At 38.0% G+C, this 127,958-nt stretch overlaps 4 protein-coding genes and 1 pseudogene across 7 annotated transcripts; 3 read left to right on the top strand and 2 right to left on the bottom strand.

Annotated features, from left to right (window-relative positions):
* Positions 1-30,541: 30,541 nt before the first annotated feature.
* LOC149833511 (trihelix transcription factor ASR3-like) lies at positions 30,542-37,493 on the top strand. Of its 2 annotated transcripts, XM_090012867.1 has the most exons (3): positions 30,544-31,211; positions 31,355-31,396; positions 36,807-37,493. In XM_090012867.1, exons 1-3 carry the CDS (start codon positions 30,578-30,580, stop codon positions 37,091-37,093), a joined length of 963 nt encoding a protein of 320 aa, XP_089868993.1. In that variant the 5' UTR covers positions 30,544-30,577; the 3' UTR covers positions 37,094-37,493. The 2 variants fall into 2 exon arrangements, with proteins under 2 accessions (XP_089868995.1, XP_089868993.1); XM_090012869.1 differs by lacking the exon at positions 31,355-31,396 and having other exon boundaries at positions 30,542-31,211.
* A 2,001-nt stretch (positions 37,494-39,494) lies between these two features.
* On the bottom strand, positions 39,495-43,137 carry LOC149833510 (uncharacterized). Its single transcript, XM_090015172.1, has 2 exons — positions 42,680-43,137; positions 39,495-40,591 (listed from the first exon to the last, which is right to left on the bottom strand). The coding sequence occupies exons 1-2, from the start codon at positions 43,025-43,027 to the stop codon at positions 39,701-39,703; spliced, it is 1,239 nt and encodes a 412-aa protein (XP_089871298.1). The 5' UTR covers positions 43,028-43,137; the 3' UTR covers positions 39,495-39,700.
* Positions 43,138-48,781: 5,644 nt separating this feature from the next.
* LOC149833509 (secreted RxLR effector protein 161 pseudogene) lies at positions 48,782-49,543 on the top strand (annotated as a pseudogene).
* Positions 49,544-58,343: 8,800 nt separating this feature from the next.
* Positions 58,344-91,084, top strand: LOC149833508 (uncharacterized). Of its 3 annotated transcripts, none has more exons than XR_016433429.1 (9): positions 58,344-58,596; positions 61,458-61,504; positions 61,668-62,972; positions 76,064-76,152; positions 77,009-77,111; positions 77,196-77,317; positions 89,740-89,851; positions 89,959-90,129; positions 90,748-91,084. XR_016433429.1 is itself a non-coding variant. In XM_090015170.1 (9 exons), exons 1-9 carry the CDS (start codon positions 58,401-58,403, stop codon positions 90,903-90,905), a joined length of 2,286 nt encoding a protein of 761 aa, XP_089871296.1. In that variant the 5' UTR covers positions 58,345-58,400; the 3' UTR covers positions 90,906-91,084. The 3 variants fall into 3 exon arrangements, 2 of the variants coding, with proteins under 2 accessions (XP_089871296.1, XP_089871297.1); XM_090015170.1 differs by having other exon boundaries at positions 58,345-58,596; positions 77,196-77,300; XM_090015171.1 differs by lacking the exon at positions 58,344-58,596 and adding an exon at positions 60,443-61,280 and having other exon boundaries at positions 77,196-77,300.
* A 12,885-nt stretch (positions 91,085-103,969) lies between these two features.
* Positions 103,970-108,106, bottom strand: LOC149833507 (transcription factor ICE1-like). Its single transcript, XM_090015167.1, has 4 exons — positions 106,749-108,106; positions 105,043-105,264; positions 104,341-104,511; positions 103,970-104,249 (listed from the first exon to the last, which is right to left on the bottom strand). The coding sequence occupies exons 1-4, from the start codon at positions 107,847-107,849 to the stop codon at positions 104,166-104,168; spliced, it is 1,578 nt and encodes a 525-aa protein (XP_089871293.1). The 5' UTR covers positions 107,850-108,106; the 3' UTR covers positions 103,970-104,165.
* Between the last annotated feature and the right edge of the window lie 19,852 nt (positions 108,107-127,958).

Genomic DNA, 127,958 nt, shown 5'->3' with positions numbered 1-127,958 from the left:
TGCATCATCGCGAGCTGTTTTTTCTGCATTTTCATTAAAAGCTTCAATTTTCCGTGGCAGGCAACTATACCAATGTTGTCAAAATCGTATCGGCTATCGAATCGTTTGCCCAACGATTCAGGTGAATCGGCCTGATTTTCAAGTGAATAATTCTGAATCTAGCCAAAAATATTTCATGTCAATCAGAATGTAACACATCTTAAAACCATAAAATAATAATAAAAATTAATTTTAAGCATTTTTTATATTTATTAAAAAATAGCCTATTCAGGTTAGTATATAGTATCAATTTTCTGCGGATATGAATAGGCTGATTCAGGCCGATTCTCACCGATACTGACAACATCGATACATATTGCATGATAAGTCTATTATAGATTTATGAAATAGGATAACTTCATAACTACAAGTGGTGGTATATCTGCATGAAAAACTGCCTCTTCTTATAAATTATTGGAACCATGTACATTAATATGCATGTTTTTTTTTTATGACAATGAATCCTCACTCAGAATCGAGCTACTTAAAAGGTGAAGCCCACGACCACCCTGCCTTAATTATGTACGTCCTACTTTCGACTATAGACACACCCATGGGCCATCGGAGTTTGATCCGGTGCCCAGTCATTCTATGGTTTAAAACTTGAGGATTACTTGCACACATAGTGACAAATACCGTGAGATTTTTTTGAAAACCTATAGATAATATCACAAGAAATTACTTGAACGTTTTAAATGGTAATTTCTCATGATATATTCAAAATGTCATGATTTAAACATGATGTTTACGTTTTTAATGGCTATTTATCTTGAAAAAACTGTGTGATTTTTTATTTTTGAATAATTTTATTTATATTTTGTATAAAAGTTATTTTTTATATGTTTAATCTATTTTTATTGTCGAGATTTTGCCAAAAATAAATAAATTCTCGCAGGTTTTTTATTGTCGATATTTTGTCGTATTTAACTTTTGTCACTATGCTTACACTTCCTCTAAAATTTGGATCATAGTATGGACACGCCAAAGCTAACATTTACTTACCCAATTCTGGCTCATGCCGGCATGTGAAGCCAAATAAACTGCTTATGTTTTTTCACTAGTGGAAAATGCCTCACCTCCCAACCTAGGCATGTTCCAGTGATCGGGCCCGGTTACTTTACTCCTGCCAGACAAAACACAGAAAATCGCTTTATCTAAAACATGCAAAATCACTGTGCACGATGGAAAAAATGGTTCATGCATACCAATTTTCTGTGCTGTGTGCGGCTTGAGTACTTTGTAAAGTACTCGGCCCGATCACTGAATCTGCTCTGCCTCCGAACCACACATGCAAAGTAAAAAAAGAGAGAGTACAGTTGCTGAAAAATAATTTGAGCCAAATTAATGGACTATGCTAAACCCATTTATGGAGTTTGAACTTTGAACCACATGAAAATGCATAGATATTATATAGCCGACTGCACATATTAGATAGTTCCATTATTTGTTACTATATGTAGGAAAAACCATCTTACTTAGTGGTAGGGATGCCTAAGGATGGCAGTGGACCCGGAAAACAGCCCCCGCCTTGCCTCGTTTGGACCGAGGATGGATGACATGAAACAGGAATGGAGGCGGGGATGGAAGTTAAAATCAAAACCCATGCGGGGATGGACTTACGCTTTTTCCCCCACCCACCTTGCCCTACTCCCCATCTCCATTGGTAAAATGCTAAAATACTCTTTAAGAATGATAGTGGACTGAGAGAAAACAGGGCCCTACCCCGTCCCCGGTTCCCATTAGTAAAATGCTAAAATACTTTTTAGGAATGACAGTGGACTGAGGGAAAACAGGGGCCCGTCCCCGATCCCCATTAGTAAAATGCTAAAATACTCTTTAGGAATGACGGTAGGATGAGGGAAAACACGGCTCACCCCGCCTTGCCCCATTTAGACCGTGGATGGAGGACATGAAACGGGGATGGAGGTTAAAATCAAAACCCATGAAAAGATAGAGGCGGGGATGAAGGGCAGAATTTTGAGACAGGGCAGAGGTGGAGATCTTGTCCCCCGCCCCCACCCGGGTCGCCTGCCATCCCTAGAGATGCCATTGATTCAGACATCGGATTAGAAAATACATTGGAGAGTCGCATCGGATCAAATCCAGGGCAGCCAAAATTTACAAGAATCCCATATTGAATCCGACCTGTTTGCAAGCCTCAATGATGTAAAAACCATAGGTCTCCCTTGCTCGCCAAAGATCAATACACCCAGCTTCAGCCTCGATGTCGCAAACATCCATAAGTTAAAACTGGTGACGTCTTTGAGTTTACTTACTATATTGTTGGAAACACTAAACTGCTTTTGGATCATGAGATTATGATGCATGTTCTGTTTTTTTTTTCTAAGAGCTTCATAATCAATCGCCCACAATATACCAGAATTGTGTGTATTGAAAAAACATTTTTTTATTGTTAGAAAACACAATCTTAGGTGTGATCTTAGCAAACAAACCATGTCGAAAAAATTTGTGGGGTCAAATTGGGTTATGACAGCTAGCACCTACGCTTTTCCAACTCGATAGCACGTATAGTCAAATATACTTAATATACATATACGATGCAAATATTTGTTTTTTAAGTCAGCGAGTTTTAGCGATTAATCTCTCATATTAACCAGCATAATTCTATTTGAACAATATTAAGTTAATGCGAATCGTGTTTTTCATCAAATAATTTGGATGAGTGCCAAGCTTTTTCTGTAAAACTATATGTTGGTACAATATGGACCATTCATATTTTAATTTTAAAAATATAGTTTAGGACTTAAATTTGTTGGTCCAAAGCATGTCATGAAATGAGCTATAATAAATCGGTTGGCACATTTTGGTAACTTAGTTTTGCTAAAAAATACATGAGCAGTGAGGTATTGATACCAAATTTATGGTAAGTAGTACACCAAACACTTGAAATCATAGTGGCAAACGTTTTTTTTTTTGGCAAAATCTCATTTTTCAAAAACTAGCAAGAAATTGAAATGTTTTAATAAATCTCTCATTTTTTGGCAAAATCTTGGCAAAAAAAAATTAATATTAAAAATTTTCTTGTATAAGAAAATATTAATAAAAAATCATTTAAAAATAAAAATACATGATTTTTTTACGATAAATAACCGTTTAAAACATAAACATCACATTTAAATTGCGATATTTATGCTTTTTTATTAACTCATGATATTTTGAAAATCTTGCAAGAAATTTCTGTTTTAAACTTTCGGGGCAATTTCTAGTCAGATTTTCATAAATCTCGTGATATTTGTCACTTGGCTTGAAATCACAAGGTGACTGATTATACCATTGGGGACTCGGCGTGCTTGGTAGGAGCTGTCAGTGCAAGTCTCCCTATGGCGTAAAGTTGCAGGTTCAAAACCCTAGTGGTACGAATGAATAATAAATGGTGGGGTCTGCCTAACCCCATTTTGCCTTTCAAAAGGTGACTGATTATAAATCTCGCGATGTTTGTTACATGGCTAGGGCCATAGCTGTTGATAGTCTAACGCGAGATGACCATGGTTCGAAGCCCAAAGAATAATGGCAGACTAAGAGCTCTTTCTTGATTCTATGGGTGGTGGTGCATGACCGATTGGCAGTTATTAGTTGGTGGAGCGATTTGTCTGATTAATTAGATTAACTAACAAGACCTCAGCCTTTTAAGTAGCTACATGGAGGTACCTCCTCCGTGGTCAGCTTCTTATACAGTTTTTTGGCATGAAATTCATAGTGAAATTTCAAATATGACCTCAAAGAATATTTTATTTCCCATTCTCCAAAATTTGAATTCCCTTTTCTATAATTAGAACCAAATTGCAGTTGTATGGGACGATGATTGATCTAAATATCAATTTATTTCACATATTCAAAAAATCAATAAAATTTAAAATCGAGAGGATAAAGTATCGCATCAAAACACACCGAGAACATACGCCCCACAAATTCTACTAACCTAACTTGGGTGCCTTTTGAAAACTTCCAAAAAGGTTAGGCGAAATTTTGAATTATTTAAAACAGTGAGAGGCCTATTTGAAAATTACTCGAAAATATATGATCCACAGGAGTTTTACCACTGCCATTCTTCCACATGGCACAAAACTAGTGGTGAACATTGAAGGGGTCAGGGTGGGGACCACGAGGAAGTGCTGTGTGTCCACGTGAATCTTGAGTACACGGCAAGCACAGGCTCCGTCACCCGTGTACGCTTCTGAAGAAAAGACCCTTCATGGTTCACGCCATTGTTGCCCTGTTGTCAACGGGTCGGATCTGAGGATCCGGACCCGGGACCGAATCCGAATTGAGGCACTAGGGTCTGGGACGGATCCGACCAGAACTAACATGAGCAGAACCAGATTCGTGTTCAGATATATGACATATACCAAACCTGATAACTTTCTTAAATTTGTTTCCATATTGAAAAATTGTGGATCTTAATTAAAATTCGGGCTGGACTTGAGTCTGATTTGAAATTTTATGAACCAAACCTTGTTCATATCAAAGTTATCAGGATACTAAATGGATAAGCGGTTGTGAAACAATTAAGTGCATGAAAAATCTAAAGAAAGCAATAAGAAGCATGGGCAAAAGCAAATTAGAAATTACATGAACACAAGTATAAACTCATATAAAACCAACATGCAAGCATGTTATATATACTTTTTTAATATGAAAAACATATGAAATAAAGAAGAAACAAGTGAGAAATGACAATAAGCGAGAAGAAAATGCTAAGGAAGCTAGAGAGAGTTGATTTGAGAAACTAAGAGGAAGCAAGCTTGGGATGGTAGTGGACCGGGGGACCCCAATCGCTCCATTTGACATGAAATTGGTATGAAGGTTAAAATCAAAACCCGTGTGAGGATGGAGGCAAGGATGGACTTACGCCTTACCCCACACCGCCCGGTCCCCGCCTTGCCTAGTTCCCAATCCCTCTTTAAGGATGGCAATGTACCGAGGGGGAACATGGCTCCGCCCCGCCTCACCCTCAATCCTTCTTTATGGATGGCAATGGACTGAGGGAAAATGGGGTCTTGCCCTGCCTCATCCCATTTGAAACGAGGATGAAGGACATGAAACGGGGATGGAGGCTGGGAATGGAGGTTAAAATCAAAACTCATGCAGGGATGGAGGGCAGGATTTTGAGACAGAGCAGGGGTGGATAACTTGTCCCCCCCACCCTTGCCCCGTTCCACTGCCATCCTTACCTTTGTCTATGGGGCTTTAGAGAATTCTGGTTGGGGGTCTGCCTAACCCCAGCTTGCCTTTCAAAAAAAAACTATGGTCCATATACTAGCTGCTCATTCTATGGGCTTGACTCATTGGTTCTAGAGAAGGTCAAATTTATTTGTTGAAATTGAGGGAACATTATAGATTAAGATAATAGATCGCTGGATCTAACACTAATTGCTCAATTTGCATAATTCCTTCTGTGGTATCACACATCATTGACCATTGGCCAGTGGTGAGCATTGATATAAGCCGTGCAAGCTTAGAGGGTGATCAAGTCATAATCTCTTTGGGCCAAGTAAGTATCAATTCATCTGTTTTTAGAGCGATTTATTTTTTATGACACGAATAAACCACCCACGGGACTAAGACCTAGTCGTGCTATACTTCCGGGACGCCAAACGTGACCTTAGCTTTATAGCAAATTACGGTTAGGGTTGTTTAGTTTTTCAAGAACACGGCACATGGCTAACGTAGCGTAAGACGAGTGTCATTGACAAAATTTGTATAAACAAGAAATGCTGTTAACTTTAGTAACGACGTGTTGTGCCTGACCCGTGTATATATATATATATATATATATATATATATATATATATATATATATATATATATATATATATATATATATATATATATATATATATATATAGAGAGAGAGAGAGAGAGAGAGAGAGAGAGAGAGAGAGAGAGAGAGAGAGTTTTGTGGAGGCACAACATAGAGGTTAGGTTGGTACTGTCTGCTCTGACCCAACCCCCTTATTAGTAATTTCAGGGTCATGGTGGACACTTGCACTCCCTGGCCAGTATGTCTCATCCCAAATGCATAAACACCCATCCCAGCTACCAGTTTCCAAACGACCACCAGAAGCTAGTTTGACCAAGTTTTACAAATGCATCCTTTACCCGCTCTTAGTTTTCAAACAGCCTTAAATTCATCTTCCACCTGGCCTAGCGCCAAGGAAAATAAATATCACTATCCTATAGTTGGCTTCCATTTTTATATTGAAAGATTGAAATAAATTTTATTCGTACTACAGCCAATAGAAAGATAGACACAAACCCAGAGGCCTCTAGTGTGCATCACTCTGGTTGCACACATAGATATGTGTGCTTCTTGTGCATGTTTACATGTTTGGATAGCCATCGTTGGTAATGAAACTGTAGAATCGGCAATTTCTATTTCTTTATGGATATGGCTTCCAGATTTCTTCAAATTCACCAAAAAAAAATTCTTAGTTATATGGTATAAGATTCTAGACATTGAAAACAAGTCTGAATGTTAGAGGTTTTGAGGTCTTACACCAATTTGTAACTCACAACCCCTCCCTCTTTTTTTTCCAACAGAGAAAGCTGGGGTTAGGCAGACCCCTACCAGTTATACAACCATAACTCATTGGGATTTGAACTTGCAACATCCCAACACAAGGTGACATGCACTAACTGCTCCTGCCAGACAAGCGGAGCCCCCGTTGGTCACAACCCCTCCCTCTTGGAGCAGTCCATTTCGACAACTTCTGGCCTATTGCCACGTTTGGAAATGGTAAAAGGTTTTCATAGAAAAAATAGTTATTTTCATGAGAAGCATGAGAGAGAAAATTTTCAATGCCATTTCTCTGTCTCTGCAGTTTGGAGATTTTTTTTTCATATGTATGAATGAGAGGATCCCAAAAAAGATGCGATCCTTTCCACTGGTATGGAATAATATCAAAAAATTATGTTATTTGTAGTTTTTACAGAGTTTTTCACACACACACATATATATACATATATATATATATATATGTGGCAATAGTGACTTGAGGTATAAACACCTCCTTTTTTTAACATGTTGAATCTGTTCATGAGGTCAGATTGAATCAAAACAACTTGCACATGGGCGATCTAGAGGTGTTTGTACCCAATACTATCATTATCAAACATTATCCCATATATATGATACAAGATCTGTCTTACATATTGTACAATGCTAAATGAAACATTTTATTAGATTTTTTGTTGTTTATTTGAAATTCTAGTTGTACATATGTGTTTAACAAGATTGATTTACTAGAAATTGACACTTCGATTATGCATCACTCTACGAAGCTTCAAAACATTACCCCTCTTGAAAAACTTTATAAAATCCTCATTGATTTTTCTAGACTAAAAACTTTTGGATGTAAATGCTTTGTTTTTACCACAAAAAAAAAAGACAAATTGTCTCCTCATGCAATTCCTTGTGTTTTTCTTGGACACAGAGAAATCCAAAAAAGATTTAGAAGTTATGATCTTCATAATGATAAACTATATCTCTCTCAAAATGTGACTTTTTTGAAAAAAAAAGTTTTTTATTAAAATATGCTTAATAAAACTAGTGATTACTCCTTGTTTCCTTCACTACAATAGTAGGAGCAATGATAGTTAGCTCAATACTTTAAATATATATTTTAGCCTTGAGTCACAAGAATCTAGTACCCTTAGAGGATCCATTAGAGAATCTAGACTCCTAGATAGATTTGTATCTTATGAGCCTTTTTGCCCTCAATGTAGATCTTGCCTAGCCAAAATCTTTTATTATTTTGAACTTAATTCTCATAAGCAAGCCAAAACCCACCCTGAATGGATTGAAGCCATAAGCATTGAAGTTGATGCTTTAGAGAAATCTAACACATGACAAATAATCGAGTTACCTAGAGACAAAAAATCCATAGGTTGTAGATGAATATATAAGGTTAAAACCAAGAGTGATGACTCTCTTGAACAATATAATGTCATGTTAGTTGCCAAGAGTTATTCTCAAGAATATGAAATACACTATGATGAAATATGTGCAATAGTAGCTAGGATGACCTCTGGTAGAACTCTTATAGTTGTTGTTGCCATTAAGAATTAACTCATCTATCAAATGAATGCAAAAAATACTTTTTAAATGGAGAATTAAAAAAAAAAGTATATATGGATCATTCACCAAGATATGAAATTCAAGTAGGAAAGGTTCTTCGTTTATGTAAAGCTTTGTATGGTTTGAAATAGTCTCATAAGGCCTTGTATGATAGATTTAGTTTTGTTATGATTAAACTTGGTTTTAAGTCTTGTCATATTGATACTGCTATATTTGTTAAACACTGTGATGAAAGTCTTATTCTTCTTCTCTACATTGATGATATGATCATTACTAAAAGAGATAAATAGAGAGTTAATTATATTAAAAATATTTTAAAACAAAGTTTTGAAATGACAAATCTATGGTTCCTTAGATTTTTCTAGGGATTGAAGTAGCATATTCAGCTCATGATTATTTTCTTAAACAATCTAAATTTATAATTGAAATTTTTGATAAGTTTGGCATTACATATGAAAAGAAGGTAGATACTCTTGAAGTTATCAATGCAAAGATGAAAATTGATGATGAGATACCCACAAAAGACCCCTCCTTATCAGCAGATGATTGGGGCCCTTACCTATTTAACGATCACCCAACCTAACATTTCTCATACAGTGTGTACACCAAGTCAATTTCAACATTCTCCTATAACTGTGCATATGAGTGTTGTTATGCACATTATTAGATATTTATAAATTTCTGTCTCTAAAGAAATTTTTTTGCCTTCCTCTTCTCCACTTAAATTAATTACATATACTGATTCTGACAAAAAGGAGACCCTAATGATAGGTGCTCAATTACTGGTTTTTGTATATTTATACATGATTCATGGTGTCTTAAAAATGCAAAAAATAATAAAAAGTGTCTCTATTATCAACGAAAGTTGAGTATCGCGCCATGACCATCACGATATCTAAAATCCTGTTATTGAGAAAATTAATGGAGGACATGGGGATGCATATGCAATCACCTTCAAGGTTGTGTTGTGACAACAAAAGCACCATCTACATAACTAACAATGATACATTTCATGAACGTACCAAGCACATCAAAATAGATTGCCATTATGTTCATGAAGAATATCTTAAGAAGGCTATTATTCTGCCCTATGTAGCATCAGAATTCTAGCAAGCTGACTTCTTAACAAAAGCACTTTCATGTCTCTGGTTTCACTTTTTACTTGATAAACTTTCATTGATCACAACGTAAGTCTGAGGGAGAGTGTTAAGTTGTATCATATATATATATATATATATATATATATATATATATATATATATATATATATATATATATATATGTTTATATCATTGTAATAGGTAATACCCAATAAGGGTATTTTAGTCTTTTCATTGTATAGGTTGTGCCCACTAGGGGCACTAGTGTCTGTATATTTTTTTATTTATTTTGTAAATTCTTGTTTTTGTAATGGAAAATATTGTCATTGCCCATTTATAGTTGTTGGGATATCCCAACAACTATATTGCTTCTCCTTTGTGCATATATAGGGGTTCTTCCCCTTAGATGGATATTGTTTTCTTAAACACCAAATCTCTTAATAATATTCATTATTTTTACTTGTGATTCAGTCTCATAAGTGGTTTGTGTGTTAGTTTTATATTGACCCATAAATGATCATTGTGTTAAAGCCCATGAGAAGAATCTATTTGTATTTAATGCTCTTTCATTATAAAATGCCCATAACCATTAAGCGTAAACTAACACAATATTATCAAAAGATCACTGACAAAAGTAACCCAAAATTGAAAAAAAATAGACATATTCATTTAACACTCCCTTTGCACCTTGTCATACTTGTATCTCCTCACAATAGACCTCCCTTTTGCGGTCATCATCCACCTCAACCATAAGGTTTTGCTAGTACAAGCACTTTGTCCTCAGTAGGCTATGTCACAGGGACTCAGCATAAGTCTGTGCACCCACATCGATGTAACGTGGGTGAGGGTGCGACACCCAGTGCAGTCAATGTGACCCTAGGTGCGGTCAACCCGCACCCATGATTATTTTTGTCTAAAATAGACTCAATCAAAATTAACTGAGTCCATTAAAAAAAGAAGGGGCTCAAGAATGGGTAGGATTACCTCAAGCTCCTCTCCTCCATTTAAAAAATAAAGGGGTACCTCGAGCTCCCCCTCCACCTACCCTATTAAAAAAATAGGGGTTGCCTCGAGCACCCCCAAGGGTACCTCGAGCCCCCCACACCCAAGTTATATATAAATAAATATATATATATATATATATATATATATATATATATATATATATATATATATATATATATATATATATATATATATATATATAAACCCTCCCGCACTCCTGTAACTAAGTTTTTTTGAAGTGCCGCATCATCGCACCTACACCCGCACCTATGTTACATAGTCAGTAGGTTTAGTTCCAAGAAGCTTGATCTTTGTCTCTAATGATTAACTTCGTTTGTAGTCTAGTCAGTTTCTTAGTTGTCAAAAGTGCTAGTTGGATTTATTGCACAACGAGAATCCAAAAACTAGGGAAAGAAGAAGAAGAAGAAGAAGAAGAAGAAGAAGAGTTAGGGTTTCATTAGCTTGAAAAGAATGAAAAGATACATCATATAGGGATCAACTCTTTTGTTGCACAAGAGGACAAAAATAGTTCACTAAAGCATCTAATGTTTTAGAAATTTCTCCCAATAATTAACATATGTACCCAAATATGAGGGTAGCACAAATACATGTAATATGACATTCCATAACAGGAGCAGAAGACCCCTAAAAAGGACTAGTGGGGGCCTAGGTAGGACTAGTTGGCCTTCACAAAACTAAATTAATAATACATCAAGAAAAAAAAGAAGAGTAGAGGAAGAAAAAAAAACAAAAAACAAAAATGGGGAAAACAAAAGAAGAAGAAGAAGAAGAAGAGTATGAAGAGGAAGAAAAAGAGGAGAAGGTGGAAGGTGAAAGGAGGAGGAAGAAGAAAAGGAGAAGAAAAAATAAGAATATAAAAAGGAAAAAAAAACAAGTAAAAGAAAATGATTGAATAAAAAAAAGCATTTGGTGGTAGGAATAAGAAGAAAATGAAAGAAAAGAAGAAGTATTAAAAGAAATGACTACCATATCCTTGTGGCTTAGGTGGGAACAACTTACGCACTGCATAGGCAGAGCCTAGGGAGGAAAAAATGGATCTATCGCCTAGACCCATAAGCCCAGGTGGTGGTTTTGCACCTAGCCTTTTAGGAGGCATCTAGATGCCACTTTTTTTACAACTAAGGTTGAAAAGTAGTGCCAAAAATTTGTCATTGACTGTACATGCATCATCTTGAGTGTATGTATGTATGTATGTATGTATGTATGTATGTATGTATGTATGTATGTATGTATGTATGTATGTATGTATGTATGTATGTGCTACAATTGCAATCCTATCCTATTTTAGATGTGACTAATAGTAATTGAATCTTTATCTGTTGTCATGGGAATAAATGAAATCCTCCATCTTGGTGAGTTCTCTTGTAATGCATATATGACTGTGTTCTGATTACAATCTGATTATTCTACAGTCAATTTATGATTGATTAAGGCTACACGAAGTAAAACATTGGATTCCCAAAATTTGTTGCACTTGATTGTATATTTTCTTTGTTTCTTTGCTGACTTGACACTTTTTAGTTGAAATTTATACTTCAAAGAATTCTTTGGAATTTTATGACTACTCATCTGCACAAGTTACAAGTTTAATGGCTTGAGAAGTAAAAAGCTGCAAGTAGTGCACATACTTAACAAGATGGGTTGCCCTTCATTAATTACTGTTGTTTGTTAAAATGTATTGTACAAGATTATATATATATATAAAATTTGAGTATATGTAATAAGAAATACCCACTAGGAGTATTTCAATCTTTTCACAGAGTTGTAATAGGCTATGTCCATTAGGAGCACATTGGTCATCACGATTTTTTTCTTTATTTTTATCTTTATTGTCCTTAACCATCTGGTTAAGGACATAATGGTAAATGGCCTTAAGACTCGTTGGGACCTCCCCAATGGGATGGTCTCAATGGCCTTGTGTGTGGGCTATCATGTATATAAAGGGGTAAACCCCCTCTTGTAAAGGGATGCTTGTTCTAAGCATTTTAAAATATTATTTTATTTTTTATATTTGTGTTTTTGCTTTCTTTTGAGAGGTTTATGTGTTAGCCCTTAGTGATTTTTTGTATTTGACCCATAAGTAGTTTTTGTATTTGTGAATGTGCTCATTTGTAACCCCTTTGTGGCATTGTGTTTGTGCACTTGTTGTTTCATTACAAGTTATCAAAGCTAGAAGCTCTTGAAGGCCTGTGAACTCAAAAAGAAGAGGTATTGAAATCTCAAAATGTGTAAGGAAGCCTACGGTGGATCTATATCAACTTGGGTCATTTTCTTTTCTTCTTGTCTTTTATCTCGGGCTGATAATGACATTATAACGGTTAATGTTCACATTAAATTTGATGAAAAAACTACAATATGTGGGCTTTAGCGGTGAAAAGAATCCTTATGAGCAAAGATATGTGACAATTTGTTCATGGTTCTGCATTGGAACCACAACCAATTACCAAAAAAATGGTTGTTGGAGCCGACGGTGAAACTAAGGAGTGTCTTAAGGGAGTTAAAAAAGAAAATGCTATGCTTGCACCAAGCAGTCTTTTTTTTGTTAGCAACACTCATTTTTTGGCACAAACAGTGATTTGTTTTGTTAGCAACATTTATTCTTTTTGTTATCGACACTCATTTTGTTGCTAACGAAAAAATAAGTGTCATTAACAAAAAATGGCTGTTTGTGCCAATAAAATTAGTGTCACTAATAAAAAACTATTGTTTGTGCAAAAAAAAAAGTGTAGCCAACCAAAACTGAGCATGGCAAACAGAAAATGACTGTTTGTGCAAAAAAAAAAAATGCAAAAAAATGAGTGTTGCCAACCAAAAAATGAGTATTGCTAACAAAAAACGAATGCCTATGCCAAAAAAATTAGTGTCGCTAACAAAAAAAATGAATGTCACTAACAGAAAAAAATGTTGTTGACAGAAAGTGTCGCTCACAAAAAATGAGCGCCACTAACAAAAAATGAGTGTTAACAGAATGTGAGTGTCACTGATAAAAGATGTGTTGCTAACAAAAAATGAGCGTTAACAGAATATGAGTGTCACTAACGGAAAGTGAGTGGTAACAAAAAATGAGTGTCGTTAACAAAAAAATGAGTGTTACTAACAGAAAGTGAGTGTCACTAACAAAACTATGAGTGTTGCTAACAAAAAAAACGACTTCTTGCCCCAGAAAATGAGTGCCGCTAACCAAAAAAACAAACAAAATGCCAGCGGAAGGGTAAAATGCGTTATTAGGTGACTATGCTATGAAATATTGATATTCTCATGGGTATAATTGTTTTTAATGCATTATATATATTAATGACTGCAGTTACTTGCGTGCTGCGCCATTATTTATATAAATAGTTCATTTTTTGATATTTTTACACTAGAACAATACTAAGGAACAAAATTCCCTTTATTATATTTCAAATAATAGAGAATGCATGTGGCTGCTTTGTGTGTACTAATCCGGTTCTTCTGCAGGAGCTGACTTATGACTACAACTATCTGCTTGATACATGAGGGTCAATAGCGGCGACCCTTTAACGTCGCCGCTATTGACTCTCAATCATGATTATAGAAAGCGTTTGTATTAGCTAGAACGGCATCGCATATACCTTACATTTGCTTTTTTGGTCTTTTGTTGTTTTGTCCTCCACCTCTCTCATTTCCATCGATTTGTGCAAGATATGATTGGGAACAGGATTTTTGGCTGTAACGGCGCTCATGCGAGAACCATTTCTGTATCTTTTCTGTCCCCCACCCCTTATATTTAGGGTGGGATTTTGTTGTTTCAATTTCTTATTCAAATGGGGTTCACATGACTGCGCATTTGGATTAATTCTTGACATGAAAAATAGTTGTTTTGAGTAGTTAACCCCCTCATCTTCATCTTGTATATGACAATATTTCATATGAAATGATAGACAAGCTCTCTCTCTCTCTCTCTCTCTCTCTCTCTCTCTCTCTCTCTCTCTCTCACAAACACACGCATTTGAATTTCTTATTTCAGACTTCAGTAACCTATTGGTCTCTTAAACTTAGTGAACCTGTTCTTGTTTGAAAAAACAGATCGTCGATGTTTTTTCTGCCCACACAAAACCTGAACAGTCAAAATTGGCTTTCTTGCTATCTATTGGTTGATTTCATTCTGCATGATTCGAGCTTGGACTTTTTTGTTTCCACCATTTTATCTGGAAACCGTTCAAGTTTCAACCTTGAAAAGAGTCGGTTTTCGCTGGTATAGTATCTATTTAAAAGTTGAAGATCTTACATTATACCTAACCAGATCCATTTAGGAAGGATTTTGTGATTAAGAAGCTACTGAATTTGATTGAGCTTTTCAGATTCAAATTGTAGAGGTCTTAAAACGTTCGATTATGAAATCGTCTAACATTGTATAGGCACGGCAGCCTCATCAGAGCTGATCGTTTGGTTGCAAATTTTAGAGATAAGTGCTGCTACAGTGCGAAGCGGAAAGTGGGATTCGTTTTGGAAGCGTACAAGAAGGGAAAAAGGAAAGGTGAAGCAAACAATGGGGAAATGAGTGGGAAGCAAAGGAGAAGTGTGGAGGAAGAAAAAAATCAACATAAAAAACACAAAATACAAGGAGGGAGTCGGGGAAGCAAGTGGAAAACAAACGGGAAGCAATTTGAGATGCGTGTTTCCCACAAATGGGAAGTGAGCTTCACCCCATGCTTCCTGCTTTGGACCCCATATGGGCGCTTCTGATAACTATGGCCCTGGTATGCGAGCCATGCAGCAGCATCACTGGGATGAACACAAACAACACAACCCTCAATCTTTCACCAAAAGTTTCAGGACAAGTTAGGACATGAAATTGTTCTAAGCTCAGGTAGACTCCCAACATAGAAAGCCTGAATCAGTTAAACGACTTGATAAACCACTAGAGTCCCTGAAGTCACCGAGAACATATAGACTCGGATGTTTTCCATGTCAAGAAGAGCCTTAATCAGGTCAAGAATCCGATCATTGAGCCTGAAGAGACCAAGACAAACACAACGCAGTGAAGTGGACAAGCATCAAGTTTGGTGGCCTCAGCCGAGTTGAGGAGAGGGCAGATCGTCGTCCCCACTGCACATCTCCATGGGGATTGCTTGATTGAATATAACGAATGATTAGTTGCATTCAATATGACCTGATCTGCCTTCAGTTGAGGGAAATGGAGATTATGCAGATAGTCCAAGTTGATCCCAACTCTAAAATGCTGTATATACTTTATTTCATATAGCTTCCTAAACTCACCATAAAAATAAAAATATGAAGAAACAAACTATGATTAACCATTCATGACAGTATATTGTTCATGGTGTTAGACATTATCACACCTGATCCACCTGCAACAAATTGGAACCTAGAAATAAGATTGGGCGTTTCCCCTTTTGCAAGTTATAACGACCAACATGCATGACCACTTGCTCTATCCCAGCATTCCTGCACAGCTCGTTCTTCACGCCCTATGTCCTTTTTCAGGTTACGCACCACATGGAGCATAGCCAAGCTGTGAGGCATCGGTTTTTTATACTAATCAACAAGCAATTGTTTCAAGTTGAATCCAGGTTACTGCAATTATGAACTGGTGCTCTTCCATTATGATCAGATCTGTCAACATATCGGAATGCATATGAAAAATCCATATCTGATTTAGTATTGTATTTAACCACTCCGAACCGACATAATATAAAGGGGCAGAGCCAAGAATTAAAAAAATACCAGAAACTCTAACCCTTAAAACAAGCTCACAGAGAAGAAGAAGTCCTGAAAGTTTGTCAGACAGCGGATGGCCAGACGCAGGGCACCAGCCTGAGCAAGAACGAAAGAAAGAGAGAGAGAGAGAGAGAGGTGGTGTCGAAGTCAGGGCTTGAGGTTGGGGTGGGGGCACAATGGTGCCCTGCCTTTGGATCAGGCCGGAGTGATGCCCACCTTGACCCGGAGTACCTTTAATGTGTGGTCCGGCCCAATACTCCTTTGAGGGCATTTTTGAGGTTTTGCCCAATGTTGTCAGTATCAATATCGGCCCTTAATTGTTTGGCAAACGATTCAGGTGAATCCACGGATACCGATTCCCAATTGAATCGTTCTGAATCAGCTAAAAGTAACTAAAAATTATTTCATGTCAATCGTAACATGCACGTGTTAAAACCATTAAAATAATATTAAAAAATAAAATTTAAATATTTTTATATTTATTAAAAATATCCGATTCATGTTAGTATTGTATAGATTTTTTGCCGATATGCCGATACTGACAACATTGATCCTGCCCACCCTGCCGATAACATGGCTCTGCCCTTACCCACATAATATAAGATTTGCATTGAGACGGGTCGGATTGGACTGAATCCAGAACGGGGCAGATAACACTTAAAAGCAGATCCAAATAAAGTTATAAGCTTAAGAGAAATCATAACAACCATACAGTTTTCATTGACTTAGGGTATGTTTGGTTGAACCTCGTGAGATTTGGATTCTCATTTAAATGAGATTCCAAATCTCATTTGACCTTTAACCAAACAAAAAAAGGTTGATGGTGTGAGAAACCATGATTCGGTTTCTCATCAACCCGTGAGATCTCAGAGTAGGGCATCTTTGGGAGTGATTCTCACATGGCCCCATTTCTCATGCCCAACCAAACATGAGATTTCGGGCCCATATGATTCCAAATCAAATGTGATTGGAAAATGTGATTCTAAATCACTCCAGTCAGGCTATGATTTAGACTCACACCTTGTTTCACGTGGCCGTGTACCAAAAAAGCTGCAGGGTTGAACGTTTATCTTCTTCTTCTTGCCTATATCAAGAAGAAGAGGCAGCCACCTGCATATTGCCGCAGGGGAAGCTCGCCGGAGAGAGGGAAGGATGCCAGAAGGGGGAGCTCATCGAGGAGACCGCACCAGAGGGGGGTAACTCACCAAAAAAACACATGAACCTGAGCAAAACCACCATAGCGTGGCTGCCTGGTTGAGCTCACCATAATTGAGATTCCTATGAGCTCCATTGACCAACGACCCAACAAGGGCTGAGGTTTGACGAGCCCCTATTTTGGTCCCTCTCTTTCTGTTTGCATTTTTTTTTGTTGCTTTCAGTTGAGAGGAAGTGTGGTCGAGCCCGCCGAGTACCCACCCTGGCGAGCTTTATCGGTTGATCATATATGTTCATAGTGGTCATGTTTCACGCATGGTTTCATGTATTGAGGAGGTGAACCCACTCTCTCTTCAACACCGTCGGATAGAGGGCCTTATTCAAATTAAGCACATTTGAATGTACTACATTTGTATAAGCATTTGGTGAAATTGTTTATCGATTTTCTCTCTTCAGTATGTCCCAAAAAATTAGGTAACAGCTATCAGTATGGTGAAACCATCAGCATATATCTCTCCCTTTAAGGGAGATGGCTCACTTAGAAAGAGAAAGATATACAAAAAGTGATGAGAAAGCATACCCCTACATGAAGAAGGCCTTTTACGACCATGCCTCTTTGCTCTTCTTCCCTTCATATGCGTTTATGTAGTTCTTAGATCCCTTCAGTGGTATCATAGCCAAGTTGTTGTTGTGCACAGTTTTTCGCCCTCATCTCATTGTTCGGACGGAGTGACCGATTGTCAATCAACATTGCTATTTGAAGCCGCAAAACTCCAATCATCGATCGCCGAAAACAGATACCAATGACTAAGGTTAGTACCTATTCTTTGTAAAGGGGTTGTCGAAATCAGAAGGGTCTAACCGCGTTCGAATTGATGACCCCTCATCCTCTGTCACCGGATTTTCAACTACAGTTGGTGAAAAATCGGGTCATCGAAGAATAGATAAAAATATAAGGGTGTTAGATAGGTCGCCGGATTTCGGCGACCTCTATCTCTGCATCTAAAAAAACAGACCTTGAATCGGGTCTGCCTGTAATAAAAAAAAAGGCAACAAGATTTTTTTTAAACCCTTCAGTTTTTAGATTTGGGGAAAACCCCTGCGAAGGAAAACCCCTCTTTTGTTTTGCAACTCAATTTATTTTTTATAAATAAAAAAAACAAACAGACCTTGAATCGGAGTCTGCGTCCAGCCTCAAGAAGGTCACCAGTTTCCAGTGACCTCTAAACATAAAAAAGACAAAATTATTTAACTGTCGTTGAGAGAAACAAAAAAAAAAAAACAGGAAAAAAAAAAGCTTCACCTTTTTTTTTAAGAGGCAGACCCAGGTTGGGGACTGTAACTACTTTTGCAGCATCTGAAATCAAAACAAAACGTGAATCTAAACTACACTAATAACAATTGGACAGATTTTTAAATAAAGATAAAATGTGACAAACTACTTAGCTTGAATATAAAACTGATGAATTCAAATCAAACGAGTGATATGAACTAAACTAATGACGTGTAAACTACCAAATCAGACTAACGAAAATAACTACAAAAAATTTATGAATTGGGCTTAACTACTTATTAACCGAATAGTATAAAAATAAAGTAGAGAAAATCGTGGACTGCTATTAAGAAAGTCTAATAACGCATGGACTATCCTGAGACAAATTAAAACTCTTAACTCAAGAAACATGTAGATTAAAATCAGCCAAACACACAAACTCTAATTATGATTAGATCTATTATTCTATGTTAGTATTTAACAGCTAAACACGACCTAACAAAAACAACGACTACTTTAATTACTGAAAACACTAACATAAGACTATCTAAGTTAATCAAATGATCTGGAATGTATTCAGTTACCTAATAAAAAAAATCAGAAGATGAACTTAAATGGTGCTGAAAAGACGTCAAAAATTTATATGCTTAATGGTTAGTTAGTGTGCCTTAAGGGTTCACCACAAAGCAAAAATAAACAAGGTATTCTACTTTTAATGGGTAATCCAAGTCAACGGATCATAAAATGTATATCTAACCTACTTACTAAACATTGCACATAATCTGTGTACACTCCATTAAATCACGCACGGTGATGCTGAACACGCACAGTGTGAAAATTTTTAAAACAAAACAAACAAACAAACAATGAACTTCATGTCAGTCACGCATGGATGCTAATGAAACCTAAACCGACTTTATGCAAAGACTCTTTTTTTTCTTTTCTAAACTTTGCAATGGATGAAAACAAACAATCTGGATTAAATGCACAAATATAAGAAGATTAAAACTACCCTACATGCAATGAATCTAAAACTATGATGAAAACGGGGGAGAACCTTCGATGGAGGGGTTAAGAAGAAGATGGTTTTTACCTTTGATCGACGCGTGCCTCCGTCCAATAAGGCAAGAAGAACCGACAACAAAGATACGTTAAAAGCAAGACGAATCCGAGTGAAAAAACTGATTGGGAATGAAGAAGAAGAAGAAGAGAAGAGAAGAGAAGATGGAGAAGAGTTTGCATTTTTCTCAAGAAGCAAAAACAACTTCTTTGCTAAAAAAAGAAGTATTTATAAGCTATTCTAAGTCAAAACATGAATTTCAAAAAAAGGTCTAAAATATTTTTGCAATTTCCAAAGAAGGACTTCCTCGAAAATATATTTTCTAAAAGGTTTTTTTTCTAAAACTAATTAATTAAATCCTAATCTAACTAAACTATAAATTAGAAAAATTCTAAATTAATAAAAACACTAAAAATGCATGGCAAGCTTTAAAATACACGATTTTTTGATAATTTCAATTCTAATGCAGTTTCTCAAAACTAATGATAAAAATAAGTTTTTAATGCTATTTTTCTATGGATCATGCATAAAATAAGATGAATAAAATGCAAAATGCATGCATGATCAAATCTGCCTTCAGGTGCCATCGCCGCTGGATTCTAGTGACCTTGGTCACCGGGTTCAGACGTTCGACTATATATATATATATATATATATATATATATATATATATATATATATATATATATATATATAATAAACAAAAAAAGGAAAAATCACATGCATTCGTGAGTCACTGGCCTGAGCACAGGTGGTAATCTCCCAGTTTTATCAACAAATTTTTTTTTTTGTTTTTGTCAAGAGGTAATACAGAAAAGGAAATCACAGTGAGTCACCGGTATCAGGAGACCCCTATTCTCAGAAAAAAAATCAAAGGGGAGGAAGAAGACTTTTTTTTCCCTCTCTTTGTCATTATCGCGTCGTCCACCATCACATCGGTGGGGCTAGGACATTCCGGTGACCCAACCGACGACCCTGGCGACCCGGTGGTAAACTCCAACATCGATGGGGAAAACCGATTGAGAATGAAGAAGAGGGAGAAGATGCAACGTTTTTCTCAAGAGGCAACAACGACTTCTTTGCTGAAAAAAGAAGTATTTATAAGCTATTCTAGGTCAAAACATGATTTTTCAAAGAATGTCTGAAATATTTTTGTAATTTCCAAAGAGGGTCTTCCTTAAAAATATGTTTTTTAAAATGGTTTTTTCCTAAAACTAATTAAAAATAATTAATTAAATCCTAATCTAACTGAGCTATAAATTAGAAAAATTCTAAACTAATAAAAACACTAAAAACGTAGAGCAAGCTTTGAAATACATGATTTTATGATCATTTTAAATCTAATGTGGTTTCTCAAAACTAACGATAAAAATAGGTTTTTAATGCTATTTTTCTATGAATCATGCATAAAATATGATGAATAACATGCAAAATGTATGCATGATCAGTCTATATCTGCCTTCAGGTGCCATCATCGTCGGATTCCAGTGACCTTGGTCACCGGGTTCAGACATTCGATTATTATTATATATATAATAATAAAAAACAAAAAAAAGGAAAATCACATGGGTTCGCGAGTCACTGGCCTAAGCGTCGGTGGTAATCTCCCAGTTTTATCAACAAAAAATGTTTTTTGTTTGTTTTTGTCAAGAGGTAATACAGAAAAGGAAATCACAGTGGGTCAGCGATATCAGGAGACCCCTGTTCTCAAAAAAAAAAAATAAAGGGGAGGAAGAAGATCCGAGGAGGAAGACTTTATTTTTCCTCTCTCTGTCGCCATCGCGTCGTCCACCGTCACATCGGTGGGGCTTGGACATTCCGGTGACCCAACCGATGACCCTATCGACCCAGTGGCAAACTCCAGCATCGATGGGGTTTGTGAGGGAAGATCAGACAAACAAATTTTTTTTAGAAGGGAACAAATAACATTTTTTCCCTTTTTCTGCAGAACAACATCGAATCGAAAAGAAAAAAAAATGAGAATCAGGGTTTCTCAAGCTTTTGGTCCCCTTTTATATACTTTTATAAGTAAATTTATAAATTTGCTCCAGATCTTTTCTCATAATATTGGTTAAGCCCCTAACTGGTTCATTTATATTTTTGTCCCTATTCTTTTATGTTAATGCATGTTATATTTTGCTGCAATAAAATTATATTTGTGCCCTTGTTCTTTTTTATTTTTAACGCCTATATCCCTCACTTTACAGAATAGGTCCTTATTTTTGGTAATTTTAAGAAAGAGACTTGAACTCTAATATATAACCAAAATAGGCTTATATTTCTAATATTTTGCAGAAAAAATCCTGATTTTTTTTTAAAGTCCTGTTTGGGACTTCTATTTTTTCTTTAGTACTCACCTCTGATTTTTCTGAAATTACAGAAAAGTGCTCAGAGTTTGTAGTTTGCCTCATTGATCTTTGTTTTAGTTGAAATAGGAAGAAATTGATTGTCTTCCATGTTTTTTGGTTTATATGATAAAATAAGTTTGATATCATGAATTTGATGATTATGAACATGATATTTTATGAGTTCATGGCTAATATATTTTATTTATTTACTTATTGAATGTTGGACATATTTTTATTATGCTTTGCCATAATAAAATACTTAAATTATGAAAATGACTAGTAGGGTTTGTGCAACTGAATTAACCAAAACTGATAAATTAAATGGAATCAATTTTTATATTTGAAAAGGAGAATTTCTCTCATTTTGACCTTAGAGGGCATAAAAAATGCCTTCACTACTGAAATGAGAGACCCTAGTGACAAAGCTACCAAAGCAAACAAAACTGCTTTTCTTAAATATAAAAGAGATAACATGTTGGCTATAACCATTATTCTCACATATATGGATGGCAATCTAATTAGGGTATTCAAAGATTACCCTACAACAAAGTCTATGTTTGATGCTATTTCAAATAAATATGATACTACCTTTGAAATTCACATTCAATTGCTCTTGGAGCAATATAATTTGTGTAGGATGCAAGAAAATGACAATGCAGTTGACCACATGAATAAAAATGCTAGTAATGGCAAATGACTTGGCTATTGTTGAAAATGTGATTCTTGATCATATGTAGATATCCACTATTTTGCATAGTCTCTCATTTTCATGAAATATGTCACAAACCTCTCTTAGATTGAACTCGAAAAATCTAACCTTAGAAGAGCTACTTGTTCAACTTAAAATTGATCAACAACATAGGTAGCAAGACAAGAAAAGCGAATTACACTTTACAAAAGATGCTTCAAACCACAACCATAGCTCTTATAGATGCCTATATTTTAAGAGAAAGTTTTTTTAAAGGTAATGACAAATTTGATAAGAGAAAAGATTCAACATTCCACAAGCCGCAAGCCGCCGCCTCCTAAATAAAATGCTTCAAGTGTGGAAAAGTTGAATATTTCAAGAAATATTGCTTGAGTCGGACAAACAACAACAATAGCAGGAACAACAAAAATGGCCAGCAAAAAGAGAGGCATGATATAATCGATGTGATATCGGAATGCTCTTATGCAGATCAGGCTCTTTCTAGATGATGGGTAAACTCTGGGGTGACACATCATATAGCCATAAGCAAGGAAGGAATGATGAACATGATCGAGTATAAACCTTGTTAACATCAGGTGTACATGAGAAATAACACATATTATGATGTTATGGGTATCAAAACTTTTAGAAACAATATTCTATTGTCAAATTCCTTGTTTGTACTATCCATGAGATGTAACCTAGTGTCTGTTTCATCCTTGGTTGCAAGGGGTTTTGAAGTTAGATTTTTACCAAAAAAGGTTACTATGGAAAATCATGGTCCAGTCCTGTTTGATGGAGTCTTTGATAAACAACATGGTCTGTTCAAAATTTAAAGTTGAATAAAATTCTTTCAAATTTTTCTTATATTGACAATGTTTTTAATGTGGATATAAATGTAAGACACCAAAGACATTAATTTAAAAAAATGAAGAAACTTGTTGAATTAAATCTAATACCTGACTTTAATAATTCTTCGTTTCACAGATGTGAACCCTGTATTTATAAAAAAAAATGACAAGAAAACCTTTTCCACATAATGTGATTAGAGCATCTGAATTATTAAAAAATAATACACAATGACATTTGTGGTGCCTTTAGGACTCAAACTCATAAAGGAATGCAATATTTTATATCCTTTATTGATGACTTTTTAAGATATAGTTGTGTATAACTTATAACTTACAAGTATAAAGCATTAAACAAATTTAAAGAATATCATTAAGAAGTCAAAAATCAACTTGACAGAAAGATTAAAGTTTTACGGTCCGATCGAAAAGGAGAATATACCTCAAATAAATTTTCTGAATATTGTAAGGCAAATGACATCAGATCTTAAACTAAGACTCCAAACACTCCTCAACAAATTGGTGTGGCTAAAAGATTCAATAGAACCTTCTTGACATGGTTAGATGCATGTTATCTAGTGCTTCATTACCTAAAGTATTTTGGGGTAAAGCAATACATACAACAACATATATTTCACATATGGTTTCTTCTAAAGTTATTGTCTCGACACCTTATGAATTATAGACAGGAAAAAAACCTAACCTAAGTCATCTTCGTAGATGGGGTTCAATAGCTCATATAAAGGTTATAGAGCGATCAAGAGATAAACTTGATACCAGATCTATAAGGTGTATTTTTATTGAATATTTCAAAGGATCCAAAGGTTATAGATTTTACCACCTTAATAAGGGTTTAATCGAAAATAGATATGTTATATTCTTAGAAGATCAAAACATGAAAAAATTTATTCTTGAAATAAATGAAGATGATCTTTTGATTTGTATTATGACTCTGATGACTCACAAGAACATTTAAATAATGATGAACCATCTGCAAGTTCTCCATCTTCTTCTCATCACTCTCAGGTTGGCCACAAAAGGTCTAGAGCTCTTTCATCTTACTTGGATGACTATTATGTCTACCTATCGGAGGAACTATGTTATGCTTTAGACATGAATGACATATAAGATAACCTATCATATGATGAGACAATAAAATCACGTGAGTCTATAAACTGGGTAAAAGCCATGAACGAGAAAATTGAGTCTATTGAGAAAAACCAGGTATGAGAATTAACTAATTTACCAAAGAAAAAGAAAGTCATTGGATGTAAATGGATTTTAAAAAAGAAATTTAAGTTTGATGGTAGTATTGATAAATTTAAAGCAATGTTAGTAGCTAAAGGATTTTCTCAGAAATAAGAGTTAAACTATGTTGACACATATTCACCTGTTACAAAATTTGCCTCAATAAGGATAATTCTCGCTATTTTAGCTCACTAAGACTTAGATTTACAACAAATGAATGCTAAAATCACTTTTCTTAATGGTGAGTTCATGGAAACAATTTTCATGAAATAACCTGAAGGCTATATAATAAAAGACAAAAAAGATACATTATATAGGTTGAAAAAATCTTTATATGGACTTCAAGCAATCGCCATGTCAGTGATACTTAAAGTTTTATAAGGCAATTGCGTCATTAAGATTTGTGACAAATAAAGTTAACTACTGTGTTTATGTCAGGAAAAGTGAGTGTAAATTTGTTATTCTCTCACTATATGTGGATGACATCCTTTTGATTGGAAATGACAACGATATGATTGTCAATGATTAAATTCTCAGTTCGAGATGAAAGACATGAGAGGTGCATCATATGTTCTTAGAATTAAAATCACTCACTTGAGTCAAGAAATGTATATAAATCATATACTAAAAAAATTTAAAATGAGTGATTGCAAGCTTATTAGAACGCATGTGGTAAAAGTGTCAAATTGAGTAAGAGTGATAGTTCTGGTGATAGACAAAAAAGATTGAATGTCCTTTATACACAAGTTGTTGGAAGCTTGATGTATGTTATGCTATGCACAAGGCCTGATATCAGTTTTGTTGTTGGCCTCGTTAGTCGCTACCAAAGTAATCTTGGTTGGCCTCACTGATAAGCAGTAAAAATAATATTTCAATATTTAAAATAAACTATAAACTTGAAATTATATTTTCAAGATGATGCTTTAGAATTAACTAGATATTTTGATGTTGACTTTGCAGGCAACAAAGATGATAGTAAATCCTCTTTTGGATATATTTTTCTCTTCGAAGAATGAGCAATTTTCTGGTCTTGTAAGAAACACGATTGCGTAGCTCAGCATTCTCAGAAAGCAGAATATATTGCATGCAATGCAACTGTCACATTTGCCGTTTAGATAAGCCACTTCATTAATGATTTGAAGCAAGATATAATCAATGGGCCAGTTCAAATTTATCGTGATAACCAAGCTGCCATGTATCTTATAAAGAGTGAAACAAACAATTCTATAAGTAAATATATAATGGTAAAATATCATTATATTCATGACATGATTGAAATGAATAAAATCAAAGTGAATTACTTACCTACATCTGATATGATTGTTGATCCCTTAACAAAAGGCATATAAGAGAAAATGTTATCGAAACATGTATCTTGTATGGGATTAAGATATGTCTGATAAGACATATAGCTGGATGAGTAACTAAAATATATAACTCATTACAAGAACATTGATGCAAGTGAAATACTCCCACAGTGGGAGGTAAAATATTGCATCATGATTATTTGCACATAGCCAAGTGGGAGATGTTGGTCATACATGACCATAGTAGTCATGTTTCACACATGGTTTCATACGTTGAAGAGAGAGGTGGGCCCACTCTCTCTCCAATGCTTGAAACCACCTGGTGGAGGGATTTATCCAAATGAAGCACATTTGAACGTGCTTTATTTGGATAAGCATTTGGTGAAACTATTTACCATTTTTCTCTCCTTAGAGAGAAAATTGATAAGTCCCAAAAAAGTTGGGTAACGACTACTCGGGGGGTGAAACCACCAGTAGATATCTCTCCCTTATAAGGGAGATGACTCACTCAAAAAGATATACCAAAAGTGAGAGAGCAAACCCCTTCTTGAAGAAGGCATGTTATGACCATACCTCTCTGCTCTTCTTCCCTTCATCTGCGCATATCTGGTTCTTAGATCCCTTCACTACCATGTCGGAAAAAATCACCTGGAGTAGGGGATCATCTTGGTGTGGCCTTATTTATGCTTGTAGTTCATTAATATTGCTACTGGTCCATATATTTATCGTACCCTTTGGGTCTGACCTTGATTCTAATCGGACCTTCTCATCTGTTTTCAAACCCTAACCCTTTGGTATAGGTCGGTTCTGGGTCAAATCCGACCCATTGACACCCCCTATTTATTAGTATTGGTCTTTGTAACAAATATCATGAGATTTTTATTATCGTAAGAAATTGCGTGAAAGTTTAAAATGACAATTTCTTATGAGATTTTCAAACTGTAATAAATATCGCAATATTTATAGTTTTAGCAGATATTTATCATGAAAAGCCCAAGATTTTTATTTTTAAATTCATTTTATTTATATTTTCTTATAAAAATTATTTTTAAAATTTTAAAATTTATTTTTTATTGCCAAGATTTTGCCAAAAAATGCACATATTTTATGCGGACTTCCTCAAGTTCTCTTATATTTTATCTGGACTTGAGGAAGTCCACACATATTTTATGTGGACTTACTCAAGCCCTCGTATATTTTATGCGATCCTGAGGAAGTTCACATAAAACATATGAGAACTTCCTCAATTTGTTCAAGTTTAACAAGTTCGTATTCGTAAAGCCCGCAAAAAAAATGTGCAAACCTCATTTTAAGGAGCAAAGTGATACGTCATGCAAACTTCATCAGTTTCGAGCATACGAAGGATAAAAAAAAACATTTCAATGTTGGATATTTGCAATTTTATACATGAGATGAATATAAAAAATTATAAAGTTTTTAGGGAAAACACATTAAATTAACTGTACAGTATGATTAATTTTCGAAAAAAAAAAATATATTCTAGTCACTTTTCAGCAAAATTGCCAATAAATGAAATAGATTTTGCTGGTAAAATCCAAATAAATTTAACTTATAAAATTTTAAAGAAGACTTGGTTTTTTAAGTTTATTGATATTTTTAAGAGATTGTTTAAAGTAAGAGTTTGGCCCCAAGCCCGATTTCTATTCTAATTGTAATTTTTCATCATTTTTTAAAAACTTTATTTTTATAAATATATAAAAAGTAAAAAATTGAGAGTTAGAGATTTACAAGTTAAAACCCAAGCAGTTTTTGCCCGAGTCACAGAGCCGGTCAACCATGATATTAATTACACCTTCATTAAATACCATCTCTCCTTCCATCTCCAGCTACCAAACAGAGCCTTGTTGTCGACACCCTCCTCAATCTATGGTGATCATAGACATTGTCCAAGAGCACTTTGACACTTCTCACGTGCTTTAGTACCAGTTTGTGCCCCAAACCAAAGGATGTTTTAGATCAAATGCACTGTAAATACAGGTGCCAAAAGTGGGGACTTAAATTTCCGAGTGATGTGCAAAATTTGCCCCCAAGATGTGCTAAGTGCTAACACCAAGGGCCCAACGTTAGGAAAAAGTGCTTATCAAAGGTCACCACAATGCCGAAAGGGAAAGCTAGAGCATTGACAAGATATGTGTTGGGAGGTGAAGGTATGGCTGGTAAATGAGCTGAAAAATCGGAGCTTAAGTGTTCGATCTTGACTCATTCTTGTGATAAGCCGAATAGATTTTGTTTTCATCGTGAGCCGAAGCTAAACGAGCTGAGCTCGAACAGGCTTGTTCAATGAAAAATACATTGTTTTAGAGCTGAAAGCAATAAGTTTTTTTTTCGCTAGAAGTGGACCTCCTCAGGACAAAGAATGGAACAACTAGAGAGAGATTCTCAATTTTGTTGAGCCAGGTTCTAAGGTAATCCTTGAATCAGGCAGAGTTGACTTGATTCACAGCATTTTGAAATCTCTTGAATTTTCTATAGTTTACAGGAACCAAGAAACAATTCTAACCAAATTGCTTGAATTTTAGCTTATATGGTTGATGGGGGACTACTCAAATCATGGAAGGATCACCCCCAGATTGGTTCACCATAAGAAATGATCTATAGTGATATGTAAAGTTTTTGACTGACTAATGAATACTGGCAGGGGTCTGCCTAACCCCAGCTTGCATATAAAAAAAAGGATTTTATTTCTAAACTAACTGCTTGAGAGTCAATTGTTTTTATGATATATTATATGTTGTAAAGTATAGGTTTATATGACACAAGCTGAGCTGAGTACCTGTTGTTCATGTTCAGTTTGTCGAGCCTATTTTACGGCTTTGAACCAACTCTTTATGAGTTGAATGTGAGGGCTAGGCTGGTTCCCAACCCTAAGTGGAGGGACCATGCCATGTGTACTCTCACCAATAGAAAGTTAGGGCATCCCTAAAGGGGCATCCTCTAGCACCCTAAACACGTGTCATGCGCTCAAGAGGTCCCCACGCTATCACATACCTAATGTGGCCCAATTGGGTCACGGGACATGTGCCTTTCCAACCACGTTATTTTAGAGGGGGAAGATGAGCTAAAGCATACCTTATGTGCCAAGTGCAAATCACCTAATCTCCATAATTACGTCATCATGCACTCTAATTGGAAAATTTAAATGACAAAGATACCCCAACAATTGCTCTCTCTCTCTCTCTTTGCCACGTTGGAAAGTATGAAAAAAGTTTCATATTCAAAGAAAATTTTACATATGAGACTTTTTTATATGAAGATTTTTCTTTTTATTAACGTGAAAATTGAATTGGAGAGAGAGAGAGAGAGAAGCTTGTCATATGAAAATTTTCTCCCTCTAGAGATAGTTAATTTTTTCATACAAAAACTAAGTTGTTAAGGACATTTTTTATGTGAAATTTTTTCTCTCATTTAAAACAGTTGGAAAAATTATACATTTTTATTTTACACTAGCTTTTTTTTTTTGTATCTTGTTCTCACTTTCAAATGTGTCTTATGTTAGGTAACCTCCATTGAATATCAAAACCAGTTTGGCTGAACCAACTATGAGATTATTGGACTTCTCGGAACGTGAAAATCATTATACATATATTACAGACTTGCCTTCTTTATAGTATGAATTCCATCACATGAAACATGGCCAAGTTCATGAACTCTATTACTCCAAATTGCCCATGTTTGTGCATAGGGCAAAGTGTAACATATATAAACACAGACTTGTTAAGATGCATTAGGTTTTCCACAGGCCATCACTTAAACAAGGCCCCAAAAATAACGACTAATAGCTTTATCATCCAAACCCTAACTTCTACTTTTTTTTTATATATTTACAGAGAGAAATCACCCTCAAGAATATAGACCTAGCCGTGTGCTCGGTTGTTGTCCTGACAGCGTAAAACTCTGTGGACTTACTCCTTACTCCTAAGGAGTTGCCACGCTTCGGCTTGCGCAAGAGGTGACCCCCATGAAATTTGAGCCTAGACCACTTGCCTAGTGGCCTAGGTCACATCCCATTACCACAAGCCCCTTTGGGGGCCCTAACTTCTAGTTAAAAATCAAAATCATAGAAAAGTTGGATCTCTTGATGGTCATCCAAGGAGGCCTAAACAACCCCACAATCATACTCCACTTCAAATAGGTAACCACCCAATTACCAAATACCAACTAGTCTTAGAGCCAAAGGGGTCAAGTCCTAGGGAAGAAAATATGCACCTTAGGGGCAAAGTAGGAATGGGGGTGAGGGCTCATAGTGGGGTGCCCTATCACTCCATAAAGGGAAAGCGATATTTGCGTGGTACTTTATGGGAAGGTCCCTTAATGTCCACACCAAAGGATCAAAAAATCAAATGAAAAATGAACATTTTAAGACACCCCCTCCCCCACCTCTCAACCCCCCAATCTAAAAACAACCAATTCATTCACTTTCATTGAAACCCTAGATCAACACCAAATTTGATTAAATCCCCCCACCCCAAACCCCCAAACCCTAACACACAACAAAACCCACCCCCCACCCAACAAAACCCTCTCCTCCCTCCTTCCTTCCAAAGGGTCATCACCCTTCCCCCTAAAAAGAAGAGAAGGGACTCTATTCAAAACTCTCTTAACGGCGCCGAACTAAACGCCGTTACGGAGAACCCGGAATAAAGGCAATCTCCGTTAGGTAGAAATGCGAAACGGGGGGCGAGAGGGCGAGGGCTTGAGCGTTTTGTTACCGTCGGGCAACGGCGGTGAGGAGAATAAGCCACCGAGGCTCCCCCGGTGGACGCGGCAGGAGATCCTGGTCCTGATCCAGGGGAAGAGGGACGCCGAGAGCCGGGGGAGGAGGGGAGGGGCCGGAGAGCGCCACCGGAACGGCGTCGAGCAGCCGAAATGGGCGGTGATCTCGTCGTACTGCCGGCGGCACGGCGTCGACCGCGGGCCGGTGCAGTGCCGGAAGCGGTGGAGCAACCTCGCCGGAGACTTCAGGAAGATAAGAGAGTGGGAGAGGGAGGGCGGCGGGGAGAGCTTCTGGGTGATGCGGAGCAACGCCAAGAGGGAGCGGAGGCTGCCGGGGTTCTTCGACCGGGAGATCTACGACATGCTCGACGGCGGCGACGCGGCGGCGGCCAGGACGGCCGCCGTGCTGGCAGCGGAGCCGATATTCGACAGCGGCAGGCCCGCCGACGACGAGGGATTGTTCTCCGATTTCGAGCCGTCCGGGCATGAGGAGGCGGAGGACGGGAGCCCTCCGCTGAGTCCACCGGCGGAGGTGAAGGTCGAGAGCCTGGTGTCGCCGACGCCGGCCGTGCTGATCAGTGACGGTGAGCTTCGACCTTCTTCTTCTTCTGCACATTGGATTTCGTTCATCAGTTGGGAATTCTGAGAATTTTCTAGGGGTTTTATTAGGGACGAATTTGATGTGTTCTTTTCTTTGCTTTCTTTTTGTGTTCATGTTTTGGTGCAGGGAATCATCTTCAGCCGTGTTTTATAAGGTGTTTTGATCCGGGTAAGCTTTAATCTTTTGATCTGAATATGGTCTAGGGTTTCTGAATTTAGGGATTTCCTTGTTTTGATGATGAATCGGGATTCGATATCTCGTCTAAGTTCTAAACTTGTCTTTCCCCGAATTGCTTTACGTCATAATTGAGTGCAATATTTGTTGTTGGTGATCGTGTGCTTTTGATTTTCTGCGTGGAGAATTAGTAGATTTGTTTTCCCCTTGTATCGTGGTGGTACGCTGCTGTGTGTTAGCTTTCTTTTGAAAGAGTTGTTAAGTAATGGACAGAATTAACTTTGGTCTATATTATTTACTTTTTCAAGCTAATGTAACTCGATCAAATCATATAATGTGGACTATGGGAACAGATTTTAAGTATCAATATGCACACACTTGGTTTAGTCAGATGGATAAGCTCATTCATTATGTGAACAAGGTATTTATTTTTCTCAGGATGTACTTTGTCCATGTAAGGACTGGATATTTAGAAATTGGGAAAAAAACATGCAGCAAAAACTGATTCTCTAACGAGTAACGGCTTTCACTGTTTAGTTGGAGATAAGCACTTTTGCTAACATCAAGTGGATGGATCAGCTACTAATTAATTCACTCGTTCTTGTCATGTGGGGACAGACTCCTCCAGAGACATGTAGATTTATTTTTGTTGTTTCTAATACCGTGTTTGGATGGTCAACATCTTGTCAACTTAACCTCTTTTATATATAGCTTAACCCTGTTCTGTTTGGAAAATGAAATCTTGACCCAATTGTTAGTTCTAAAACAAGTACTAGAATTGCAAACTACAGGATGTTAAAATGTTGTACTTTTGTATGGATATATATTATATTCAGGGGTATTTTAGTCTTTTGTATCAGAGGTATTTTTATCTTTTACTGTTGTAATAGGGACAGTCCAGTAGGGGCTGTATAGGTATTTTAGTTTTCTTTTTTGTATTTTTCTTTTTTTATTTTTGTTATGTCTTTTGACTGTTGGGGACAGCCTAACTAGTGGTTGGGCTGCTCACAACGGTCATAACAGTTGGGGACTAGTCCAATGACTAGTTGGACTGCCCCCTTTTCACAGGGGTTGTTCCCCTTGTATTCTATATGTTTTTCCAAACACTCTTGAAGGTTTATACAGATTATATTTTTTATATTGAGTTTCTAGTGTGATTTGTGTTTGGTGATTGTCTCCATTGTGAGATTGTAATTGACCCATTAGTGGTCTTTGTGTATTTGTGCTCTCTTGTAGCCCTTAGTGGCATTCTCTTGTGTTTGTTATTTCATTTCATAGGAATCATTTCCTTATCAGCTATGATTGCCTATAATTTGTTGAACAAGATCACTAAAAGGGCCACTTTACAAGTTGTATATTTGCAGTCAGCAGAGCTGTCCCAACTTTTCTCAAAAGTCTATTGCTTTGCATATAAAGTTTTGTACATAACATGTTATCCTGAAAACCAAAAAAAAAAAAGAAATTTTAGATGCACTACAGTCTTGTAATATTTGTTGTTTATTGTTCTCTTATCATTTAACTGTAATCAGTGGCATAAGATAGTAGATTTGTATTTTAATCAATGTTGAAAAATGGGTACAATAACTCATATCATAATTGCAAGAAAATAGTATTGTATTGTAATGTATCATTAAAATCATCATTTATAGAAGCTAAAAAATTGAAAAAAAATTACATAATGATGAATATGAATGAAGCTAAATAAGGCAACAAATATACAAACAGACTAGAGTCAACAAACACAATTATAAATAACTAAAACACAGCCTTAAGTATTAACATCCAAGTAAATCTAAAATCAGTCAAAAAGAGCGTAGTTCATAATACATAAAAGATTAAAAGTGTAAAGCATTTCATCTGATATCTTAATATTCTAGTTTTCTAAAGTTTAAAAGTAGGAAAATGAAACCACTTATGAGATAGTGGCAGTGATGATGGGTCACTTGATTCATTTTCACAAACATTTCATCTTTAGAATTCGACATGACCTCTGGCGGTCACTAACGACATTGTGTGCTTCTTCTATGCATTTCTTCTAGTCCGGCAACAATTTTAGCACATGCATTAGCAAAAATATCGAGAGATCTATATTGTTGTAAGGAGTTGCCTAGGCCTGCAACAAGGAATTTGAAATTCTACAGCCACCATGAATTACCAACTGACAAAAACAATGGTGCAATAATCTCTTTCCCTTTCAACTGATTGGCAATATCTCCACATTGAATCATTTCTGTCTCTACCTCTCTCCATCGATAAATCCAAACAAAAAACTACAAAATAATGAATAATTTACACAAGCATGAAATTTTGAGGTAATAATTTAAATAAGAATGCCTTTTACATCTGCTAGCAGGTATCCTGTCATCACAGGAAGATATGGTTGCATGTCCAGACCAAAAAATGATGTTTTGGTAGACACTCCACAGAAATGGTCTTCGATGTCAGATCATTCGAGGCAATGGCTCATAACTACTACAAATCTTGTATATCTAAATGAAAGAGTACTCTCCACTCTTGATTTAGGTTTCTCATCGCCATGCTGGATCATTTGAGACCATCTAACTCCAAAATCTTACATAACTAAGGAATGAGAGAGACCTTTTACCTCAAAACCTCTAAAAATGGATGAAAGTGATGAGATTGTTACCTTCCTTCACCTCAACAATCAGAAATCAGCCCCCTTCTCATAAAAAATCAGTCTTTAGAATGAAGAGCAAAAAAACTCCACAACCCTCATTGTTGAAAATGTTAAAATCTCACACCCAAAGCTCCCAAAATGAGTTAAGGTGTGATTGGAGGTCCAAACCGTCCCTTAAAACTAAAAGCAAAACTTCCTATCTTTCTGGTATTTGTTCTTTGTGTTTCATAGCTATTATTTGTCGGATGAAAGTATGGTTTGTAGAGATTTGTGCGGCATGGATACATCTGAGTTTCACATCTGATGAAAGAAGAGAGTTGAAACATTTTTTTTGTATAGGGCAAGTAGCGAGATAAGTGGTGTGATGGTTATTGAAAATGGGAGCCATGATCGAGCTAAGAGGTTGTTTTGAATCAAAACATGACACCCATTTGATAGAACTTCAAGTCCTCACCTATACATGATGGCTTCTGTTTGTACTTGTCATCTAATGTTTGTATAGGTATGATGTTATAGGCACCATTGTATAAGTTCTAAGCTGCTTGTTGCCTAAATTATCGATTCTGAAACCAATCACAGAGAACAAGGCAGGTGAGAACTTCAGATCCATAGATTGGTAATGTAGGCCTCACTTGCATTGATCTAAAGAGCTGACTTATTATGAACTTGATGCTCAGATCTGCACGAGATGATAAGAATTTCACCTATATAATTTATCATTTTTATAAATAGGTTGAATCAGATCACTCTGTTATATGCCATTAGAGACCTCAAAGGAGTCCATTTGTTAATCAATGAGAGTGGAGTATAACATGTAGATGTCTTCTGAAAACATATTAAAACAGTTATCTAGTAGATGCAAAAGCCAGAGATGTTCTATTGGATGATATTCGCTTATTCGTATATAAAAATGAATCCTCTGTGTTGTGCATACCATCTACACCTTGCGTAACCACTAGAACATTAATTGTTTGGTGATCTTCAGTGTAAGTACTTTAACAAAGAAATTTTGCTTAATTAGTTCCTTTCTGACCTATGTGCTAGAACTTTATAGATAATTTGGTAGATCTGCTTGACTGCTTGTCACCAAGAAATGGTCATTCTGGAATCTGGTGATTCTCAAAGTGTCTTCTTTTGGGATGAGAACTGTTGGCTACACATTGAGAGTTTGAGCAAATAATTCATTTGTTTAGATCTCTTTAGATCTCTTGGAGGACTGGTGTCACTTGTCAGTGCTTCGTGGCATTGCAAAAGTGAATAGGGAATATAGACTGTGTAATGGTCGGAGGCCAAGAAAACCAACCATCTTTACATTCACATCCATTCTAGAGGCATTCTGGATTAAAAAATGATACATACTCTATATGAGTGGGAAGTAGGTGCCTACCAAAGTTAAGAGTCTACTGCAAGCGTAGATGGGTTTTGGGGGTGTTTTTTCGCAAATCTGACCCCGTAGATGCATTCAGCATGGTCAATTTGCTAGAAAATGACACTTGGATCATGTTTTTTTTATTAAAAAATGTGATTTTTTCAGCTTGAATATTTATGAAAATTGTATGCTGTCGATTTTCAAACCTTTTAAAAAGCTTACCCATGTGTCGAAATCACACGATCCAAGGGTCCATTCCTATAAAATCAAGCATATAGAATACATCTGTATGGTCAGACATAAAAAAAGAAAAATTTCCAGTAGGCTGCCGGTAGGCACGAATCAGAGTAGGCAGCTACCCCCCTACTCTCTCTCTCTCTCTCTCTCTCTCTCTCTCTCTCTCTCTCTCTATATATATATATATATATATATATATATATATATATATATATATATATATATATATATATATATATATATATAATGTGTGTCATGACTGCTTACAACCAATGCTTTGATTGTTGCCCTTAAGCGAGGAAATGAGGAAAATATGTACCTCACCTTTTAGATGTATAGTTGCATCTTTCATCTATTTCTTGTATAACTGAGGACATTGTTGTATGTCTCACTTGTTTTGTCAGTAGGTATTTTGAACTCAGTAAAGTTATGGCAAAGCACAAGTGATACTAGAAACTTTTATGGAAACCATTTCTAGTGGTTGAATTGGTGAGTTGGCTGCAGGAGGCTATAATGTCAGGCCAAGCAACATATCTGTAGCTCAGATCTGTGATATCCAGTGTTCTGTACAGTATTTGTTTGCTCCATTGATTGTCCTTAGATCTTAAAACATGAAATTTAGCAGTTCGTTACAAATTTCATGTTGAAACTCTTCGACGAAACCGACTCTTTCTGCACTATATTTGTTGTTTCTCACATTAACTGCAAGTCAATGTGAAGCATCCACTGCCATGTACGTGGCTGCTTCATGGTCTGCCTTTCAGTTTGGTTCTGGGCGCACATTATGATTAGATCCGGAGTATGGGGTCTTTTAGTTATGGATTATTTTTTACTTAAATAACAAGAATAAGAATGAGAACCATTTACTGGAACTGATAATAATGATAAGAAGATGAAGAAAAGAGTCTTGACACAAATTTATCATTTGAAATCCTATGAAGTGTCATGGGGATTTTTTTCATAAAGGCTACCATACTGCAGTTCCTGAGTCAGTTTGCAGTTCTATGCTTTCTACCTAGTCAAGAATTACTATTCGTCACACAGATAAAACTTAAAGTAGTTTGTACCTCGATTTCATGATCTGGTTGAGGGCAGTTTAGTTCTTATATTTCACAAAAGGTGAACGCCTCTATCTTTCCTGAAGAGTTATTATTGTGCAGATGCTGCAATGGAGCAACAACCAACCATGAACCCTGAGAAAGGGCCTACAGCTCAGGCTGGACAAAAGCGGAAAAAGCCACTGTCTGATGAGGAGGGTGAGATAAATACGCAGGATAGGTTCATTGGAATTCTGGAGAGGAATAGCAGAATGTTGACTGCACAACTTGAGGCACAGAACATAAACTGCCAATTGGACAGAAATCAAAGGAAAGACCATGCTGATAGCTTGGTTGGGGTCCTGAACAAGCTTGCCGATGCACTCGCAAAAATTGCAGATAACTTGTAATGGAAACCGGAGCTGGCGACCTGTGACGGCCCATCGTTTGTGCAGAAAATCAGAATTTTAGACACCCACTGTACATTGCTATAAACCTTAAGCCCAGAAATCAAACTCCAGTTGATCATAGAATATGGAAGGTTGATGCCAAGAATCGTGCTTGCTGATTGAATAAGATACAAGCGAGGCATGTCTTCAGCTGGATCCTCAGTAGGCTGGGCATTTATCTGTACAAAAATCATAAGCTACTCGGAAATGAAAAGCGGATTCGATATAGACGCTCTTAAAAGTGGTACCTCTAAGCTACCAAGCTTTGATTCTATTTTTGTCATAAAAGGCATGATGTTGATGTTCAAAGTTTGATTGAATACTAAGAAGATTTAAAGAGAATCTTTGTGCTATTTATACATCCAGGGTCTTTCTGTGCAAAGCCCTATTTCTGTGTAGTTACGAACCATGATCATTCTAGCTGACACCTGATCAACAAGTGTGGCTGTTGGCTGGGTCCAAAATTGATGAAAGAGATTGTCCTCGAATGTATGTGATATTGTCTTGGCTAGACTTTCTTTAGAGGGTTTTTAAAAAGTGGCGTTTTTTGAAAAAAAATGAAAGTTTTAAAAATATAAATAATGTAAAAAATTAAATAGAAAATAAATAATGGACTTTAATAATGTTTTTTATGAAAATATAAAGAATCAGTTAGAAAAGCTTTTAAGACATGTATAATAAGGTTTATTAACATACTGTGATATTTTTGTTATTGCATTTTGACATTATCGCAATGTTTTTGTGTTTTTATCAGCTGTTGTAGAAAACCATTAACATGCCGATCTTTTCAAATCATCGGCGATAGTGGAAACTGGTTTGAATAGTGCAGAAATGAAGTTGGTGCTGTTTGGTTTGACATAAATTTGAGTTTCAAAACGATGTGCTCAAAGTGCTTGATGGGGTTGCAACTTTGAACTATGGGGACGCCGATCTATATTAACGGTCAGTTGATTTGAATGTGCCAGATTTGAATTCAATGGATGACGGCGTAGTTGTTGTTGGGATGAAGGCGTAGTTGTTGTTGTTGTTTGTTGTTTGATTTGAATGTGCCAGATTTGAATTCAATGGATGACTTCAGTTTATTGGTTTTAAAAGGTCAATGGATTAAGGTAAACTCGGATCTGAATTTGGACCTGTAACCCAGATCCACACTATTGAACCATTTTATTCAATGTGAAGGCAATAAAAGTTTCATAGGTGCATGAAATTGCAGATGGAGTTGTAAATAAACCAGTCGGATGCATTCAGGCTCGCATCCAGGTCTCTTATTCAGGAGTTATCAGGTCAGAGCGACCTCTGAAGGCTCTGATGCCATCCATCGAGGTGATGAACTGCATCCAAAATACCTCGGCTGAACTATGTTTTCAGTCGTTCATTTTGCAAACTCCAGATGCCCTTCATCTAGGGCATCAAAGGTCCAACCATGGTGTTTTGGATGCCGTTATTGCATGGATGAACGGCATCAGGGTGACCTCCGAAGGGTTACCGTCAAAGGTTGCATTGACCTGATCCGCACTCCTTGTTCAGGACTAGATCAGATAAAAACTAGAACAGTTCAAATTGATTTGTGCCTAATAATAATGGATCTAGCTAAAGGTGAGTTCTGCAAGTACAGGGCCCAGTACCGTTTGGATCTCTCTCTCTCTCTCTCTCTCTCTCTCTCTCTCTCTCTCTCTCTCTCTCACACACACACACACACACACACACACACACATTAGGATGTCCGTGAGATTCAGATCAGAATTAGTACCAAATCCAAGCATGTGGTTGGATTCAGATAATTCAGTGGAACTGGACTAAATTCTTTGGGAATTTTTCTCCCACAAAGGAGATCTAATGAAATATGATTCCAATTCCACTGAATTCCCTGCACCAAACACACATACGTCTAGCCTACCAAGTTCTAACTCTGGGTCCCATTGCACCCTTCACCAGCCACTGAACTCAGTCACCTTTCACCAACTTGGGAAAAGAAGGTGACGGCGGCCAGTCGACAAAAGGAGACTGAAAGACTCACTTCAACTTGGGAACAGCAGACTCTCTTCTTTGCTGCTTGATGAGTAACTTCAAGTCTTCAACAAGATCAAGATGATTTCCCATCCTGGTCAGAGTTATCTAAGTAGCAGAACATCTCTCTGATTCTACATTCCATCGGCCAGTCCCTGATTGAAGGGAGCATCCATCCCCCCAACTTGGGTTTTGTCCCTTACAGGAAAACATGACTACAACTCATGCAGCTGGATGCATACCAACAACAAAAGTTGGCAATTGACCCCAACCCAACATGAAGTTCACCCATCCACTTAGTCAGATTTACAATATCTAACTGGCAACGTTCTCAAAAGTCAAAACACTCTTCAAATACTATAATTAAGTGCTAATTCTATTAGAGAACAAGCATTCAAAAAAGCTTAACAGGACATGAGTTAAAAACCCACCAAGTAAATGAAATACCTGGCATCATGAGCCTTCAGCTGGATCTAAGCTTGTAAGCTTGATTACAACAGGTAAATATGGTAAACACAGGAGTTTGTCAGAAGTTTTAGGTAACATGTAGGAAGCATGTGATCATGAGATAGAATCATCTGAAGAAGTTCTCGACCGATACTGACGTCGCACTTTATGAGTGCCAACATCCTTATCAACACTGGAAGTTTCAAGTTGGTCCTCCTCCATTGCACATGCTTCACCTTCTTTGGTCTCAACTGCTGCTATACCAACAAGGCGATGAGCCTGAGACTCAAGAACATCCTGATTGTCCACCGGCATAGCAGTGTTAGGCTTCTTCCTAGGAGTAAAAGTCACCGACTTGGGGAGCGTCACCGTGTTCCCTGCCTCCTCTGATAAATCAGTTGCTGGCTTCACTGTCTTATAAAATTCCTTAAACACCTGGAGATTAGATGTGTCATCATCTTCAGTTGACCAATCCAGAGTATAACAAACATACTTTGAAGGATTTCTTATATAATCAGGAACCCCATAAGAACCTTGAGGCACCAGGCAGTCTCCAACATCGTTCTCAGTTGTTCGGGTGACCATAGATGAATCATGAGGAACCATAGAGGAGCTATGAGGTCCTCCCGACTCATTCTTAGTATTGCATCCTGGATCAAATCTGACACGCTTTCCGGGCTTGGGGTTCGAGGCATTCTCTTTCCTTTTCAATATAGATTTCACATTCACCGCATCATCTGTTTGTTTCTCAAGAGCAGTCGTACCATGAGAAATATGAGAATTGAAACTGGACGTTGCATCTTGGTCATCTTCTCTTAGTCTGGCTCTTGCTGCAACATGATTAGCACGTGGATCTCTTTGTGCATTCATGCCTTCATCTAATGATTCAGGAAGTACATTATGATAAGTTACACGAGGTCCATACTCATTCACTTCATTCATGTAGACACGTTCACCTACATTTTCCCTGCCAACAGCCACTTTGTCATATTCATCCTCTTCAGCCTGCAGCAATAGTCACCAGTGAGAACTGAGAAGGCAATTTAGAGTTTTTTGAGGAAGAATGTGAATAGCCAATGAATAATTAAGAGGGTTCACTTGACATAAGAAGATCAAAGGATCCAAGCTTGAAATGATTTGCCAACAGTTGAGCTGAGATGGAGGCCAACAAAACCTAACCATAGCCATCAAAGTTCGTTCCTTGCATGCATCAAAATTGCTTGAGCAAAGTTTGGTAGAGGTTTAATTAATTTTAATATTGGAATATATATATATATATATAGAGAGAGAGATGGCAGAAGGCATTTGTATTCAGAAGATGTGTTTTGGGCCCTCATGGAACAAAAAACACTGATTTTTGAACTACTGACAGCAATTCACAACCCCAATAGAGTGTAGGAAATAGCTTCTAAGGCCATAGATGTGGTGATTCCAGTAGGTTGAATCTTCAACAGAACCTTTATTGTGCATACCAAGTAATGCCGGCATTTGTGGTACAAACACACGTGCAAATGAATGCTCACAAGTACATGCAAGGATGGGAATGGACACAGGCAGCAAAAGCCATGGGCATGGACTCAAAAAACAGAAAATTGTAGGACACATTGAAGCTTAAGGACTCGTGGGAGCACATGGGAAGGACTTAAGATTCACACCTATATATGAGAGAGAAGCATGAGAAGAGAGAAAACACGAGGAACTATAACCAAGATATGAACTTCCACAGAAACAATTAACATCAAGGAAGCTAGCACCCAAGCACCTGGGTCAGTAATGGAGCAATCATTAAAGTATATACACAAATAGATACACACGAAAGGTTGTTTATCAAGCACCAATGCACACGAAAAGTTGTTTATCAAGCACCACAGTGATCGATAAGATAATGATCTTATATTGTATGTCATAGAAAACACAAAGAATTAGAACACCCTCTAAATCAATGTTTTTTTTTTGTGAATCTTCTACATAAAATACAAAAAAACTCAATTAAAAAGAAAGCTTCATAGCTGATGTCCACTGTAGCTCGATCTGTCTAGGCAGTAAGCATGATTTCTTGTGCAACAAAACTAGCCTTTCATATACCTGTGCCCACATGAAAGGAAAAGAGCAGACAGAAACATATACTCCCCCGACACAATTTTGGATTACGATAACTAAACACTAAACAGTAAACACGCATGCATAAGCAAGCATGAAATTTTGCATATATTAGCCGGCAGAACTCAGCCTTAAGGAGAACCCAGTCACAGACAAGATGCATTTGTGTGCACGTAGGGTTTATGCCTATGCGTGTCATGGAAAGTTAGAGATAATCTGCCTACTTAACTTTCACAATGAGCACTCTCCTGAACCTCATTCTCGTTGGAAGCACCGTTGCGACAAGAAACTGTTCCTGAGCTTCAAAATGCCATTGTTGTGCACAAAAAACAACAAGAGAGACAAAATGTACACTTGCTGGAAGTATAGTTTCAAACAAGAATCGGCTCTCAAGCCACGGAACCCTGATATATTACTATACACCCATCTGACAGAAAAGCCATGTGGTTCAAATCCGAATAATATAGAAAATCCTCCCATGATCGATAGGTTACACACTCATATCCTGCAGGAAAGTGCTTCGAACAACAATCCACCCATTAAAAACAGAATCATACAGATGGTGAAAACTGATAACCCATCCAATTGGGGACATGGCTAAAAGAAAAAAAAATCCAAACCAGACTACAAAGACAAGCAACCCAATATCTACAACCAATATGACCAAAAATAGATTCTAATCCAAAACTCATTCTAAGTGCATAAATCATCTTACAACTTACCAGGAACTAAAAAATGCAATAAAAATCTGGAACAAATAACCAAAACCACGAACACCAACAAATCATCCAGGCCCAAAAAAAAAGAAACGCCAATTGAACAAAAACGACGAGAAGCTAGGATTTCCAAAAGGGAGAAGAAAACATCCAAACTCACACAACCAAACAAAACCGAAAACACCCAACAAACCATCTAAGCAACAAAATCCCCAATCCGACGAATTGGGTGAGTTAAGGTTCAAAAAATCGAGGTGGGGAAGAAGAAAAATCACACCTCCTGATCGAGAGTCGAGTCCAACCCAATTGCGGACAGAACCTGCCCGTCCTCATCCTCCCCACCACTCTCCTTATCGTCGCGACCATCATCGTCCGAACCGTCGATATCGTCTTCGAGCTCGTCTCCGAAACCCCGAAATTTCTTGCGGGGCTTCTTGCAGAACCCATCGAAGCAAGAGGAAGAAGGGGTCTCGTCCCTCTCCTCGCTGGGCTCGTCCCTGCTCCACTCCCTCCGCTCGACGGCGTCGTCGCTGAGCGTCCACGGCGAAGGGGAAGCGAGGGAGGGGATGGTCTGGAATAGCGAACCGAAGACCTTGTCCACCCTCGCCTTGAAATCGTCGGCCATGGCCGCTTGCTCGGAAGGAAAAAAAGGGGGAAGGGAGAAAGGAAATGACGGATTGCCAAACAGAGGAAAGGAAAAAGGGTTGGAAAAAATCGCGATGGCTTCTCACTCACTCCCTTTCTATTCTTTTTTGTTGGTTTTTGGATAGGGTTGCAGCAACGCGTATGGGTGAAAAACGGATCGGATATAGTCTGGATTGTTGTGGGTCCGAAACCGTCATTCGAGAAACGGATCAGAATTCGAATGCCATATTGAACTGGATCGGATGTAGTTTTATATGGTAATATTGAATCCTTTAATTAAAAGGTTGGAAACAGTTTATATGCCAACAAGGGCTTCGATCGTAACGATAAGATCTTGACCCATACTTTGGTTAGGGTTTGGTAACAAAGAAAGAGGTCCGATTAACTATCGGTATGGGATCATGATTTATAAAATTTCATATAGGACCTATGTCTAACCTGAGTTCTTTCGTAATTATTCGATGTAAAAAAATATATTAAAATAAACTATTAATACATAATGGGTCTAGTTCAGGTCATCCTTATTGGACCCGAGTATGTCTTTATTGGGGTAGATTTGATCGGACTTGGGCCTGAGCTTTGTATCAGCGCTTCTTAATTGAATTCAATCTGGATCCACACAATTCTAATGAAAGTCTGATCCGTTGACACTGTTCTTTCAACAGTAGACCCCAACCAGTTATACAACCATACCATTGAGATCCGAACTTGCAACGTCCCAACACAAGGTCACGTGCACTAACTGCTCCTGCTAGACAAGCTGAGCCCCCGTTGGTGGTCCGTTGACACTTTTAGTTTTAGATAAAGAACTTGTAAATGGGAGCTCCACTTGTTTGGTAGGAGCTGTTAGGGCACGGTTAGGACTTGGGATGTTGCAAGTTCAAAACCCAATGATACGTTGTACAACTGGTAGGTTTCTGCTTAACCCCCCAAGCTTGCCAATTGAATAAAAAAATAAAAAACCATGTAAATGTCATAAAGTTGAAGGGACATCATAAATTTGAAATGTAAGGGATGCAAATTGGTCGAATCCAGGATTGATATTTTGCAATTTTTGGTTGTTTCAGATCCGACGGGATGTAACTCCTCATATATTTTGTTCTGAATCTGAACCGTTTGCATTTTTAAGAAATATGGTGGATGCCAACAAGTTCACCACATTCTTGTCAGTATTAAAATTCTAGAGATATTTATCATGTTGATTTCCTGCATCAAAGTGTCATCATCAGAGACTAGTTTTTCTTTTTAAGGTAACTAGGTAAAGGCACTTCACTCACTTGAAAACTTATTGGCGTGCAAAGTCTAGGTCCCTTTGCCTACGAGGGAGTTCATCCAACTTTGGCTTTGTAGCGAGGTACATTTTTTTTTTTATAACCGGAAGAAACCGCACCCGGCAGGAAGACCTACCGCTGGCTCAATGTAAGAACCATAAATTTTCTATGTTTAATTGTGGTATATTTACGAAATTCATCAACCTTGAACGAATCGATGAACTTTTCGATGTTAAAAAGGGTTGGCGCTAAATCAAACACGTTTTGGATCTGGACCGTAGTAGGAGATCCAACTCCAAAGCACCCTTTCTTTTGGGTTGCTTATTGTTTTGGTTTGGGTCTTTGAAAGATCTAAATCCAAAAAACCTATTTTCAACCGTCATATATATGGTTAATAGTAGAGGACTAAGTTGGGCCCTACTGAACCCAACCCAACCCAATCCGTTTATTAAAAATAAAACTGGGACGGATCCAAGTTGGATCCAACCAGCCCCCCCACCCCCCACGTTATATCTATTTAAACCCCCTAGGGGGTCCTTTTGTTTAAAAAAAAAAATGGCTTCATCTCCCAACTCACTCCCTCTCTCTGCTAAACCCCTTCGCCCCGCCTCTCTCCCTACACACTCTCCCTCTCTGTTTACACTCTCTCCCTCCTGGTATTCTGCCCTCGCTGGGAGTCTCTCTCACCCCTATGCGTACTCCCGCCTCTCGCCAGGAACTCGTTGGGAGTCGCTCTATCCTTGTAAGTCTCTCTCTCTCTTTGATTCTCTCTACTTTCTCCCTCTCCACCCTAATGAGCTGCAGCACCCCTTGGGTGCCGCCCTCTCTCCTTTTTCCTGTGTTTCACCGACAAACCAAGAGCCACCAACTGTTGGTGTGTGTGGCCATGTGCTACACGTTATGCTTAGCCATGAGTAGGCCTGCTCATGGATAAACGAAGTCAGTTTTATAAAAGCATTTCAAAATTCACATTTTATCTTTATCAAAAGCCTTGACTCATCGTGATTCTCTCAACTGACTGTTGAGCTGAGAGAGGAAAACCAAAGGCTATAAATCTAAGGGACTCGGTCCCTAAAAACACACACAGAAAAATCTACCTCAGTAACTAGAAGCCTTCGAAGCAAACCTAAAAGATGCCACCCAATTCCTCCTCTTCTCCTTTTTCTTTCTTTTATCACTCGGGAAGTTTGATATGCCTCTGCTTCTTCTAGAGTTGCTTTTGTTGCCCTTGCTTCAATAGTGGTATCAGAACCGTGGTTCAAGGACGTTCTCCAAGCTATGTTGCCTCTAACCTGCGAGAAAGGAAAAACACTAACTATATAAAATGACAAGTCGAGTTTGTGCTTCTGAGCTAGCCAAAACTGATAAATTGAATGAGACTAATTTTTCGGTTTGGAAAAGATGGATACCCTTGGCCTTAACCCTCGAAGGTCTAGAATATGTCATGAACACATCTATGGACAAACCAAGTGTCGAAGCAACCCAAGATGATATCAATAAGTCAGGAAAATTTTAAAAGGATGACCTAATGGCCAATATGCTCACCTATATGAACAATGACTTAATTAGGGTCTTTGAAGACTATAAGACCGCCAAGGAATTGATGAAGGCAATCACCACGAAGTACAATACCATATCTGAAGTTCATATTCAACTACTACTTGAACAATACAATTGGTATAGGATGAAAGAAAGTGAAAGTGTAGTAGACCATGTGAATATGATGTTGGTCATGGCTAAAGACCTGACCATTGTTAGAAATATCATTCCAGACAGAATGAAGATGTCCACTATACTAAATAGTCTCCCACATTTATGAAAAATGGTGACAATTGTACTGAGGTTGAACTCAAAAAACCTAAACCTGACCGAGTTGCCCTTATAATTAGCCATAGAGCAAGAACATATGGCTAAAGAAAAGAAGACCGAGTTGATGGTGGCTCAAGATACACCATCCAATAGCCGAGTACCCTTTAAACATAACAACTTTAAGAAGAAGGGTAATGACAAGTTCTACAAAGGGCAAAATGCAGGTTTCAAACCTCAAGGCAACAAGAGCTCGCAAGTCAAGTGTTTCAAGTGTGACAAGATGGGACACATTTAGAAGAATTGCAAAACAAGGTTTCTCAACAATAAGAACAACGGGAACAATGAAAGATAAAATATCTCAAACAAGAAGAATGATGGAAAAGAAGTCGTTTGTGTTGTATCGGAATGCCACTTCACGAATGAAAAACTCTCTAGATGGTGAGTGAACTCTGGAGCTACGCGCCACTTTACCAAGTCTACTGATGGAGCCGTGAATCTCAAAGAGCTGGGTTTAGGAGTGCATAAGGTCTACATGGGCAATAACTCCTACAGTGATGTATTAGGAGTTGGGTCTTACAGACTCAATGTTGGAGGGACTAGTATCTTACTTAAAGATGTTCTCTATGTTCATTCAATGAGAAGGAACTGTGTGTCTGTACCAACTTTGACTAGAAAAGGCTTTGAGGTCCGTTTTGTCTCAGGAAATGTCACAATGAAAAAACATGGTAGGATACTGTTTGAAGAAAAGTTTGACAAAGAACATGACATGTTTAAGTTATGTGATAATAAAAACAATTTTTCCTTTTATATTGATTGTATCTTAATTATTGATCTAAATATATGGCATAAAAGACTTGGGCATATAAGCCTAAAGAAAATAAAAAAACTGGCACAACAAGAAATAATTCCTACCTTTAATGAATCTCACTTCGAAAAATGTGAGTCTTGTATATATGGAAAGATGGTAAGAAAACCCTTTCCACCTTACGAGCCACCGAATTATTAGAGATAATTCATACAGATATTTATAGACCATTTAGAGTCCAAACACATAGTGACATGTTATATTTTATAACATTTATCGATGATTTCTCAAGACATGGATGCTTGTATCTTATCAGACTCAAATCTGAAGCACTTGAAAAATTTAAGGAATACAAGAATGAAGTTAGAAGACAACTTAAGATATACATTAAAATTATAAAATCTGATAGAGGTGGTGAATACACCTCAAATGAATTTTGTGATTATTGCAAGGATCTTGGCATTAATAGGCAAAGAATCGTGTCAAGAACACCACAACAAAATGATGTTGCTGAGAGGTGTAATAGAACCCTCTTAAATATGGTTAGATCTATGTTGACAGATGCACAACTACCCAAAGTTTTTTTGGGTGAAGATGTAAATACAACTATGTATACATTAAATAGAGTGCCCTGCAAGGCTGTCTCAACAACTCTATATGAAAGATGAACTGGTATGAAACTAGATTTAAATCATCTTACGAGATGGGGATCTGTAGCTCATGTGAAGATCTTAGATCCAACTATGGATAAATTGGATAACAGATCTGCAAGGTGTATCCTTATTGGTTATCCAAAAGGATCAAAAGGCTACAAGTTGTACCACCAAAGATTGAAACTAATTGAGAGTAGAGATGTTGAGTTTCTAGAAAACTCAACAATGAATTCAATAATCCAATTGAGGATCCATTTGATTTGCTGGATGATCAAGATGAACAGTTAGGCAATGAACCAACTGATTCTGAACCATCTACTTCTCAAGGACTAAGTGGTCATAAAAGGTCTAGAACTCCTTCATCTTATTTGGATGACTACTATGTGTATTTATGTGAGGAACTTTGCTACTCTGTAGACCTTGATGAAATGACCAATAATCTCTCATATGCTGACGCAATTAATTTGAAAGAGATATCAGAATAGAAAAGGGTTATAGATGAAGAAACTGAATCCATCGAAAAGAACTAAGTCTGGAAATTAACTAAACTTTCTGAAGGAAATTGGTTGGTTGTAAATGGGTTCTTAAGAAAAAATATAAAGTTGATGGATCTATAGACAAGCTTAAAGCAAGACTGGTTGTAAAAGGTTTTTCCTAAAAGGAAGGGATTGATTATACAAAAACCTATTCACCAGTTGCTAAATTTGTATCCATCAGGATAATATTATCCGTAGTTGCTCATTATGATTCAGACATATGGCAAATGGATGTAAAGACTGTCTTTCTTAATGGTAATTTAAAAAAAGTTATTTATATGACTCAACCAGAAGGTTATGTGACAATTAAAAAAATCCTTGTACGGTCTAATGAAATCACCAAGACAGTGGTATTTGGCTTTTCACAAAGTCATAACAAATATTGGATACATATCGAATCAGTTAGACCACTATGTATATGTGTGGAAAAGTGGGAGTCTATTCTGTATCCTATCATTATATGTTGATAATATCCTGTTGACTCGTAATGATAATGAAATGATAGTCAACACAAAGAAATGATTATATACCAACTTTGAAATGAATGATATGGGTGAAGCCCCTTATATATTGAGAATTAAAATCACCCAATATAGAGGTTCAAGGTCGCTTTGTATAAGTCAAGAAAGGTATATTGACTATATTCTGAAGAGATATAGAATGCATGACTCTAAAACCATTGGGACTTCTGTTGCTAAAAGAGTAAACTTGAGTAAGAGTGATTATTTTGGTGAGGGCCAACAACGACTTGAAATTCCTTATGTTCAGGTTGTTGGAAGCCTAATGTATGTGATGCTATGTACAAGACCTAACATAAGCTTCACAGTAGGTCTTGTTAGCAGATATCAAAGTAATCCAGGATGGCCTCACTGGCAAGTTGTTAAGAGGATATTTCGATACTTAAAAGGTTCTAAAGGCTTACAACTGAGTTTTCAAGTTGACAACCTTGACTTGATCGGATACGCTGGTGCTGACTTTGTAGGGTGCAAAGATGACAACAAATCTACCTCTCGCTACATCTTCCTCTTTAGAGGAGGAGGAGTTGCTTGGTCCTGTAAGAAACAAGGTTGTGTGACTCAGCATACTCAAGAGACTGAGTATATCACGTATAATGCAACCACGACATTTGTAGTATGGATTAACAGGTTTATTACAGACTTAAAGATAGATCTAGTATGTAAACTTGTACAAATATACTGTGATAATCAAGCTGCTATTACTCAAAAGAAAAGTGGAGTTGATAGCTCCAAGAGCAAGCATATAATGGTGAAATATCACTACATACATGATATGATTAAAAATAATGAAATATTTGTGGACTACCTTCATACATTGGATATGGTAGTTGATCCCTTAATAAAGGGTATTTCAGAAGACTTGTTTACCGAGAACGCTGCCCATATGGGATTGAGATACATATGATTACGAATGAAATCCTTAATGGAAAATTTGTATTTAGTTCAAGAAAGCCTACACTAGTGGAAGCAAACTGAGCAATCTCATATCCAAGTGGGAGATGTTGGTGTGTGTGGCCATGTGTTGCACGTTATGCTTATCCATGAGTAGGCTTGCTCATGGATAAGCAGGGTCTTTCAAAAATTGCATTTTATCTTTATCAAAAACCTTGACTCACCGTGATTCTCTCAACTGACTGTTGAGCTGAGAGAGGGAAACCAAAGGCTAAAAATCTAAGGAACTTGGCCCCTAAAAATACACACAGAGAAATATACCTCTGTAACTAGAAGCCTTTGAAGCAAACCTCAAAGACGCCACTCAATTCCTCCTCTTTCCCTTTTTCTTTCTTTTATCACTCAGGAAGTTCGATCTGCCTCTGCTTCTTCTGGAGTTGCTTCTGTTGCCCTTGCTCCAACACCAACAACGATGGCTCTAGCTCACCAAGAGAGAGGGTGCCTATTTGTTGGCAAGATTGGCAATAGCCAGAGGTTGTTGTTGTCTTTCCAAGAAGGGCAGCCGGAAGGAGGGCCTAATGCCTCTCCCTCCTGCTCCTATGACTCACTGGGTTGGCATCGTTTGCACCTGTCTCCTTTCCTTTTTCTCTTTCTTTTATGGTTGCTCAAGGAAACCACTATCCCCGCAAGGGAGGTACTCCCTTGCACATCCCTCTACCAGCCACCCCATGGTGGTGGTTGGTCTTGGTGAACCCGAGTTGGGCTCAGGTTTCCAACACCCTGTCGTGCCACCAAGGGCATGTAGGGGTCTCTGCCATGGCATGGAAGCCACAATGACACTCGTGTTCTCATGGTATCTCCCCCCCCCCCCCCACTCTCTCCATCCGGGGCTGGTCGTGGTGGCCTAGCTGACGGACCCCCCCCCCCTCCTTTCCCCTGCTCTATCAGTAGGGTTGCAGTAGTCATTGCCTCTGATAGTGGCCTGGCCATCGACCCTCTCACCCTCCCCCCCCCCCCCCCCCTTCTTATTGGAGGCTTGATCCAATCCCAGGTTGGGTCGGGTGTAACGCGGCCTGACTGTCGAGCCCTCACCTCTCTCTTACTTGTACCCAAGCAGCAACAACAACTGTTGCTATTGTCTCGAGTTGAGCCGAACCAAGTTGAGCCCGACTAAAGTTGAACTCAGCCTGATTTGGTCTAGCTCCCCTAAGCTGGCACGGGTGCATCGAGTTTGACTTGGTTCCACCAAGCCAGCTCAGTCGGGTCCTGTTTTGCTCTCTCAGTTCTCCTTGGCTCAACCCAACAGCCGTCGAGATCGACCAACCTCTACCAAGCCCGACTCGGTCTTGTCGGCTCGAATTGGGTTCAAGTTCGATCACTGCGACGCGATCGTTGCCATTTCTGCCAAATTTAAGAACTTAACACAATACGATAAAAACTATTTACAGCGCAATAGATGAGACTCCATATTTTTTGACACGGTTATTGAGGCACAAACAATATAATAACCTATGCTCAGAATCGTTAGAGATTTAGACCATCTAAGAGGTAGGGAAAACTTGCATGCGAGAACGATGGTAGAACACTTCTAATGTATATATGTATTATATTTATGTCATATATATATATATATATATATATATATATATATATATATATATATATATATATATATATATGTTTATACATACGCTCTTAACTCAAGGATGTAGTTTTGCGTATTCTTGTCCCATTTTAATTACGTCATTTACCTTGTCGTCACACTATAATATGCATAGGCTCCAGCTTCATATAATTTACTTAGCCTAATGTACGTTTCGTATACCGAGCTTCGTTTATGCTATCTACTTTGTCAACACACTGAAACATGCACAGACTCTTGCTTTACAAAATTTGCTTTGTCGTCACATTGTAACATGCACAGGCTTCTGCTTCACGCAATTTACTTAGCCCGATATACGATTTCGTACATCGGGCCTTGCTTATGCAATTTATTTAGCCCGCTGTGTGGTTTCACACAACGAGCCCTATTTTATGCTATTTACCTTATTGTCGCATTGTAATGTACACATGTTTTTGCTTTAATATATATGTATCCTATATACATATATAATTATACAAGGTAGATAGTTTTTGCGTACTGCTTACTTTAGAATTTCACCAGTGTGTATTTAAAGATGCATATTTGTGCATCCTTGTTGTAATTCAATTTTAAAAGAATCTACATGGGAGGTTTCAAGATCGCATTTCTCAATATCTAAAAAAAAGCAAAACAATTGTTTTGCATTCGTATATTAACAATGTTCAACAATTACATAAATACTTATCCTAAGTATAAAGCAAGACTCTCATGCATACTTGTATCAATGTTGTCGCATCCGTGCATACTGGACAAACTCTCTAGTGTTGGAGGGTTCTTCTAAACATTCTTCCAACCTAGTTTGAACTTTAAAATAAGTTGAGATTGACATGACTCATGAATTCACAACTGAGTTTTCTCTTTAAACAAACATAACAAAAATGCTTTGACTACATAGCCCTCAGTGATACGTACATCATGTCCTTATTTTCTGTATCAAGAATGACTCGAATACTCCCTAGCCTAAGGCACAGGATATCATAATTTCCAATGTTGTGTTTGGGTTTTTTTTTCTGAGAAACTAATATCTTTCTCATTGTAGTAGTACTATCAAATATACATGATACATTAGTATAATGATGAATGTACTGGAGGTTTGTGGTAACCTCGTAGTGCGATAATGCACCATGTTAAAGGAAATCACATAAATGGAGAAGATCACCTTCACAGGAAAGATGCTCAATTTGGTTTAAAAGACCAAAACATATTCAATGGGTTGTCAGAAAAATAGGACCTGATGTACCCATTCATCCTTTGGTTCTGTCAAGGGAGAGAATATGCGGTACAAACTCTGATGGACAAGTTGTTAACAACTATGCTCATCAAGTGACAATGACTCGACGTTCTCGATCATAAGAGTTAGGAGATTAGGCTACCAAATATTATCGTAGGTAGTAGATCCCATTGACTTTTGCAGAAGTTCGGATACATCTTCTGGTTACAAGTTGCCTCTGGGGAATGCTCTATCTGTCATTAGGTCATACCCTTTAGAGCGGATCCAGCTAGTCATTCAGGGTATCAAAATACATAGAATAATAAACTCGTGAACGGTCTCAATTGTTTATATGTATTATCCTGTGAGTACCCACTGGTCATAATTATCAAAATAAAATTATCATGTTCATTTTAATTCTTTTGAAACTGCATATTGTGAAATATATAACACATATGTTAGTCTTGTTCTGATGTTTGATATTGATGCACCTACCAGGCTTGCATGAGCCTGACCCATTTTATAGGATACAGGTGATGATTGAGACGATGTTGCAGGCGATGGCACGATGACGCGATGATATCAAGAATCCACTTAATTGTTTCGCTCATGAGGATGTTTTGTAATTTTATATAAGAGTATCTTTTATAATAACTCTTTCTATATAAAATCTTGTTATTTTGAATCTACATGATTTCAAACGAATATATAGATATACAAACCTAAAGTGTTGAAAATAAAATTTGCCTGTAATGCATCCAAGGTCCATCGACTTGTTCATTTCAATTATTGTTTTTTGCTAAACCATCATTTTTACTGTGAAAAAGGATTGATTTTTAAGTTTCAAATTTTCTCTAAAATTTTACAAGTTCAGGATTTTGGGGCGTTACACTTAGACTACCATACCTGAAGGCAGAACGAGTCACTGAACAATAGATCAAATAGCAGAGAGAGATGAAACATATAGCAAATAGATACATATATAGAGAAAGAGTGGTAGGGGGCTTTGATAGAAGTTTTTCACCTCTACCGAAATTTGTAGAAGTCTTGGGCTAAATAATTCCACTCCTTGGTGTTGCCCATGCCCAACGTATCTGACTTCCCTAACCGTGCACACCTCTAGTGGGGGTTATCTCTAAAACATGATTGGTTTTAGAAAAGCAGTTTCATAAAGGTAAAACAAAAGTAAAAAAGTAGTTTTGATAGAGATGACACAATGGTTATCGTATCCATACAGTTGAGATGAGTAGGCCTTACTCACCTCAACTACATGGGCCCCACAGAGAAGGCACCATGGACATGACTTACAAATGTGAACCAACATCTCCACTTGGCCATGAGAGCCTAACATAAAATGATATAGTGATTTACCTCCCACTATTTAGGGGTTTTCACTTGCATTTAAATATAGTAATGATGTGTTGTTGTTTGATATAATGTGTGGTGTAAGTTTTATGAAATAGATTTTTAAAAGATATTTTTGATAAAAAATAGTTTATGTAAGTCAGACACCAAATAATAAAAATTGGCTCACACTAGTGGTGGAGTCTGGGTCGATCTTAGGAAACGGGAGAAACACTTTGTATTTCACAGAAAACTAATCTACTCTTTATTGCCTTGAAAAATAAAAGAATTAATTAATTAATTAACTAAGATTGTGGCCCTCTACGGAAGGCTTAAACAAATAAAAAAATAAAGTGACCTTATTACAAACTCAATTGAATTAATTAAATAAATTAAACCCTTAGCTAAAAAGAAAAGGGCCTTCAGTGCTCTGAGCTTCTAGTCCCTTCTTTGAATCGATGTATATTCTTCTTGCTTATTTGATTCATAAAGGGCTCCTTGAGGGGCTTGAAGGGCCTTTTGATGGAACCTTTTGAGGACCTCAGATGGCTTTTGGGTACTTTTGAGGGCTCACCGCACGATCGACCGCTTTCCTGCAAAACAAAAACACAAAACACAAAACACAAAAAACAAACAAATAAATCTATGCCAAAATCTAAGGTTAGTTTTATGAAAAATCAAGAAAACCAAAATCTAACAAACTAATAACAAACTAAACTAACATGTAACCAATAAGTAACAACTTGATAACAACCTAACTAATCTTGAAACAAACCAACTAATTTTGAGTATTTTGAAAGAAAAATGTGTTCTGCATTATTGAGTATTCATAGACTTAAGATTCAAAACATTATAGTTAAACAAAAGAAATAAAATAACATGAATTAAATAATATAGCTAAAATTACTAAACGACCAAAGCTATCCAAAACAACCTAATGAAACATAAGACGCTGAATCAAAATAACTGAGCAACACTAAATGCCTAAAGTTTATTCACTACACTTACATGTTTCAATTAACGTCGATCATGTTGGTGTGTGATTGGCGTTAATGCTAAATAAAAAATTCATATTATGCAACAAGAAGACATAAATTAAACAGCTGACTAAAAAATATCTATATGTATCCCTCATGACGACTAAACAAACTAAACACACAGAGAAAAAGAAGACTAAAGTGTGTAGATTCTTGCAAATTACGATCTGCGGTGCTGATCAGAGTCTTTTGATCTTGCAAACCAGCAGGATAGCTAGGGGCGCATAGTCAGCAATCAAATCTATTGTATCCTCAAATCTATCAAGCAAACTTATGGTCTTTAGCGAGTCGGTCTGCGGCTAAATCAGGACCCGATCTGGTCTTTTACTCACAAAACCATTGCAAATCACGCACAGATGCATGGTCTGCAGCACACGATACTCAAGGGTAAAGATAAGAAAAACACGGTTCACCAAGAATCACATTTTTTTACTTGTTATTTATAATTTGCAAAACTTGCACCATCTGACGTGAACGAACTACTGGACCATATATAAAAAAATGAACACAAACTACAAACATTGATAGCTAACTATATTACGAAACAAAATAAATTATATGTTGTCCTGTATGCGACAAAGGAGCATAAGATCGAGTATGCTGTAGGCAATGATAAGATGCATGATGATCCATGATTGCATCAGTGTGTAAGGATGATGCTCTCTCTCTCTAAATTGCTTTGGTGCCTGAAGAGTGAATTCTTGTGCATTTACAAATTAGCAAAATCACATGAATGAGTTTGTCTGCGAATCAAGAAAGGGCAACCATGGAGAAGAAGAGACTGGTGTGGAAGGGACAAAGTGAACCCAATGCGGAAACTGTTGTGAGAGGTGGTCCTGTGGATCCCAAGAAGTTGGTGGTAGACTTGGGGCCCATGGAGATCCGCACCTTCATGCTGGCATTTGATAAGGCTGACCCACCATAAGGCAATAATGCCCGCTCATGTCTGGCCTCATAACTCATTTGGGTGATAATAAATTATGACAATTTCTTCCTTCTGGATTTCTCACTAAACCATTATAAGCCGGTTGCCATCCAAGCAATTCCACATGGGTCCCTTTACGAGGCACATGACATTACCTGCTTTGCCTAGCTGTTCTCTCTTTCTTTCTTTCTCTCACATGCAATATATATATATATATATATATATATATATATATATATATATATATATATATATATATATATATATATATATATATATATATATATTAGCCCGTAACGGTGGACGGGTTACTCGTTGAACATCATTGATTTTCAAAGATTAAGGGTCATTAGCGGCTGGTTAGAAAAAACTTGTAACACATTTAAAAAAATGCAGATGCTGATCCGCACTGGATCAGCAGCAGATCTCTAACAGTGGACACTTTGTGAGTTCACTATTACGGGCTTCTCTTTCTCTATATGTATATAAGAAAACTGAAATATATAAACCAGCAAAATATGTAAACCAATATGAATCGAGGTTTTTTAAAGGTTTTTTTATGCAAATCTAACAATGCAGATGCATTCGGCATGGTCCATTTGCTTGAAATTGAATATTGGATCATCATAGTCGGATCAATAAATGCGATTTTGTAAGATTAAATATTTACAAATTTTTGAGTTGTTGATTTTTAAACTTTAAAAGATTCTTCTTATACATCATAATATTCGTTAAAACCAAACATCTAGATCGCATCCGTACGGTGTAATTTAAAAAAAAAAACTATGAGAATCTCGATACTAAATTACATATTTTGCTGGTTTACATATTCGAGTTACTCTCTCTCTATATATATATATTCACTAGAATATAAGAACTGAAATATGAAAAATAAAATATGAGAATTATAAATATGAGATTTTCAACATTTTTTTTGCAAATCCAACCATGTGGATGTGCTTGGCATGGTGAATTTGCTAGGAATCGACCATTAAATTGTGTATTTTTGATGAAAAATATGATTTTTGAATGCTTAAATATTTATGAAGATCATGAGCTATTTATTTTAATGCCTTAAAAAAATCTCATTTATGCATCAAAATCGGTTGATTCAAGCACATGTTCTCATAAAAACATCCTTATGGTTAGATTCAAGAGAAGAACGAAAAATCTATGAAAATTGTGGTTCACTCATTAGTTATCATATTTGCAATTCTCATATTCTATTGACTATATATATAGTGCTCACATTATATGCAGCAGCATCCATCTTGTTGTTTCTCCAGATGTGTATGGTTTTCAGGAAATGTTGAGATGGGTGGCTATATATATATATATTATATGAGTCACTAGAATATGATAACTAGAAACATGATCCTTTCTTTTTTCGGCAAATCCAACAATGTGGATGTGCTTGGCATGGTGAATTTGCTAGGAATCAACCATTGGTTGGTGTATTTTGATGAAAAAATAGGTTTTTTGAATGTTTGAATATTTATGAAGATTATGAGCCATTGATTTTAAAGCTCGGACGATTCAAGAGCGGGTTCTTATGAAACTAAACATGCAGTTTACAATTATATTCAAGAGAAAAGAACAAAAAATCCATAAAAAACGCCATTCATACATTAGTTCTCATATTTCCAGTTCTCATATTCTAGTTATTCTCTCTCTCTCTCTCTCTCTATATATATATATATATATATAAAGATGCCTAACTATCCAATTATGAACTTGATGGGCATCGTTAGATTCTCGTTGGCTGCACGCTACAAATGAAAGGCTGTCAAGTGGAGCCTTAGGAACTTTTTTTTTTTTGATAGTTGGAGCCTTCGGAACTTGCTACTTATGCGACAATAAATTTCGCTACCTTAAGACTGTTAGAATTACTGTCGCAGGAAAATCTGATTATTCATAAAAAGTATATCCATTTAAATCTAACTCCAAATCTGAGTAGGTCAGATTAAGTATTGCATGCATTAGAACCGAATCTGACCTGTTTACATCTCAATAATAGTTGCGCTCAGATACCATGCAGACTGGTTGGACATGATTTTAGTCAAGCTTAACCCAGCACTAGATCCGAATTGCAAAGAGTGGATCTGATTTTAGTTATGGACCTGTCTCGAGTCTGATTTTAAAGTTTCGAAATTGGGCGTGATATCTGATACTATGATACTGAATCTGCTAGAAACTGGTCAAAATATATTGATTTTAATGTGGAATCGGTAAAACAAATCTTGGTTAAAAACGCTAACCCGAATAAGAATATTTTTATTTGTGGGTTTCAACCTGTATGAATTTATGGATCCAATAATATGGGTCGGATCCAACTTAAAACGGGATCGGAGCTCCAACTAATTCCCATCCGTCCGTGATCGCAAGTCACTGAGATGATGATGACGTAATCATACACGCCGCTTCACTACATCATATCCATAGGCAACCGTCCATCTCGAGATGGTCGGGCTTGGTTCTTCCACTCATCGTTGGGTTGTTCCAGGGCCGTCCATCTGAAGATGAACGGTTGACTACAAAAGAGGACCAGGACTAGTTATCCCCATTTTTTTTCCATCTGAGAAAAAAAAACCCGGCATATTCCGCGCGGTGATGCCCTATAAATACCTCCGCACGGTGTCGGATTCTTCTTTTTCCTATGAAGCGGCGTTTGGTTGAAGCGCTCCAACTCCCACCGTTCTCTCAGAGACTTTCATGTCCATCTCGCCCTCCGACGCCAAGGGATCCCCATCGTCTTCTTCAGAATCGCGCCCCGAAAACCCTAATTTCCACAATGGAGTCCTACAGCCCTCTGAATTCCTCCGTCTTCCCTGCGGCAGCAGCGGAGATCTCGGCGCCGATTTATCGGATTCCGTCACCGCGTCCGACGGCCTCTCAGTCAGTAACTCCGGTGAGTTTTCTGATCTAGTTCGTGGTGAAGCTTTTTCTGGTTTCTTCGCGTTCGTCTGCTCTCGCGCTGGTGTCTTTTGCCTGTTAGGGTTTTGCTGTGCTACGTAGCCTGTGTTGATTAGGGCGTTTTCCTTTGGATTCCTGTGGAATATGATTTGTTCTATGTTATGCGGAAGATAACGTGCCACAATTTCCCCTTGTTTTGGATTATGTTATTTTTCCTGGTTAGGGTTTCATTTTGCAAGCAAGCTACGTCGTACGCTTTTGCCAGTTCCAGTAGAAGTTGTAATGTGATGGGAATCTAAGAGAAGTGTGTCGATTTCACTGAATTGAAGCAAACTTTTATAAGGAGGCTGGATTGTTGTGCGCTGCTCTGATGATGCGCTTGAATTTTAAGATATTTGCTTAGTACTCTTGCCGTTAATGGAGGCCTGTGCGTTGTATTGTATCCATAAAAGATGGTTATATGGACGTTTTTTCATAATTTGTTGTTTATGGAGTTGAAGCTACCAACTTATGAGTAGTTAGTATCGATTTCATGCCGAATTTCTCCGCATGTAGTCTATGTAGTCAAAAGCCCTAGGCGGTGCCTAGTCGGTAGACTCCTAAAAAGTATAGGCCGGGACTAGTCGGTACCCCAATTAAATATAAAAAAGTACACAAAATATACATAAAACTATGTTTAATTCTTTTACTAATAAGTTGATTTCATTACACAAATACAAAATTACACATGCATTCACAAAATCTATTAATATACATAAAAAATATACATAAAAATATGTTTAATTCTTTTACTAATAAGATGATTTCATTACAAGTCCAAAATTAGACATGCTTTCACAAAATCTATTGATATACATAGCCAAAATTTACATATATATAATTGTACACACACACAATATATATATATATATATATATTCATAACATATTTAATATAATAAAAAAATATGCTTTCAACCTTTCATAGAAACACAGTAACACATACATATATAAAAAACATGTTACATGCTTTCAAGTTTTTATAGAAAAAATCATTAGAAACAAAGTAGCACACACACATATATAAATATAATAACTAATCATGTTTTCATGATTTCACAGTACAAATTACACAAACACAATTACGTACATATAATTATATATACAAAAAATAACAAAATATACATATATATATATATATATATATGAATAATAAATAACTAAATTGCCCTCATGCCTAGGCGGAGGAAGCTTAGTCACCGACTAGGCGCCTTAGTATGTGCCTAGTCGGCAAAATTGGTACCTTTTAAGGTACCCATCTAGGAATTGCAAAGCCTAGGCGTTTTACTTAGCCTAGATCGACTAGTCGGACTAGTCTGTGCCTAGTTGGGGCTTTTGACTACATAGCATGTAGTTCCTCGAACAACATTTCTCAAGTGAACAAACCAAGTTTTGCTGTTTGTATGTCTCTCATAATGAGAATATTTCTGTATTTGTGGCTGGTTGCTGAATGATCGGGTATTATTCCATTGGGTAGTTCAGAGGACCATCTTCCACAGATTTATCCAAGTCTATGATCCATACGAGAAAGATTCCAAATTTCCAATTTAGTAAGAAAATTTGTTTTAGACAAATTGAGTAAGATGATGACGAATCAAGCCCAGATATATATTGAACCTTAACAGAAAACACATAGAAAACATCCTGCATCAGATCGTAACAAGTTCACATCCATATTAGGTCCTTTCTAATAAATATGATGAAGGGTAGCAAGGACAAAGAAAATACCCGATTTGCATAATATAATATGATGAAGGATAGCAAGGACGAAGAAAATATAACCAATTTTCATAACATAATATGATGAAGGATAGCAAGAATATTTATACTAGGAATAACAAGTGAAGGCATCAATAACTTGTTCAGAAATGGCGCAATGTTGGAGGACTGGGACAGTCCAGAGTTTCAATGATAGTGGATGTAAACCGATCAATGATGGGAGATCATGGTGATAAACATTGGCAGATCAACTGAAGGAACTGCAACCTTTTGTTGGTGATGGCAAAAGTGGATTATGCAACTTATTATGGTGCCATCTTAAGAAAATAAATTGGATGTAACTATAGAAGAAGAGAAAGGGGAGATGGAGAAAATTTAATTTTATACATGGTTAACCTATTTATGCCAAACTAGGTTTAAGTTAGTCTTTTTTTTAGAAAATGTTTCAAGGTGGGCCATCTCTTTATTTTGTTGATTACTTAAATAATGCCAACATAACTAGAGTCTAGCATGGTTGATGGCTTTCATAAGATGGTCAAGAGAAAACACAAAAATCTACGTAATGCATACACGTGCATTGTATTAATTTTCTTCTTTTGTCTATATATCTGCTCAATAGAAGGAAAAGGTAAAAAAAGAGGATACACCCTTAGGATGTGTTTGCTAATTTTTCATGCCATGGATTTGGGGCGGGTGGAGGTGATGTGGAATTGGGGACCGTTTTCCCTGTGGGAAGCGGTTCACATCTTTGAATAGGGTGTGTGGGGATTGTGGCATGCAAGCATCCCCTTAAATTTTATGGTTGGGCAATGAGCAGGTCTTGGTCAAACATGGTGGGCTCGTCAACATGCAGGGTTATCTGGGGGAGAAAGCAATGGACTAGCCCAAATGGACAGGCCAAGGGTTGTTCATGGGTTAAAAGGTAAAAACAGGTTGACCTATCCCGTGTCTATACGGGGCCAGGCCATGAGCATCCCACAAGGCCTGGTCTGAAACCCACCTACACCTTTAATCAGCATCACCAGAAAATACCTAATTCATGATTTTTTTTTCTAAGTCGGGTTCATGTAACACATCTTTTTTTTTTTTCATTGGACAGATCCGATTTCAGTGCCTGCAGCTGATTACAATGGGTCATCCAGTAGAGTAAGTTGGTAGTCTTTACTTTGTTTCCTTTTTTCAATGGTCATATTGCTGTTTTATATGTTAGTGTGCAGTCTTTCATGCTTATGAATTGCACACATGGATGCATTGTTCTGTTTTTTCATCTTCGTTCATCATTTTTCCAAAACTTGTGTAATTTTCTCAGGTGACTACTGCAAAAGGTCCAGCTATGAGGAAAAACTTTGGACAGAACCATTCTGTACATTCAGGCTGCCACACTTCAGAGCAGGGAGGGCTGTCTTTCCAAGTTAGGTCTGAACAGCTGAATGGAAAACAAACTGGGCATTATACAGGGACTGGTAGCTTGCAAAACAATCTTGTACATCAATCAACAAGGAAAAGTCAGACAATGAATGGCAATCATTTGCTGAATTTTCATTATTATCCCATCTCTCGCCCTCAACCCAGCATCCTCCCTCCAAGAAGGCAGCAAAGGATAAAACCTTACAACAAGGATCTATTCCTTCAGGCAAACTACAAATTTGTCGTATTAGATGTTGATGGTCATGCAATTAAATCAATGGATCCAGATAAAATGTTAGAGTGGGAGGACATTATTTGTGTAAGGTATTCTTCTCCAAATCCTGTGCAGTGTCCTATTTGCTTGCAGTCTCCTCTCTGTCCGCAGATAACTTCATGTGGACATATATTTTGTTTCCCTTGTATTTTGCGCTATCTGATGATGGGTGAGGAGGACCATAAAGGTGTCTGCTGGAAGAAATGCCCACTTTGTTTCACAATGGTGTCAGTAAAAGATCTATGCACTATTTATATTGATTATGTTAAACAATATCATGTTGGAGACCATGTGAATTTTGCCCTTCTTACTCGAGCAAAAGATTCAATAGTTCCCTTTGAGAAAAATCCACATTGCAGTGGATTTAGTGATGACAGTGGCAGTTCTTTCTATGACACCTTTTCAAAGCTCACTGTGACATCGGATGTGGAGTTGTCAGTTCGGGAGGCAAACCTTGAGCTTAATGATTGGTTAAGTAAAGCAGAGGCTGGACAGGTTGAGGACTTGGAGCAGTTACCATATGTCTGTGCAGCTCTAGAACAGCTAGTCCTGAGGAAGAAATCGTGGACTGAGCATCTGGCTTTTAGCAGCAGTCCACCAAAAAATTGTGCAACTTCCGATGCTAATGCCAAGCCTTGTAAATACAGCCCAGACAAGAAGCTATCTCATGTTACAAAAATGAGAAGCGTGCATGAGAGCAGTTCTTCTGCTGAAACTTTGTACAGTAACCATGAATCTTTTTCTAGTGGATTAGACAGTCAGACAGTGGTCAAGGAAGTTGAAGAGAAAGGTCCTCGTCGGCTAAGCTATCTATCTGAGCCATTTGAAACGTCAGAAAAGGTATTTTCCTTAGATGAGTATGACAAAGGCTTCCAGAAGCAATCTGGTGATGGAAAAGACATACGAGAAAAATATTATTACACTTTCTACCAGGTACTTGAATTTGCTTTCTGACCTATGGATTTCTTATTTTCTTAGGCCTGTCAAGATTTTACATGGGTTTGTGGTGTTTGACAGTATTTCCTTCCCTAATTCTTTGTCTTTTTTTCCTCCTTTTTTCTCTGTTGGTTTGTGGTGAATGATTTGTCAGTGTTTTGTGTTATCTAAGAACATAATTTTTTTGGTTGGAAACTAGTAAATTTGTCTCACTTTTACTCTGGTAGTAGAACTTCTGAACGGAAGTGCATCATATTTTTTCTAATCATATCCTTTGAAGGGAAAGTTTGTCGAAGAGAGCTTACACGGTAGAGAACTCTTCCAGCTTCATGTTATTGTGTCATATGAAAACATGATAATGCTTATGAAAGAATTTCCTCTGGCATCTTACACCATATTCCTATGGCTACTAAATCATCTTAATATCCTTTTGTGATATGGCTATTTGGGTAGGACAATGACGTCTTTGGAAAGAGGGAGAGGGGTTACTTGGAAGGTGCAGGAAAGTGCTTAATAATGTCAGGCAGCAGAGAGTTTGTTGGATTTTTTTTTTTTAATATTCAAGCTGGGGAATAACCTTCAACGGTATTCAAACTGGAGGCCCATCTATTAAGATAGGGCAACTTAATAAAGTCCAACTGTCTTATTCAACCCTCTTAGTGGGAGGACTTATCTGCACAAACACCAAATTAATGAATAATTCCATATATTTCCATGTTGATGCACACATGCTCCTGAAGACACCATGCACGTGAGCAGTAGGGTAGCTGCAGATTCTGCCTAGCACACTGTATTAGGTGGTTAGGTGAGCTATCGAGCATGTGGTGCATGAGTAGTAGGGGAGTTGCAGATTCTGCCTAGCACACCGAGTAGAACCAGGCATCTTTGTGCAGTTAAGACGGAGGCTTGGAACACTTAGAGTTCATTGAACATCACACAGTGTTGGTTGTGGTAAGGCTGAGGGTGAAAGTCTCTCCTTGCATGGGCTTTGCTGTTGCGGATTGTAGCTCACACGGTGGAGGGTGCACACAATCAGGGCTCACAGGAGTGATGGAGCGGGATTGTGTTGATGCGTGTGCGGTGTGTGAGAATGCCTCCGGAATACGATTCCCTGAACAAACAACAAAACAAGAAAGAAGATGGAAGAGAAAACGAGGAATCCCAAAAGAGGTGTCACCCTAGGTGGGTGGCGTGGTTTTCTATTTATATGACTCTTATGTTAAAAGTACATAATGGGTATTTACGGTATGGTATAGATCGTTTCTGACCCGATCCATTAGTGTACATATTCTAACATGCTTCCTCAAACTGAATATGGTGGAGAACCATGAATAGTTTGGATTTTAAACCCCAATACCGATTTGGTGGAAGAGCCTTAGTGAATAAATCCGCCACTTGATCTTCACCACAATTGAACATGGGGTAATTTTCTTTCAATTCGACTTTCTCTTTAACAAACTGATGATCAATTTTCACATGCTTCATTTTGTCATGCCGAACGAGATTGGTGGAAATAGAAACCACACTTTGATTGTCACAATAGACTAGGGAGCTGGAAACGACTTGGTGCAAGCCACAAAATGTGCGTGATCCTAGTGACTTTAGCGGTCACAACCGCCATAGCTTGATACTCTGCCTTAGTGTTAGATCTTGCAATCGTTTTTTGTTTTCTGCTTGCCCAAGAAACAAGGTGGGAGTCTAAATAAACCCCATAACCTGTAACGAATCTTCTTGTAGTTGGATCATGGGCCTAATAAGCATTCAAATATGTAATCACCTTGATGGAATGATGGGTAGGCGTATGAGGTGATTTCATAAAGACTAGCCCATCAAAAATAGTACCTTTAATGTACTGGAGGATACACTTAACTGCTTCCAGGTGCTTTGTTTGATGCCTATTCATGAACTGAGAAACTTGATTCACGACAAAAATTAGGTCAGGCCTAGTGAAAGTGAGACATTGAAGAGATCCAACTATACTCCCGTATTTGCTGGGGTCTTCCAAGTAGGTATCATCAGCTGAATCTACACTTAGAAGCGTATGATCCACCATTGATGTGTCTGTGGTTTTGCATTGCAGCATACCATTTCGATGCAAAATATATCTGGCATATTTTTGCTGGGAAATTATGAGTCTATTTGACTGCCGGTCCACTTGCACCGCAAGGAAAAACCGAAGAGGTCCCAAATCTTTCATGTGGAAGACTTTGTGCAACAATGACTTTATCTCATCAATCTTTACATGATTATTTCCTATAATGATAATGTCATCAACATAAACAAGGATGATTATGATATAAGAATGTACCATTTGCACGAATAAAGAGTAGTCACAGTGACTCCTTTTAAAACCCAGGGTTTTTTACTATTGTACTGAAAGTCTCGAACTATGCCCTAGAAGCCTGCTTGAGACTATAGATAGCCTTTCTTGATCTCAGCATTGAGGTCTTTGAATTTCCTTCTGAGTACGCAGGAGGATTGTTCTATGTACACTTCCTCATATAAGTCTCTATGTAGGAAAGCGGTTTTAACATCTAACTGGAAGATGTGTCGACACCTTGAGCTTGTATTGAAACAATAGTGTTGGGTGCATTTGTTGGTACCCGTTTGCTATAGACTTGGTCAAAGCAAAGAAAATCGGGTACCTTTGAATTATGAAGAACTGGGGCAGCAAAGTAACTAGGCTAAGCGAGAAGGAGACATCAAGATTATCATTTACCTCGCTCTTAACAAGTGAGAAAGGCCAATAGGAATGCAGAAAATCAACAGTGGATGATTTATGTTGGCTGCCACATACATTCTCATAAAAAATATGTTGTGAGATAACTTTATTGGCTGCATGATCAAAACAATGATATCTCAAGAATTCATCATCATATCCAATAAATTGACACACAGTGGCCCTAGGAGACTTGTCTCGAGGTTTTTTCTATATGAACAAAACACCAACATCCATAGGCTTTCAAATGTGAGTAATCCGGGCACACACCATAGAGAAGAGAATAAGCCAAGTCTCCACCAAGATTGGACAAGGGAATTCTGTTTATTAGGTAAACAACTGGGTGAAAAGCTTTAGTCCATAGACCTGCTTTTAATTTTGCATCATACATTATCGTCAAGGTTGTTTTGACCACATGTCTATGCTTACGTTCAGTGACCCCATTTTGTTGAGAGGTCCGAGAGCAACTCAACTTACACTGAATGGCATTATTATGGAGGAAACATGTGAATTAATTCGACATGTATTCATCACCACCATCACTTCGCAGGACCAACATTTTTCTTAAAAATTGGGTTTCCACGTACGACTTGAATTAACGAAATATAGAGAAAACTTGATCTTTTGATTTTAAAAAGAATATCCAAGTGAAACGACTATAGTCATTAACAAAGATGAAATAATACTTAGACTTTGATAAAGACACTTTAAGGGAAGGACCCCACACATCGAAATGAATAAGTTCAAAAGGAAAAGAAGCCCTTTCATTTGATCTAGAGAAAGAGAGTTCATGACTCTTACAAACTTGACAACTGACACAAGAAGAAGAAGCTACACTTCGGTCTTTAACATCAATAAGACCTTTATTACATAAATGATTAAGAAAACTGAAATTACAGTGTTCTAATCTACGATGCCATATACTAGCATCTTGGGTAGCAATTGAAATGAGATGATGATCTTCCAAACACGAACTGAGATTCGAAATGATGTCTTAACAAGACATTTAAGCATAACCCTTAAGAAGGGTATAAAAGGAAACAAAAAGAAATAAAAATATTCTTTTATTGAACAAGGAGAAAGCAATGCTTAAGAAGCATTTTTCATACTTTACACGAGGGGCTGTACCCCTATATATACACAGTATGAGAGAGGGAGAGAATGAGGGACTCAATAGAGTCGTTGGATGGACTCGGTCCAACGACTCTAAATAGAGCCGTTAGACTAGAGTCCAACGACTCTATTGCTAGTCAAGTTTTAACTAAGACTTGGCTAGTTATGTCATTGTAGTTCAAATTGAACTCGATGACAAAATAAAAAAAATAGAAAAATAAAAAATACAGAAAAAGAAAAAATATTATATATATAATAATATAATAATATAATAATATAATAATATTATTATATATATATATATGTTTACAAGTTTACATTTTAACACTCCCCCTCAAACTTATGGTACAATGAGCGAAAGTTTGTTTAAGAGAAAGTGAAATCGGGGAGCAGCGAGAGGCTTTGTAAAGAAGTCTGCCAACTGATATTCTAAAGTAACATATGACAGATCAATTGTCCCATGTAGATATTCCTCTCTGATGTAGTGACAATCCATTTCGATGTGTTTTGTGCGTTCGTGGAATGTTCTGTTACTTGCAATGTAGATCGCACTTTTGTTGTCACAGCACATCTGTGAAGCTTTTGTTGCTTCAGCTCCAATGTCAGCAAACAATCGTCGGAGCCAAACTATTTCCATGGTCGTGGTTGCTATGGTTCTGTATTCAGCTTCGGTGGATGATAGAGATACCTTCTGCTGTTTTTTGCACCTCCACGAGATTAATGATTCACCTAAAAAGACAAAAAAATCAGTGGTTGAGTGTTTGTTATTGGGATCACCTCCCCAATCGGCATCGGTATATGCAAGTAAATCAAGAGAGGAGGAAGAAGACAAAAAAAGTCCTCGTGAAAGAGAGGACTGGATGTATCTGATAATATGCATGACTGCTCCCATATGAACAGAAGTAGGAGCATATTGAAACTGACTTGCTGTGTGAACAACATGCGCTATATCTGGTCTGGTAATGAATAGATAGGAAAGTGCTCCGACAAGCTGTCCATAAGGAGTAGGATCAGCAATAAGTTCTCAATCATCAATCTTCATTTTAACGTTAACAACTTCTGGAGTGTCTACTTTCTTATCATCAGTAATACCAGAGTTAGAAACAATGTCAAAAGCAAATTTAGTCTGAGATAATAAATATCCTTTAGGAGAATAAGCAACTTCAATACCTAAAAAATATCTCAATAAGCTTAAATCAGTCATTTCAAAATGAGATTTAAGAAGTGTTTTGATCGTTTCAACTCCCTGTTTATCGCTTCCAGTGATGATCATATCATCCACATAAGGAAGAAGCACAATGATTCCTGCATCAGAATTCTTAACAAACAAAACAATGTTAGTTAAACAGAATTGAAAACCAATATCAATCATAACACGACTAAACCTATCATACCAAACTTTTTATGCTTGTTTAAGTCCATAAAGGGTTTTTTCTAAGCGAAGGGTTTTACCCTTAGAAATACTTAGACCAGGAGGGGTTTCCATGTATACTTCTTCAACTAGCTTTCCATTTAAAAAAGTATTTTTGACATCCATTTGGAAAATGAACCATTTCTTGATAGAGGCTAAGGCAATTAAGGTTCTGACAGTTGTCATACGAGCCACAAGAGCAAAGGTTTCTTTATAATCAATGCCATATTATTGGGCATAACCTTTGGCTACTAATCAGGCTTTATATCTTTCAAGAGTGCCATCACTGTTGGTTTTAATTTTATAAACCCATCGACATCCTATAGTTTTCTTCCCTTGAGGAAGATCTTGAATAGTCTATGTTGAAACCTTTTCTAGTGCATCTAATTAAGCTTTCATGGCTTCTATCCATTTGACATCATTTTTTGCTTGGAGATATGTAGATGGTTCTTCATATGAGTGAATTAATGCAATGACTGCCCTATATGTAGGTGAGAAAGACTCGTATGACACAAACTTTCCTGGAGGCCTTGAGACTCGGGATGATCGTCTAGTTGGAATGTCAAAATATTTTTCAAGTGCACATGAATGATTAAACCCTCATCGCCTGGAATATTGGATACTAGTGTTTCTATGAACTTCTTCATTGTCAACATTATGATCAAGATCAATAATTCCTTGATCATTATCAAAGTTATAGTCAAGATCATATTCATCAGATTTTGATGTCAGATCTAACAAAAAAGAGTACTTAATGTCTTCCTTTGGTTTTTCAAAATCAAAGAAGCTCTCCTTTTCGAGAAAGGAAACATTTCTAGACACATATAATCTATTATTTTTGAAGTCAAAACACCTATAACCTTTCTGATTTTCAGCATATCCTAGAAAGGCACAAGGAATCACACGAGGGGAAAGTTTATCATTTTTGTCGGTAAATATGAAACATTTGCACCCAAATATTCTCAGTCTAGAGTAGCCTGGAGAAACGTTCATAAGTTTTTCAATGGGAGTGATATTTTGTAAAGAAGAGGATGTCATCCTATTAATAAGATAGGTAATAGTTAAGGCAGCTTCTGCCCAAAAGTCTTTTGGGACTTAATTTGCTATTAATAAGGTCCTAGTGGCTTTCATAGTATGGCGATGTTTATGTTCTGCCAGCCCATTTTGTTGAGGTGTATAAAGACAAGATCTTTGATGTGTGATGCCATGTGACTTAAGATAATTTTTAAAATCTGTGGATAAAAACTCTCCTCCTGAATCTGTGCGAAAAATGGTAATATCATTTTGAAACTTGTTTTTAACCATATTATAAAATGTTTAAAAGTAAGAAAATACTTCAGACTTATGTTTAAGAAAGTAAATCCATGTATGTCGAGAGAAATCATCGACAAAAATAATATAGTAAAAAAATCCTCGTTTAGAAATTACTGGTGCAGGACCCCAAACATTCGAGTGTACTAATTCAAGTGGTCTTGAAGAGAAAAAAGTTCTGTTCTGAAATGGTAATCTTTTCATTTTGCCAAGAATACAATCTTTACAGTCAAATGATTCAGAGTTACAAATTTTTTCTAGATTTGGAAAAAGTTGGATTTTGGCTATATGTGGGTGACCAAGTCTATTATGCCACAATTCCAACTCAATTTTCTGAATATTATAGCAAAAAGCATTCTTCGGCATTTTCAAAAAATCCATGTAATAGAGTCTTTCTCTTTGGCCTTCCCCAATCAGCTTGCCTGATTGAAGATCCTGTACCCAACAACCATGAGAAGAAAATGAAATATTACACCCATAGTCAGAAATTTGAGATACAGATAAAAGATTTAAATTCAATTTGAGAACATATCTAATTTCTGGAATAAAAAATTTCTTTGTTTTATAAATCTTTTCAAAATTTTCCATTCCTTGTATTTCAAGAAAAGTCCCATCGGCTGTAAAGACCTTTGACACACTTGTTTTGTTTTTAACACATTCAGATAGACTTTGATTACTTGGGGTCATATAAAAAGATGCACCAGAGCCAGGAGCCAAGAAATTTTACCTGGATCGGAAAAAGATGAGGCTGCTGCGCCGGTTGAAGATTAAGATAAAGAAGAGACACTTTTGATGAGAGGCTGAAGAATCTCCATTAGTTGGGCCATGGAAACTAGTGCATCTTGATCTTTGGGCTCCGATCCAACAATTGCAGCTCTTTTCTCTCTCAGCTCCTTAAGTTTGGGACATTGTGGCCTGTAGTGTCCCGGTTCATGACAATGATGACAATAACTTTCTTCTTGTCATAGTCATCATTTTGACGATTAAAGTGAGGAGGTCTATAAGATCGAACATGATTCCCTGGTCTAGACACAGCTAGAACAGGATCATCTTCAGTTTTAGAAGAACCTTTCCGGAGACGATTTTCTTTCATTGTTAATTCTTCAATAGTTTCAACAATAGAAGGAATTTTTTCCTGGTGAAGGAGGGCCGATTTAGTGGTTTCAAATTCCAGCCTCAATCCAGTTATAAACTGGTAAAAATGTTCAACATCGAATTGTTTCTGACGAAGCTCGATGTCTTCGGCACAATGCCACTTTGGTTCTAAAAGGGAAAGTTCTTCCCAAAGTCTGAACAAATCATTGTAATATTCACGAATTGTTTTGTCTCCTTGGGTCATTGTTCAAACTTTTTCTTGGAGATTGCACACATGTGCAATATCTCTAAGGGAATACATATTTTTAAGGTATTCCCATACCTTATCGGCATGATCAAACTTGGCAAGACTTGAGCATTTTTTTAATGTCAACGCTATTGATAAGCCATGACATTATCTTCGCATGAGATATTCTCTACTCTTTCCATTTTTTCTTGTAAGAGGCTAGAGCCTTGATTTTTAGTAAGATAGCTTAGGTTTCGAATCAGAACCATCCACAATCTCACATAGGCCTTTTCCCCATATATGGTGCTTCATGATTGAAGCCTATGTTACATAGTTTGTATCGTTCAATTTCATAGGCATGATGGTGACTTTATCATTGTCATCGATCGATTATAAGGAGAGAGAAAGAATAGGGATATAAGAGAAACAAGAAAAGAAGTGAGAAAAAGAAAGATATATAATACAACAAGATGTAGAATCTTTCCCAACGAAGTGATAAAACACTTCTCTTCAAGTGACGAACACTTTTGCACACGGGCACGAAAACCGAGGCAGATTTTTCTTCAAGGTCTAATACTTCCGTGGCTTTGATACCATGAAATGAGATGATGATCTTCCAAACACGAACTGAGATTCGAAATGATGTCTTAACAAGACATTTAAGCATGCATAACCCTTAAGAAGGGTATAAAAGAAAATAAAAAGGAATAAAAATATTCTTTTATTGAACAAGGAGAAAGCAATGCTTAAGAAGCATTTTTCATACTTTACAAGAGGGGGGCTGTACCCATATATATACACAGTATGAGAGAGGGAGAGAATGAGGGACTCAATAGAGTCGTTAGAGCCGCTAGACTAGAGTCCAACGATTCTATTGCTAGTCAAGTCTTAACTAAGACTTGACTAGTTATGTCATTCTAGTTCAAATTGAACTAGATGACAAAATACAAAAAACAGAAAAAGAAAAAATATTATATATATAATAATATAATATTATTATTATATATATGTTTACAAGTTTACATTTTAACAGCAACAACGGTCTTCGATGACGAAAATAATGCGTGTGACTGAAGAAGAGCTAGACGACAAGATGGACGCCGCAACTGGGGCTTCATTAAGCAGGTACAAATTCCCATATCTCCTCCCCTCAGCGAGTGTCCAATTTGTGCGAATGCCCTTCACAAAATCAGAAGACGGAGAAAAGGTGACACTAGAATTAGAATCTTGACATAACTGAGAAACGAAAATTATTTTTTCTGAAGATTAGGACCAAAAAAAACATTTGATAAAGGAAGTGGACCTCTATTGGTAGGAACATTGATAGTGCTCACACAAGTTATGTGGTGATGTTTTTCATCGCCAGTGATTACACACCTATTCCCATGATAAGGTTTAGAGTTAGCGAATTTACCCGGGTCTCCCGTTACATGATTGGCTGCTCCAGAGTCTAAGAACCAGCCCTGATGATGTAACGGTGGAGGTGGCATGCCCGAGTGGGCTGACCAAGGATTCCATGTTGGATTGTGTGGCTGAATATTCATCTGACCAAAATAGCACTGAGAGTATCCATATCATAAGGTGATCCAACTGCGGAAGCAACTGAAGGTTCTGTGGGAGGACTCTGAAGAAAGTAAGTTGGAACACGAGGTGACTGTCTACCTATAGGCGGGGTAGCTGCAGTGAGAGCACGAAAACGAGGAGGTATGGGAACAGTGGGTGGTTTGAAAGTAGAAACATATCGCCAGTAGCAATTAGAAGTTGTGTCCTTTCTTCTCACACATCTGACAAACAGGATTCATATTGCCTTGAGGTGTGGGCAAGATAGTAGCACCTTGACCACCAACACCACCAAAATTTCGGCCTTTCCCCCTGCCTCTTTCTCTAGGCATAGAGGATCTAAAATATCCTTGGGCAGCAACTAATACATCATAATTAGTTTCATTCTTTTGAGACTTAGTGGACAAATCAAACATCGCTACATGGTACGCAATCGTTCAAAAGGCGGACGAGGTGTTGTGCCTGTATACACGGTAATAAAGATCCGAAGGGACAAGGATCAATCCGTCAAGGTGTCCCATTAAATCATAACTGCATTGGAAGAGAATAATTTGCTTTTTATGAGAAGAAAAAAGAAATATATATGATTTTTTTCTTATATCAGATCTAGAGAGAGAAGCCGACGAAGATGAACAGATCTGATTTATGAATCAGATCTGATTAGAAAAGAAGAGAGGGGAAAAGATGCAGATCTGACTTGGAGGGCATATCTACTTGAGAAGAGAGAAGAGGAGATGTGCAGTCATGTTTTTAATGGGACTTACCTTGTTGTCGGCTCTGATATCATGTGAGAATCCCTTCAGAATACGATTTCCTGCACAAACAACAAAACAAGAAGAAAGAAGATGGAAGAGAATGTGAGGAATCTTAAAAGAGGTGTCACCCTAGGTGGGTGGCATGTTTTTCTATTTATATGACTCTTATGTTAAAAGTACATAATGGGTATTTACGGTGGATCTAAACCAACCCGATCCATTAATGTACATATTCTAACATGGTGGGGCTGTGAGGGGGAATTAGCTCCTGCACTTCATGAGAGTGTCCTAGTAGGGAATAACTTCCTTGATGTTAGGAAGATGGGGGGCAGGTGTGATGTAAGGGTGAGGTGGGAAGGGGCCAGGACAATGGGAAATGAGGGAGAAGGTTCAAGGATTGCTGCTGTGGGTGTCTTCCCTATTGGTGCAGCCAATACATCAATGGTGGTATGATGGAATTGTAATCAAATAAAAAGAAGTACACAAGAATACAGTAGGCAATAAGCCAATACACAAGTCACTATGGGCAATACAAAAGAGCCACTAAGGGCAATACAAAGGCCACTAAAGGCAATACAAATGCACTAAGGCACAAGAGAGAGTGAGAAGAAGAGAGCACAACACATAAAAAGTATCGATTTTATTGTTATTTGATAAAATGCTCACAAAGAAGCATAACCTAAAATGGGTTGAGGACCCATTTAAAGATACAAATGAGAGGGAAAAAAGGAACACCAAACTAGCCATTAAAGGTGCCTAACTGCTAGTTTAACAATCACAAAACTATATATATATATATAGGTTTATATTTGCTAGAATCGATTATACCTACAATCTAGCTTTAATCTCACGATACAAGTTGTTTTGACACGATCTAACCTCATAGATGTGTTCAACATGTTCAATTTAGTATGAATTGACTCTTGGATCATGTTTTTTCGACGAAAAAACTTGTTTTTATGAGTAGGAAAAAATCGATGCCTTCATAGCCGTTGATTTTTGGATCACCGGAAAAACCTATATAAAGGTCGGATTTTGGTGATCCACAATCCGGTTCCCACTAAACAAAACATGTAGATCACGTCTGTGGTGTTAGATATGAGGAAAATAAACAAACAAGGGGGTTCCACCCTATTTGCTAGGTCAATTGCACCTATAATCGACTGTAGCAAATCTTTATATATATATATATATATATCACTATCACCAATATTTTGAAAATATCGCGATATTATCAAGAATTTCAAAGTAGTCAATAATATTGGATATCTCAATATTTTCAAAATATTGCCATAAACAAAATATTGCAATAATATCATGATATTTTTTGAGAATTTTATTTTATTTTATTTTAAGTTTGTATTTCCTATTTTTTTGTTTCTTTTATATTTTATAACCTTTAAAACATGTTTCTTTATATTTTTGAAAGCAAAATAATGCAAAAATTATTTTTTTCTTAGCTTTTTGTTGTTATATTTTTAATTTTTTTAAACTCCCGAGATATTCCTGAGGTTTACCAACTTTTAAAAATCTCTCCGAGAAATACACTCGCCGAGAAATTACCTTTAACGGTATAGGTGACTATGATATATATATATATATATATATATATATATATATATATATATATATATATATATTAACAAGAATGGTGTGAGGATGGTGACGTAAGGGAGAAGAAGCTGGCTTGGGCATAGTAGGGATTGGTGGGGATGAGGAATGGTGCAAGGGAACAAGGAGAAAGGAGAGGGAGGTGAGGAGGAAGTCAAGGGTTGCGGCTTGTGGGGTTAGCCAATTGGTGCAGCACACCAGTGGCTTCTCGCCTTGGTGTGGGAGGGCGTAATGGTTATGGTGAAGTGGAGACAAAGGGGAAGATAGGTGAGTAACAAAAAGAGATCTCCTTTGAGGTGTAGCAACCTCCAAACTAAGTTTCTTTCATTGATGCCTTCTACTCATTTACAATTGTATATATGGCCTTCATTCTTCGATGTCCGAACCCTAACTATGCCCGGTTGGACATGGATCCTATGGGCTAATCCAAAACTTGCCCTATTCTCAATCATAACCTGACTCATGCATTGTTCCCCAAGTGAACCTACACCCTGCTTGCACGATGGACCCAGATTGAGTGGCCTTCAGAAGGGTGCTATCACTGTCACACAGTTACATGTGTTTGTCCTTGATTTCGATGCTGACATGTTTGGACATGGATATGGGACACATGGTAGACATAGTAAAAGCTGTGAAGAACACAGTCAGTATTGTGTCTGACCAAATCCATATATCAATAGTGAGTTATTTGCTGGTAAATTGTAAATCTTTGTAGTCTGGCTGCTGTCTTTTCACTACTGACCTTTTAAGTCGGTGGTAATTGATTTCTATAGTTATAGCCTTTTTGGTATATCAATATATATTTTTGTCATTGAACTGGCCATAGAGTTTTTTCATTATAACTCCTCAAATATTTAATGTAAGGATGATTTTGTGCATGCATATCACTCTGTTATTACTTTATTATTGCTTTGTCTTTGATTCAAATTTTTTGACCTGCAAGCTGTTCAATCTGGAAGATGAGGCTTGCCTTTCTCTCAATGGTAATTCAATGCTGATGGAGTTCCAATGAACGTTGAAGATCTTATTATTATATAGGAGTTTGAGACGGCTAAAGTATTTTGTTGCAGTTGATGAAATAAAAGAATAAAATAGTATTCTTATTTTACATGTATGACTTACTAACACGCTTTGTATAACTTCATCCTTTAAGGTTTGAATCAGCTCTCAATTTATGTGCTTATTTTGCAAATTTCAAGCTGTTGTTTGATATTTACTTGGATCTCCCAGTGGATCAGTTTGTATTTTCTAAGCAGTGTTTTTTTTCTTTGTTTATTGATGTTGCAGTCAGTAGATGGTCAGCTCCTTGTTCTTCATCGCCTAAATATGAAGTGTCTTCTTCACCATTATGGAAGTCATGATTTGCTTCCCCCCAGGTTCTCATCTTTCCCATGTGTAATTTTAGTAAATAGCTGGATAGTATGAATATCATTTAGTAAATAGTGTAATTTTCATTCTCATTTATGTGAGATTTCCAATATTCGAAGCATAATTCTTCTGATGCACACGTGCGTTGTTTTGATGTCGATGTCTGGGTTTGTGTGGATGATGATGGTTAATGGCTAATGGCCACATAATTTTATGTGGTTAGGGATATGACTGCTTTTTACAGCGAGTGGGTAACAGTAAATGAAGAAAATGAGTGTTTTTTTATGTGATGAATGTTTATGTTTACTACACAAACCAGGCGGGTTAGGCCTCTTTTTTCAAAGGAACTTTCGTCTCTCCCTGTCTCTTTCTCAAAGATGCAGGCACAATCAGACACTGATTCGAGTTTGTAAATTTTTTGAAAATTGGTGTGATTTTTTTATTTTCAATCATTAATTTTTTTGTAATTTATTACATAAAATACATTTTAATAAAATATAATTTATAGTTATTAATAAACTATTAAATTATTAAAATATTATTCATGCATGTCTGAGTAGGGCTGCAAAACACACCGTGCAGCTTGGGCCTCTGCTCAGTTCAGTTCATCATTAACACATTCATGTTCGGTTTAGGTAACTGGTGAGCTGAGTCATGAGCAGCTAGATTAGCTTAAATGAGTTGAGCACGAACTGAGTGTGTTCCGCCTTTGATTTTGTTGATATGTGTTTCAGGTTCTTATTTTTTCTTCATATACTTCCTGTACTATACAGGCCCCTTCTGAATCATGCATAGTTGAGTTTTTATGCTGGCAGAATGTTGTGTATTTTCCTGAATACTGAGACTAAAAGAAAATTGCTGCAGAATTGGTGGTGAGATTTTACAGTTGGAGACAGTAACCCAGTCGGAAGCCATGAGGAAGCGCTATCGTTTCTTAAGTCACTTTTCCTTGACTACCACTTTTCAGGTTGCTTATTCATTGTTGTACTTTTCCTCATTCATGACAGGTTATTGCTTCTTTCTCTTATCTGTCTTTTCAAATTTTATGCAGCTTTGTGAAATAGATATGAGTAGCATCTTGCCTCCTGAAGCACTATCTCCATTCATGGATGAAATCAAGAGGCGTGAATATCAACGCAAACGTCGCGCCAAGCAGGTGTGGATACATTGTTGGTAAATGCATGAACCATTTTTCTATTTGACCTCTGTTTCTTTTACTTAAGACTTTGCCATTTCAGTGTCTTCAAATAAATAACTTCCAAAATTGCCGCCTTTTATAAAATTTCCATGTTTTTAGTCTGACAAATTGGATGTGGAAGGCCTTTTTTATAATTACATTTTGGTGCAATATGGACCACCCATTTTTACCTTTATTTAAAATATATTTAAATATTTATTTTTTCAATTCAAGGCAAGTTCTAGAGTAAATGAACCATGATAAATCTGTTGATACAGTCAGATTTACTAAAAAATGCATGTGTAATGAGATATTACTCATTGATACCACTTTTTGGGGTGTGCACTTCTGCGCCGAAGACTTGTTGTATCATCTAAATTTAAAAACTGCAAGAGTAATTTTTTCTGATAAGTTTGATCCATATATTACTTTTAAATCTTCAGGGAGGTTGATTGCAGATATGATCCTGATACTCATACTGATGATTATGGCTAAGTAAAAAATGGTTAATGGTGTGCATGGTTGTTGATTATTAATGTGCTTGGTTGTCCAATCCCATGCTATCATTCTTTAGTTTGGTCTTCTCCACTCAAAAAAGGACATTCAAAGAATGTGTTAAGGTTGACGAAGGTTCGACTACCAAAAGTACCCAGATGCTCAACAATCAGTCCTAATTCCTGAACCAGAGTAGGGTGAAAATGGATAGGATTCAGTTACACTTGGATTTGAGTGCGACACATATTTTTGGATATGAATCTCAAAATAAAGCCTGAATATGTTTTTGGATTGGGTTCCTACTTTTGTGTTCAGAACCTTTTTGGATATGGACTTGAATTTGATTCAACACAGGATTGGGACTTGATCTAGGATTAACATTTTTGTTGGATCTATATTCAGATTTAGATCAAATCTTATCTTTTTGTGTTTTTCGCATGTAGAACACATTTTCTCAACCTTTTTTTTCACTGGTTCCAGTATTACCATAAAAAATCAATATCTAGATTCAATTCTAATACATCAGATCTAATCCGTTTGTGGATTAGATTGGGGTTTACTGCTTTAAATTTTGCATTTGGATTTGATCAACCATGATATGGCCTATACCCATCCGTTTTTCACCCATAATCCAGATCCTAATCTGTTCTGGAATTTTACCAATTAAAGCAAATTTTTGTACTGCATGTCATTAACTTGCATAACCTTGACAATCAATGGCAATATTGGTACATCTACTAGAAAGGTTATCAACGTCGAGTGCCTTTCCTCTACATGGGATCTTGGAGTTCCATTTGCATTCGTGTTATTAGCACCGAACTTCATTCTTGTTGTATTGTTTCAAATGTATCTCTATTTTACTCTCTCTTCAGACCTAACTCTTAAATTGTTATTCATAAGACAATGTATTTTCTATATATATTTTATATATATAAAAGAAGATACATATATATATATATTTCATATATATATTTCATATATATATATATATATATATTTCTTGTATTAGCTGTAGGGGTATTTTAGTCATTTATACATTTTTACGCATATTCATGTTTTTGAATATGATTGTAATTCTTTTTTTTTTCTTTTTTGTAATTTTTTTCATTTCTTATTTTTGTTCTTTTATGTAATATTTCTGTACACAGTCAGCGGCTGACTGTGTACAGTGTACAACAGTCAACTGCTGACTGTTGTACACAGCTTAAAAAGATAGACGTGTCTCTAATAAGTCATTGGGAATAGCCCAACTACTCTTTAAGTGTACTTATAAATAAGGCCATCTGAGCCCATTGAATGGAAGTATCACAGTGAGGAGTTGTCTCCTTAAGCTTATAAACACTGCATTTATTGCAATTCTTTTGTGGTGTAAAGCTTATAAACACTGTGCATTTATTTTGTGTCTTGAGTATTTGACAAGTTATTTGAAAACTTATTGTTTGCAAAAAATTTTCACATGGTATCAGAGCAAGGTTGGAGAAAGAAAGATGTGTGGATTCTCACTTTTTCAGGTGCCTCGAAAAGCATGCCTTCAATTTTTTGGTGATTGGAATGGATCCTCTTGTTCATCCAATATTTTAGAAGACTCTTCTATCAAGAAAGGTCTAAAAATCCTTTGTGGTATATATTCTTTTTCATCATCTCTCCTCTCTAATGGGTGAAAACGACTCATTTTTTCTCTCGGCTTCAAACTCAATGGGTCCAACTATCACGTTTGGGCTGGAAATATGGACTCATATTAAGGGGAAAGGGCTTTGGGGCTATCTCCAAGGCTAGATTCTCGAATTGGAGCCAAAGATAACCTTGATGGATTTTCTCATCCGCAGGCTCTTAAAGACTACACCAAAAAGCATGAAGAATGAGAGATGAAGAATTTAAAAATCCTCTCATGGATTTTTTCATCCGTAGAAACAAGAATTAACGCCAATATTATCAAGTTTAAAAAGGCTTCTCAAGCGTGGGAGTACCCTGAGAAGATGTACACCTCTAGGGACTTGTCCCATAAATATTACCTTCAAAAGAGGGCGCTAACTCTTCATCAAGGAGAGATGACTATAATGAAGTATTTTGCCGAACTCTCTTCTATTTGGGATGAGCTTGCTATGCTCGAACCCAAGTGGAGTGGAGAAGCCATAAAGCTTTGTCATAAACAATTGGAAGGAGATAGATTTTTTAATTTTTTGAATGGGCTTAGGCTTGAATTCAAACAAATCCGGTCTTCTCTTTTATTCGCCTTCACTTCCCCCTCTCTTGAAGATGTAATTACTAAACTAAGTGGGGAACAAACTCGTATGGGTATAAGCAAGAACAACCAAAGTGTTGTAGCTACACCTTCCAATAATGAAGAAAATGAAGGAGTTAATGCCGTCTCAAGACCGGAGAGCAACTTAAGGACCTACAAGCCTCCTCACTTCAAGAATCAAAACTCAAGTGGTCAAGGAGAGAAGAAGGATTATAGCAAAGCTTTTATGCCATTTTTGTAAAGAACCAGGGCATATCAAGCCTATTTGCCCAAAGTGGAAAAAGTTACTTGCCATGGATACTACATCCCAACCTCAAAAGGAAGAGTGCTCGTCATCTTCAAATGAAGCTCTCTCATTGCAACGAATCGTGGATGCACTTCAACCTCTTCTAAAAGGGGTTATTTTCGGAGCCGCCATGTCAACCTCTTCTCCTCCCGGTAAGACCTCTCTTGGCTTTTAGATTCGGGTGCTTATTTTCACATGACCCCAAATTTTAGTTCTTTTTTCAAATACTTCAAAAATCCTTCTCCATCTTTTGTTTTAACCGCGGATGAAACATCTTTTGAAGTAAAAGGAATAAGAAACTTTGAAAAAACAAGGGTTCTTTATTTCAAAAATTAGATTTATACCCAAATTAAACTTAAATTTGCTTTCCATTTCTCAACTGTCAGATCATGGGTCTGATATAAAGTTTTCATCTAACAAATGTTGGATACAAGATTGCCGGTCCTTGAGATTGATTGGGGAAGGCTCTAGGAAGGGCGATCTATACTATGTCGATTCCCTTCAAATTCCAAAGAACATGTTTTGTAATGTTGTCCAACAAAAAGATATTAATGTGTGGCACAAGAGACTTGGACATCCGAATATTGCAAAAATTTCTCATTTACCTTTTGTTAAAAGTTTATGTAAAAGTGATTTCACTTGTAACGACTGTATTCTTGGGAAAATGAAAAAATTGCCTTTTTGTCAAAGATCTATGTTTACAACAAGACCTTTTGAAATTATCCATTCGGATGTATGGGGACCGACACCCGTCCTATCAAAAGGAGGCTTTGCATATTGTCATTTTTGTTGACGACTACACGAGATATTGTTTGATTTATTTTCTTAAACACAAATATGAAGTTTTCTCGATTTTAAAACCTATCATATGATGATTAAAAATCAATTTAATGAGAATCTAAAAATGTTTAGAACTGACTCGGGTGGAGAATACCTTTCAAGTGAATTCAAAAATTATCTTGAAAGTTATGGTATTCTTCACCAAAGATCTTGTCTGAAAACCCTTAAAAAATGGATTAGCCGAAAGAAATCATAAACATATAATAGAGACAACTCGAACATTACTTGTTTCTCAAAACATCCCAAAACGTTTTTGGGCTGAAGCGGCTTTAACATCTGTCTATCTGATAAATCAACTACCTTCTAAAAACTTGAACAATATCTCGCATTTTGAAAAATTGTATACCAAAGAACCCGACTATAGTTTGTTGAAAATTTTCGGTTGTAAATGCTTCGTTCTTAGTGACAAGAATGACAAGCTTTCACCAAAATCCATTGCCTGAACTTTTTTTAGATATTTTGAAACCCAAAAAGGGTTTCGTTGTTATGATATTAAGAACGACAAGCTATATGTTTCCAGAAATGTGAGTTTTCTGGAAAATGTTAATGGTTTTGAAAGGAGTGAACCCTTTAAAGAAAACATGGATTACTCTTTTTTATTTGAAATGTTAGCACATGATGATGATAGTGATGACGATTTCATTCGTAATAACGTCAATGATAAAGAAGATGACTCTTCTCATCCACCTATCTCCCAACATAGAAATGAAGGAGCATTGACAGATCCTATAACATATACCCATAGAGATAAAAATAATTTTAGGAGCGCAATTGAAAAATTCAGTGAACTTAGTGGGTCCAATTCAACAAATTATAAAAACCTACGAAGAATTGAGAGAAGTAGAAAGATGACTTCTAAGTTTATTTCATATGATTCGTTTACTCCTAAACATAGAGCCTGCCTTAGCACCATTGATTCCTATATAGAACTCAAAAACTTCGAAGAAGATAAAAAGAATGATGAGTGGTTGAAAGCAATGGAATGTGAGCTTTCAGCTCTCAACAGGGCGAAGACTTGGGAGTTCCAAGATCTTCTTAAGGGTAAGAAAGCAATAGGGTGTAGATGGGTATTTAAGGTAAAAACTAAGAGCGATGAATCTCTTGAGAGATATAAGGCTCGATTAGTTGCAAAGGGATATAGTCAAAAATACGAAATTGACTATGAAGAAACTTTTGCCCCTGTGACCCGAATGGTCACCGTTCGATGTCTCATTATCGTTGCCTCAATAAAAAATGAAACATCTATCAAATGGATGTTAAAAACGTCTTCCTTAATGGTGATCTGAATGAAGATGTATGTATAGATGCTCCATCAGGAATTGAGACTTTCAAAGAGAAAGTGCTTTGCCTTCGAAAAGTACTTTATGGTTTAAAACAAACTCCCAAGGCTTGGTATGATAGATTTAACTCCGTAATGTTAGAAAATGGTTTTTCTTCCTGTTTCACTGACAATGCTTTATTTATAACCAATGCAGAGGTTGTCATTCTGCTCTTATATGTGGATGATATGCTTATAACTAAAAGTGATTCTAAAGGGGTTAAAAGCATAAAATCTATTTTGAAGGATAGGTTTGAAATGTCTGATTTGAAATTCTATTTTTTGGGTATTGAAGTAGCATACTCTCATAGAGGGTATTTTTTATCTCAAACTAAGCTTGCTTTCGAGATTATTGACAGGTCAGGTATTACAGATGATAAGGTTTTTGAAACTCCTGCTATAGTATGAGCCAAAATGAAGATTGATGGTATTCCTCTCCTCGATCCCACCCCCTACAGACAACTTGTGGGATCTTTGATGTATCTGAGTATTACTAGACCAAATATCTCTTATGCAGTTCCTACTGCAAGTCAGTTTTAACATGCACCAACATCAGTTCACATGAGTGCCATCTTGCGGATTGTGAGATACGTAAAGGGCACACTAAACAAGGGAGTATTCTTATCCTCTTCTTCTGAATTAAAATTAATTGCTTATACTGACTCAGGCTGGGGAGGTGACCCAAATAACCGTCATTCCACCACTGGTTTTTGTATGTTTTTAGGATACTTGCTAATTTCATGGAGATTAAGAAGCAACAAAAAGTGTCTCTTGTGAGAAAGCGACGAGAGAGGAGAGAGAAGCAAAGCGATGAGAAAGGAGAGAGAGGCTCTGATGGCTGCAGAGAAAACCCGATAAGGGTCTGCGGTTTTGCTTCTTATTAAATATGCACAGGTACAATAATTAGGGTACGAAAATACCCATTACATAATATACTAAAATTACAACATGCCATTAATGAGCATGTGTTTTAATAAACAAGATGAATTGGGTCTGGATTCTGAGATCCAAACCCAGTCGTGAATGGTGTCTTTTCACCCTTCTTCAAATTGTACATGGTTTTGAACCATGAACAACTTGCCTTTTAACATTTAAAATTTGTTCTTGATAAGTCCTTTTGTAAACAAGTCAACAACTTGATCAACAGTCCGAACGTATTCTGGTTCAATTTCCTTTTCTTCGACCTTCTGTCTTACAAAATGTTGATCAATTTCAATATGCTTGGCCCGACTGTAGTAGATGGGATTGAATGACATATTGATAGCACTTTGATTGTCACACAAGCGAACGCTTTTAGAAATCGATTCTCCTACTTCCGTCAATAGATGTCTGATCCATGTTACTTCAGCTGTAGCTGCTGCCATTGATCTATATTCAACTTCTCTGCTCGACCTGGCTATGGCCTTTTGTTTCCTACTGCTTCAGGAGACAAGATTTAGGCCAATAAAAATACAGTATCTTGAAACTGACCTACGCTCATCTGGATCTTCTGCCCAATCTGCATATGTGTAAGTAAGAAGTTCATTGATGACCATGTATACTCTTTTTGTACATAAGACCATCTCCAATAGTTCCCTTCAAATATCGAAGAATGCGTTTAACAACTTCCATATGCCCAATATGTGGTTCATGCATGAACTGAGATACCTGATTGACAGAATAGACAATATCAGGCTGAGTGAAGGTAAGATACTGAAGCATTACTACTGTCCTGCGATATCCTGTAGGGTCCTCATACAAATCTCCATCTTGGAAACTGAGTTTCTGAAGTACACTGGGTGTGCTTAGAGGCTTGCAATCAGTCATACCTGCCTTGCTGAGAACATCAACGATATACTTATGTTGAGTAAGTGTCATGCCTTCAGCTGTCCTGTCAACTTCTACTCCAAGAAAGTATCGCAGTTTACCACATCCTTCATCTTGAATCTATGATTCAGAAGTTCTTTAACCTGTTCAATATGTTCGTTAGAGTTACCTGTAATGATAATGTCATCAACATATATCAATAACAGGGTAACTACATCTTTGCATTTGAATATGAAAAGAGAATGATCAAGAAGAGACCGAATAAAGCCATATTTTTTTACTTCAAGCGAAAAACTGTCAAACCAAGATCGAGATGCTTGCTTCAGACAACATATAGCTCTTTTTAACCTGCACACATATTCTTTAGAGTTTCCTTCTGCATACCTAGTGGGTTGCTCCATGTATACTTCTTCCTTTAGATATCCATGTAGCAATTCATTTTTCACATCCAATTGGCTGAGAGTCCACTGGTGCTCAACGGACAATGATAGTATGATACGGATAGTGCCCATTTTCACGATTGGACTGAAAGTCTCATTATAGTCTTGTCTTTGCTCTTGTGTAAAGACTTTGGCAACCAACCTAGCCTTGTATCGCTCGATAGTACCATCTGGCTTATACTTTATCTTATACACCCACTTTGACCCAACCACATTTCGATCGTGTGGTCTGGGAATAATATCCCAAGTGCCACATTTATGAAGAGCCTCTATTTCTTCGTTCATAGCTTTAATCCATCTCTTAGAATTTATTGCTTGATAAAAAGTTGTGGGTTGATCTTCCTTGCCCAAAGAGGCTAAGAAGAGTTGAAAATCTATCATAAAATTCTCATAACTAACCCACCTATCAATTGAATGTCGAGATCGGGTAGACCTTCTGTGAACAGGTAATTGAATGAAAACAAAAGGAGAATTCTGCTCCTGATTAGAGCTGAGGGGTATCTCCTTCTCACGTCGAGAGTAAACAATGCCTTTATATCTTTCTGGGACCGATAGTGACTCAGAAATCACACTTTCTTGAGTTCTTTGCTCAGCAGTAGATACGTTTCCCTCATTTCTTTGATGACATTAAGAGGAACAAACATCATCAATGTTAGAAAAGAGATCTTAGTTCAACCAAGGGTGATAAACTTCAATTTCGAGAGGAGTGATAGCATTATGATCAAAATTTGATTCATCAAACACATTTCTGGATATTTTGATGCGCTTGCTTATGGGATCATAACACCTTTAGCCTTTGTAATCATCAACATACCTAACGAATCTGCACTTTAAGGCCTTATCTTGAAACTTATGTCGCATTGAACTGTCAACATGAACATAACATATGCACCCGAATACATGCAAATAATGATAATTTGGATGCACACCATGCAATGAGAAATAGGGTGATTTGTTCTCCAAGATGTTAATTGGCAATCGATTTATGACATAGACTGCGGTATGAAAGCCTTCTCTCCAAAAGGTAATTGGAAGATTACTATCATGCATCATGCTCATTGCACTCTCGACAATATGACGATGCTTTCGTTCAACAATCTCATTCTGTTGAGGTGTATGAGGGCAAGGCACCTGCCCACTTATCCCATTTGTCTGGAGGAAACTAATAAAGTCATTTGAAGAGAATTCACCCACTCTATCACATTGAAAACAAATGATATTCTCAGAGAATTGATTTTGAATAAAGGAATGAAAGTTCTGAAATTACTTAAAGGTTTCAGATTTACTTTTCATAAAGAAGATCCATGTATATCGAGAATAGCTATCAACGAAGATGAGATAATATCTAGTGTCAGACATAGAAGAAATTGGAGCCGGACCCCAAACATCAGAACATATAATCTCAAATGGTCTTGCAGCTTTTTTATTGATGGAATGAAAAGGAAGAACACAACTCTTACACTGAAGACAACAAGAACATTTTTTATTGTCTAAATTTAGACTGGACTTGAGAATAAGACTACTTGAAATAAGCTTATCAATAAAACCACTACTACAATGACCCAGACGACCATGCCAAAGATTCGGCTCAATACATTCATAAAGATTAAAAACACTGTCAGGAGGAATTGAGGATGATGATGTGAGCTTCAAAGTGGAACCAACAGACTGAACACGAGAGGAAGGATTTTCTTAGAACACATACATATTCCCTTGTCGTTTTCCTTCACTGAACGTTTCCCTTGTGTGAAGGTCCTTAACACAAATAGAGAAAAGAGTAAACTCAACTAAAGCATTAATGTCATCTACAAGCTTAGAGACAAAAACAATAATTTTCTTGATATTAGGAGCATGAATGACATTTGAAAAAGCAAGAGGAATTGGACATAGGAATTACAAAATTTCCAATGTACGAAATATGGTGGTGAGATCCATCTCCAGTGACTATACTATTTCTACTAACATAAGGAACAAGATTTAGGAGCTTACCAGCATCACCAGTGACATGAGTGGCTGCACCAGAATCAACATATCAAGTGCCTTGATCATTCTGTTTGATATTTAATTCAGCCAAGGCAGATAATAGCAGTTCTTTGGCTTCTCCACTATTTTCAATGTATCTGTTCTCTTTTTTGTCTCCAATTGCTTTCCTCTATTTTGTGGGTTAAACCAACAATTTGCCTTTATGTGTCCTTTTTTGTTGCAGATAAAGCAGGTAGGTACTGGATTTTGCCTTTGCAGATTAGGAGGCATATTGGGAGTAGGTAATATTCTATGAGCTCCTTGTCCATTCCTCTCTTGACCTCCTCTTTCTCGAGATTTATACCTGCCACATCCTCGACCATAGGTGACTCCTGTGGCAAGAACGTCGTGGGCTCCAATGAGATTGTGACTACCTTAAGAGAAGCCTTTCAAAGTCATCTCATACTGTAAGAGCTTAGCACGAAGATCTTCAAATGTAGGTAAGTCTGGCAAACACAACAAATAAGTAAATCATCATATGATAATCGGGTCCCAGCCCGCTCAAGATTTGTTGCACCATATCTTTGTCATTGACCGTGCAACCCACAATGGCCAACTGATCTGTGATGACTTTTATTTTGTTTAAGTACTCCATGACAACCATGGAGTCCTTTCTCAGCATTTGAAATTCTTTCTTTAAAAATAAAACTCTAGCCTGAGAAACTTGAGAATACGTCTGAACAAGACGATGCCATAACCGCATAGTTGTGCAGTCATCTGGGATTGCCACAAGCACCTCAAAGTAATGTAGGCAACCAAAGCCTGATCTCGCTTCATCTAGGATATATATTCTGGATTTCTGACAAAGGTAATTGAAGTGTCACCCTCTCCAGGCTTGCCATCTTGTGACATGAACTCTGGAGGAACAGAGACAGAGTCATCGAGATGTCCAGAAAGATCTTGACTTCTTATGAATGAGATGATTTGTCTATTCTAGGTAAGAAAATTGGAGTTGTTCAGTTTTTCAGATACGAGTTGGCTAAGAAAGTTGTAAGAAAGGACAAATTGAGAAGAAGAAAAAGAATCTATAGGTGATTAAACGCGGAAGCAAAATAGAATTAGAAACAATACTGGAGTGGAACAAAAGAAGTCAGAAATAAAACTCAGAAATAAAAATCAAAACCAATACGTAATTTCAGAGAACTCGGAACTCGGCTGTCTTTTTTTTTTTACAGCAGACCCGAAACAGAAAAACGAAGTTATGCAGTAAGCTGATCTGAATAAAGATCAGTCAATGAAATGCAAAATAGAAACACGTTATTTGAATGTAGCGTGTTTTTCTTTTCGAAAAATGCAAAGAGCTGAATCTGATTTTTTTTGGATATAACGTTATTCTAGAATGTAAAGAAAAAAAATATGATATTTTACTCAGATCAGAATCTGTCCTTACTTTTCTGAAGAAAATGAGGAACAACTTATGAAATCACGCAAAGGATTTGCTCTTGCGTGACCATATGGAATCACGTCAAACAGTGTGAGAGGAAAAGGAAAATGCAAATAGACGTGAGAAGCAAACTTTAGAAAGTGCAAATTTTAGATTAAGAAGGATGACGATTAATGGTGGGTGGCGATTAAATGGAAAGCGAGATTAGAGATTAGATGCAGATTTTAGAAATAGGGAAAAATACAATACGTTAACTGGAAAGAAATATTCTGCAGAGGTTGGCTGGGATTAGAGATTAGAGAACACGTTGGCTAAGAGATTCAATAGATTCAAGAAGAATAAGAAAAGAAATACCTTTGAAGAAGACTTTGTAGAGGGGATCTCAGCTCTGATACCATGTGAGAAAGCGACGAGAGAGGAGAGAGAGGCTCTGATGGCTGCAGAGAAAATCCGATAAGGGTCTGCGGTTTTGCTTCTCATTAAATATGCACCGGTACAATAATTAGGGTACGAAAATACCCATTACATAATATACTAAAATTATAACATGCCATTAATGAGCATGTGTTTTAATAAACAAGATGAATTGGGTCTGGCCAGACTCAGTCGTGAATGACGTCTTTTCATTTCTATCCTCAACAAAAGCTAAATATCGTGCCATGGCGACTACTACTATGAAAATTGTATGAATTCATCAACTATTAGAAGACATGGATATCTCAATAGAAGGGCCCACCAACCTATGCTGTGATAACAAGAGTGTAGTATATATTGCCAAAAATCATACTTTTCATGAGCGGACTAAACACGTTGAGATGGACTGTCACTGTGTTCGGGAAGCGTATCTGAAAGAAGTTATAGATCTTCCATATGTAACTTCGGAATATCAGTTGGCAGATTTCTTCACCAAAGCTTTGTGTGCTCCGCGGTTCAATTTCCTCCCTGGCAAACTTTCGGTCATCTTGCCCTAAGTTTGAGGGGGGGGGGTGTTAAATTGTAATTCATAAGACAATGCATTTTCTATATATAAAAGAATATATATTTCTTTCTTTCTTTCTTGTATTAGTTGTAGGGGTATTTTAGTCATCTATACATTTTACACATATTCATGTTTTTTAATATGATTGTAATTCCTCTTTATTTTTTTCTTATTTTTGTAATTTTTTTCATAGCTGCTGACTGTGTACAGTGTACAACAGTCAACCACTGAGTTGTACACAGTTTAAAAAGATAGACGTTGGGCTGATTCCCAACTGTCTCTAATAAGAGCCGTTGGGAATAGCCCAACTACTCTTTAAGTGTGCTTATAAATAAGGGCCATGTGAGCCCATTGAATGGAAGTATTACAGCAAGGAGTTGTCTCCTTAAGCTTATAAACACTGTGCATTTATTGCACTTCTTTTGTGGTGTAAAGCTTATAAACACTGCATTTGTTTTGTGTCTTGAGTATTTGAAGTATCAAGTTATTTGAAAACTTGATTGTTTGCAAGGATTTTTCACATTAACAAGTTTTGATCTCTTGGAAGATGTGTGCTTTCCAGGAAATCTTGATCTTTCTGAATTGGCTGCCTGCTCTTATTTTCAGGAGGATGAAGAAAAGGCCAGGGATATGGTTGCTGGAGCTGCTGCTTCCATCTATCTAAGACCTGTACATTCCTTCAATAATCACACAACATTCTCAGAAGATGACTTTCAGGGTGAGTTCACGTGCTTGGGTTATCGGGAATCCATTAGAGGATCATTTACAACAATTCTTAAAGTATATACAGAATGGATCTAATTTTGATTGCTTGTTTTAATAAAGCTCTGGGAAGCTCTCCTGTTTCATCCACCAGTCCTCCAGTTGGTGAAAGGAAACTATTCTCGGATGTTACTCGACTTGGTTTTGCTGCTGCATACGATTCTCCTTCTCTAAGAGCTGAGCAACCTGCTGATGTTTATAGTGCAGCGTCTGGTGAAGCTTCTTCCCAAAGCTGTAAGTGAAAGCATATTGTTGATGATGTTCTTGAATATTTTCAACGCTTTAGTATAATAAATCTGGTAGTTATGGGATTCTTAATATTAACTCAGAACATTCCTGAACTGAATTAGAAGGCACATTCATCTTCAATCTTGCAGCTATGCCTGCTTATTCTGGAGTCTGGACATAGGTTTTGTTTCGCCTGTTATATATAAACAAGTTGACTAAGATTTCATCATCACGCTTGTCGAGTCTGCCCAAGCACTGCACCATAATCGGGCAGCTCACGAGTTCTAACAATCGACTTGAAATTTCATATTTGGCTTGGTGCTGTAGAAGCAAATTCCATCTCAACAAAAGTGCAACATGTTGCACTTAACCTGTAATTTTAAGGGTTGGTACATGCACAGTTCTGTCAGTAACATCAGTACTTGTGTTATTTTTATGCGAAGCGTTTGGGGTGATGAGCTTTGTCCATAAAGATATTTGTTGTGAATAGATATGCTATCAATGACTATTCACTGTGTGTGCGCGCATGGGGGGGGGGGGGGTGCATGCTGTCTTTTCTATTGCTTAATCAACAAATTTTCACTGGTTGGTTGGAATTTGTTCATGCCTATTTGTTGTTTGCAGGCCCAAGGAGTACGACCACCTTATCATTTGCAAACATCATGTCTGCAGCAGCTAAGTCTTCAGGTGATCAAGATGTCTTGAAAATGAATGGCCTTGGAAAGAAGGGGAAGAAAGCAAGCAGGGTGCTGCTGTCAACTGCGGGTGGACGTCGCTATTGACTTCCAGTTTTTATTTTTCTCCTGCAAACATCAATAAATTGAGTTGTGCATGTTCGTGGGTACAAGGCATTGTAAAAAAAATTGTTCATACAGAGATCATTTGGTTGCATCTGCTGTGCGTGGTGTGCCCTCTGTCGCCTTTTACGTTATACCTAGAAGCTTGATCATTTTTCTCTCTCCATAAAGCCACAGTGCCTTGTAGATCTGGTTCACACTAAGTTCTGTTGTTGGTCTGCATTTTAGGGCATGTTATCAATCCCTGCAATAATTGGACTTGGGGGTTCGGTTTTTCTTTACCAATTTCTTTGCTGGCACTGACTGACCTATGCTTAGCATGGTATTCCTAATTGTCCAAACTGTCAAAGGTTAGGTGGCTGGGATCCGGCTTGCTGTTTTATGGCCCATTTGGATGACATGTACAAAAGTCTGGTGCCTCAAGACCTGGTATGGAGAAAAACATATAGAGCGAACCTGGTTTTTGAAGCCCCTTGTAAAAGGGGGTTGGATCAATGTTGTCAGCCGATATGTATTGTATCGGCAGAAAATCGATACGCATCAGCCCTGAATTGGCTGCTTTTTAATAAATATAAAAATACTAAAAATTAAAATTTTAAATGTTTTTTAAATATTATTTTAATGGTTATCGGTTGCCCATACATCTGAATCGTTTGCCAAACGATAATGTAATGTATCCTGTTGCATTTCCAGGGCTTTGGATTTATGCATGGTTCCTCGTGAGTTCAGATTCAAATTTAAGCTTGGGTCCTGTAGTGGTTCAGAATTCAAAACTGAAACCTAATCCAGTCATGAGGCTTTGACTTGGTCCTGACCAGGGGTAATGTTTGGTCTCATGCTTAAGCATCCCTGGTTTCCCATAGTTAAGCGCTCTGATGTCATTATCCGTATCGGTCATGAATTGTTTGGCCAACAATTCAGGTGAATAGGGCCGATAAGAATTCTCAGGTGAGCCGTTCTGAAGTGGCGCGATGAGTCTGGTCCCAGTTCGACTCATCCCGTATGTCATCCCCCTCTTAAATCTTATTTTGATCAAATCTCAGCATGGTTGATTTAATAAGAATTTACCGTTGGTTTTTTCAGTGAAAAAAAAATGAAATTTCGTGTTTTGTTAACCGTTTATTTTTGAATTGCCAAAAAATCCTACATACAAGTTGGATTTCCTGCCGATCTTCACTAAATGAATGAGGTAGATCATATCCCAAGGAGGGGTATGCAGATAAGGACGACATAGGGGATGAGTGGAACTGATTTGTAGCAGGACACATGTTCCAGGTGAACTGTCACGATTTGCACATGGTAAAGGCCCATCATATGTTATATGACCTGATCTGCTTGTGTTGTGTGCTTACCACATCTTTTACAAAAAAATGCTGAATAAAGTATAGTGAGGTTGGGCCTTGGCTGTCAGACTATCGGTCAAGGTTCAATTCCTATGAGCGTCATCCCCTTGCGCAAGTTGACTCAGAGCATAAGTCCTGGGAGCAAGAGTCCTAGCCTTGGAGTTTTACGCCTTTGGGATGATGACCCTGAGCTAGCGCAATCAGGTTGTCAATCCCAGATGCAGTTTCTACAAGTAATAAATAGACTTATGCATGGCTCCTAGGTGAAACATGATCTGCTCTAGTGGCTCTCATCTCCAATATGGTTCAACTGGGTACCAAGAGCAGGTTGATCTTGGAACCAATCCATATTCAAAATGCCAACAACCAACACTGAGACTTGGCAACTTTACAGCCTAAGATAGCTAACTGTAAAAATGCTTGGGCTTTAGTTGCGTTCATGGCTTGGTCTTACATGCCTTCATGGATATGAGACCGGTCTGGTGATATCTAGCTAATTTGGATTTCAAACCCGGGTTGAAGTCTTGCTGGACTGGTTCCCACTAACTCGTCAGCACATGGACTCATTTGCCTGGTCGCAGGTAAGATCCGACAATTAGACATACTGCCTGACAGTGGATGGATTAATCCTTCTTAAAAGTGATGCCATTTTCCCATGAAACCACCAGATGGTTGGCCAGATCTAGCAGTGCTATCTGGATCCCACATTGATGCAAGAGCGAAGCAAAAGAACTGGGTGCACAAGGATCCATTTTTATATTTGATTTTTTGTCTAGTTTGTATTTGGATATCGGGTCCAAATGATAAATTCATATTCAATAGGAAGTTAAATAGATTTAGGAAACTGTCTCAGATACACTTTATCAAGATTGAAAATTGAGTTTATCAAGATTAGAAAAATTTCATCTATAAAGGAAAATCTAGGGGTTTAGAAGGCTTGAGTTGGATTTCAGAAACTGTTTTTTTCATTTTATTCCAGTTATTTTATGTTTCTAGTTAATTTCTTGTAATTTCCTTGAACTTCTAGCTATTTTCTATTATTTTATGTTTTTTCTCGATAATCTCCTAGTTGATTAGATTTTTTCATAAATCGAGTCCTTCGGTTTACATCAATTTGGTATCAGGGCTTCGGTTGCTCTATTCGATCATTGTCTTATTGTGATGTTTGAAAGAAGATCCTAGCAAAAAGAATGGTTCACCTCGATTCGCTTGATCGAACGATTTGAAAGCTCAATCCCGTCAGATTCAAGATTCAATACCAGATTTTATCTCGGTGAGTGGTGTCGATCAACATCATGGTTTACTACTCGATGCACAGGAGAATTGGATTCAGATTAGGATCGTTTGGCCCATATCCGATTAATTTGCACCCCTACTAGCGTGAAATAGAATCACTGGATCTGAGTCATTGGATTTGCACCCCTATTATGCATTGCTTATTCCCTATATCCTTCCTAGAATACTCTAGAATACCATGCATTATAGTACATGGTATTAGCACATGCTTTGGAGTAAAATATGACAAGTGATTCATTGGGTTTGGATCGGTTTCATAACCTGATTGGGATCCATTTGCTCTTGATCACCAAGGTCTTGAACCGGATTCTCATGATCCGAATCATATTCTGCTCCCTTTCCAGCATGCACCTTGTTCCTTGTACGCTGGCATGATTGGCGGAGGCAAAACGCTTTGGGTTTTGAGACAATTCCCAGATCTTCTTGCAAACCGAGCCTTTACCACCAAAATCCGATTTACATCCAACGGAACCGATTCAAATTGATGGGAGGGAAAACTTCACATGGGTACCAATCAAACAAGCTCTAGGGCAATTTTTTTATTGTGGTCTTCATCGGCCGAGTCACCCGAGTCATTTCTTGCTGAAAACGGGTTCTCTACCATTTAAACGGATTCGATTGGTTGAGAAGTATTACATTTTTTTTTTTGTTTTGACCTTGGGTACAGTTTTAACAAGCAGGTGGCAGCTGCTAATTAACCACCAGTTAATTGGGCCTTTGAAGGTTTTTTTTTCTATGTTTTACTTAAATCTTACTGTACAAATGTATTTTAGATGTTTGATTTTGATGAGAATCGACTCAAGGATCATTATATTATGATAGGCAGGTAGGTTTTTATAAGGTTTAAAAAGATTTTTAAAATATCCAAAGCTTAAAAAATATGTTTTGTATGGGAAAAACATGATCTAAGTGTTGTTTCCTAATAAATTGACCATGTCCAACACATCTGTAAGATCATATTTAATAAAACTCTCCAATGACCGGGTTAGCTGGAAAAGTGGTTGGCCGCTACCAACTTCTCCATTTTTGACTTTGCGATCAAACAATCACATGGGTATCAAGCAAGCAAACCGACCCTGCAACGAATGCTTTCTTGTGTATTCATCTACCGATTCACCCGAGTCATTTCTTGCTGAACCGGGTTCTCCATCAATTGAGAAGAGTCGATTGGTGGGGGAGGTCACACACTTTATGACTTTCGTCACCAAAGAAAGCCAACTCCATAACAAACACCAGAGTCGATTGGTGTGTGAGTTGGTTTTATCACGCACTTTATGATTTTCTTCCACTCTCCCAAGCTGTGCTATAACTGCTATATATTAAGCCTGACCTTTTCTAAAAAATCCGATTCCAATCAAACATGGTCTGTTCAATTCAAATTGCTGGGAGGCAAAAATTCACATGGGTATCAAATAAACCACCTCTACTAAGCTAGAACCTACTGATTCGGTACCGACATGCCACAGTCCTTTATTGCTGAAACCGGTTCTCTACCGATTGAACCGAGTGCCGTGGTGGGGATGCCACTCTTTTCCGACTTTTGAGCATCAAAACAAAACCAACTCACAGCAAATCCATTCCTTTATTATTCATCCCAAGATATGGAGAGAGAGAGAGAGGGAAGCGTTGATCTCGAGATCCACTGTCCCGAAAGGAGGATGCTCCCCCCGGGGGGAGCTATAACTGCAGGAATGCACGGGGTCGACCCCCCTGCAAGTAACGCCGGAACGCAGGGAGTTTTAAAATTTACCTGGCGGCGGAAGGCTGAAGGGGATCGGGAGCCGGCGACGGTGGACGGTGGGGGCCAGAGAGAGGCCGACGGGCGGGAGCGAGAGCAGCGAAAGAAGAAAAGAAAAAGAGGGCTGGGATTAGGGGTTATGCGACATTTAGCGACGGATTAATTCTGTTGCTAAGCCGCCGTAAATAAAAACACGAAAATGGCGACGAAATATATTCCGTCGCCTATTCCATCGCTAAATCATGATGAAATATTTCTGTTGTAAAATACGTCGTGGTGCGTTCATTACGACAAAATATTTCTTCGCAAAATCCGTCGCTAATTAGCGACGGATTTTGCGAGAGGATATATTTCGTCGCTATTTTCATAAATTCCATTGATTATAGCGACGGATGTGTTTCTTTCGTTAATCCGTCGCTAACTAGCAACGAAAGTATTTTGTCGCTAATCACCTATTTTTTTGTAGTGTCGAAGTATCCGTTAAATCTGGATATTTGTTGAATTCAGTAGCAAAAAATTAAAACCATACCTGCATCCGATTATAATAGAATATGGTTTTAGCGTACCAAATCCGACTAAACAGAATAGGATTTGATCTAATAACAAATAAAATCCTATCCATTGACATATGTAGTTCCCAGATTATGGTACATCTGGCCCCCCCTCCAGGTATCACTTCAAGCAGAGATATCCTTGATTTTTTTTTTCTAATACATTCATGATGATTCTTGTCCTTGTTCCGCCCCAATTCCACGTTATCCCTCAAGATTATTGCCTTGTCTTTCCTCTTGTTCTTTTGTCTTTATTACCTTATCCCCATCTCTCACTTTCACAATCAATCAATTGCCACAAGGTGAAAAAAAAAAGCAAGACCCTGCCCCCTGCTTTTATTCATAAACTTCTCTTTTTTGTTCATGAGAGTACCATTCTCATGTACCTTATAATGAGCTTTGCTGTTAGCCATCCGATCTACTGGATGGAACGGCCATGATTTGTTGTACACGCAATGAATGGAATTCTCAATCCACATCTAGATTTTTTCACTTTGGATGGCTCGGATGATATCCTTATGTAAGTAAGGTACATGGACACCATGAACGTTGTTTAATCATCCCTTTTACTTAAAGGTTTAATTAACTATGGTCTACTTTCTTTTTCTATTCTTTCTAAAAAGCTATTGCTCAACAAAAAGTTTTCAAAGTGGAGCCCAGGATGGTGGTTCCCATCCTTTTCATTGGAAGTAGGACCCACTGAGCTGGGTGGTGCTAATACCCAGCCCCCCCTCTATCGATTTCGGCCTTGAATCGTTCGTTCAGGTGAATCGGCCGATACTGATTCTCAAGTGAATCGCTGGACTTCAGGTGAATCACTGATTTTCAAGTGAATCGTTCTGAATCAGCTAAAAATAATCAAAAAATATTTTGTAACAATCAGCATGTGACACGTGTTAAAACTTTTTAAAGTAATTTTAAAATAATAATAAAAATTAATTGTAAGCATTTTTATAAAATTAGCCGATGGAGGTTAGATTTTCGGTTGATACTAAAAGTATGGGACGATTCACTGACAACATTGGCCCCCCAGCAGCTCTCTTGGATACTTGATGATGGATGAGATTTGGTCGGCCACAAGTTACTAATCCCTCATGCTGGATGTCGTTTGGGCTGTCAATAGGTCGGGTTTGTACCGGGATCTGACCTGAATCCTAATTCTCGTGTACAGGCATGAAAAGGTGATGACCTCAGTAATATTTGGGCTGACTAGAACCCGATCCGAGCAATATGTGGGCTGAGTTTGGGTTATGATTTTTGCCGAGTATCTGATCTGATCTTGTTTTTCAAGTACCCAATCCAATTTGAGTGTTTTATATGTATTTTCATTACAAGTAAATTTCTAAAATCATGGGGGTCTGGGTTTGGGATTTCATTTTTGTGACCTCGCAAAACCCGAAGCTAAATAGGAACCTAGCAATTTGTTATATGGGCGGGTTTGGATATACCCTGATAGTCGGTACCCAAACCGTTGACAGCCTTGGGTGTCGTTTCAATTTGTCATAAAAAAATGGGCTCCACACACACCGGCCTAGGTGGGTTGACTTAAAAGCGTTTAAGTTGAAGGATGTGTAAATTTTTTTTTTGATAGGCAAGCTGGGGTTAGGCAGACCCCGATCACCACTTATACATCACACCATTGGGATTTGAACTTGCAACATCCCAACACAAAGTCCTACCAAACAAGTTCAGAGGTGTAAGTTTGGTGACACCTGCATGTGCATTTTCTGCCTTGAGAGAGAGATGTTGAAGATGTTCAGAAATGTCCCACAAGGCACTCTACATCTGGCTAGTTGGATCGGCTTAAGACGATGAAATCAATTCTTCTGGCTCAGTGAACCTAACAAACATGCATGTGCTATGATTCTCAACTCTCTTTTAGGCTCTGTTTGGGAGACGGTGTTGGAAAGAAGGTGAAAGGAATGGGGGGAAGTACAAGGGGTGATGAGAGTAGAGTTATCAACTACATGACCCTAGGGGGTTTGGGATAGTTGGATGGGGCCTAGACTGTTTGACGGGCAGTCTAGGTTCAAATCCCATGGGCGTCACATGCTGCGTAAGCCAAAGCTTGGGGGTGGAGGGGTAAGCCCTGAGAGTTTTATGCTGACAGGACAGCGACCGTAAGAAGGGCAGGCTGAGCCAGCATGCCTAGGTTTCTGTGTCAGGAGTGGTTTCTCCGATCAAAAAAAAATTTGTCATCACCCAAAACCTGGCTTCCAAACACCAACCAAGATAGGTAGGTAGCATTTATTAAATCTTCATCTCTCCTCCTATCTTCAACTCCCAAATAGAGTCTTAGCGGTGTGGTTGATGGGCTTTAGGATACTAAATTGAGCAAGCCTTACCAGCCAACCTTCTGCCTCTGAAAGCTCTGCATCCAATATCTCAAATAACACAATCCTCATGGATGTTAGACTCTCTCTCTCAAGTCTTTATTGAACCTCACCAACCTGGGCCAAGGTCTAAGGTCCAACTGGCTAAATCATGCACGTTATAAAACAAATGGGCCGGGCCAAGCTTCATGATGCACCACCAAGACACCTGAAAAAGTGACACTGATCCACTGACATTGTCAACAGTTAAAATGCACATGCTGAGTCAAAACCATATGGGTAATTCATATATACTCCCAAACAAAAAACTGCCAAATATTTTACTCTGAATTGTTGTAATGTACATCAAGTAATGGATAGTAATTGGCGGTCTGAAAGATGACACATGTGGGAGACTATGCTACACATGCCAAGTTTTTTTTTTTTTAAAGGCAAACTGGGGTTAGGCCGGAGCCCTCGTTGGTACTACACATGCCAAGTTGCCAACACTACATACATAGCCCAATATGTCAAGATCCATGGGGCACCACTAACGAATCAGTAGTGCAATTCATAGTTACAAGAGTAAGGATCAAATAAGGTTGATCATGAGGGCTTCACACACTTGGGTAAGTGGTTTCTATTAAGGTATTCAAGATGAATGTTATGCAAACGACAATTGATTAGAAGCAAACCACAAGATAAAAGAGAAGAAAAGAATAAGAGAAAATACAAAATTTATGTGGTTCGGCACTTAGGCCCTATGCCCATGTGTGAAGGAGCAGCAAAAACCCACTAGCAAGATATGAGAGAATACAGTGGTGAGATACATAACTCTCAAAACATTAATCCCCAATACTCGTGAAGACTCTCATCCCCACCTCTCAGAAGGAGGCGGTTGTATGTATAATGAAGGACATAAAACCTTAACTGGTACAAAATAAACATTTACAAAACTAGACTGGTCTATACTGAGTTCCAAGATTGGAGCCCATCACAAACCTAAGACAGCACAACGAGCCGAGCTAGCTTGAGCTTAGCTTGGGCGAGGTCCGTTTAAGCTAGGCTCGAGTTTGTCAGAGAAAATAAACGAGACAAACTTAGCTTGAATAGGCAAGCGAGTTAGGATAAGGTCAGCTCATATAGTATGTAAAGATGTAGTTTTTGTATATGTATATTTTTTTTTGTTAACTTATTAAACAAAAAAGAAGTCTTATCCTATCCTAATTATGGATAAGGCGTTGGCCCCTTATGGGGTAGGTGGAGAGTTTGAATCCTATTCTTTGCTAAACTATTTTTTGCACTGATTTTAAACGTTTTAAATAAAAAAGATGGCCGGCCCTAGCCGAGCTGAGTTTAGCTCCAACTTGGCTCAAGCCGATCTTGAACGCATGTTGTTCAAGTTTGGTTCGAGCTTGGGCCCACCACCCTTTGAAAATTCCCATTGTACACGGTCACCAAAATATTTTGGATCAGGTCATAAATTGAGATGTGCCAAGAATTCAAGACACCCACAACAATGAATAGTACTGAGAGTTCGATACTCGGTGTGTGCATTCCTTGTCGCATGCAAGACTGAAGCAGTAACTCCCTAGTAGGCAAGGGAGAGGTTTTAACTGCTTAGGAGCGGACCAGGCAACATGGCATCATTCTCTCTCAGGCTCCATCACCTGAATTGAGGTGTCCCTTTGTTAAATTAAGAAAAAAAAGAAGCAAAAACTAAAATTGAGTAGGAAGTAAGATTAAAAATATCAATAACTCATGATTTTTTTTAACATGAAAGGTGCATTTCAAACATCATGGAAAGTCAAAATTCATATTTGGGAAAGCAAGCTTCTCATAGAGTTTCAAATGCCTTGTGAAAATAAGCACTTCCAGAGTGAGCTTCCAAGGTTTTTAGAAGTTTCCATTAACTATAGTTCCATCCCCATTCACCAAACCAATATTCAATTTTGTTCCCTGGAAAGCTCCCAAACCCTAGATGCACTTTGCACTGATCAATGGCTGTTATCTCCAATAAAGCAAAGTTCCAAGACTCATCAGTCAGGGTGGGCTCAATAAGTTTGGTTCAATAAAGAGGCCAGGAATGCAAACTAACATTGACACAAAGCCATTTTAAGTTTCAACTCCAAACCATTACCATCTATGGGTTTAATCACATCTTAAGTTTAGGGTTTAATATGTATGGTGCAGGAGTCCACTAAGCTTTTGACCCAACCTGGAGCAATTCTCAACCAAACCCCAGTGTCAACAAGGATTTGTATCAACATCAAAACCACTAGTACCAACGGGTGCTCCGGCGTGGTTGGTAGGAGCTGTTAGTTCACGTCTCCTTGTGGTGGGACGTTGCCGGTTCAAAACCCAGTGGTACTTTGAATAACTGGTGGTGGTCTGCCTAACCCCAGCTTGCCTTTAAAGAAAAAACATCAAAACCACTAAAGGATTAAGGCTACAATCAAGCTAGATCACAAATTCACAGGAGAACCTTTTTTTTTTTCTTTACAAAAAAGCTGAGGGATAACCCCTGTGGGATTCGTACCTAAGACCCTTGGTTATGATAGTGCATCCTAACCATCCAGCTACCTCATCCGGTCCCTCATCGCGAGAACTTGGCTCACTGGGATCGAGCCTAAATCAAACTATGAAAACCCGAAAAGGTCTTTGACCAGATACTTTGACAGCCAGACAATAAAGTTTCACCGGACAATAACAGCATCAGGTAAAAAGAGAGAAGAACGTGAAGGGGATGATGACTAGGGGAAGAGAAAAAGCATCACTTTGGAAGGGAAGAACGTGAACAGCATATCTTGAGGGGAAGAAAGGAGGAGGAAAGCAGGAAAAGATGGAACAGCACGAAGCCGTGTATAAGGCCATCATGACAGAAGGGACACGGGAGTCTTGGACTATGGAATGACAGAACAGCTGGGATGCAAACGGTTTGGATTTCAGATCACAAAGTACATTGGGAAGTCAGATCGAATCGGATCCGGAACAGAAAAAAATTACAAAAAAAAAAGAAAAGAAAACCTTCCTGAATCCGATCTTTTTGCAACCCTAACTTTGTTGAAATGCATATACCATAGGCGACGGGATGCACAGATGCAGTTTGAGAGGACTCTTGACCAATGTTGTCAGAATCGTATTGGATCTTGAATCCATTTTCAAAAGGATTCAGAGAAATGGTCGATTCAGACTAACAACATAATCGAGCTGAATCCGCCAAATTTTAACCAGCAGATGACAGGTGTCAATAAAAATATCGAAAACATTACATAGTTTTAATTTTTTTTTAAATATTAAAAAATAAACCCAGACACTGATTTCTGAATCATTTTTTGCTGATACGACACGAATTGGCAGATTCCCAATGAATCTTACAACAGGGATCTTGACTCTGAGCTGCCCCTCGACCCTCGAGAATAGCCTCTCCCTCGTGAGAAGGCTCGGTTTTAACCCACACGTTTATCACGCACGATAGAGAGAGACATGGCCATAAGCATATACATGGTTAGAGATCACATGCATGAGTAGGGATGGCAGTGGACCGGGGGAAAGCAGGGCCCCGCCCCGCCTCGCCCCGTTTGGACCGGGGATGGAGGGTATGAAACGGGGATGGAGGCGGGGACGAAGGTTAAAATCCATCCCCGTCCGGGGGTGGAGGCGGGGATGGACTAGCACGTTCCCCCGCCCCGCCCCATCCCCGTCCCGGCCCCGCCCCGCCCCATCCCCGCCCCCAACCCTTTATATTTTTTTACATGTTTAGTTGTTTACTAACCCTAACTCCCTTCCCTAATTTCCTAACCCTGGAGCCGCCGAGCCAGGCCGTCGCCTCTTCCCCTTCCCCATCCGCATTATCATTGGAGCTGGGCCGTCGCCGACCACCGTTGGCCGTCGCCGACCACCGTTTGCCGACACCGACCACCGTTGGCCGACACGATCTCTCCCTCCTTCCATGGCTGATGCATTGTTTGACATCTTCTGAGATCTTAAAAACAACTTTTGACATGGCTGATGCATTGTTTGTTTGTCAGCGTATGAACTATCAAAAAAAGAAGGTAAGGTTGGGACACCTGAGAGACCACTCTCCGATCTTGGTAATCTAAGTTATCGTGGCTACTGGACTAGGGTTTTGCTTGACATTCTGAAAAAGCATAAGGGCTTCCATCCTGCTTTCTTTCTGGACCTTCATGTTTTAAATTTGTGTTGCACTCTGTGGTTTTGCTTGTGCTGTCAAATCTTCTCATATAGTGGACACATTTTTCTGTGATTATAAAGCAGGTTTCAATAGGTTAATTTTTTCATTTATAGTGGTTGTTTGATTTGGCTTAATTTTTTTTAACATTTCAGATCAACTTATTTGCATTTTCATTTTTCTAATTATTAAATAATATTCTCCAGTTCAGAAAAAATTGGAGGATGAGGAACTGAGTCCATTCAATATCTTCTAGAGCATGATCCATGGATGTTATGTATTAGTTTACTAGGCACAAGTAATTTTTGTCTGGGCTATGAAGGCGAGGAGATCCTGTTTTCCATGTGGATGAATTCATTTATCATTAACTGAAATATTAACGTGAATGATTTCTAAGTAGGGATGCAATTTGACAAACGGGGACGGGGCGGGGGTGGAGGACATGAAACTGAGATGAAGGCGGGGGTGGAGGATAAAATCCATCCCCGCCGCGGAGGCGGGGCGTGGGTGGAGGATAAAATTTTGAGGCGGGGCGGGGGTGGAAACCTTGTCCCCCGCCCCGCCCCACTGCCATCCCTATGCATGAGCGATGATTGATATACATAGTAATGCACTCATTTTGCTCACCTTCTCATTCTGCCCTCCTCAAAAAACGTCATTTTTCACATTTTTTCTCGCATCTAACACAGTAATGTGATCTATAGATTTTGTTTAGTGGGAACCAGCTTTAGGAATCTGAATCTGACCTGGTTTGCCTGGTGATCTAAAATCAATGATTATGAAGGTACCAGTTTTTATTGGTTTATAAAAACATGATCCAAGAGTCCATTTACATGGTAAACACATCAACTGGTTCAGATCTATTATAAAACACAGCTCTAGCTCATTATTATTTTCTTACCTTCACTAGTAGCTAATATTTATCCCATATATATATATATATATATAGCGATGGGTAAGTGACTGATGCTTTTTTGTACTTACCACGTGCCTACTGAGCTTTGAAAAGATTGTTTTTATTTTTTTCTAAAATCTTACCATCTTGATTTTGAAGATTGTTTTTATTTTTTTCTAAAATCTTACCATCTTGATTTTGTGGGAATAGACTTCTGAATCATCTGATTCCATCACCAAGTTAGGTTTTTATAAGATTCAAAAATCAATGGTATACAATTTTAAAAAATATTCAATACTTAAAAATCATTTTTTCTCAAAAAAAAAAAATGATCCAAGTGTGATTTTCTAGCAAATTGATCATGCAAACTACCCAATCCTAGAGAGAGAGAGAGAGAGAGACTTAGCTAGAATCATCAGACATTGTCAGAGAATCGCCAACATAACGTTGCGGGTTCAATGGTTCTGCTGGATATTTCAAATGATGGGATCAGTTTCCACGGGGCATGGTGTGGTTGGTAGGAGCTAGTTGCAGGTTCAAAACCTGGTACGTTGAAAGTAATAACTTGTGGGATCTGCCTAACCCTTGCCTTTCAAAAAAAAAGACCCACCTGCAGGAAAAACAAGACGGCCGTAGGATGGATGCATTACCATGTAACCCGTACATTGTTACACTGCAGTAAGAAGCAAGATGCGTGGAGCTCGTGTTAGAACACAAAATAATGCTAAGAACAAGAACTTTATTTAAGCCCAAATGAAAGATTACAACAGTGTTGGGAAATTCCCCCAAGCCTATTAAATGAAAATGCTTCCTTCACATGACAACCCTAACCCACAAAGATTAAGGAGCCATGATCAATCAAACTGGCTTGGTTAGTGACTGCATCTACATGCGGAACAAGTCATTTGAGTCTCAATCCTACATGGCAGCATGAAAGCCCGCCGAGTGCAGAAGCACTGCCTTGATCTCTTCAGGAACAACGTCTGGTCCATCCTTGCATTGCTGGAAGAAGATAGAAATCAAACACCTTTAACCAAATCTAGGTGATGGTTAAAATGATAATAACAAGAAATTCACGGGAGAAGGAACTGACTTCGGCGCAAAAAACATCCAATGCGAAGCCGTTGAAACAGCTGATGACAGCCTGTTGAATATCAAGCCCAAGCCCATCCAGTGCCCTCATAGTGGACAGCAACAAACCCGGTCTTCTCGCACAAAACATATGGATGTTAACAGCCCTCCCCTCTCGTACCCTCACCTCAACCTGCATAAAAGAAATGAAAGAGGCGTATGACTGCCAGAGTCTAGCCAACCAAGACGAATGCGACTGTTTCACATGGCTGTCGGGCTCAGCTCAGTTTCCATCACCAAAAGGACAAAGGTTTTGAGTATCTAGTTCATGGTTAGCTGGATCCATTGTTACAGACAATGAACCCACCCATCCTAGCAGACAAGGTAAAAGTACATCTGAAAAATACCAAGCGACTTGTTATGGTCCAAATTTATTACAATCAGCTAGCAATGTACAACACATTGCACGATTTTCCCAAACACCCTAAAATTTCGACCATCTTGATACATCGTTTCATAAATGAAAATTACAGAAAGTGGATCTAATGCAAATAGGAAAGAAGTTACAATCATCTCAAGGTTCTCCTGGGCAGGTATCAGTAACTTCATCATTCTCACCAAAGCACACAAATACGACAGGCAGAAGAACAAGCATGTGCACATAAATGCTGCCTGTTATGACCAATAAATCATGAAAGAACGTTAGAGGATAGCAGAAACTTACTCTCGCTGGTTGGCTGTTTGGGCTTGGCAATGAATTTGGACAAAGTTCCTCCTTCACCCGGTATGGCAAGGTCGGAGGTGTGGGCGTCAGAGGGTGGAAATTGGGCGTGGTAGCAACAGAAGAATTAGGAGTTGACTCGAGTTCATTGTGAAGATCATTGATCCTTTGGAGAAGATCCTTCAAGTACTCTATTGCATCGCCAAGGATAGAAGCTCTATCCATCTGACAAGGCAAATATGAGAAAAAAAAAAGAGTTAATACATATCGGCCGCACCAGTCCTAGCCCTTGCAAAATGAAATAACTCTCCCTGCTACAAGCATATACAGATCAAGTAAAATCCTGCTGTTCTTAAATAGTCTTTTTGGTTGTTGGAATTGCAAGCATTTATGCTCCCAACCACAATTTACACATCAGAGAAAGGGTACAAGGGCATAGATAACGTTAGTTGATCCTTGAAATCTCCGACCTACATTAACGTGGAATAATTGAAAGCTGCACTGCAGGAGGAAGAGATGAGTTGGAATACAAAGATAAACATAAGTAAATGAAGGAACAATTATGACTCTGCAAGTGTGTATGTGAGATACAAGGTCCAAAACTTGTTGCCAGGGAGAGTAACACAGAAAGAGGAGCATGTCTTTCTTTTTCCAATTATGAACAATTACACCACCCTGTCCCAGGAATGAAAAGAGAGAAGGATGCAACTAAAAGCTGAAAAAGAAATAAAAAAGAAATGGAAGAAAATGAAGAGCTGAGGATCAAAATGAGGTAAAACCCCCACATTATTGTAGCCGCTGAGGGGTCTTAGGGTTGAATCCAATCAGAACCATTGCTCAACTAGGCCATCCAAAGAACACAAAGAGCAGTATATTGATCTACCTCAGAAACAAGTTAAATGGCGAAAAGATGTTTACAAGGAGAACTCATACAAGTGCATGAATTACAAAACAAAAGAAGGAATACTTAGAAGGTGGTAATGGAGAAGCAAAACGCCTGAAGAAACAATTCGCTTACAACACAAGCTTAATTCTGAGCAATTAAACAAATCTACCACATTTACCGTTTCTGAATATGAATAATTAAGGTAAAAAAAAGAAGATAAAAAGGATAGCCACCTTAAAGTTTTGAAAGTATAAAGACATACAAGATTCAAACTAAAATCTAACCACGAATCCTGATAATTTGTGAACACGAATTGCAATGCAGTTTTAACTTTTTTCGAAAGAGAAAGATGGGGTTAGGCAGACCCTTGCTAGTTATACAACCATACCATTTGGGGTTCGAACTTGCAACGTCCCAACACAAGGTGACGTGCACTAACTGCTCCTGCCAGACAAGCGGAGCCCCCGTTGGTAATGCAGTTTCAACTTTTAACACCACTCATTCCGAATATCAATTGAAACTTTCACCTTATCACATAATCAAGCTACTAATCAACCATCAAACTCATATTCAAAAGTTATTTCTGCAGTGCAAGAAGCCCAAAGACAATGGAATAAGTGGAAATTAAGACTGCATTAATATCATAGAAACCATTCAACGATATCATAAAGATAGAATAACTACTATAGAGTATAGACTAATCAGAGGCTTTTGAGTACGAAATGATTTTATAACTAACCACGACCATCAAATCCAATCAGAAACATAACATCAGCAATACCAATAAACAAATGGGGGACTAGAAACAGAGAAGAAAACCGACTTTGCTAATCTTGGGGACTACAGATCTGAGCATGTAGAGCCTATCATTGAGCTTCTTCCTTCTTCTCCGCTCAGCCATTAGGTTCTTCGCCGGCAAACCCTTCTTCTTCCCCTTCTGCTCTCCGGCATCCCCGGAAGGCACGCCAGAATTCAAATTGCTTCCGCTCCGCATCGCAGCGGCCACGCCCGATCCTCCCCCTCCCGTCTCCACCGTGACAGTCTCCTCCGCCTTGTTCTCAGTCACCTCGTCCGAATCATACTGCAACCCCGACCCATCCATGCTCGCCTCATCAAACGCATCCTCATCGTTCTTCCTCAACAACTCCTCCTCCTCGTGATCCACGACCGCCAAATCACCATCACCACCGGTGGCGGAGCCCGAATTCTGCCGAAGCGCGGCCCTCTTCTGAAACAGAGTGGGCTGAGCTCCGACTGGCGGGAAAATCTCGAGTGGCCTCAAAACCTTGGGTCGATTCAAGAACGGCCCACCATCCGTGCACCCATCCACACTGAAATTCAAGGTACCGAAGCTCGGATTCTCGCAGAGCTGCGGAATCCGAGCCAGATGGCCGCCCGGGCCGAAATTGGAGGCACCCATTTGGGTCTGAGAGTTCAGGGCGCCGAACCCACTACCAGTAACCATTGAACCATGGTGATCGCTGGGATTGGCGCTAGGGTCGTGGTTGGGGTTAGGGTTTTCCTGCAACGAGTCCAAAATCCCGCCGTCGACGCTCAAATCGAGACCGGCGTCGAACGGGTTCGAGCAAACAGCGCCGAGGAGGGAAGAGAGGCAGGGTTTCTGGGGGAGGAAGGAGGGGTCGAGGGCGAAGACGGAGGGGGAAGGGGAGCAAGAGGAGGAGGAGTCGACGGGCTGGAAGAAGACGGGGTTTTCGTCGGGTGGGTGGTTCGAGGGGGCGAACCCGGCGAGGTCCTTCATCCCGTCGTGGTGGGTGGCGATGGTCTGGACGTACCAGTCCTCGTCGAGCATAGAACGGAAGGATGGGTGCCCACCGAGCTCGTCCTTCCCCCTCGACCACGAGACCGCGTCGTCGTCCTCGCCCTCTTCCTCCATCCACCCCACGCCGTTCACCCTCGACAGCATCTCTTCTTCTTCTTCTTCAACACTTCCTTCTTGCTTCTGGAGAGAGAGAGAGAGAGAGAGAGAGAGAGAGAGAGAGAGAGAGAGAGAGAGTTGCCTGCAACGACGGCGAACTCAAGGAGGAAGAAACATTTTTTACTATTGTTTTGTTCTTTTTAACAGCCTCCAGTTTGGAATTACTGGTAAGTATTGAGTATTTTTTTTACCTTCTTGTGGCTGGAACATTTTCGGAAGGGCATTCATGTAAAATTATATTTCTTTTTTTTGGGTTTTGTTGGTCATTAACAAGGCAATTTTTTTCCAATTTTAAATGGTACCGTGCTATTCTGAAACAGGACTCAATCAATTTGCTATGAAAACATTTTCCAAGTCATTGTTTGACGTCTTTGAGCTCAATGAAAGGCAGAATTACAAACATATTCTTATCCATAGTTTGTTTATGAATTGAAAGATGGAAATAATCAACTCAATAGTCAGTTGTTAGGATCAGTAGGTGCTCAAGCCTTTATTGGAATAAATTGAAACCTTTTTTATCATGATAATTTTGGAACATTGATGTCCTTGATCAATGGAGGAACAACATTAGTGTTTTTGTTCAATAAAATACCAAAGTAGATGATCGACTCACTATGTACTAGGGACAATTAAAAGAAATTATTTAGGAACATTGATTCTTATTTTTAATAATATCTCAAAATTGATACGATTGGCCGAATCTCATGAAAACAGTAGCATGTCAATGTTAAAAGATTCTCTCTTTTTTTTGTTGTTGTTGTAAAAAAAAAGATCATGTAGATATTACCTGATAACATTTTGAAACTACAATAATATTAGCATTTTAACACCTCTGTGATTACCCATATGGTTTGCGGGGTCTTGTGTCAAGCTCAAGGCCCAAGATCGAATCCACTGTTGCATGGAGCCTGCCGTTATTTTATCACGGTTTGAGGTTGGGACACGTAAAGCTGGGTGGTCATGTCTTTAAATGGGAGATTTACCTCGTAGGGAAGGGGGGCTGTCTTGGTCATTTAAATGAAAACATCACAATATTATTATAATATTTACATCAACTTGGTTTTTTTTTTCTTACATCTAATACCATAGATATGATCTATAGGTCTTGTTTACTAGAAACCGGCTTTTGGATCATCCTAATCTAACCTGTATACAGATTTTTCCGATGATCCAAAATCAATGGCTATAAAAGCATCAATTTTTTTGGCTTAAAAATATATATATTTTTGTTGAAAAAACATGATCCAAGAGTCGATTTTCACTAAATAGAGCATGCTAAACACATCTAATGGCTCAGAACTATCATAAAACACTTCAAACTATTGGGCCTAACGGGGCAGAACGAGAAAAGAAGGCTTAATATGTTCACTTCTCGTATATATATATACAATTTTTTTATTTTTTATTTGTTTACCATATGCATATCTGCACCAAAGAGTTTTATTTTTTTTATTTCCAAACAGGGCCTAAAGAGGGTTGTGTTATAAGCTGGGATGGAATTGAAGATTTTATTTTAAATTTTGTCAAGCTATTAAAGTGGTGGTTGTTTGGGAGAGTGACTCTGACTAGTTAGTTTATATGAGACACAAATGGAAGCCCATCTGTATCCATCACCATGCCTAAATTGAGAAATGTGTTGAGACGGTCTATTCTTTGTATTTTTGCACTAAAAAATGAAATTGGTAACCTATTCTAAGAATGGGCCGGTTACACTTTTCCAAAATGTGTGTGTCAGGTAGGAACGATCTCAAGGCCATGCGATAAACGGCATCCCAAATACCATGGCTGAACTAAAATTTTCAGCTGTTCATTTTGCAAACTCTAGATGCCGTTTATCTAGTGCATCAATGGCTCTGAAAAAAAATAAATAAAAGACCTGTCTAAGTGATACAGAGTTCAACCGTGGTATTTTGGATGCTCTCCATCCCATAAATGAACTGTACAAGAGTAGTGACCTTTGATGTGGTTATTTTTTTTTTAAATCTATTCTCTATCGGGCTATCAGCCACCCCAAAGGAGGTTTGGCAGGGTGGAATGTGTTAGAAAATCGTGTGGGCCTATAGGCGTTGAACTACACATTGTAAGGTTATCTTAGGTTCAAAATCGGTTTATGTGATCTAATTTGGTAGGGTCCTGTGATGTCTCATATGGTATGATACACTATGTGGAGAGACATGTCCTATCTATAATTCTGTAATATGTTAAATTAGAGACAGACTCTTAAACACATTAGGTTATGGTCCCTAAACATTATATAATTATCCTCTATCTAGACTCTTCATAAGCCAGTACAATCTCTCTCTCATTAGGTCTAGAGAAAGAAAAGTGACCAGATATATAGGTTCTGAAATATCATACTGTCAATGATCTACCAAAGTATCAATGGATTCAGGTACGCTTCTGCATCAAGTTTGGTTTCTGTTTCAATAATTTAGCAAGAATATGTAAATCGGTCCTCTTTGATTTTCGGTGGATTGCTAAATCCAACAATTGGTATCAAAGCACATATTCTAGTTGAACCATTGAAACATATTATTTTTATTATATGTTTTGTATTTTTGTTTTTTCGGCATCAATCTTTTGATTGGCGGCAAGAGCGTGGCGGGAGATGGTCGATCGACCCTTTCTTGCACCATTCATTCATGCCCGGTCACAGTAAGGACTGATCGGTCCTCCCAGCTCTTTTATCATTTTGGTGAGGCCCATCCCCCCTGGTTCCTTAGTTTTCTATTTGGACACTGGCGGGGGAGAATCGATCGGGCCTCCTCGCACCGTTCGGTAGTGCCCGAACGGAGGGAGGGTCGATTCGACCCTCCCACTTTAAATCTGAATGGTGGAGGGGCTGATTGGCCCCTTCCCGATTCAGTTTTGGTCAGGGGAAGGGCCGATCAACCCTTTCATGTTTCAGGAGACTGGAGTGGGTGTCGGCTGGGCCACTACCTGATCATCCTCATCGAACGTCGCCCGACGCCTGACGATGGTGGTTCAGGCATTATGATCGCCCAACCAACCCCTGGTTTCAATTTTGGTTACAAGAAGGGTCGTTTGGTCCTTCTATCTTCTCAGGCGACCAGGGCAAAATTATCGACAGGTCCCCGACTGTGCACCCACATCAGACGTCGGATGGCACCCGATGATGGTGGCTGGGCTTTCAATTTTCCCTAGCCGTCGATGGGTGATCAAATGTAGGTTATCGACAGATGGGGCATTTTGTTCTCCCCAGACACCATCATCAGGTGGCTCAGGGTTCAGGGCGGACGACGATCGACACTTGGCTCAACCATCTAGTGCATGGGGTCGGTTCATTTTTGTTATACCGGCTTTGCCCAGGCTGAATCGGCTCAACCATCTAGTGCATGGGGTCGGTTCATTTTTGTTATACCGGCTTTGCCCAGGCTGAATCGGCTCAACCATCTAGTGCATGGGGTCGGTTCATTTTTGTTATACCAGCTTTGCCCAGGCTGAATCGGCTCACCATCAGTTGGGATGATTCAATCATTTGGTCTGGTTACAGTTTGGTGTTCTACCGACCAAATCAGGGCTGGTTCGGTTTCCAGTTGACAGAACCGAGGCTGATTCAGCCATTAGGTACTGGGATGGTTCACTTTGTTTTTTTCTAGGGCCGATTCAGAGCTTCTTCATTCTGCTTAGTTGAGACAGGCCATTCTGACCATATGATATAGGCAGGTTCGGCATTTAGTCGATCGAATCAGACCTGTTTGACCCAGTTTTCTTCGAGGATCTGACCTCACCAGCCACCTGAGCTGGTTCGACAACCCGTCATAGGGGTCAGGCTGACTCAAGTAGTATTCAGGGGTGAGCGAGGGCCTGCCTACCCAGTTCAGTCCCATTCGGTTGTGGGGCTGAACCGAGTCGGTCAACACCATTGTGCGGGTTGGGCCAGGTCAGACCCGTCCCAATAGCACGGGTCTACACCCGGCTGTAGCAATGTTGGGTTTGACCCATACTAAGTCAGACCAATTTTGGACGTGCAGGTGGGTACGACCAAGCCCCATTGGTCAAACTTGTGCACTCTGCCTTATAAAAAAAATTAAGGATTTTATAAGGCAATTTGGCATGCATTATGGGTTATTTTGATGGGCTTATTTTTTTTGGCTACTTTTTAGCCCATGTACTTTATTATGCTTAATTATTTTCATATGCATGTGTTGACATACTTGAACGTTGGTATTATTTCTAATTCTCAGTCTAATATTTTAAATTGCATTAATTGAATCAATATGTTGCCAAAGTAACCTCTGTTATGTAGGTTAGTTCATTTTAAAATATTGTGATGTTTATATATTTGCAGTTCATGCGAATAGTGATCGGCCTAAAGAAAGATTATTATTTGGCTAAGCCTAAATTTATACTTTCAATAATAAATATAGAGGATAATCATTCAGTTTTTCATGTGAATAATCAGTCGGTTCAAAGAAATGCACGTTGTTTGACAGGACTGACTTTCCATATTTTGATTACTGTATTGAGAGTACCACTTATAAGTTGACACTTGTGTCCAAAGACTAAGTATCAATGTTGTGATGAGTATCTTGTAATGAGGTTCACCACTGTTTAAATAGGTTATTTTATGTTATTGCATGTGAAAATATATGTTAATTGTGAGCTTGTTTGTTCTTTATTCAATTAATACTTCTGCTTATATGATATTTACAAACATTAATTTTAACTCTGTTTTGAGTGGTTCTAATTTCAAGAACTGAAAATCAAATGTTATAATTGTGCTTGTATGTATGGATCTGGATCTGGCACTACGAGAAGATCAACCACCTACTCTTACGGATATGAGTTCTATTGATGATAAAAATAACTTCAATCAATTTAATCGCATGATTCTCATGATCATGAAACGTGCAATTCTTGAATCATTCAGGGGCACCATGTCCAAAGAGGCAAATGCTAAACGTTTTCTTGAAAAAATTGAAAAATATTTTACAAAAAATAAAAAGGCTGAGACAAGTACTCTTCTTCCGAGTCTTATCTTAATAAGGTATAAGGGCAAAGAAAATATTTGAGAGTACATCATAGAGTTGTCTCATCTTTCTTCAAAACTCATGGCACTAAGGTTAGAGTTGTCTGAGGACTTACTCATTTACTTAATTTTGATATCCCTTCCTGCATAATACAATTAGTTTAAGATCAGTTACAACTGTCAAAAGGAGAAATGAACTCTTAATGAGCTCATTTCATACTGTGTGCAAGCAGAGGATAGAATGAAGCAAGAGAAGACTGAGAGTGCTCATTTGACAATAACCTCTAAGGACAGGTTTAAGAAAAAGAAAAGGACTAAAAACGGTTTAGTTGACCCTCAATCGTAGAAGAAATAGAAAAGACAACATGACCCAAAGTCTAGTTGTTTCTTTTACAAAGGAGAGGGTCACATGAAGAAGGATTGTACCAAGTATCATGCCTGACGTGAGAAGAAAGGTACACTCCTTTAGTTTGTTCTAAAATTAATTTGACTTCTGTGCCCGAACACACTTGATGGATGGATTTTGGTGCTACCACTCACATAAGTATGTCTATGTAGGGTTGCCTAAGTTGTCGACCGCCAATTGATGTTGAAAAATTCATCTATGTGAGCGATGACAAAATAATTGAAGTTGATGCAATAAAAACTTTTAGGTTGTTATTAAAGACTAAAAAATATTTAGATTTGAAAGATACATTTATTGTGTCATCTTTTAGGCAGAATCTGGTTTCTATTTTTATTTTGGACAAATACGGTTATTCTTATTTATTTAAAAATAATAAATTTTAATTATTTTTTTATTCAAATCTTATTGGGACCAGTTCTTTATCTATGGTTGATAACCTTTATTTGCTTGATACTATTGTCTCATTTAATGAAACCTTACAATTAAGTTCTTGTGGTACAAAACGAAAATTGACAAATGAAAATTCTATATTATTATGACATAATCGCTTAGGTCATATTTCTAAACAAAGAATTGAAAAACTTGTGTCAAATAAGATTCTTGATTCTCTTGATTTCACTGACTTTCAGGTTTGTGTTGAGTGTATAAAAGGGAAACAAACAAACATATGGAAATTAGGTGCCGAAAGGAGAAAAAATGTCTTAGAATTAATCCATATTGATATTTATGGACCTTTCCCTACGGCTTCTTAAAATGATCAACAATATTTTATTACATTCATAGATGATTATTCTCGTTATGGATAACTACATTTAATTCATGAAAAGTCATAGTCCTTTGATGTGTTCAAATTGTTTAAGGCCGAAGTTAAAAACCAACCTGACAAAAGAATTAAGGCTGTCAGATCTGATCGTGGTGGTGAGTAATATGGCAGATATGATGGATCAGGTGAACAACGTCCAAGGCCTTTTGCTAAATTCCTAGAGAAATTTAAGGTCGTTCCTCAGTATACCATGTCAGGCACCCCTAGCATGAATGATGTTGTTGAAAGACGAAACAAAAATCTTAAGAATATGGTAAGGAGTATGATTTCTCATTCTACCTTACCAGAGTCTTTTTGGGAAGAAGCATTAAAGACTACAACTTATGTTTTGAATATGGTACCCTCTAAAGCAGTAACCAAGACCCCATATCAATTATGGACAAACCAAAAGCCTAGTATGAAATATTTTTATATTTTGGGATGTCCAGTTGAGGCTAGGCTCTATAGGCCATATGAAAAGAAGTTGGATTCTAAGACAGTTAGCTGCTTTTTTGTTGGGTATTTTGAAAGATATAGGAGCTATAAGTTTTATGACCCTACAAATAAGTCATTTTTCAAAATAGAAAACACTTGTTTCTTTGAGGATGCTGAGTTTGGGGGAAGTAATAAAGTAAAAGTTATTGTTTTTTAAGAAGAATCTTTTTCTATTTCTACAGTTGTGGATCACAATGATCAAATTTTCATTTCTAACATTGTTCCTACAAATTCAGATTAAGGTAATGTTTTAGATCTCTCTATCTAAAATCAAGCTTTTACTCTTATAGTTCAAACTCAACAACCTTAAGAAACACCTCAAGAACCAGTGTCATTAAGGAAATCCACCAGAGAAAGCAAAAGAGCAATTTCAGATGATTATATTATCTTTCTAAAAGAACATGAAGGTGATACTGGCCTAATAAAAAGATGATCCAATCAACTTTCATCAAGTCACACAAAGTTCTAACTCTCAAAAGTGGATTAAAACAATGCATGAGGAGATTAAATCTATAAGGGGTAATGACGTGTGAGATCTTGTCCCATTACCTGAATGTGCGAACCCCATTAGTTGCAAATGAATATTTAAAACCAAAAGAGATTCAAAGGGTAATGTGGAAAGATATAAGGCTAGTCTTGTTACACAAGAGTTTACTTAAAGGAAAGACATTGACTACACAGAGACTTTCTCTTCGATTTTTACGAAAGACCCTTTTAGGATTATGATGACACTTAACTCATTATGACTTAGAGCTACATCAGATAGATATTAAGATTGCATTCCTTAATGAGGACATCGATGAAACAATATACATGATCCAACCAGAATATTTTGTCTCAGGCGATACCAAGAAAAATGGTTTGCAAACTAAAAAAAATCATCTATGGACTTAAGCAAGCTTTCCGTCAGTGGTATCATAAATTTCATCAAGTCATCCTCTCGTTTAGTTTTGAGATAAATGTGGTTGATGAATGCATATACCATAAGTTCAATGAGAGTGAATTTATTTTCTTAGTTTGATATGTCGATGACATATTGCTTGCCAGTAATGATATAGGCATACTGTACGAAACCAAAAGATTTCTGACAAAGAAATTTAAAATGAAAGATCTTAGGGATTCCTCTTTTGTATTAGGGATCCAGATACATCGAGACCGTTCTTGAGGTATTCTTGAATTATCACAAAAGAGCTATATCGAAAGGATTCTAGAAAGATATGGCATAAAGGATTACAAACCAAATGATACTCATGTTGCTAAAGAAAACAAATTTAGTCTCGCTCAGTTCCCCAAATACCAGTATGAAATTAAGGCTATGAAGCAAATTCTATATGCATCTACTGTAAGGAGTCTTATGTATACTCAGGTATGTACACGTTTGGATTTAGGGTACATTGTTGGAATGTTAGGCAAATATCTTAGTAACTCAGGTATGAATTATTGAAAAGCAGCCAAACGGGTAATGCGATATTGGAAGAGAACAAAAGGTTACATGCTCACATATAAGAAGTCAGATCAGTTAGAGATCATTGGGTATTCTGATTCTTACTTTATCGGATGCCAAGACAGTCGTAGATCTACGTCAGGTTATATTTTTCTGTTGGCTGGGGGAGCTATTTCCTCGATGAGTACCAAGCAGGCACTCATTGTTTCTTTCACCATGATAGCCGAATTCGTAGTTTGTTATGAGACATCAAACCATAGGATATGAGTATGTAATTTTGTCACGGGGTTGCGAATTTTGGATAATATTGAAAGACCGCTAAAGTTTTTTTGTGACAATAATTCAATAGTGTTGTATTCCAATAACAACAGGAGTTCATTGAAGTCAAAGCATATTGACATTAAGTTTCTTGTTGTTAAAGAAAGAGTGCAGAATGGTCAGATATCAATAAAACATATTGGTACAAACTCCATTATTGAGGATCCGCTTACTAAAGGTTTACCACCTAAGGTCTTTCATGAGCATACTGCTCGCATGGGTGTTTTATCATTTTATGATATGTTGGTTTAGTGGGAGTTTGTATTTGGACATTTTATGATATAATAAAGTTCCGTTTGCCATTTTGGTATAAAGTTAAAGTTTCAGTTTCTTTTTGTACTCATTATGTTGTGATCTTACTAAAGTTTTCAATAAGGACTAGTTGGAAATAGGCAAGTTTGATCACATTGCATGTAAATTTCATGCTTCACATCCATACTTGATCCATGTCATTTAGTTATGTCGATATACATGATTATTGATGAGTTTAATTACGTTATTTGTAATGAAGACAGCTTTGGTTCTATGTTGACATGATCAATGGATCAGATTAGTAGAGATATCAATTGATAAGACAATATTTTTGAGCTCATAAGGTTACAATGTGTGATTATAAGGTTACATATGTGGCCCACGTGAGAGATTGTTAGAAAATCATGTGGGCCTACATACATTGAACCATACATTGTGAGGTTGTCTTAGGTTTAAGCCCGATTTATGTGATCTAATCTGGTTGGGCCCTGTGATGTCTCATATGGTATGGTACACTATGTGGAGAGACATGCCCTGTCTACAATTCTGTAATGGGTTGAATTGTAAATAGACTCATAAATACATTAGGTTATGGTCTCCAGACCTTATATAATGGCCCTCTCTCCAGGCTCTCTATAAGTCAGTAATAGAATTTAGTTCCTTTTTCATTAGGTCTAGAGAAAGAAAAAGAGTCAGATATACAGGTTTTGGAAGATCATACCGTTAACGATTTATCAGAGTGCCAATGGATTTAGGTACGCTTCCGCAACAAGTTTAGTTTCTGTTTTTGTTTCAATGATTTAGCGAACACATATAAATCAGTCTTATTTGGTTTTCAGTGAATTTCTAAATCTAACAGGATAAGGCCTAGGCCGCTAGGTAGGTGGCATTGGTTCAAATTCTATAAGCGTCATCCTTTGCGCAAGACGAAGCTTGGCGACTCTCTAGAAACTAGGGATAAGAGTGGGTCGGGGAAAATGGGGCCCCATACCTCCTCACCCCGTTTGAATCGAGGATGAAGGACATAAAACAATCCCTGTTAGTAAGCTGCTCTCTCCTTTAAAGATGGCAGTAGACCAAAGAAAAATGGGGTCCTGCCCTGCCTTACTCCGTTTGGACTGGGAATGGAGGACATGAAATAGGGATGAAGGTGAGGATGAAGGTTAAAATCAAAATCTGTGCAAAAATGAAGGCGGGGATGGAGGGCAGAATTTTAAGACAGGGCGAGGGTGAAGACCTTGTCCCCCATCGTCGCCCCGATCCACTGCCATCCCTACTGGAGACAAGGGGTAAGCCCACAGAGTTTTACATTGCTAGAATAGTGATTGTAAGTAAGTACGACAAGCAAAACTAACGACTACGTCTCTGATCCTGAGAGTGGTTTTTCATTGTAAATCATAGTTTTAAAACTCGTCGAGTTGACCCGGTGACTCGGTTGACTCATCCTAGATCACACAATCACCAGGTCAAGAAACAGGTGTAACCTGGTCTTAACAAAACTCGGCTGAGTCGCGGGCGAGTCATGCATAAATATACATATATAATATATTTTATATATAATATAAATATAATATAAATATAATATTTATTATATATAAAATATGATTATGCATGTATTAATTTAATTATATATTAAATATATTATAAAAAATATCATATAATATATATTATATATAATATATTAGTAAAATACTATAAAATATAGATTATATTATATATATATATATAAAAATAAAGTGAACATGACCTGGACGAGTGACTGAGTTCACCCGGCCAAGTCACGTCACTCAAGGACGAGCCCAGTGACAAGCCACCGGGTTTTAAAAACATTGGTGTAAATATCAACAAAGAAAACATCAGGCTACCAGCCTCCAAAAAAAAACCTTAATTTACAAAACAGGTGAGGTCTAGTTTTGGGCAATTTTGGCTGCATGATCTCCCCCATGTGTCGGTCAAAACTCGAAAGTTCCTAAAAAAAATACTGTATTTGTTTTACCATGCAAATTAAGGGTGTTTTCGTCAATTTATAGCACTAGCTTAACAAGATCAGCTTAGTCATACAGCCTGTGGAGGGGTTCCTTTGATGCGGTTCACCGTTCATCTACTAGATAAACGGTAATCAATCGCTATAGCTGGAGTTAAATATGCTTTAGATGCCGTTTATCTAGAGCATCAACGGCTCTAAAAAAATTTGTTAGGCCCGTTTGGGGCACAAAGAATCTAGGGTTGAACGGCATCTGAGAGAAGCCCCATATGGCAAACTGGTCAGGACAGGAATCTCAATGTAAGATCCAAATGCATGTTCGGAACATATTCCAACTTAGGTGATCTGACTGTTTAGGACTCAGATCTAGATAGAAATCAATACTTTATGTTGGATCTATATTTGGAGCCAAACGAAATCCCATCAGTTTGCACTTTCATATATAAAACATTATTTTCAATTTTTTTTTTAGATTCAGTATTATATCGTGTAAAATTTGGATATGCACTTTTTTTTTGAGAGAAAAATTTGGATATACTGGATCCAATCTGGTTTCATCTCTGGATTCAGATTCAGATTCAGAATCAGAATCAGAATCAGATTTCTTGCCCAATATTCAAATTTTTTATATTCCAATCTACCATGAACGCGCCCTTGTCCACTAAGAAGTACACCCAGCTTCCCCCTGGTGGCAAGGAATACAGATCCTATCATCTTAACATATGATGGCATTTATCATACATTCAATCATAGCCATCCAACCAACTGCTGAGATTAGTCCGCATTCTTATCTGAATCTGAACTGATCCTAGACGTCCAGATGTTTCAGTTGCATGGCTAGGATCGACATAGGATGCTCTCTGTCATATATTAGGATGAGATCATTTTGGGGCAAGGGAGGCACGCCTGTGGGTTTCAACAAATACACCAGTATATACAAACTTAGTAAAGGGCAGTACAAATAGGGAAGTAAACAGTTCGGGTGCAACACGAATCCAAGTTCATTAAGTGCGTTTGGTAGCCAATTATGGATCCTATTAATAATAGGATTTGGGTTTGATATTAAGTTTTGCATTTCAAATCCAACTAAAACCCAAATCTGACTAAAAAACTTACCCAATTAAGTGTAAATACTAGGTTTTAAGCTAGTCAGATCTGGGTTTGGTTTGATCTTTTTTTCATCCCAATCCGAATTTGACTCCGAACCCATTATGCCAAACCCGATTAAGTCATAAAACCTAGATCCGACCCGAATCCGAACAGTATATACATCCCTAACTACAAACTTTGCTTTTCTTTAAAAATAAAATAAAATAAAGGGCAGTAAAAAGTAAAAACATTTCTTTGATGCTGTAAAAAGAGAAAATAGTAATTTCGTTACCTAAGTGAATTCTCTCAAAAAGACAAAACTACCCTTGTAAATGGAAGAAGCTCTAAGGGGCGGCCACATTTCACACAAAATGTGTGGAGCAGATATTTTTAGTGCAATGTGATTGCACCTGATCCGTTCTAATCGCGTTGGGAGGGAGATGTCAAAGTCATTAAATATTGAGGCTATTTAAGTAATTTAGCATCATAAGCTATGGATTAGGGACAGCTGGCAACGGCCACGCCTATCGGACGGAGGGACGGCAAGCGGCGATTACAGCCACAGGTAAGGCTTTTGGACGTCAACAAGGGAAAGGGCGCTCATTAAAGAGTAGACCAAACGAAGGCCGAGAGAAATCTCTCTCCTCTCTCTCTGGCAGTGGGGTGGAATAAATTTTGACGTGGGAAGGAGGCCCCCAAGTTTCCCGTGACATTATTCACCGCACCTATTGCTATCGCTTTGGGAGGGTGGTGGCTCGATCACGATGGCTGGTCCTACCGAACCCATGCTCAACCCCACATGTCCACCTCTCTTTAGGTTGACTGGACTCGGCTCAAGCCAACAAAGCCAACGAGAAACTATCCCCGGTGAGCAGTGAAGAGTACTCGTGGAGTTTTACACTGCAGACACCGAATAGGGGTCAGACTAACACAGCTTTTAATTTCTAGAAAAAAAAAAGCCAGGGTTGAGAAAAGTCTGCAGTTGAGTCAGGTAAGGCTGGGTGGTCAATGGTCATGTCTTTGGTCTGGAGTTTTACCTCACCCGAAGGCGGGGTCCAATAAGTGAGTCAGGTTTTCCTTAAAAAAAAAAAAAGCTGAAGGAACGCAGAAGGAAATTAAAAGTGGGGACCACAAATTCTTTAGAGGCAAGGGACCCATAAATCGGATCCGGGTCCACAACTCATCAATGTGTGTTTTTTTTTCTTCGCTGTCTTCAGCACCACCAATTCCACATAGGGACATGATACCTATAAAAAGGCGATGAACTTTTTCCTTAATTTGGAGGTGTCCTAATTGACGTGCTTGCTTGCGTGAATGATTTCAATTGTGCTGCATCTCTCCCTCTCTATTTATAACCCCCTTATCATTCCCCCTTTAATACTTCTAAAAAGGCGATTAACTTTTTCCTTGATTTGGAGGTGTCCTGATTGACGTGCTTGCTTGCGTGAATGATTTCAATTGTGTCTATATCTATCTATCTATCTAGTTTTAAGTAGACAATGGACCTCTCTCTCTCTCTCAAATTTATAAAGATGTTGAACAGTTGATTTTTTTTTAACTTTATAAAAGACAACTTATGTGTCCAAATAGAACTCTTTAAGAGTTGATCCCTATAAAATCTAGGTCGCATATCAAAACTTAAAAATAAGACAAAAAAACCCAAGAAACCCATTTAACATATTTGCATCACTTGACCCAAGAAACCCATTTAACATATTTGCATCACTTGACCCAAGAAACCCTAAAAAGTGGAAGCTGCTAACCACTTATAAGGGTTTTTCACATGTTTTCCTTAAATCTGACCATCAGATTTAAGAAAATCATGAAAAAACCTTTTAAAAAATAGGTTAATTAGCTAGAAAAGTAGTTAGCAGAAGGTACACAAAACCCTTTTATTGAGAATTTCAGGGTCAGGGTACTCACCTTGGCCAGTATATATATATATACAACAAACAACAACAACTACGCCTTCATCCCAAAACAATTGGGGTCAACGATATGAACCAAAAAAGAAATTCATTTTGGGTCTTCCACATGAATCCTTTTCCTCCAATCATTTCTATCCAACGCCATGTCCTCGGTGAGGTTCAAAGCATTCATATCCTTTCCTATCATCTCCATCCAAGTCTTCCTAGGCCTACCCCGACCTCTTTTAACTAACATATTTTCCCATTTCTCCAACCTTCTAACTGGAGCATCATTAGGCCTTCGCCGAATATGTCCAAACCACCGTAAACGATTCTCTCGCATCTTATTTTCAATGGGTGCAACACCTACCTTCTTACGTATCTCTTCGTTCCGAATCTTATCTTTTATTGTATTTCCACACATCCATCTAAGCATCCGCATCTCAGCTACACTCATTTTTTGAATATGATGTCTCTTGGCAGCCCAACATTCCGTACCATATAGTAAAGCGGGTCTAATAGTCGTCCTATAAAACTTTCCCTTCAACCGCAATGGCATTCTACGATCGCACAACACTCCAGTAGCACTTTTCCATTTCATCCACCCAACCTTTATCCTATGATTTACATCTCCATCAATTTCTCCATACTTTTGAATGATGGATCCCAAATATTTGAAATAATCATTCACCGGTATATCTTGCTCACCAAGCTTCACTACACTCCCATCACTACTTCGTTGCTTACTAAACTGACATTCCATATATTCAGTCTTACTCTTACTCAACTTAAAACCTCTAGCTTCCAATGTCTGTCTCCATAATTCTAACTTAGCATTAACCCCAGCTCTAGACTCATCAATCAAAACAATATCATCAGCAAACAACATACACCACGGTACATTTTCTTGAATTGATCTCGTAAGCTCATCCATCACTATCGCAAATAGGAAAGGGCTTAAAGCAGATCCTTGATGTAACCCAACCGTTATCGAAAAATTGGTTGTCACCCCTCCACAAGTGCGAACATTGGTTACTACTCCTTCATACATATCTTTAATTATACTAATGTACTTGAGAGAAACACCTTTCTTCATCATTGTCCACCAAAGAACGTCCCTAGGTACTCTATCGTATGCCTTCTCTAAATCAATAAAAACCATATGCAAATCTTTGTTCCTCTCTCTATATCTTTCAATAAGTTGTCTAAGAAGATGTATAGCTTCCATAGTTGATCTTCCAGGCATAAAACCAAATTGATTCTCCGATACCATGACAACCTTCCTCAACCTAGACTCAATCACCCTCTCCCAAAGTTTCATAGTATGACTCATGAGTTTTATACCACGATAGTTTGTGCAATCTTGTATATCACCCTTATTCTTATATAAAGGCACCAAAGTACTCTTCCTCCACTCATTAGGCATCTTATTTGTTCGCCAAATCAAGTTAAAAAGATTTGTCAACCATTCTAAACCTTTCTCTCCCAAGCATTTCCAAGCCTCGATAGGTATACCATCTGGGCCAACTGCCCTTCTTGATTTCATTTTCTTCAAAGCCTCTGCAATTTCTTTCTTTTGAATCTTGCGCATGAAGTCACGATTTATCTCATGAAAAGGAATGGAGAAGTCTCCAAGATCTTGAGCATGACTATCATTAAATAGCTTATCAAAATAATCTTTCCATCTCTCCTTAATCTCCTCATCTTTGACTAAAACCCTTTGCGTTTCATCTTTGATACATCTAACCATACCCAAATCCTTCGATTTCCTATCTCTCATCTTTGCAAGCCTATAAATATCCTTCTCGCCTTCTTTGGTATCCAACTTGTCATAAACCTCCTTATATACCTTAGCCCTCGCGTTTCGAACAACTTTTTTAGCTTCCTTCTTTGCTATCATATACTTCTCCAAATTCTCATTATCACGACTCTTACTTAGATTTCTATAACACTCTCTTTTAACCTTAATAGCTAATTTGACATCCTCGTTCCACCATGATGTATCCTTACCTAGTGGTGCACCGCCTTTAGACTCACCCAATACCTCCTTAGCTACTTTTCTCATACCACCCGCTATCTTATTCCACATTGATTCTGAATCCTCCTCGAGACACCAATCAACTTCCTTAACTACCTGCTCTACAAACATTCCTTGTTTAGCTCCTTTCAGTGCCCACCACTTAATTCTAGGATCTATCCTATGTCTATCCCTTTTGCGGCATTGTCTAATTCTAAGATCTAAAATTAAGACTCTATGTTGTGTAGCTACACTTTCTCCTGGTATAACCTTACAATCGATGCAACAACCCCTATCTCTCTTTCTAAGTAGGAAAAAATCTATCTGACTCGTATTAACCCCACTTTTAAATGTTACTAGGTGAGACTCCCTCTTCCTAAACCAAGTGTTTGCTAAGATCATATCATAGGACAAACAAAAATCTAAAATCCTTTCTCCACTTTCATTTCTTTCTCCTATACCATAGCCTCCATGGATATTCTCAAATCCATCCCTACTAATGCCTACATGTCCATTAAGGTCACCGCCGATGATATATATATATATATATATGTACCCTTATCGTGTGAGCACAAGTGGATGCTGGTGGATAGTCTAATAAAAAAAACTATCGCTTTTCGGTCTTTAGTGGTGTTGAGCGATGGTTTCAGAGGTTTTAAGCACACGATGAACATTGTGTGATAGGGCTGGTAAACGGGACGAGCTGAGGTTGTTCAGGCTGAACTCGCTAAGGGCATACCCTTGCTCGGACTTGGCTCATGAGCTCGTGATGAGCTGATCATGCTCTTTTTATAAAAAAAAAATGATAATAATTTTTAAGGGGTTTTAAAGCTTGATAACGTATAATATATATAATATGTATAATACGTGATAAAACATATATAATATATAAATATAAAGTATATAAATTTTATAAATATATAATATGTAAAATGAGCAGAGCGGAGCCGATCATGCCATGTTCATGCTAAGCTCATTTACCTAAACGTGGAGCTGGCTCATTGCTAAGCTCGCCAAGCTCAAATTACGAGCCAAGTCAATCCAAATGGCGACGTCTGATTTCCCAGCCCATTCGGAGTTCACTCACTTTGGGGTAGATAGGTCCCTCAACTTTTTTGTTTTGGTTTTGGATATTCAAGCTGGGGTTAGGCGGATCCCCACTGGTACCACAATAGAAATTTACAAAGCAGAAGACGAAGGGAACCACCAAGGTGGTTTAGTTTATCCTTCTAGCACCAAGCTTGGCAAGTCTAACCAACACATGATTAAGGGGTCTATGATCCCATCAGCAAGAAAAACCTCTGAGAATCTGGATCCGTTGCATGGCAGCATGATTATTCATAAAATGGCCAGGATTATCTTGCAAGGTCACCTGAGTTTGCCCAAGGGGGGTTGCCGTAGTGGGGTGGGGCCTTGGCAGTTAGACGAGCAGTCAAGCTTCGATTCTCATGGACCTCGTCTCTCTGCGCAAGCCAACACGTATCATAAACCCTAAGGGCAGGGATCCTAGGCTCAGAGTTTTACGCTACCAGCACGACAACAATAGGTATTGCAGACTGAGCCAGCGCGACCAAGTCTTCTTAATTATCGGGTGTAATTTCTTCGGTTCACCTGAGTTTGTGTAAATAACATCTAGCCTGGATGACTGGAGAATTACTTGTGAAGTAGGTGCAAAAGATCCAATAATAAGATCCATAAGTCCCACTCTTCCTTAACATCATCAGTATCAGCTAGTAGCCACTCCATATATCTGTTAAGACCGGAATGATCTTGAATAATAAAGCCTACAGTCCACCACCTCTGGCATACACTATAAAAAAGAGAGGAAGATTGCAACAATCAACTTGCATGGATTTAGCAACCAGATCACACTGGAGGCGGTGTAAGAAAAGATCAATATACTGACGGAGATATTAAAGTAAGGAGTGCAGCATCAGATCCATCAAACACGTGGAGTTTGGTTGCAGAGTTCTCAAAGTTACACTATAACCAATTAGGGATGACAGTAGAACAGGGCGGGTGCGGGGACAAGGTCTCCATCCTCGCTCCATCTCAAAAACAATGACCTCCATTCCCATGATGGGGGACTTTGGACCTCCACTCCTGCCCCGTCTCAAGTTTACTGTCCCCGTCTCCATCCCTGCCCTATCCCATCTCCGTTTTTGTTCTAGCATCTCACCAAATTTACTGTCCCCATCTCGTACCATGTGTTTGTTTGAAGGAGAGGCCGAGACATCGAAAGGGTCGAGTTGTCACTTGGCACGACGAGCCTTAGAGGAGGCCAAAAAGGTCGACCATAGACACAGGAAGAAAGAGAGAAAGGAGAACTGAAGAAGCCGAAAAGGTTGTTTTAGGCTTTAGGGTTAAAAATTTAGTATTATATATAAATATATATATATAATTTTATTGAACAACTAACAGTATTTTAGTTATTTTACTAATGCATCCCTCCATTTACAATACTGTCTAAAGTTGGGACTAATTGATTTCAGGTGCTCATCTTTTATTTTGTATTCAACATTTCAGCCTGAATCCCCTAAACTAAGGTATGGTTATGTTGGATCATTTTTCAGATCACACAGTTTCACAATCGTCATCATGATATAAAACACGATATAAATCAAGAAATATAACAGTGTAAATAACATGATTAACAAACGACCGAAACAGTAACAGGGAGCAATCATGGCATTTTCCGCATCAGACCAAAATCCAGACGACAGCATAAGATTAAACAGATGCATAGAACATAAAGAAAACAACAGAAACATGTTTAGGTTATGTAATAGGCTAAGGCGTACGAAAGTACTCCCCTTAGAGAAGATTCGCCCCCACATACTGTGCAAATCAGGGTCCGACGTCCTTCCCCCAGGATACAATAGCCACGACGAACCGAACAGTGCACTCCGGCGGATCGTCCTTCGAAAACAGCCTCTTCGAACCAAAGTTGCAGAACCACTCTTTCGGAAGAACTCACAGGAAAGAGAGAGAGAGAGTAACAGGGGAGATGGGAAATCGCAGAACTCTCCTTCAGAAAATCGCCTGTCTCAGCTTCTCCGTAACCCCACCCCTGACCACGCTTTTATAACCCACGAACGGTTATGAAACGTGGAAGGAGCCCGTTACGGAATCCGAGGGGACGTGATCCGTTAACGGACTTCGAAAGATCGAGATCCGTTACGGAATCCGAAGTTCCATAACGGGCACGGAATCCGAGGAGTCGTGACCCGTTATCCATTCTCATAACCCATTACCGAATCCAAAGAAACTTTGGGTAAAAAGATACTTGTCTTGATTGGATATGGCCCTAAAGGGCCAATTACCCGAACCCGAGCCCGACCCGGCCCGGCTCGGCTCGGCACGGCACGGCACGGCGGGCGTGCGCGTGTGTGTGTGTGGTGGTCATCCCACTCCCTTGTTCTCAGGAACAAGTGTATGAGTTCACTAATTGCTTATAAAGCTCTTAGAAAACTCATACAAAAGCAATATGGGACTATTCCACCTCATCAAGACCTCTATCTTAAACACCTCATTCCTTCTTTGAATTTCTCTCCATCCTTTCTTACACCTAACATTCCCCCACAAATTCAAAGAATGAAGCGAGAGGAAACAAAAGTGCAAAAAAAAAAAAAACATTCTGCAACAAGACATATCATGCTTTCAGCAATGGTACCTTCCGGTTTGAACCACTACCTTAGTTGACTAACTTTACCCCCACAGGAACGAAGTGAACTGAAGTCTTGAACTTGAACCTTTGGTGTAGGAGTGTCCATCAGCAACAACATGATAAAGGTTCTGGTTGTAATCTTTAGGGGCGGCGTGTTAAAGGCCATGCGCCCGAATCCTGTTTCATGAGTGACTTCAGGAATAACCCAACTCCTTGAACTGCGGCCACACAGTCACACTCACATAGGTGGGCTTCTCCAAAGATCCACTGCTAACATCTCACCTAGAAGGCTTTGAACCCATTCAGAGTTTTAAATCTTCCTTAACTTGCAGCTACAGCACCTTTCCAGAGTAAACAGGGGAACAGACACAGATACAAAGTATCATCTTTAATAAGGTGCTATCCAGTTCACCCTACAGCTTGTTATTACCACATTGAACCTACTTTGTGGGATCTCCACTCAGATAGGTTGGGTTGCTACTGTAGATGAACTACTGATGGGTTTCAGTCCCATCCCCTCTCTGGATTTTAGGACTAAAGACTTATCTAGTCCTTTCGTTAATGGGTCAGCTGTGTTTTCTTTGGATCCAACATAGTCCACAGCAACCACTAACTGAGACACCAGTTCCCTTACAAATTTTATCCTGACTTGGATGTGTCTCCTCTGCTTTTGGTTATATTTTGTGCTTTTAATCTTTGCAATAGTGGCCATATTGTCACAAT

The sequence above is a fragment of the Nuphar pumila genome, chromosome 7, assembly GCF_984573655.1.
Source record: "Nuphar pumila chromosome 7, dmNupPumi1.hap1.1, whole genome shotgun sequence".
Classification (NCBI taxonomy): Eukaryota; Viridiplantae; Streptophyta; class Magnoliopsida; order Nymphaeales; family Nymphaeaceae; genus Nuphar; species Nuphar pumila.
This window is presented reverse-complemented; position numbering and strand designations above follow the sequence as displayed.

Bases quoted from the DNA above. Each gene is read 5' to 3' on its own strand.
- LOC149833510 (XM_090015172.1), bottom strand. From the start codon at position 43,027: ATGGCCGACGATTTCAAGGCGAGGGTGGACAAGGTCTTCGGTTCGCTA. The intron at 40,592-42,679 runs GTGTGATTTTTC...CTATTGCTGCAG, and splicing joins ACTCGACTCTCGATCAGGAG to GCTGAAGAGGATGAATATGA.
- LOC149833507 (XM_090015167.1), bottom strand. From the start codon at position 107,849: ATGCTGTCGAGGGTGAACGGCGTGGGGTGGATGGAGGAAGAGGGCGAG. The intron at 105,265-106,748 runs GTCGGTTTTCTT...TTGCCTTGTCAG, and splicing joins TAGTCCCCAAGATTAGCAAA to ATGGATAGAGCTTCTATCCT. The intron at 104,250-104,340 runs GTCAGTTCCTTC...ATCTTCTTCCAG, and splicing joins TGGATGTTTTTTGCGCCGAA to CAATGCAAGGATGGACCAGA.
- LOC149833508 (XM_090015170.1), top strand. From the start codon at position 58,401: ATGTCCATCTCGCCCTCCGACGCCAAGGGATCCCCATCGTCTTCTTCA. The intron at 58,597-61,457 runs GTGAGTTTTCTG...TTCATTGGACAG, and splicing joins CCTCTCAGTCAGTAACTCCG to ATCCGATTTCAGTGCCTGCA. The intron at 61,505-61,667 runs GTAAGTTGGTAG...TAATTTTCTCAG, and splicing joins ACAATGGGTCATCCAGTAGA to GTGACTACTGCAAAAGGTCC.
- LOC149833511 (XM_090012867.1), top strand. From the start codon at position 30,578: ATGCGAAACGGGGGGCGAGAGGGCGAGGGCTTGAGCGTTTTGTTACCG. The intron at 31,212-31,354 runs GTGAGCTTCGAC...GTTTTGGTGCAG, and splicing joins GGCCGTGCTGATCAGTGACG to GGAATCATCTTCAGCCGTGT. The intron at 31,397-36,806 runs GTAAGCTTTAAT...ATTATTGTGCAG, and splicing joins TATAAGGTGTTTTGATCCGG to ATGCTGCAATGGAGCAACAA.